The 143,866-nt window shown below is 51.8% G+C and overlaps 2 protein-coding genes across 3 annotated transcripts; both read right to left on the minus strand.

Annotated features, from left to right (window-relative positions):
* Nucleotides 1-11,062: 11,062 nt before the first annotated feature.
* LOC119933580 (cyclic AMP-dependent transcription factor ATF-7) lies at nucleotides 11,063-81,164 on the minus strand. Of its 2 annotated transcripts, none has more exons than XM_038753123.1 (12): nucleotides 81,092-81,164; nucleotides 54,671-54,739; nucleotides 29,350-29,446; nucleotides 27,118-27,236; nucleotides 22,848-22,979; nucleotides 21,788-21,945; nucleotides 20,001-20,100; nucleotides 19,554-19,691; nucleotides 17,842-17,994; nucleotides 15,874-16,071; nucleotides 15,064-15,172; nucleotides 11,063-13,332 (listed from the first exon to the last, which is right to left on the minus strand). In XM_038753123.1, the coding sequence occupies exons 2-12, from the start codon at nucleotides 54,716-54,718 to the stop codon at nucleotides 13,118-13,120; spliced, it is 1,467 nt and encodes a 488-aa protein (XP_038609051.1). In that variant the 5' UTR covers nucleotides 54,719-54,739; nucleotides 81,092-81,164; the 3' UTR covers nucleotides 11,063-13,117. The 2 variants fall into 2 exon arrangements, with proteins under 2 accessions (XP_038609051.1, XP_038609052.1); XM_038753124.1 differs by lacking the exon at nucleotides 81,092-81,164 and adding an exon at nucleotides 54,990-55,075.
* A 5,539-nt stretch (nucleotides 81,165-86,703) lies between these two features.
* On the minus strand, nucleotides 86,704-95,822 carry ATP5MC2 (ATP synthase membrane subunit c locus 2). The gene is made up of 5 exons (XM_038752946.1): nucleotides 95,773-95,822; nucleotides 93,145-93,203; nucleotides 92,435-92,509; nucleotides 89,197-89,396; nucleotides 86,704-86,930 (listed from the first exon to the last, which is right to left on the minus strand). Exons 2-5 carry the CDS (start codon nucleotides 93,181-93,183, stop codon nucleotides 86,816-86,818), a joined length of 429 nt encoding a protein of 142 aa, XP_038608874.1. The 5' UTR covers nucleotides 93,184-93,203; nucleotides 95,773-95,822; the 3' UTR covers nucleotides 86,704-86,815.
* Between the last annotated feature and the right edge of the window lie 48,044 nt (nucleotides 95,823-143,866).

Below are 143,866 nucleotides of genomic sequence, written 5' to 3' on the forward strand. Positions count from 1 at the left end.
GGGGAGAGTCAGGACAGAGACAGAGTGGAGAGTCGGACACGGAGAGACCTGGACGGAGACAGAGGGGAGAGTCGGACACAGAGAGACTTGAACAGAGACCTGGATGGAGACAGAGGGGAGAGTCGGACACAGAGAGACTTGAACAGAGACAGAGACAGGGATAGAGGGGAGAGTCGGACACGGAGAGACAGGACAGACACAGAGACAGAGGGGAGAGTCGGACATGGAGAGACCCAGATGGAGTCAGAGGGGAGAGTCAGGACAGAGACAGAGACAGAGAGTGGAGTCGGACATGGCGAGACCTGGACAGAGACAGAGATAGAGGGGGGAGTCGGACATGGAGAGACAGGACAGACAGAGAGGGGAGAGTTGGACACAGAGAGACTCGAACGGAGACAGAGACAGAGGGGAGAGTCGGACACAGAGAGACCCAGGCAGAGACAGAGGGGAGAGTCGGGCTTGGAGAGACAGACACGGAGAGACTCGAACAGAGACAGAGGGGAGAGTCGGACATGGAGAGACTCGAACAGACGGAGATAGAGGGGAGAGTCGGACTCGGAGAGACGGGACAGAGATAGAGGGAAGAGTCAGACACGGAGAGACAGGACAGAGACAGAGATAGAGGGGAGAATCGGACACGGAGAGGCAGAAGAGACACAGAGATAGAGGGGAGAGTCGGACATGGAGAGACAGGACAGAGGCAGAGGGGAGAGTCAGACATGGAGAGACTTGAACAGAGACAGAGGGAGAGTCGGACACGGAGAGACAGAGACAGACAGACACAGAGGGGAAAGTCAGACATGGAGAGACTCGGACAGAGACAGAGGGAGAGTCGGACACGGAGAGACAGAGACAGACAGACACAGAGAGGAGAGTCAGACATGGAGAGACTCGGACAGAGACAGAGGGAGAATCGGACACGGAGAGACAGAGACAGACAGACACAGAGGGGAGAGTCAGACATGGAGAGACTCGGACAGAAACAGAGGGAGAATCGGACACGGAGAGACAGAGACCGACAGACACAGAGGGGAGAGTCGGACACGGAGAGATCCAGGCAGAGACAGCGGGCACTGTCTCACCTGCAGAGGCCCAGACAGAGAGACAGAGAGAGAGGGGAGTGTCGGCCCCGGAGAGACAGAGAGAGAGCCCCTGTGCCCGAGTCTCTACGTCCCCGCGGCCCGGCCCGGCCCACCCCGGCACTGCCCCATGGCCCCCTGCCCCATGGCCACGTCCACTGCATATAATAGTAATAATAATAATGATGATGATGATGGCATTTGTTAAGTGCTTACTATGTGCCAAGCACTGTTCTAAGTGCTGGGGGAGACACAAGGTCATCAGGTTGTCCCACGTGGGGTGCACAGTCTTCATCCCCATTTGACCGATAAGGGAACTGAGGCCCAGAGATGTTAAGTGACTTGCCCAAGGTCAGACAGCTAACAAGTGGCAGAGCTGGGATTCGAACCCACGACCTCTGACTCCCAAGACCGCGCTCTTTCCACAGGGCCACGCCTCATGTTCATTCTCATGCTGAGAAGCAGCGTGGCTCAGTGGAAAGAGCCCGGGCTTGGGAGTCAGAGGTCGTGGGTTCAAATCCGGTCTCCGCCACTTGTCAGCTGGGTGACTTTGGGCAAGTCACTTCACTTCTCTGGGCCTCAGTGACCTCATCTGTCAAATGGGGATGAAGACTGTGAGCCCCACGGGGGACACCCTGATCACTTTGTAACCTCCCCAGCGCTTAGAACAGTGCTTTGCACATAGTAAGTGCTTAATAAATGCCATCATCATAAAAATAATAATAATAATGATGGCATTTGTTAAACGCTAATTTGCTAAGCAATTTAAGCAATAATAATGACGGCTGATCATCATCATCATCAGCGCTTAGAACCGTGCTTTGCACATAGTGCTTAATAAATGCCATCATACATAAAATAATAATAATAATAATGGCTTTGTTAAGCGCTAATTTGTTAAGCAATTTGTTAAGCAATAATAATGATGGCTGATCATCATCATCAGCGCTTAGAATAGGGCTTTGCACATAGTAAGTGCTTAATAAATGCCATCATCATAAAAAAACCCATAATGATGGCACTTGTTAAGCGCTGATTTGTTAAGCAATTTGTTAAGCAATAATGATGGCTGATCATCATCATCAGCGCGAGAACAGGGCTTTGCACATAGCGCTTAATAAATGCCATCATCATAAATAAAATAATAATAATGATGGCATTTGTTAAGCGCTAATTTGTGAAGCAATTTGTTAAGCAATAATAATGACGGCTGATCATCATCATCAGCGCTTAGAACAGGGCTTTGCACATAGCAAGCGCTTAATAAATGCCATCATCATAAATAAAATAATAATAATGATGGCATTTGTTAAGTGCTAATTTGTGAAGCAATTTGTTAAGCAATAATAATGACGGCTGATCATCATCATCAGCACTTAGAACAGGGCTTTGAACATAGTAAGCGCTTAACGCCATCATCATAAATAAAATAATGATAATAATAATAATGATGGCACTTATTAAGCATTGACTATGTGCAAAGCCCTGTTCTAAGCGCTGATGATGATGATCAGCCGTCATTATTATTGCTTAACAAATTGCTTAGCAAATTAGCGCTTAACAAATGCCAGCATTATTTTTATTTTTATTTTATTATTTATTATTTTATTATTTATTTATTATTGTTAAAATAATAATAATGATAATGACATTTGGTACAAATTGCTTAACAAATTAGCGCTCAACAAATGCCGTCATCATCATTATAATTAAATAAATAATAAAATAATAATAATAATAAAGATGGCATTTGTTAAGCGCTAATTTATTATTTATTTATCATTTTAAAAATAATAGTAATTACGATGGCATTTGTTAAGCCCTAATTTATTATTTCTTTGTATTTTAATAATAATAATGGCATTTGTTAAGCGCTAATTTGTTGAGCAATTCGTTAATAATAATAATGATGGCATTTATTAAGCACTTACTATGTGCAAAGCACTGTTCTAAGCGCTGGGGAGGTTACAAGGTGATCAGGTGGTCCCACAGAGGGCTCATAGTCTTAATCTCCATTTTCCAGATGAGGGAACTGAGGCCCAGAGAAGTGAAGTGACTTGCCCAGAGTCACCCAGCTGACAGTTGGCGGGGCCGGGATTTGAACCCATGACCTCCGACTCCAAAGCCCGGGCTCTTTCCACTGAACCACGCTGCTTCTCAAGCAATATTAATGAGGGCTGATCATCATCATCAGCGCTTACAACAGTGCTTTGCACATAGAAAGCGCTGAAGAAATGCCATTAAAAAAAATCAATACGAATGAATGAATAACGGAATGAATGAACGAACGAACAGTGCTTTGCACAGCGCTTACAACAGTGCTTTGCACATAGAAAGCGCTGAAGAAATGCCATTAAAAAATCAAAACGAATGAATGAATGAATGAATAACGGAATGAATGAATGAACGAACGAACAGTGCTTTGCACATAGAAAGCGCTTAAGAAATGCCATTAAAAAAATCAATACGAATGAATGAATGAATGAAGGAATGAACGAACGAATGAATGAATGAACGAACAGTGCTCTGCACAGCGCTTGCAACAGTGCTTTGCACGTAGAAAGCGCTTAAGAAATGCCATTAAAAAATCAATACAAATGAATGAAGGAACAGTGCTTTGCACAGCGCTTACGACAGTGCTTTGCACATAGAAAGCGCTTAAGAAATGCCATTAAAAAAAATCAATACTAATGAATGAATGAAGGAAGGAATGAACGAACGAATGAATGAATGAACGAACGAACAGTGCTTTGCACAGCGCTTACAACAGTGCTTTGCACATAGAAAGCGCTTAAGAAATGCCATTAAAAAATCAATACGAATGAATGAATGAAGGAAGGAATGAACGAACGAATGAATGAATGAACGAACGAACAGTGCTTTGCACAGCGCTTACAACAGTGCTTTGCACATAGAAAGCGCTGAAGAAATGCCATTAAAAAAATCAATACAAATGAATGAATGAATGAAGGAATGAACGAACGAATGAACGAACAGTGCTTTGCACAGCGCTTACAACAGTGCTTTGCACATAGAAAGCGCTGAAGAAATGCCATTAAAAAATCAATACAAGTGAATGAATGAATGAAGGAATGAACGAACGAACAGTGCTTTGCACAGCGCTTACAACAGTGCTTTGCACATAGAAAGCGCTTAAGAAATGCCATTAAAAAAATCAATACAAATGAATGAATGAAGGAAGGAAGGAATGAATGAACGAACGAACAGTGCTTTGCACAGCGCTTACAACAGTGCTTTGCACATAGAAAGCGCTGAAGAAATGCCATTAAAAAATCAATACAAGTGAATGAATGAATGAAGGAATGAACGAACGAACAGTGCTTTGCACAGCGCTTACAACAGTGCTTTGCACATAGAAAGCGCTTAAGAAATGCCATTAAAAAAATCAATACAAATGAATGAATGAAGGAAGGAAGGAATGAATGAACGAACGAACAGTGCTTTGCACAGCGCTTACAACAGTGCTTTGCACATAGAAAGCGCTGAAGAAATGCCATTAAAAAATCAATACAAGTGAATGAATGAATGAAGGAATGAACGAACGAACAGTGCTTTGCACAGCGCTTACAACAGTGCTTTGCACATAGAAAGCGCTTAAGAAATGCCATTAAAAAATCAATACAAATGAATGAATGAAGGAAGGAAGGAATGAATGAACGAACGAACGAACAGTGCTTTGCACAGCGCTTACAACAGTGCTTTGCACATAGAAAGCGCTTAAGAAATGCCATTAAAAAAATCAATACGAACGAATGAATGAATGACCCCAACCCCTCCTCCTTCCTCCTCCTCCGCCCTGCGCCCTCCACCCCCCCCGGGGCGGGGCTGGGCGATGCGGAGTCTGCGCAGACCGCACGGGCCACGCCCCCGTCGTAAGCCCCGCCCACCACACACCCCCGTCCAATGACCGAGCCCGCTGCCCCATGGCCACGCCCCCTGCTCCGGCGGCGCGCCATCGCCCCCTTGTGGTGATAGGGCGTGCCTGCAGCCATCCGGCGGCGCGCCATAATAATAATAATAATGGCATTTGTTAAGCGCTTACTACGTGCAAAGCGCTGTTCTAAGCACTGGGGGGATACAAGGTGATCAGGTTGTCCCGCGTAGGGCTCACAGTCATCATCCCCATTTTACAGGTGCGGTAACTGAGGCTCTGAGTTAAGTGAAGTTAAGTGACTTGCCCAAAGTCACACAGCAGACCTGTGGCGGAGGCGGAATTCGAACCCGCGACGTCTGACTCCAAAGCCTGGGCTCTTTCCACTGAGCCACGCTGCTTCTCTGCGCCATCGCCCCCCTGTGGTGACAGGGCGTGCCTGCAGCCGTCCGGCGGAGCGCCATCGCCCCCCTGTGGTGACAGGGCGTGCCTGCAGCCGTCCGGCGGCGCGCCATCGCCCCCGTGTGGTGACAGAGCGTGCCTGCAGCCGCCCGGCGGCGCGCCATAATAATAATAATAATAATAATGGCATTTGTTAAGCGCTTACTACGTGCAAAGCATTGTTTTAAGCACTGGGGGGATACAAGGTGATCAGGTTGTCCCGCGTAGGGCTCACAGTCATCATCCCCATTTTACTGATGCGGTAACTGAGGCTCTGAGAAGTTAAATGACTTGCCCAAAGTCACACAGCAGACATGTGGCGGAGTCGGGATTCGAACCCGCGACCTCTGACTCCAAAGCCCGTGCTCTTTCCACTGAGCCACGCTGCTTCTCTGCGCCATCGCCCCCCTGTGGTGACAGGGCGTGCCTGCAGCCGTCCGGCGGCACGCCATAATAATAATAATCATAATGGCATTTGTTAAGCGCTTACTACGTGCAAAGCACTGCTCTAAGCACTGGGGGGATACAAGGTGATCAGGTTGTCCCGCGTAGGGCTCACAGTCATCATCCCCATTTTACTGATGCGGTAACTGAGGCTCTGAGAAGTTAAGTGACTTGCCCAAAGTCACACAGCAGACATGTGGTGGAGTCGGAATTCGAACCCGCGATCTCTGACTCCAAAGCCCGTGCTCTTTCCAGTGAGCCACGCTGCTTCTTTGCGCCATCGCCCCCCTGTGGTGACAGGGCGTGCCTGCAGCCGTCCTGCGGCACGCCATCGCCCCCCGGTGGTGACAGGGCGTGCCTGCAGCCGTCCGGCGGCGCGCCATCTCCCCCCAGTGGTGACAGGGCGTGCCTGCAGCCGTCCGGCGGCGCGCCATCGCCCCCCAGTGGTGACAGGGCGTGCCTTCAGCCGTCCGGCGGCGCGCCATAATAATAATAATAATAATAATAATAATAATGACATTTGTTAAGGGCTTACTATGTGCAAAGCACTTCTCTAAGCACTGGGGGCATACAAGGTGATCAGGTTGTCCCGCGTAGGGCTCACAGTCATCATCCCCATTTTACAGATGCGGTAACTGAGGCTCTGAGAAGTTAAGTGACTTGCCCAAAGTCACACAGCAGACATGTGGCGGCGCGACCTGTGACTCCAAAGCCCGGGCTCTTTCCACTGAGCCACGCTGCTTCTCTGCGCCATCGCCCCCCTGTGGTGACAGGGAGTGCCTGCAGCCGTCCGGCGGAGCGCCATCGCCCCCCGGTGGTGACAGGGCGTGCCTGCAGCCGTCCGGCGGCGCGCCATCGCCCCCCCGTGGTGACAGGGCGTGCCTGCAGCCGTCTGGCGGCGCGCCATAATAATAATAATAATGGCATTTGTTAAGCCCTTACTATGCGCAAAGCACTGCTCTAAGCACTGGGGGATACAAGGTGATCAGGTTGTCCCGCGTAGGGCTCACAGTCATCATCCCCATTTTACAGATGCGGTAACTGAGGCTCTGAGAAGTTAAGTGACTTGCCCAAAGTCACACAGCAGACATGTGGCGGAGTCGGGATTCGAACCCGCGACCTCTGACTCCAAAGCCCGGGCTCTTTCCACTGAGCCACGCTGCTTCTCTGCGCCATCGCCCCCCTGTGGTGACAGGGCGTGCCTGCAGCTGTCCGGCGGCGCGCCATCGCCCCCCAGTGGTGACAGGGCGTGCCTGCAGCCGTCCGGCGGCACGCCACCGCCCCCCTGTGGTGACAGGGCGTGTCTGCAGCCGTCCGGCGGCGCGCCATCGCTCCCCTGTGGTGACAGGGCGTGCCTGCAGCCGCCCGGCGGCGCGCCATCGCCCCCCTGTGGCGACAGGGCGTGCCTGCAGCCGTCCGGCGGCGCGCCATAATAATAATAATAATAATAATGGCATTTGTTAAGCGCTTACTACGTGCAAAGCACTGTTCTAAGCACTGGGGGGATACAAGGTGATCAGGTTGTCCCGCGTAGGGCTCACAGTCATCATCCCCATTTTACAGATGCGGTAACTGAGGCTCTGAGAAGTTAAGTGACTTGCCCAAAGTCACACAGCAAACATGTGGCGGAGTCGGGATTCGAACCCGCGACCTGTGACTCCAAAGCCCGGGCTCTTTCCACTGAGCCACGCTGCTTCTCTGCGCCATCGCCCCCCTGTGGTGACAGGGCGTGCCTGCAGCTGTCCGGCGGCGCGCCATCGCCCCCCTGTGGTGACAGGGCGTGCCTGCAGCCGTCCGGCGGCGCGCCATCGCCCCCCGGTGGTGACAGGGCGTGCCTGCAGCCGTCCGGCGGCGCCGGGGACGGAGGGACCGGACGGCCGATGATGATGATGGTATTTGTTAAGCGCTTACTACGTGCCAAGCACTGTTCTAAGCGCTGAGCACAATCCCCGCCCCTTATAATAATAATTTTGGTCTTTGTTAAGCGCTTACTACGTGCCAAGCACTGTTCGAAGCGCTGAGCACAATCCCCGCCCCTTATAATAATAATTTTGGTATTTGTTAAGCGCTTACTACGTGCCAAGCACTGTTGTAGGCGCTGAGCACAATCCCCACCCCTTATAATAATGATTTTGGTATTCGTTAAGCGCTTACTACGTGCCAAGCACTGTTCTTAGCGCTGAGCACAATCCCCGCCCCTTATAATAGTAATTTTGGTCTTTGTTAAGCGCTTACTACGTGCCAAGCACTGTTCTAGGCGCTGAGCACAATCCCCACCCCTCATAATAATAATAATTTTGGTATTTGTTAAGCGCTTACTACGTGCCAAGCACTGTTCTAGGCGCTGAGCACAATCCCCGCCCCTTATAATAATAATAACAATTTTGGTATTTGTTAAGCGCCTACTACGTGCCAAGCACTGTTCTAGGCGCTGAGCACAATCCCCACCCCTTATAATAATAATAATAATTTTGGTATTTAAGCACTTACTACGTGCCAAGCACTGTTCTAAGCGCTGAGCACAATCCCCACCCCTTATAATAATAATAATAATTTTGGTATTTGTTAAGCGCTTACTACGTGCCAAGCACTGTTCTAAGCGCTGAGCACAATCCCCACCCCTCATAATAATAATAATCATAATTTGGGTCTTTGTTAAGTGCTTACTACATGCCAAGCACTGTTCTAAGCGCTGAGCACAATCCCCACCCCTCATAATAATAATAATCATAATTTGGGTCTTTGTTAAGTGCTTACTACATGCCAAGCACTGTTCTAAGCGCTGAGCACAATCCCCACCCCTTATAAATTATAATAATAATAATAATGGCATTCATTAAGCACTTACTACGTGCCAAGCACTGTTCTAAGTGCTAAGGGAAATACAAGGTGATCAGGTTGTCCCACATGGGGCTCCCAGTCTTCATCCCCATTTTCCAGGGGAGGTCACTGAGGCCCAGAGAAGTGAAGTGACTTGCCCAAAGTCACCCAGCTGATGAGTGGCGGAGGCGGGATTCGAATCCATGGCCTTTGACGCCCAAGCCCGGGCTCTTTCCACTGAGCCATGCCGCTTCTCTTTAGCTCTGCCACAGAAGCAGTGGAAAGAGCCCGAGCTTCTTTGTAGTCACCTTGTAACTTCCCCAGCGCTTAGAACAGTGCTTTGCACGTAGTAAGCGCTTAATTAATGCCATCATTATTATTATTATTATAAACTGTTTACCTTAGGTCTCCCCAGCGCTTAGAACAGTGCTTGACACATAATAATAATAAGGGTAGGGACTGTCTCTATATGTTGCCAACTTGTACTTCCCAAGCGCTTAGTACAGTGCTCTGCACACAGTAAGCGCTCAATAAATACAATTGATGATGATGATGATGATATTTGTTAAGCGCTTACTATGTGCAAAGCACTCTTCTAAGCACTGGGGAGGGTACAAGGTGATCAGGTTGTCCCACGTGGGGCTCACAGTCTTCATCCCCATTTTACAGATGAGGGAACTGAGGCTCACAGAAGTGACTTGCCCAAGGTCACACAGCAGACACGTGGAGGACCCCGGATTCGAACCCATGACATCTGACTCCCAAGCCCGTGCTCTTTCCACTGAGCCACACTGCCTCTTGTTAGGCAGCGCTTAACAAATACCATCGTTATTGAGAAGCAGTGGGGGCTTAGTGGAAAGAGCGTGGCCTTGGGAGTCAGAGGTCCTGGGTTCAAATCCCGGCTCTGCCACTTGTCAGCTGTGTGACTTTGGGCAAGTCACTTCACTTCTCTGGGCCTCAGTTCCCTCATCTGGAAAATGGGGATTAAAACTGTGAGCCCCACGTGGGACAACCTGATCACCTTGTATTCCCCCCCCCAGCGCTTAGAACAGTGCTTTGCACATAGTAAGCACTTAATAAATGCCATTATTATTGGGAGTCAGAGGGCGTGGGTTCTAATTCTGCCCCTGGCCGGCTGTGTGTCCCTGGGCAAGTCTCTTCACTTCTCTGGGCCTCAGTTCCCTCATCTGTAAAATGGGAATTAATACTGTGAGCCCCACGTGGGACAACCTGATCGCCTTGTATCCCCCCCATCGCTTAGAACAGTGCTTTGCACATAGTAAGCGCTTAATAAATGCCATTATTATTGGGAGTCAGAGGGCGCGGGTTCTAATTCTGCCCCTGGTCGGCTGTGTGTCCTTGGGCAAGTCTCTTCTCTGGGCCTCAGTTCCCTCATCTCTAAAATGGGGATTAAAAGCGTGAGCCCCACGTGTTTGTTAAGCGCTTACTATGTGCAAAGCACTCTTCTAAGCGCTTAATAATGATGGCATTTGTTAAGCGCTTACTATGTGCAAAGCACTCTTCTAAGCGCTTAATAATGATGGCATTTGTTAAGCGCTTACTATGTGCAAAGCACTCTTTTAAGCGCTTAATAATGATGGCATTTGTTAAGCGCTTACTATGTGCAAAGCACTCTTCTAAGCGCTTAATAATGATGGCATTTGTTAAGTGCTTACTCTGTGCAAAGCCCTCTTCTAAGCGCTTAATAATGATGGCATTTGTTAAGCTCTATGTGCAAAGCACTCTTCTAAGCGCTGGGGAGGGCATAAGGGGATCAGGTTGTCCCACGTGGGGCTCTCAGTCTTCACCCCCATTTTACAGATGAGGTCACTGAGGCTCAGAGAAGTGACTTGCCCGAGGTCACACGGCAGGCACGTGGAGGACCCGGGATTTGAACCCACGACATCATCATCATCAGTTGCATTTATTGAGCGCTTACTGTGTGCAGAGCACTGTACTAAGCGCTTGGGAAGTACAAGTTGGCAACATATAGAGACCGCCCCTACCCAACAGTGGGCTCACAGTCTGACCCCCAAGCCCGTGCTCTTTCCACTGAGCCACACTGCCTCCTCCCCAGGAGCAACAACAATGGCCTTTGTTAAGCGCTTACTATGTGCCAAGCAGTGCTCTAAGCACTGGACGTGGGGCATCTAGAGAGGGTAGAGGTTGGCCTGGGTCAGGGGGCTGCCCAATTTGGATCTTCAGGGTCATTCAAGCGCTTAGTACAGTGCTCTGCACATAGCGAGCGCTCAATAAATACGATTGATGATGATGATGATTCTGCGGCCCCCCGAGATTGGCAGCGCCTGCCCGGGGGGGGTGGGAAACCGGCTCGGAGTTGTCGTTTTGGGGGGGCGGGCAGGGACGGCGCAGCGGTGTTCCTCTTGTTAATAGTTTAATGTTATATTTGCAGCATAAATAAGGCACAATATATGTTGGGGTGGAGGGGAAGGAGTCGCTGAGTGGTGGGGGCCATGGGGGCTTCGGACCGCCTGCCCTTCCCGCGGCCCAGGAGAGCCCGTGAGATCCTGCTCACTGGGGGGGCCCGTCGGCCCCGTCCTACCAATGAATAAAAAAATAGCCCCCCGTGCCCCCCGTCCTGGGGGGCAGAAGTCCCGGGGCACCACATTGGCTGGTCGGTAGCGTACGCAGATGTGGGGTGGGGGGGGGGGTCCTAGCGACCCCACTTTCTGCTCCTGGTTGGGGTGGTCCAACCCTGGGCTGAGGGGGCACAGGGGCACCGGCGGCTCGAAAGAGTCCGAGAGCACCTTCTCAGCCGGCCGCCGGGCCCGAGCGCGCTGACCGTGGGGCGGGAGGGTCGCCGTGACCTCTGACCTCCGCCCAAACGTCCGTCCGCAGGCCTGCTCCCCTACCCCACCTGGGGGAGGGGGGCCCCCCCGGCGGAACAGAAAGGGTCAAGATTAAAAAAATACTAAACCACTCACAGAAGCCAGCCCTGCGTTGATACATGGGGTGGGGGGCGGGTGACCCCCGTGAAAAGGGGGCTCGGAGGAAGCGCACAGAGCGTGTCGACAGAGGCGGAGCGGGGCGAGGTCGGACCGGGCCCGGCGGGGAGGGCGAGGGCGCAGCCCCCCGCCTTGGAGTCGGGCTAGCACCTTTGGGGGGTCTGGGCCGGGGGCGGAGTGGTCCGGGGTGGCAGTGAGTGCTGGCGGGAGGGGACGGGGCGTCGGCAGGGCCACGATTTGGGGGGGGACACAAAGGCCGAGGCTGCGGCCCCCGGGGGCGGAGAGCGTGGGCTAGTGGTTAGAGCCCCAGAGCTGGGGTGCAGTGGTGCTGGGAACTTGGGGGGGTCGCGGGGAAGGGTGTGCCCGGCTTCGCAGGCCTCCCCTCGGGGGGGGGGGGGCGGCCCCCGAATGGCCCAGGCAGCAGGAGGGTCCCCCGGCGGGGAGGTGTCCTTTGGGGCTGGGGGGCGACTGTAGGTTTGGAGTGACCCCGACACCCCCGCCCCGCTCGCCCCAGCTGCCGTCTCAGCGTGGCGGGGGGAAAAGGCAGTCCTGGTTGGGCATCCCGAGGGGCGCAGGGGACGGATGGGGACCCAGAGGTGTCAACCCCCTTCCTTGTAAAGGGGCTGGGGGGAAGGGATGGGACCCGGAGGCTCCTTAGGAGTCGTAACCCTGCAGGCCCAAGACGGGGTGGTGGGGTGGGCGGGGGGGCCGAGGGCGGGAGGATTAGCCCCAGGGGTCCTGAGACAAGTTATGGCTTTGAGAAGTCGGGGAGAAGGCCTTCCCCGCCCTCCTTGACAAGGGCCGCGGGGACTTCCGAGCCCGGGCTGCCCTCGGCGCGTGGCCCCGTGGGCTAGGCGAGGGAGGGGGGGTGTACGTGTCTGTGTGTGTCGGGTGGGTCTGGAAGAGGGGGGCGGCCGAGGGGGGTCAGCGAGGCTCGGGGCGGCCCCTCTGTGGGCAGGCAACTGCGGCCGGGAAGACGAGAAGCCCCGGTGCGGGGAGGGAGAGGATGCGCCCTGCTGCCCCCGACTTGGGCAGCGAGGGAGCAAGGCCCCAAGAGGACGCGGCCGGGAGTCGGTGCGAGGGAGCGGGGGGGAACGTCCGGGAGCCCCATCACGGGCCCCACCTCGCCCGCCCCCGGCAAATGCCCGCTTGGGGCGAGGCAGGGGCCCCTCGGTGCCGTCTGCGCCGGGGGCAGCGACCCCCGACTCCCGGAAGGCCGTGAGCCAGTCCATCCGGGATAAGGCCACGAGAGGAGGTTGCCGGGGGCGGACGGCAGTCCGTGGGGGCCGCGGCAGCCCGGGCCAGGGCGGGAGGGGGAAGCCGGCACCCCCCCCGGCACCGAGAGGGTTAGTGTTGACGGTGAGGGCGCGGGGCCCGGCGCGGCCCCCGGCGCCGCCAGGGAGACGTTCCTCGGCCGTCCTTCTCGTCCGGGGAGCCGCGGGCGCCGGGCCGGGCCAAGGAGGGGAGAGCGGGGATCATCTGCCCGCAGACTGGGACTGTGGCGTCATGATGACGTGGGAGGGCACGGGCGTGCCCAGTTCTGTCCTTTGGCTGGCCATCTGCGTGAGGACCGACGTGGCCACCGCTTCGGCGGCGGAGCGGACGGCCAGCCCGTTGGCGGCCGTCACGGAGCTGTGCTGGATCACGGGGGCGGGGGACCCGGTGGGCTCCGAGCTCTCCTTGGGGCTCTCTGTGGGATGGGGAGGGCAGACGGGGGGGGGGGAGGAAGCGGGATGGGGGGCAGAGGGGGGCACAGTTAGGGTGGACCAGACCATTTCCCTGCCAGGGTAAGGGGAAGCCGGGCCGCCGACGTCCCGGGGGGTCGGGGGTCACGGGCCGGCCGGCTGTGGAGCCACACGGACTTCCAGAATGAGTCCCTGGCATCTTGGGTGAGTGATATTTTCCTTGTCCATATTTACTATTCTATTTATTTTGTTAATAATAATAATGTTGGCATTTGTTAAGCGCTCACTATGTGCAAAGCACCGTTCTAAGCGCTGGGGTAGACACAAGGTAATCAGGTTCTCCCACGAGGGGCTCACAGTCTTCATCCCCATTTTACTGATAATAATAACAATGTTAGCATTTGTTAAGCACTTACTATGTGCAAAGCACTGTTCTAAGCGCTGGGGTAGACACAAGGTAATCAGGTTGTCCCACGAGGGGCTCACAGTCTTCAACCCCATTTTACGGATAATAATAATAATGTTGGCATTTGTTAAGCGCTATGTGCAAAGCACTGTTCTAAGCGCTGGGGTAGACGCAAGGTAATCAGGTTGTCCCACGAGGGGCTCACAGTCTTCATCCCCATTTTACGGATAATAATAATAATGTTGGCATTTGTTAAGCGCTTACTATGTGCAAAGCACTGTTCTAAGCGCTGGGGTAGATACAAGGTAATCAGGTTGTCCCACGAGGGGCTCACAGTCTTCATCCCCATTTTACGGATAATAATAACAATGTTGGCATTTGTTAAGCGCTTACTATGTGCAGAGCACTGTTCTAAGCGCCGGGGTAGATACAAGGTAATCAGGTTGTCCCATGAGGGGCTCACTGTCCTCACCCCCATTTTACGGATAATAATAATAATAATGTTGGCATTTGTTAAGCGCTCACTATGTGCAAAGCACTGTTCTAAGCGCCGGGGTAGATACAAGGTAATCAGGTTGTCCCACGAGGGGCTCACAGTCTTCACCCCCATTTTACGGATAATAATAATAATGTTGGCATTTGTTAAGCGCTCACTATGTGCAAAGCACTGTTCTAAGCGCTGGGGTAGATACAAGGTAATCAGGTTGTCCCACGAGGGGCTCACAGTCTTCCCCCCCATTTTACGGATAATAATAATAATAATAATGTTGGCATTTGTTAAGCACTTACTATGTGCAGAGCACTGTTCTAAGCGCCAGGGTAGCTACAAGGTAATCAGGTTGTCCCACGAGGGGCTCACAGTCTTCATCCCCATTTTACGGATAATAATAATAATGTTGGCATTTGTTAAGCGCTTACTATGTGCAGAGCACTGTTCTAAGCGCTGGGGTAGATACAAGGTAATCAGGTTGTCCCACGAGGGGCTCACCGCCTTCATCCCCATTTTACGGATGAGGGACCTGAGGCCCGGAGAAGTGAAGCGACTTGCCCAAAGTCACACACGATGCGCACCTAGATTATTTCTACTTATTCTGATGACTTGACACCCGTCCCCATGTCTGGTTTTGTCGCCTGTCTCCCCCTTCTAGCCTGGGAGCCCGTTGTTGGGTAGGGACCGGCTCTAGATGTTGCCGGCCTGTACGTCCCAAGCGCTCAGTCCAGTGCTCGGCACACAGTAAGCGCTCAATAAATACGACAATGAATGAATGATAGATCGGGGGGGGCGGCGGTTGTGGGGGCGGGGGGTGAGGCAGGGGAGGGGGATGCTCACCAAGGTAGCTTTGGGTTTTTTTCTGTAGTGCGGTGACGGGGCAGTCCTTGTGGGCCAGAAGCAGCTGTTTCAGCTGGGCCACCTCGTTACGCAGCAGCGTGACTTCGTTCTGGGCGGGAGGAAGCGGAGGGGTCGGTGAAGGGGACGGTGAGGGGGTCAACGTGGAGGGGGCCCGATGACCCCAAGGTGGGGGGCTTCCTCTCTCCACAGGGGATCCCCCCCTCCGCACCCCCGACAGAGAATAATAATAGTAATGACGATGGTACTTGTTAAGCGCTCACTACGTGCCAGGCACTATACTAAGCGCTGGGGTGGATCTAAGCGAATTGTCCCTGTCCCACATGGGGCTCACAGTCTCAATCCTCGTGTTGCAGATGAGGCCCAGAGAAGTGAGGTGACTTGCTCAAGGTCACCGAGCAGACGAGTGGAGGAGCTGGGATTAAAAATAATAATAATGTTGGTATTTGTTACTATGTGCAAAGCACTGTTCTAAGCGCTGGGGAGGTTACAAGGAGAAGAACCCACGACCTTCTGACTCCCAGGGTGGTGCTCCGTCCGTTATTTGTTTCGTTCTCTGTCTCCCCCTTCTAGATGTGAGCCCGTTGTTGGGTAGGGACCGTCTCTATCTGTTGCCGAGTTGGACCGTCCGAGCGCTTAGTCCAGTGCTCTGCACACGCTCAATAAATACGACTGAATGAAGAAATGAATGAGGGCAGAGAAAGGTGACTGGGCCGGGAACCAGAGGGGTGGTCTGCGGTGAAGTTGCGCGGTGACCGTCCTCCCGCCCGCCCCGGGGGCCGCCGGGCTCACGCTCAGCTGGATGTTCTGGGAGGTGAGCTCCTCGGCCTTCTTCTCCAGGGACGACACCCACAGCTTGCGCTTCTGGCGGCAGCGGGAGGCGGCGGCCCGGTTGCGCTCCAGGAAGCGCTGGCGCCTCTCGTCCGGGTCCTCGTCCACCGTGCGCCGCCGCCGGCCGCCCGTGCTGGGGGTGGGCTGCGCCGGGGAGACCTGGAGGCCGGGCGGAGACGGGGCGGGGCGGGGAGCCGTCAGCTCCGGGGATCCCCGGCCCCCCTCCCCGCCCACACTCGTACCCACCCCCGAGAGACCGAGCAGCCCTGTCGAGTCTGCGCCCCCCACGCCGGGACCCCAGAGAGACGGTAGGGGCACGGAAGGCCCACCCCATCTCCTCGAGGGCCCAGGGGGAGGCCGAGGCCTGGTCCTTACAGGGAAAAGGGGACTTTCATCCTATCCCGCCTGGATTACTGCACCAGCCTCCTCTCCGATCTCCCATCCTCCTGTCTCTCCCCACTTCAGTCTAGACTTCACGCTGCTGCCCGGATCATCTCTGGGCAGAAACTCTCTGGGCATGTCACTCCCCTCCTCAAAAATCTCCAGTGGCTGCCAGTCAACCTACGCATCAGGCATAAACTCCTCACTCTCGGCTTCAAGGCTGTCCATCCCCTCGCTCCCTCCTACCTCACCTCCCTTCTCTCCTTCTCCGGCCCAGCCCGCACCCTCTGCTCCTCTGCCGCCGCTAATTTCCTCACCGTACCTCGTTCTCGCCCGTCCCACCGTCGACCCCCGGCCCACGTCCTCCCCCTGGCCTGGAACACCCTCCCTCCACACATCCACCAAGTTAGCTCTCTTCCTCCCCCTTGTCCCCGTCTCCATCCCCCCATCTTACCTCCTTCCCTTCCCCACAGCACCTGCATATATGTATATATGTTTGTACATATTTATTACTCTATTTATTTTACTTGTACATATCTATTCTATTTATTTTATTTTGTTAATATGTTTGGTTTTGTTCTCTGTCTCCCCCTTCTAGACTGTGAGCCCACTGTCGGGTAGGGACCGTCTCTATATGTTGCCAACTTGTACTTCCCAAGCGCTCAGTCCAGTGCTCTGCACATAGTAAGCGCTCAATAAATACGACTGATTGACTGATTGATTGATTCCTCCCTTCAAAGCCTTACTGAGAGCTCACCTCCTCCAGTAGGCCTTCCCACACTGAGCCCCCTTTTTCTCTCCTCCTCCCCATCCCCCCGCCCTACCTCTTCCCCTCCTCGCAGCAATCAATCAATCGTACTTATTGAGCGCTTACTGTGAGCAGAGCACTGGACTAAGCGCTTGGGAAGTCCAAGTTGGCAACACATAGAGACAGTCCCTACCCAACAGTGGGCTCACAGTCTAAAAAATATACAGCACCTGTATGTCATCAATCGTATTTATTGAGAGCTTACTATGTGCAGAGCACTGTTCTAAGCTGTATATGTTTGTACAGATCCATTACCCTGTTTATTTTCCTTGTCCGTATTTACTATTCTATTTATTTTGTTAATGATGTGCACCCAGCTTTATCTCTATTTATCCTGACGACTTGGCGCCTCTCCACGTGTTTTGTTTCGTTGTCCGTCTCCCCCTTCTAGACTGTGAGCCCGCTGTTGGGTAGGGACCGTCTCTATACGTTGCCGACAATCGCTTAGTACAGTGCCCTACACATAGTAAGTGCTCAATAAATACAAATGAATGAATGAATGAGGTGGGCACGGAAGATGCACCCCATCCTCCCAAGGGCCCAGGGAGATGCTGAGCAGGGGAAGCGGGCAGAGGGTCCAGGCCGGGGGGACGGGGATGCGGTTGCTTGTTCCCAATGGTTCCCCCAGCCCGCACCCGCCGTGCCCAGTGCTCTGCACATAGTAAGCGCTCAATAAATACGATTGATTGATTGATTGATTGATCGGCCGACTGTCCGTCCGTCCGTCCCGCGGGGCTCACCTGCGGCTGGGCCGGGGAAGGGGCGTCCGGGTGCTGGATGAGGATCTGGCTGTGCTCCGGGCGGGCGGACACCATGGTGCTGGCGGTGCCCACCACCATCCCGCCGCTGCCGTTCAGGGAGGAGATCTGGTGGGTCAGGGTGGCCTTCAGCCTCTGCGTGGGGAAGACGGGGGGGGTCGGGGGTGGGTGGGTGAACGGCGAGACCCCCATTCCCCGGCCCTGTCCCCCCGCTCCGCCGGACACCAGGCCAGACCGGCAGCTCCTTGACGCAGTGGCTCGACGTGTAGATTAACGATAATAGTGATGGCACTTATTAAGCGCTTACTACGTGCCAAGCCGGGGAGGTGACAAGGTGATCGGAAGAAGCTGGAAAGAGCCCGGGCTTTGGAGTCAGAGGTCACAGGTTCAAATCCCACCTCTGCCACTTAGCTGTGGGACTTTGGGCAAGTCACTTCGCTCCTCTGGGCCCCAGTGACCTCATCTGGAAAACGGGGATGAAGACTGGGAGCCCCCCGGGGGACAACCTGACCACCTTGTAAACTCCCCAGCGCTTAGAACAGCGCTTTGCACACTGTAAGCACTTACTAAATGCCATCGTTATTATTATTGTTATCAGGTTGTCCCACGGGGGGCTCGCAGTCTTAATCCCCATTTTCCAGATGAGGTCACTGAGGCCCAGAGCAGTGAAGTGACTTGCCCAAAGTCACCCAGCTGACAGTTGGCGGAGCTGGGATTTGAACTCAGGACCCCTGCCTCCAAAGCCCGGGCTCTTTCCACTGAGCCACGCTGCTTCTCTGCTTCACGTTGCGGCTCCCTCCCCAAAGCGTCTCGCTCAGTGCTCGGGCAAATACGGGCCGGGGACGCTGTTCTACCATCCTCTCCCGGGTGCTCAATGAATACGATCGACTGACTGACTGCTCCGCACCCTGGTTGACGATGAACGCAATTATCATCATCGTCAATCGCATTTATTGAGCGCTTACTATGTGCAGAGCACTGTACTAAGCGCTTGGGAAGTACAAATTGGCAACATATAGAGACAGTCCCTACCCAACAGTGGGCTCACAGTCGAACCCCTCCATCCCCCCTTCTTACCTCCTTCCCTTCTACACAGCACCTGTATATATGTATATATGTTTGTACAGATTTATTAGTCTATTTATTTTACTTGTACATATCTATTCTATTTATTTTATTTTGTTAGTATATTTGGTTTTGTTCTCTGTCTTCCCCTTTTAGACTGTGAGCCCACTGTTGGGTAGGGACTGTCTCTATACGTTGCCAATTTGTACTTCCCAAGCGCTCAGTACAGTGCTCTGCACATAGTAAGCGCTCAATAAATACGATTGATGATGATGATGATGATAGAAGGGGGAGACAGCGAACAATTATGGGGATGGGGAGGGGGCTGAGGGCCCCAGGCCGCCTCGGCCTTGCTCATCCCCGGGGCTGGTAGGTTGGCAGGAGGAGAGGTGAGCAGCTGGCCAATGCCACGCAAATCAGGACCTCCGACCCCGCGCCGCCCCACGGAAACGCTCCGGTGCCCACCACCGCCCGCGGTTCCCTGCCTCGGCAGCCCAGGGGCTAGCGTGCCCATCCCCGTGGAGCTGGGCCAGGAGGCCGGCAGGCTGCCCATCTGGATGCCCGCCCGCCCAGCCGGCCTCCCCCGCCGCCCTCGCCGCGGCCCGGCTTCCCCGCCCGAGTTGACTCACCATCTTGGCCTCGGAGGGCCCGGGGAGCCCGGAGGGGGACACGGAACCGCCGCCGCCGCCGCCGCCGCCACCGCTGCCGCCTCCCGGGGGGCCCGGGATTCCGGGCACGTTGGGCACCAGGGACATGGGCCGGGCCAGCTGGGTCAGGAGAGGAGAGGGACCTGTGGGCGGAGGTTGGGGAGGGCCCTGCCCGGGGTCGCGGGAGGCGACGGCGCCCGCCGTAAGGCGGGCGATGCGGGGGACGGTTGCGGGGAAGAGAGGCAGTGCCCGTGACCGGACGGGGGGCCGTTTGGCCCAGAGGTGGTTGGCGGGGGTGCTGTTTCCCGCCCGCTGGGTCAGGCTGCCGTGGGCCGCTCTCCCTCCCGTGGACCCCGGCGGGTGTGGGCAGCTCGGGAAGGCGTGCGCTGAGGGACCGGGGGAGAGGGGAAGCGCCGTGCCCACGCTCACCGATATAACCGACGGCATCTGGACGGGGGGCCCGGGCAGGACGGGCACGGCCTGTCCGTTGGCGAGGTGCATGACGAGGGGGATGGAGCTGGTCGGAGACCTGGAGAGGGCGACGACCGACCTGTGGGCGCCGCCCCCCCTCCCCGAGGGTTCGGGCCCCTGCTCCGCTGGGGCACTTCCCCTGCCCCGAGGCCGTGCCCGTACCCCGGTCTCCTCTGTCCTACCCTCTCGCTCTTCACCAAGAAGGGCATCGCCCAACTCTGGCCAGCGCCCACTCTCAGGGGTACCAGGCTAGCCAATGCCGCCTCCACCCAGGACACTCCCAAGGCCCCAGGCTGGTCACTGCCGCCGCAAACCAGAACGGTGCCCACCTCCGCATCCAATGGAAACTCATCATTGGCTTTAAAGCCATCCATCCCCTTGCCCCCTCCTACCTCACTTCACTACTCTCCTGCTCCATCCCAGCCCGCCCACTTGGCCTTCTCACTGTCCCTCCATCTCGTCTATCTCACTGCCGACCTCTCGCCCACAACCTGCCTCTGGCCTAGGAATGCCCTCCCTCCTCCTATCAGACAGATGACTGTGAGCCCACTGTTGGGTAGGGACCATCTCTATATGTTGCCAACGTGTACTTCCCAAGCGCTTAGTCCAGTGCTCTGCACACAGTAAGCGCTCAATAAATACGATTGATGATGACGATGATGATTGCTCTCCCCCATTTCGAAGCCTTATTGGAGGCCCAACTCCTCCAAGAGGCCTTCCCTCTTCTCCCACTCCCTTCTGCGCTGCCCTGACTTGCTCCCTTCCTTCATCCTCCCTCCCAGTCCCACAGTGCCTATGGCTATAACTGCAATTTATTTCTTTTAATGTCTGTCTTCCCCCTCCAGACCGTGAGCTCGTTGAGGGCAGGGAGCGTGTCCGTTTGTTGCCGTACTTTCCCAAGCGCTCAGTACGGTGCTTCGCACACAGTCGGCGCTCAATAAATACGAACGAATGAATGAATGCAAGGTTGCCTCCACCCAAAAGAGTGCCTGCTCTCAGGGCTCTGGAGAGGATACAGGGTGATCAGGTTGTCCTACGTGGGGCTCACAGCCTTCATCCCCATTGTACAGATGAGGGAACTGAGGCCCAGAGAAGTGAAGTGACTTGCCCAAGATCACACAGCGGACATGTGGTGGAGTCGGGATTCGAACCCATGACCTCTGACTCCAAAGCCCAGGCTCTTTCCACTGAGCCACGCTGCCAAGCTGGGGACCCTGGATTCTGGGGTCTCAGCTGATACTGAGAGCTCACCTCCTCCAGGAGGCCTTCCCAGACTGAGCCCCCTTTTTCCTCTCCTCCTCCCCACCCCCATGGCCCTACCTCCTTCCCCTCTCCACAGCACCTGTATATATTTTATCACTCTATTTATTTAACCTGTACATATTTACTATTTATTTTGTTAATGATGTGCATCTGGTTTTATTTCTATTTATTCTGATGACCTGACACCCGTCCGCAGGTTCTGTTTTGTTGCCCGTCTCCCCCTTCTAGACTGTGAGCCCGCTGTTGGGTAGGAACTTGTACTTCCCAAGCGCTTAGTCCAGTGCTCTGCACACAGTTAGCGCTCAATAAATACCATTGAATGAACGAATGGATAACTGACCGCCCGAGCTCCCCTCTAAGATGGAGTGCGAGGGACCGAATCACCGTCTGGCCAGGCCCGGGGGGGCTTGGAACTGGAACCGACCCCGGAACCGACTCCGTCGCCCTCTCCGGCCCGCCCCGCCGCCCCGGCCTCGACTTACCCCAGTTGCCGGTTGGCAGGAGGTGCCTGCGTGATGACCGAGGTGGGCGAGGGAAGGGTCGGGTGCAGGGGGTCGTAACCCAGGTGCAGCGGCAGGGAGCCGGGGCGCACGATGGTGGGCGTTGGGGTGGAGATCACCACGGGCTTCGGGGCCACCTCCTGAGGGCGAGGTGGGCAGAGGTGTGGCCACGTCCACCGGGACAGACCGGAAACGGGCTGGAAGGGGGTAGGGATGCGCTCCGGAGAAACGGGGCGGGGGGTAGGTTTGGGGCGCTCCGGAGAAGCCGGGTACCAGGGCGGACGGACGGACGGCGGGTTGGGGGGCTACGGGGAACCCGGGCGCCGAGGGAAACGGGCTTGGCCTCGGGGGTCCGGGGTCTTCTAGACTGTGAGGGTAGCGACCGTCTCTATATGTTGCCGACTTGGACTTCCCAAGCGCTCAGTCCAGTGCTCTGCACACAGTCAGCGCTCAATAAATACGACTGACGGCCCGCACCCTCCGCTCCTCCGCCGCTAATCTCCTCACCGTACCTCGTTCTCGCCTGTCCCGCCATCGACCCCCGGCCCACATCCTCCCCCGGGCCTGGAATGCCCTGCTCCCTCTGCCAACCAGCCAAGCTCGCTTTCTTCCTCCCTTCAAGGCCCTGCTGAGAGCTCACCTCCTCCAGGAGGCCTTCCCACACTCAGCCCCTTCCTTCCTCTCCCCCTCGTCCCCCTCTCCATCCCCCCCGTCTTACCTCCTTCCCTTCCCCACGGCACCTGTATATATGTATATATGTTTGTCCAGATTTATTACTCTATTTATTTATTTTACTTGTACATATCTATTCTTTTTATTTTATTTTGTTAGTATGTTTGGTTTTGTTCTCCGTCTCCCCCTTTTAGACTGGGAGCCCACCGTTGGGTAGGGACTGTCTCTAGATGTTGCCAATTTGGACTTCCCAAGCGCTTAGCACAGTGCTCTGCACATAGTAAGCGCTCAATAAATACGATTGATGATGATGATGATGATGAATGAACGGCCAGGAAAGCCCCGGTCACTCCCCGGGTCGGGGTCTCACCTCCTTGGTCTCCGGGGAGCGGGGGCTGGACGCTGGGCTGTCAGGCGGGGACGAGTCCACCTCCACGGGCTCCTCTTCCTTGATTTTGACATCCGGCGTGGAGGGCAGGGACATGTCCAGGGGGCCGGGGGCCTGCCGGAGGAAGAGGAGGGGGAGCATTCATTCAGTCGCATTTACTGAGCGCTGACTGTGTGCTGAGCGCTGTGTACTAAGTGCTTGGGGACTGTCTCTAGATGTTGCCAACTTGCACTTCCCAAGCGCTTAGTACAGTGCTCTGCACACAGTAAGCACTCAATAAATATGATATACATATACCGCATTTAAATAAATACGATTTAATTTAATTAATTAAATTAAATAAATAAATACGATTGACGATGATGATGACGAAAGGACGATACAACCATCAACAGCGACATTCCCCGCCCACAGAGAGCTTACAGTCTGGGCCGGGGGAGACAGGCATCAGTGCAGATAAAGAAAATGATGGATAGTTACATAAGTGGTGAGGGGCTGTGAGGGGAGAATAATAATAATAATAATAATAATAATCATGGCATTTATTAAGCGCTTACTATGTGCAAAGCACCACTCTAAGTGCTGGGGAGGTACCAAGGTGATCAGGTTGTCCCCCGTGGGGCTCACAGTCTTCATCCCCTTTTTCCAGATGAGGGAACTGAGGCCCAGAGAAGTGAAGTGACTTGCCCAGGGTCACCCAGCTGACAGTTGGCGGAGCCGGGATTTGAACCCGTGACTTTTGACTCCAAAGCCCGGGCTCTTTCCACTGAGCCACGCTTGAGCAAGTCGGGGCGAGGCAGAAGGGAGTGGGAGATGAGGACATGGAGGCCTTCCCAGACTGAGCCCCTTCCTTCCTATCCCCCTTGTCCCCCTCTCCATCCCCCCCATCCTACCTCCTTCCCTTCCCCACAGCACCTGTATATATGGATATATGTTTGTACATATTTATTGCTCTATTTATTTATTTATTCTACTTGTCCATATCTATTCTATTTATTTTATTTTGTTAGCATGTTTGGTTTTGTTCTCTGTCTCCCCTTTTTAGACTGTGAGCCCACTGTTGGGTAGGGACTGTCTCTTTATGTTGCCAATTTGTACTCCCCAAGCGCTTAGTCCAGTGCTCTGCACATAGGAAGCGCTCAATAAATACGATTGATGATGATGATGACAAGTGGGGATTAGTTTAGGAAGGCCTCTGGGAGGAGACGGGCCTTCGAGAAGGCTTTGAAGGGAGGAGGAGGAGAGTCTCTGTCTGTGGGATTTGAGGATGGACGGAATTCCGGGCCAGGGGTCCGTGCCTCCGCGTCGCCCACCGGACCTGGGCTGGGCTACGAGAAGCAGCGTGGCTCAGTGGAAAGAGCCCGGGCTTGGGAACCCGAGGTCATGGGTTCGAATCCCGGCTCTGCCCCTTGTCAGCTGTGTGACTTTGGGCAAGTCACCTCACTTCTCTGATCCTCAGTTCCCTCATCTGTAAAAAAGGGATTAAGACTGTGAGCCCCACGTGGGACAACCTGATCACTTTGTATCCCCCCCCACCCCCAGCGCTTGGCACATAGTAAGCGCTTAACAAATGCCATTATTATTATTATTATAACCAGGATCTGAGGCCTGCTTGTGGACTGAGAGGGCTCTGGTGACCGGGCGCCTCGGCTCGGCCCCTGCCACGCTGTGTGATCCCGGGCAAGTCAGGCAACCTCTCTGGGCCTCGTTGAGCCTTCGGATGAATAAATAGTAATAATAATAATGCCGGTATTTGTTACGCGCTTACTGTGTGCCGGGCACTGGGGTGGAGACAAGCAAATCAGGCTGGACACAGTCCCTGTCATCATCATCAATCGTATTTACTGAGTACTTACTGTGTGCAGGGCACTGTACTAAGCGCTTAGTCCCTGTCCCACGCGGGGCTCACCGTCTCCACCCCCATTTTAGAGATGGGGAAACTGGGGCCCAGAGAAGTGAAGTGACTTGTCCAAGGTCACACGGCAGACAAGCGGCAGGGTGGAGATTAGGACCCACAACTTTTGATTCAATCCACTCCGCCGTAATAATAATAATGATGATGGCATTTGTTAAGCGCTTACTATGTGCAAAGCACTGTTCTAAGCGCTGGGGGGGGGGGATACAAGGTGATCAAGTTGTCCCACGTGGGGCTCACAGTCTTAGTCCCCATTTTCCAGATAAGGTCACTGAGGCTCAGAGAAGTTAAGTGACTTGCCCAAGGTCACACAGCAGACTTGTGGCGGAGCCGGAATTCGAACCCACGACGTCTGACTCCAGAGCCCGGGCTCTTTCCACTTCTCTGATGCTGAATGGGGAGGTGGGTAGGGTCCCCACCGGCCCCCCGCCTCATCCCGGCTTCAGGGCGAGGCAGGATCGGCAGCAGCGCCCGGTGTGCTGAGGGAGGGAGTCCGCGAACGCTTGGGTTCTGAGTTCAAGTCCTGCCCATTCTCACAGGCAGGAAGGAGGCAGCGTGGTCGGGCCAAGAGAATGGGACTGGTTGGCAGGACGCCCAGTTTCCGACCCCCGCCGCTGGCCCGCTGCGGGACCCTGGGGAAGCCCCTTGACTTCTCTGGGCCTCGGTTTCCTCTTCCGTAAAATGGGGAGAGGGATCTCTGCTCTTCCCTCCCTCTGAAGGCTCAGAGCCCCGTGTAGGTCAGGGACTGCATCCGCGGCATGGCTCAGTGGAAAGAGCCCGGGCTTTGGAGGCAGAGGTCATGGGTTCAAATCCCGGCTCCGCCACCGGTCAGCTGTGTGACTTGGGGCAAGGCACTTCACTTCTCTGGGCCTCAGTTACCTCATCTGTAAAATGGGGATGAAGTGGGACAACCTGAGCAAAAATGGGGATGAAGACTGGGAGCCCCCCGTGGGACAACCTGATCACTTCGAAACCTCCCCAGCGCTTAGAACAGCGCTTTGCACATAGTAAGCGCTTAACAAATGCCATTATTATTATTATTATTATCCGCTCTGATCGCCCTTGAATAATAAAAACGATTGTGGTGTTTGTTAAAGTGCTTACTGTGTGCCAAGCACCGTTCTAAGCGCTGGGGCGGATACAGGGTCATTATCATTATTATTAAGCTCGTTGTGAGCAGGGAATGAGTCTGCTAATTCTGCTGTTTTGGACTCTCCCACGCGCTCAGTACAGTGCTCTGCGCACAGTAAGTGCTCATCAACGGATCCCAATGGTCGATCGATTGAGCGCTGAATCGCTAGGGAGAAGCAGCCACGGCCTAGTGGCTGGAGCAGAGGCCCTGGAGTCGGAAGGTCACGGGTTCTAATCCCGCCGCCGCCACCTGCCCGCCGGGTGATCTTGGGCAGGTCACTTCACGGCGTGGCTCAGTGGAAAGAGCCCGGGCTTTGGAGTCAGAGGTCATGGGTTCAAATCCCAGCTCCGCCACTTGGCAGCTCTGTGACTTTGGGAGAGTCCCTTCGCTTCTCTGGGCCTCAGTTACCTCATCTGTAAAATGGGGATTAAGACCGTGGGACAACCTGATGGCCTTGTAACCTCTCCAGCGCTTAGAACAGTGCTTGGCACATAGAAAGCGCTTAACAAATACCATCATTATTATTATTATTGTAACCTCCCCAGCGCTTAGAACAGTGCTTAACAAATACCAACATTATTATTATTATTCATCCTCATCAATCGTATTTATTGAGCGCTTACTGTGTGCAGAGCACTGTACTAAGCGCTTGGGAAGTACAAATTGGCAACACAAAGAGACAGTCCCTGCCCAACAGTGGGCTACGGGAGAAGCAGCGTGGCTCAGTGGAAAGAGCACGGGCTTTGGAGTCAGAGGTCAGGGGTTCGAATCCCGGCTCCGCCAAATGTCTGCTGTGTGACCTTGGGCAAGTCACTTAACTTCTCTGAGCCTCACTTACCTCATCTGTAAAATGGGGATTGACTGTGAGCCCCATGTGGGACAACGTAATCACCTTGTATCCTCCCCAGCGCTTAGAACAGTGCTTTGCACATAGTAAGCGTTTAACAAATGCCATTATTATTATTATTATTATTAAAAGGGGGGCTGGTTATTCCCTGGGCCTCAGTTCCTTCATCTGTAAAATGGGGATTGAGACTGTGAGCCCCCCTCGTGGGACAGGGACCGCGTCTAACCCGATCTGCTTGTAGTACAGGGGCTGGCACATAGTTAAGCACTTGAGAAATGCCATAATTATTATTATTGTTGCCGGTCGGGAACCGGGGAGTGCCTTGGTGTCCCCCCCTGCCCCGGCCCGGGCCACGCACCTTCCTGTCGTCATCGTCGCTGGCCTTCTTGAACTCGTGCTCGAAGGAGCTGGCGAGCTCGTGGAAGAGCCCCACCTCCTCGCAGTTCTTCAGGAAGCGGGTCGGGGTCGGGGTCTGATCTGCAACAGAACGGGTCGGATAAGGTCATCATCATCATCGGTCGTATTGATTGAGCGCTTACTGTGTGCAGGGCACTGGACTAAGCGCTTGGGAAGTCCAAGTTGGCAACATCTAGAGACGGTCCCTACCCAACAGTGGGCTCACAGTCTGAAAGGGGGGAGACGGAGAACAAAACCAGACATACTAACAAAATAAAATAAATAGAATAGATATGTACAAGTAAAATAAATAAATAAATAGAGTAATAAATATGTACAGGTCGGGGGCGGGTGGGGGGAGGGGGCCGTCCCTCCCTGTCGGTCCAGAGTTCGGGCGCCGACCGGGAGAAAAATGGGACTTTCGGGGCCTCGATAATAATACTAATGATAATAATGGCATTTGTTAAGCGCTTACTATGTGCAAAGCACTGTTCTAAGCGCTGGGGGAGATACAATGTGATCAAGTTGTCCCACGTGGGGCTCACAGTCTTAATCCCCATTTTGACAGATGAGGTAACTGAGGCTCAGAGAAGTGAAGTGACTTGCCCAAGGTCACACAGCAGACTTGTGGTGGAGCCGGGATTTGAACCCATGACCCCTGACTCCAAAGCCCACGCTCTTTCCACTGAGCCACGCTGCTTCTCCTCGATGCCCAGAACTCTGCGTGGGTTCGGCCTCGGTGGGCACGAGGGAAACCGGCGGCGGTCCGAGCGAGCCCCGCTATTTCGCGGGGGGCGGGGAGTCTGAAGGTGAGCGCGCTGGACCCCGGGGGTCCCGGTTGCCCGGGGTGACGGGAAGCCGTCCCCCGTGGGCTGGATGGAGACCCCAGCGGGTGGGGCTTCCAACGCCCCCTCCCCGGGTCCCGGCCCATCCCGGTTATTTTCCAGCTTCTCCCCGGGGGGGAACAGGTCGGGGCTTGCTTTCCGGCTCCTTTATCGTGAGTGGGGCGGGGGCGAGGCCGGTGACTCATCCCCACAGCACCTGTATATATGTATATATGTTTGTACATATTTATTACTCTATTTATTTGACTTGTACATATCGATTCTATTTATTTTATTTTGTTAGTATGTTTGGTTCTGTCCTCTGTCTCCCCCTTTTCGACTGTGAGCCCGCTGTTGGGTAGGGACTGTCTCTAGATGTTGCCAACTTGGACCTCCCAAGTGCTTAGTACAGTGCTCTGCACACAGTAAGCGCTCAATAAATACGATTGATGATGATGATGACTGAATGAACGTATGCTATTACTGCTACCCTGAACCACCGAACGCTTTCCGGCTCCTCCTCCTGGAACTCAGTGTCCTCATCTGTAAAATGGGGACGGGATCCCTGGTCCTCCCCCTCCCTCTTCGACTGTGAGCTCCTTGTGGGACAGGATCCGTGACCTTGCTGAACATGTTGCGTCCACTCCAGTGCTTGGCGCATCTGGAGAAGCAGCGTGGCTCAGTGGAAAGAGCATGGGCTTTGGAGTCAGAGGTCATGGGTTCAAATCCCGGCTCCGCCAACTGTCAGCTGTGTGACTCTGGGCAAGTCACTTCACTTCTCTGTGTCTCAGTTATCTCATCCGTAAAATGGGGATGAAGACTGTGAGCCCCCGTGGGACAACCTGATCACTTTGTAACCTCCCCAGTGCTTAGAACAGTGCTTTGCACATAGTAAGCACTTAATAAATGCCATTATTATTATTATTATCTGGAACACTTATTACTATGATTATTTGTCTTATATTATTCGTACTGTGCCTTCGCGCTCGCCCCAAACCCCACCACCAGAAAGCCTTCCAAGATCAACCCCGCCGGGTTCCTGACCTCCACGGCGCTGACTACTGTTTCTGTGCCCCTGGGGTCGGCGGTGTTGGCTGTCACTGGGGCTTTAAAGGATGTGTGTGTGTGTTCTGTCAAACTGGCATCTTCTGGAGGGCAAAGACCCTGACTCCTCCGTGGGAGGGATTCACGGTTTTGGCGGGCCGTGAGTGGTGTGATGAAGGCTGGGGAGCATTCGAATGGGTAGCCTCCTCGACTGGGCTACCGTTTGGTTGCCAACGGCTACGGGGCCTTTTCCAGGGTCTCACGAACACCTGGGTGAAGACCCCACCCACCCCGGGGCTCGTCCCAATCCGGGGCCCGGTGGCTACCTGCGATGATGACCGAGTCGGTACGGGCCGGGCCAAACTTCAGGGTCATCTCGTGCTTGTGCTTGTGAACGGCCAGGTGGTCTTCGTTGGTGAACCTCTGCAACGGAAACGGACGCGGGTGAGGGGTGCTGTGGGCCCGCCACGGGTGTCCCACGCGACACCTAAGCGGGGGAAGCGGACAGATTGCGGGGGGCGGCGGGGGGGAGAAGCGGGGCGCGTGAGGAGGCTGCGGCAGATGGCGGGGCCGTTAGGGAACGGCGCTTTTATTAGGGTCGGTGCTAAAAAGAGGAAAGAGGCGGGGAGGGGGAGGAAGCCGGAGAGGACCGCCGAGGCAGGAGGGGTCGGAGGGCGGCTGTTCGGTGGAGCGGGGGGCCGGGCGGGGAGATGAATTCTGCAGGATTAGCGCCCGCGTGATGCCCGCTCCGCTCCGAGTGGGCTTTTAATGAGCCGGGACGGCGCTGCGGTGCCGGGCGGTCCAATGGACGGTGCTCTGGCCCCGGCAGGCCTTCCTCCCCTCCTCACTCAAGACGACTCGGCCGAGGGTCTCCCCTCGCCCACCCGCCGCCGCTCACCTGCATCACCAGTCTCCCCCCCGCCGGTGCGGACCCCCTTTTCCACACCTGCTCTCTCCCCGGAAGCCGCTCCCGCCCGCTGCCTCTCCACCTGGCCGGGAGGAAATGAAAACCAAAGCCCCCGGACTCCTTTTCCAGCCCCGAGTCCGAGGGCTGATTCATTCTTTATTGTATCCTTCTGCTCCGCACGCAGTGGGCGCTCAATAAATACCATCCAATGAATGACAAGCTGTGTGTGTGTGTGGTGGTGGGGGGCTATTGGGGCGGGGTCTCACCACACCGGGACCCATCGCCGCTACCGGGGGCAACGCGGAGGAGGGGTGGGGGTGACGAGCCCAGGTTTTGGGGGATCCGGGCGGCTCGCGACGAAGAGGAAGAGGGGGATGGGAGGGGAGCTCGGGCGGGAGTGGGCTGGGCGTCCCGGCCTCGGGTCGGCCGGCAGGAAGCGGAGCCCGAACGGAAGGAGGGCAGAGCCGGGGGGGCCGAGCTGGCCGGCCATAAGCGGAACATTTGTCTGGACAGCTTTCGGGGGTGGGTTTGCGTAAGAAAGGGGTCCGGCGGGGCCGTTTGCAGGCAAATGTTCCCATCTCCCGCTCGCCGAGAACCTGGCTTGGGCCCGCACACTGCGGGGTGGGAGGATGTGTGTGTCTGTGCGTGTCGATTTGAAGCCTCTGTTCCCGGCGGTTCGGTTTGGGATCCTTTAATATTTTCAAGGGCTTCTCCTCCTCCTCCCGCGAGGCTGCGGTACGCTCCCGGCTTGCGTCTCTCGTCCTCTAATTCCATCCCTCTCCTCTGAAGCACGCACGCCCACAAGCACACTTTCTCTCCCGCTCTCTCTCTCTGTGCCCCCGTAACCTTCCCCTCGTCATATATTTCCCCACCCCAAATGGCAAGGCCCGGCCCCGCCGGGTTAAATCACGCCGAGACCCGTGGGCTAAGGGTGGAGGGGGACGCGGGACCCTCTGGCCATCGCCCCCGAGGACGCCGGGCCGCCCGCTCTGGCCGACGTCGTGGGTTCGAGGCCCCGCGGAGGAGAAGCCCCTCTTTCTCGGTGACACCGCACGCACAAAAACCGCCACAGCCGCCCCGCGACAAGGACAACAGTCTGCGAGGGCTATTTGGGGTGCTGGGTCGCAAAGCGGGGGCCCCCAGAAATGGGGAAACTAACCGGTCTCCCCCCGCCCCCCTTGAGGGTCTCGCGGCCCCCACTGTTGGGTAGGGACCGTCTCTATAAGTTGCCAACTTGTACTTCCCAAGCGCTTAGTGCAGTGCTCTGCACACAGTAAGCGCTCAATAAATACGATCGACTGATTGATTCCCCGACCAGCCAAGGGCCGTCGTCTTACCCCTGCCCCCGCAGCACCACACTTCCCGCCCCCGGAGGGCCGGAGACTCCCGAGCTGCGGGCTGGGAAGTCCGGAAAGAGCGGGGTGGGCTCCCCTCCTCTCCCCCCACCCCCAATCCCGGACTCTTTCCGAGGCCTCGGTCCTGCCGGGCGGGCGCCGCGGCACAAAACCACTTTTCTTTGCACCCAAGTTCCCCGGCGACGGCTGAAATCGCACGGGAAGTGGTTTTGGGGGGCCCATTAAAGCCCCCCGGGGGTGGGGTTGTGTGCGGGGGGACACGCCTGCTGCTCCGGGGGACGGATTTCGGGGGGTTGGCGGACGACGACGGCGTCTGTGCTCGATATGAGCAGGGACCGTGGCCACCCACCCTGCTGCATTGCAGTCTCCCAGGCGCTTAGTACGTACGGGGCTCTGCGCGTAGGAAGCGCTCAATAGATACCTGCTCAGAGAGGCAGCGTGGCTCAGTGGAAAGAGCCCGGGCTTTGGAGCCAGAGGTCACGGGTTCGAATCCCGGCTCCGCCACACGTCTGCTGTGTGACCTTGGGCAAGTCGCTTCACTTCTCTGAGCCTCAGTTCCCTCATCTGGAAAATGGGGATGACGACTGTGAGCCCCCCGTGGGACAACCTGATCACCTTGTATCCCCCCCCGGCGCTTAGAACAGCGCTTGGCACATAGTGAGCGCTTAACAAAGGCCATCATTATTCATCGTCATCATCATCAATCGTATTTATTGAGCGCTTACTGTGTGCAGAGCACTGGACTAAGCGCTTGGGAAGTACAAATTGGCAACATATAGGGACGGTCCCTACCCAACAGTGGGCTCACAGTCTGACGCGGGGGCTCACAGCCTTAACCCCCATTTTACAGATGAGGTAACTGAGGCTCAGAGAATCAATCAATCGTATTTATTGAGCGCTTACTGTGGGCAGCGCACTGTACTGAGCGCTTGGGAAGGACAAGTTAAGAACAAAGCAAAACATATGAACAAAATAAAATGAATAGAATAGATATGGACAAGTAAAATAGAGTAAGAAATATGTACAAACAGTTAAGTGATGATTATTATACTTCAGTGGAGTGAAAGAAAGAGAGGGCGAGCAAATGCGTACGTGTCGGGGGCTCAGGGCCTGCTGCCGAGACTTCTCGGCATTCATTCATTCAAAAGCATTTCCTGAGCACTTACTGTGTACTAAGCGCTTGGGACGTACAAGTCGGCAACATATAGAGGCGGTCCCTACCCAACAGCGGGCTCACAACCTACAGGCTAGGGGCCACCGTCCAGGCCGGGGCCATTATCCATTTTTAGACGGTGAGCCCGCTGTTGGGTAGGGACTGTCTCTATACGTTGCCAATTTGTACTTCCCAAGCGCTCAGTACAGTGCCCTGCACACAGTAAGCGCTCAATAAATACGACTGATGATGATCCATGCCTTCGCTTGTATTTGTAGAGCGCTTACCGTGCGCAAAGCACTGTAGTAAGCGCATTATTCCTGGCCAGTGGGCTCCGGGAGCCGTGCGAGGCCGAGAAAGGTGCTCTGCGCCATCCCGAGCTCCTGCCCATCTCTTGATTCGGGGGCGCGGAGCCACCAGTGCTCTGCACATAGTAAGCGCTCAATAAATACGATTGATGAGTGATGATGGGGCGGATTGGCATTCACTACCCCGGCAGAACGGGAACGATTCGGCGTCTGGGGCGGCTCAAACGGGAACGATTCGGCGTCTGGGGCGGCCCAAACGGGAATGATTCGGCGTTTGGGTTGGCATCCGGGGCGGCTCAAACGGGAACGATTCGGCGTCTGGGGAGGCCCAAACGGGAACGATTCGGCGTTTGGGTGGGCATCTGGGGCGGCTCAAGGAGACCCAAGCGGGTGCCCATCTTCCCCGGCGGCTCCGGGTTCGGGCAGGGCCGCCCCGGGCCCCCTCTGCCAATCCGAGGGGCGGCAACGGACGCAAACTACACGCCCACAGGCACCAAAAGGAAAATTTGGGGGGTACGAGCCCCGCCCCGGAGACAGACCGTAGGGTCTGGAGCCCCCGGGAATATTCTAAACTTTTTTTTTTAATGGGCTACTACGTGCCAAGGACTGTACTAAGCGCTGGGGTCCGGAGAAGATCACCAGGTCCCACACGGGGGTCACGGTCTTGGTAGGAGGGAACAACAGGTACCGAACCCCCATTTTGCAGCTGGGGGAGCTGAGGCCCAGAGAAGCCAACGGACTCGTGACAAGCAGACAAGTGAAATCAGCAGGATCTGGGTTCTAATCCCCGCTTCGCCGCGTGTCTGCTGTGTGACCCTGGGCAAGTCCCTTGGCTTCTCTGGGCCTCCAAGTTACCTCATCTGTAAAACGGGGATCCAGAGTGGGAGCCCCATGTGGGATGGGGATTGTGTCGTGCCAGTACCTACCCCAGCGCTTAGTACAGTGCTCAGCGCATAATCAATCGGTGGTACTTACTGAGCGCTTACTATGTGCCGTGCACTGTTCTAAGCACTTGGAATAATACAAGACAATAAGCAGACACATTACCTGCCCAACATTAGTACAGTGCAAGTGCTTAGTACAGCGCTCTGCACACAGTAAGCGCTCAATAAATACTATTGATGATGATGATGAGTTTACAGTCTACGGGTGGGAAACAGAACCCTTATTTTTAAGCACTTACTACATGCCAGGCACTGTTCTAAATTCCACGCGGTAGATAATAATGACAGTATTTGTTAAGCGCTTACTATGTACAAAGCACTGTTCTAAGCGCTGGGGGACACACAAGGTAATCAGGTTGTCCCACGGGGGGCTCACAGTCTTAACCCCCATTTTACAGATGAGGGAACTGAGGCCCAGAGAAGTGAGGCGCCTCGCCCAAAGTCACACGGCTGACAAGTGGCGGAGCCGGGATTTGAACCCATGACCACCCGGGCTCTTTCCACTGAGCCACGCGGCGTCTCTGTACGAACTGATCAGGCTGGACACAGTCCAGGTCCCACGGGGGGCTCCCGCTCTGGATCCCCATTTTACAGATAATAATAATAATAACGACGGTATTTGTTAAGCGCTTACTATGTGCACAGCACTGTTCTAAGCGCTGGTGATCAGGCTGTCCCACGAGGGGCTCACGGTTTTAACCCCCGTTTTCCAGATGAGGGAACTGAGGCCCAGCGAAGTAGAGTGACCGGCCCCCAGTCACGCGGCTGGCAACTGGCGGAGCCGGGATTTGAACCCATGACCTCTGACTCCGAAGCCCGGGCTCTCTCCACTAGGCCTGAATGGAGGAAGGCGGAGGCAGCGGTGGCCCTGAGCCCCAAACTCCTGCTGCGGACAGAATGAGTCACATTTCCTGCTCTGAACGCTCCACGGCTCTTCAGTGAATCATTTTGGGAGCCCAAGAGGACGCCCGTCTGGCCAATAAATAGCACCCGCGGCGGGTGGGTCACTGACAGAAAAGAGGAGGAGGAGGAGGAAGGGGAGGAGGAGGAGGAACTAAGCCGGCTGGACTCCCCCCTTTTAGACTGTGAGCCCACTGTTGGGTAGGGACTGTCTTTATATGTTGCCAATTTGTACTTCCCAAGCGCTTAGTCCAGTGCTCTGCACATAGTAAGCGCTCAATAAATACGATTGATGATGATGATTGATGATGATGACGACTCCCCCCTTTTAGACTGTGAGCCCACTGCTGGGTAGGGACTGTCTCTATATGTTGCCAATTTGTACTTCCCAAGCGCTTAGTCCAGTGCTCTGCACATAGTAAGCGTTCAATAAATACGACTGATGAGGAGGAGGAGGAAGATCAGGAGGGTTTTACAGTTGGGAGAAAAGACCAGAGGAGGAGGAGGAGGAGGGTTCTACAGGTCACCCAGCAGACAAGTGAAGGAGGCGGGATTAGAACCCAGGCCCTCCGGACTCTCTGCTTCATCATCAATCGTATTTATTGAGCGCTTACTATGTGCAGAGCACTGGACTAAGCGCTTGGGAAGTACAAACTGGCAACATCTAGAGACAGTCCCTACCCAGCAGTGGGCTCACAGTCTAAAAGGGCTCACGGTCTAAAAGACTGCTTCTCTTTATCTGTACAACGACGTTAAATCATCATCATCATCATCATCAATCGTATTTATTAAGCGCTTACTATGTGCAGAGCACTGTACTAAGCGCTTGAGAAGTAGAAATTGGCAACATCTAGAGACAGTCCCTACCCAACAGTGGGCTCACAGTCTAAAAGGGGGAGACAGAGAACAAAACCAAACATACTAACAAAATAAAATAAATAATTGAGCGCTTACTGTGTGCAGAGCACTGTACTAAACGCCTGGGAGAGGACAACAGAACATTAGAACAGACACATTCCCGGCCCACAATGAGCTTACGGTCTAGAGGGGGAGACAGACATTAGCAGAGATAAATGACAGATATAATAATAATAATAATAATAATAATAATAGTAAGTGCTTAATAAACGCCATTATTATGTGCAAAGCACTGTTCTAAGCGCAGGGGAGGTTACAAGGTGATCAGGTTGTCCCACGGGGGGCTCACAGTCTGCACCCCCATTTTACAGATGAGGGAACTGAGGCCCAGAGAAGTGAAGTGACTTGCCCAAAGTCACACAGCTGACAGACGGTGGAGCCGGGATTTGAACCCATGACCTCTGACTCCAAAGCCCGGGCTCTACCCACTGAGCCACGCTGCTTCTCTAGATATGGATTTAAGTGTTTGGAGGTTGGGGGGGGGCGGGGGCGGTGAATAAAGGGAGCGAGTCAGGGCGACGCAGAAGGAAATCCCCGTCTCCCCCTACTTCCCGGAGATGTTTGGTGGGTACGGTGCTCTGCACGCAGTAGGCGCTCAATAAATACGACTGATGACGTAATGAGGTGCCGGATTCGGAAGCGCTTTGGAGAAGTAAGAGATAATGCCAGAGGGGGAGCGGGAAAAAGGGGGGGGGGGGGGACTGGCGGCTCTCCGTGCCCGCTTCCGCGGGCTCCCCCATTCCCACCTTTCCATGATTTGGGGGGGGAAGAGAGCCCCCCACCAGTCGGTCTCCCAGAGGGAAATCCCAGTGCTCCCTTGCCAGAGGGGTTTGAGGTGGGGAGAATAAACGAAAAATGGGGTGGGATGTGGGGTGGTCAGGAAGTTTGCTTCCTATTCCCAAGCCAGCCCGCCCCCCATCCCAATAAATTCCCTTGGAATTGGGGGCAAGGACCATGCTTATCAACTCGCCCATCCAAATAAATTCCCTGGAATTGTGGGCAAGGACCATGCTTATCAACTGTGCTGAACTGCCCTGTCCCAAGCGCTCAGTACAGTGCCCTGCACACTAAATACTACTTTAATAATAATAATGGCATTTATTAAGCGCTTACTATGTGCAAAGCACTGTTCTGTACTACTGACTGACTGTGTTGGCCTCCCCCCATAGCTCTTCTCATCTTCAAAGCCCCCCTGAAATCACCCCCAGCCCCACAACAAATCAACTCCACCCGGGGCACTTCCAATCAATCAATCAATCAATCGTATTTATTGAGCGCTTACTGTGTGCAGAGCACCGGACCAAGCGCTTGGGAAGTACAAGCACATCAACATGGATTTGGACATTCCGTTATTTACTGGACTCCCTCTCTGGTCCACTTCCCGTGGGCTACTTTCTTCCTCCCGCTCCCACCGTTTGTACTTTTTGGCCGGATTAGACTGGATTTAGTCCAGTGCTCTGCACACAGGAAGCGCTCAATAAATACGATTGATGATTGTAAACGCCCGGAGGGCAGGGAAGGCAAGGCCTCTCCCGAGCGCTCAGTACGCCCACGGCTCTCAGTCAAGACCAGTGTGGGGTGGATTGATTGGTTCCCAGTCATACGGTGACTTGCGTGGCTCAGTGGAAAGGGCCCAGACTTTGGAGTCAGAGGTCACGGGTTCAAATCCCGGCTCCGCCAGTTGCCAGCTGTGTGACTTTGGGCAAGTCACTTCACTGTTGGGTAGGGACCGTCTCTGTACGTTGCCAACTTGGACTTCCCAAGCGCTCAGTCCAGTGCTCTGCACGAAGTAAGTGCTCAATAAATACGATTGAATGAATGAATGAACGAATGAATGAATGGGCAGGGGACATATCTGCTAATCCTGCTGTACTGTCCTCTCCCAAACGCTTAGTCCGGTGCTCTGCACACAATGAGTGCTCAACAAATACGGCTCACCTCCTCCAGGAGGCCTTCCCAGACTGGGCCCCCTCCTCCCCCTCTCCATCCCCCCCCCGCCTTACCTCCTTCCCTTCCCCACAGCACCTGTATATATGGATATATGTTTGTACATATTTATTACTCTATTTATTTATCTTACTATTTATTTTATTTTGTTAATATGCTTGGTTTTGTTCTCTGTCTCCCCCGTCTAGCCTGCGAGCCCGCTGTTGGGTGGGGACCGTCTCTAGATGTTGCCAGCTTGGACTTCCCAAGCGCTTAGTCCAGTGCTCTGCACACAGTAAGCGCTCAATAAAGACGATTGATTGATCGATTGATTGATTGACTGAGAGCCCGGAGGGGGAAGATGAGGACGCGAGGCGCCAAGAAGCCCCCTCAGGCTGGCATGGCGGACGTGAAGCGTGCCCGGCATGAACCCGCGGTAGCCCAGGGCCTGGGGCAGATACAGCCGGCGCGGAGAAGGCGGCAGGGCGGGAGATGCCCTGGAAGGCCAGTGGAAAGTCCAGGCTGCCCACGGACGGGGCCATCTGTCGCCCTGACCCAACGCCAACCTCGTTAGACCCCGCCGGCTGATTTCTCTCCCGCCCCCCTCTTCCGATGGGATCCGGCCTGGCCGAGCTCACGGGGGAGGCCGCCTTCGGCTCAACCGGGAGCACGGAGGGTGCGGGTTTTGTGAGACGATGCTCTCACACGCATGGGGAGGGAGGGAGAGCGAGGCAGAGACGGGGAGACGCGAGAAGGGAGACACGGAAAGAGGGAGGGAGATGCAGAGAGGGAGACAGAGAGAGGGAGAACGTAAAGGGGAGACGGAAGGAGAAAGAGAGAGACACACGGAGAGAGATGGAAAGGGGGGGGCGCAGGGAGCGAGAAAGAGAGGGGGAGATATGCAGAGGGAGACAGAGAGAGGGATGCAGAGGAAGGGAGAGGTATAGAGGGAGGTGGGGGGGGACGATGACACATCCATCCATCAATCAATCGTATTTATTGAGCGCTTACTGTGGGCAGAGCACCGTACTATGCGCTTGGGAAGTACAAGTTGGCAACAGATAGAGACGGTCCCTACCCAACATCAATGGAGGCAGAGAGAGGGAGACAGAGAGAGAGGCATAGAGGGAGACAGAAAGAAACGCACAGAGGAAGTCAGAGAGGGAGGGAGACAGCAGAAGCTGGCGGCATCCGGAGAGGGACACAGAGAGGGAATCGGAGACCGGGGGGAAATGGGCGACAGGGAGACACAGAGGTAGAGCGAGAGGGAGGTAGAGGCCGGGAGACAGAGAGAGACGGCAGAAGCCGGTGACACCCAGAGAGGGACACGGAGAGGGAATCGGAGACCGGGGGAAAATGTGCGACAGGGAGACACAGAGGCAGAGCGAGAGGGAGGTAGAGGCCGGGAGACAGAGAGACGGCAGAAGCCGGCGACACCCAGAGAGGGACACACAGAGGGAATCGGAGACCGGGGGAAAATGGGCGACAGGGAGACACAGAGGTAGAGCGAGAGGGAGGTGGAGACAGGGAGAGACAGCAGAAGCCGGCGACACCCAGAGAGGGACACGGAGAGGGAATCGGAGACCGGGGGAAAATGGGAGACATAGAGGAGGAGCGAGAGGGAGGTAGAGGTCGGGAGACAGAGAGAGACGGCAGAAGCCGGTGACACCCAGAGAGGGACAGGGAGAGGGAATCGGAGACCAGGGGAAAATGGGCGAGAGGGAGACACAGAGGAGAAGCGAGAGGGAGCAGAGGCCGGGAGACAGAGGAGACGGCAGAAGCTGGCGACACCCAGAGAGGGACACGGAGAGGGAATCGGAGACCGGGGGAAAATGGGCGACAGGGAGACACAGAGGAGGAGCAAGAGGGAGGTAGAGGCCGGGAGACAGGGAGAGACGGCAGAAGCCGGCGACATCCAGAGAGGGGCACAGAGAGGGAATCGGAGACCGGGGGAAAATGGGCGACAGGGAGACACAGAGGCAGAGCGAGAGGGAGTAGAGGCCGGGAGACAGGGAGAGACGGCAAAAGCCGGAGACACCCAGAGAGGGACACAGAGAGGGAATCGGAGACCGGGGGAAAATGGGCAACAGGGAGACACAGAGGTAGAGCGAGAGGGAGGTAGAGGCAGGGAGACAGGGAGAGACGGCAGAAGCCGGCGACACCCAGAGAGGGACACAGAGAGGGAATCGGAGACCGGGGGGAAAATGGGCGACAGGGAGACACAGAGGTAGAGCGAGAGGGAGGTGGAGACAGGGAGAGACAGCAGAAGCCGGCGACACCCAAAGAGGGACACGGAGAGGGAATCGGAGACCGGGGGAAAATGGGTGACAGGGAGACACAGAGGAGGAGCGAGAGGGAGGTAGAGGCCGGGAGACAGAGAGAGATGGCAGAAGCCGGCGACACCCAGAGAGGGACACAGAGAGGGAATCGGAGACCGGGGGAAAATGGGCGAGAGGGAGACACAGAGGAGAAGCGAGATGGAGCAGAGGCCGGGAGACAGAGGAGACGGCAGAAGCCGGCGACACCCAGAGAGGGACATGGAGAGGGAATTGGAGACCGGGGGAAAATGGGCGACAGGGAGACACAGAGGAGGAGCGAGAGGGAGGTAGAGGCCGGGAGACAGAGAGAGACGGCAGAAGCCGGCAACACCCAGAGAGGGACATGGAGAGGGAATCGGACACCGGGGGAAAATGGGAGACAGGGAGACATAGAGGAGGAGTGAGAGGGAGGTAGAGGCCGGGAGACAGAGAGACGGAGAGGGACATGGAGAGGGAATCGGAGACTGGGGGAAAATGGGCAACAGGGAGACACAGAGGCAGAGCGAGAGGGAGGTGGAGACAGGGAGAGACGGCAGAAGTCGGCGACACCCAGAGAGGGACACGGAGAGGGAATCGGAGACCGGGGGAAAATGGGCGACAGGGAGACACAGAGGAGGAGCGAGAGGGAGGTAGAGGCCGGCCGAGGCATCTGTTTGTGGATGGGCTCGTTTCCGGGGAGCCAGATGGGCCTAAATTGAGGGGACGTGTTGCCGCCGAGGCTGGCGGGGGGTGGAGAGGGCAAGCTAGTCCCTTCACCCTTCCTGCCCCCACGGACTACCTCCCAGGGATCACCTGCTGTCTCCGTCCCCCCCGTGCCGGACCACGGCCCCCCGCCGGACCACGGTCCCCTCTTCTGGCGTTGCGGCCTTGCGGCCCCTTCCCGGGCTGGCAGGAAGGGCAGGGCTGTTGAGAAGAGCCCTCTCAGGGATGGGGGTAATAATAATAATCATAATTGTGGCTTTTGTTAAGCGCTTACTAAGTGCCAGGCACCGTACTAAGCGCTGGACACAGGCAGATCGAGTTGCACACAGTCCCCGTCCCACGTGGGGCCCACGGTCTCCGTCCCCATTTTACAGATGAGGGAACTGAGGCCCAGAGAAGTGACAATCAATCTCTCCTCTCAGAGAGGTTCCCTGGGAAGCATTCCTTACTCCGCGAACGAAGCCGCATCTGTCGTCAGGCATGTGGGAGAGCCCGTCGCATTAATAATAATGATAATGATGGCATTTATTAAGCGCTTACTATGTGAAAAGCACTTCATTTGTTCATTCAGGTGTATTTATTGAGCAACTACTACGTGCAAAGCACTGTACTCTGTGCTTGGGAGAGGGCAATACAACAGTAAACAGACACAAGACTTGTCCAGAGTCACACAGCGGGCAAGCGGCGGAGCCGGGATTATCATTATTGTTATTATTCATTCATTCAATCGTATTTATTGAGCGCTTACTGTGTGCAGGGCACTGTACTATGCGCTTGGGAAGTACAAGTTGGCAACATTATTGTTATATAATAGTATTTGTTAGGCGCGTACTATGTGCCCAGCACTGTTCTGAGCTCTGGGGTAGGAACGAGCTAATTAGGTTGGACACAGTCCCTGTTCCATACGGGGTTCAACCCCCTCTTTCACAGATAAGGAAACTGAGGCCCAGAGAAGTGAAGGGAGGTGCCCAAGGTCACACGGCGGACAAGTGGCAGAGCCGGGATTAGAACCCAGGTCCTCTCACTCCCAGGGCCATGCTCTATTCACTACACCATGCCAGTTCCCTTACATGACAGATAATAATGGTATTTGTTACTACTACTACTACTACTACTAATGGTATTGGTTAAGCGCTTACTATGTGCCAAGCACTGGGGTTGATACAAGGTTGTCCCACGTGGGGCTCACAGTCTTAATCCCCATTTTTTACAGATGAGGTAACCGAGGCCCAGAGAAGCTAAGTGACTTGCCCAAGATCACACAGCAGACGGAGCCCGGGCTTTGGAGTCAGAGGTCATGGGTTCTAATCCCGGCTCCACCACATGTCTGCTGTGGGACCTTGGGTGAGTCACTTAACTTCTCTGAGCCTCGGTTACTTAATAATAATAATAATAATAATAATAATGGCATTTATTAAGCACTTACTATGTGCAAAGCACTGTTCTAAGCGCTGGGGGAGATACAAGGCAATCAGGTTGTCCCACGGGGGGCTCACAGTCAATCCCCTTTTACAGATGAGGGAACTGAGGCACAGAGAAGTGAAGTGACTTGCCCAAAGTCACACAGCTGACAAGTGGTGGAGCCGGGATTTGAACCCATGACCTCTGACTCCAAAGCCCAGACTTTTTCCACTGAGCCACGCTACTTCATCTGTAAAATGGGGATTAAGACTGTGAGCCCCACAAGGGACAACCTGATTACTGTGTATCCCCCCCAGTGCTTAGAACAGTGCTTGGCACATAGTAAGTGCTTAATAAATGCCATTATTATTATTATTATTCTCTGAGCCTCAGTTACTTCATCTGTAAAATGGGGATGAAGACTGTGAGCCCACCGAGGGACAACCTGATTACTGTGTATTCTCCCCCCCGCCGCCCCCAGCGCTTAGAACAGTGCTTGGCACATAGTAAGTGCTTAATAAATGCCATTATTATTATTATTCTCTGAGCCTCAGTTACTTCACCTGTAAAATGGGGATGAAGACTGTGAGCCCCCCGAGGGACAACCTGATTACTGTCTATTCCGCCCCCCCCCCCCCCCCCCCCCAGTGCTTAGAATAGTGCTTGGCACATAGTAAGTGCTTAATAAATGCCATTATTATTATTATTCTCTGAGCCTCAGTTACTTCAACTGTAAAATGGGGATGAAGACTGAGAGCCCCATATGGAACAACCTGATTACCTTGTATTCTCCCCAGGGCTTAGAACAGTGTCCTGCACATAGTAAGCGCCTAATAAATGCCATCATCATCATTATTATTGTTATTATTATTAAGTGGCGGAGCCGGGATTAGAACCCACGTCCTCTGACTCCTAAACCCGGGCTCTGGCCACTGAGCCATGCTGCTTCTCACTGAGTGCTTACTATGTGTCCCGCATGCTGGCTCAGTGGAAAGAGCCCGGGCTTTGGAGTCAGAGGTCAGGGGTTCAAATCCCGGCTCCACCAGTTGACAGCTGTGTGACTCTGGGCAAGTCACTTCACTTCTCTGGGCCTCAGTTACCTCATCTGTACAATGCGGATTAAGACTGTGAGCCCCCCGTGGGACAACCTGATCACCTTGTGACCTCCCCAGCGCTTAGAACAGTGCTTTGCACAGAGTAAGCGCTTAATAAATGCCATCATTATTATTATTATTATTATGCTGCTTCTCAGGTGCCAGGGCTGGCTGGGGCGGCGCTCCCAGAGAGGTTAAGCAACCGGTCCCAGGGCCCACAGCGGCACGGGGTAGCCATGGAGAGGGGGAAGGAGGGGGACTCTCAAGGCCCTACTGAGAGCCAAGGCCCTACTGAGAGCTCACCTCCTCCAGGAGGCCTTCCCAGACTGAGCCCCTTCCTTCCTCTCCCCCTCGTCCCCCTCTCCACCCCCCCCATCTTACCTCCTTCCCTTCCCCACAGCACCTGTCTATATGGATATATGTTTGTACATATTTATTACTCTATTTATTTTACTTGTACCTATCTATTCTATTTATTTGATTTTGTTAGTATGTTTGGTTTTGTTCTCCGTCTCCCCCTTTTAGACTGGGAGCCCACTGTTGCGTAGGGACTGCCTCTATATGTTGCCAACTTGGACTTCCCAAGCGCTTAGTCCAGTGCTCTGCGCACAGTAAGCGCTCAATAAATACGACTGATGATGATGATGATTCCTTCATTCACTCCATCGCATTTACTGAGTGCTTACTTGGTGCACAGCGCTGTACTGAGCGCTGGGGAGAGTACAAGAGAAGGCTAAACGGCGAAACATACGCGTTCCCTGCCCGCGACGAGGCCGGGAGGCGGATGAATACAGGGAGCAAGTCGGAGTGGGAAAAGAGGAAGTGGGGGGAAGGAAAGGGGGAGTCCAAGTGATTGTCTGTGGCACAGGAGGAGGGTGTTCCAAGCCAGAGGCAGGATGTGGGTGAGGGGTGGGCGGTCGGATGGACGGGAGAGGCAGAGGAGGGAAGGCAGCCCCTTTTAGACTGTGAGCCCACTGTTGCGTAGGGACTGTCTCTAGATGTTGCCAACTTGGACTTCCCAAGCGCTTAGTCCGGTGCTCTGCATCATCATCATCATCAATCGTATTTATTGAGCGCTTACTATGTGCAGAGCACTGGACTAAAGGCTTGGGAAGTCCAAATTTGCAACATCTAGAGACGGTCCCTACCCAACAGCGGGCTCACAGTCTAAAAGGGGGAGACGGAGAACAAAACCAAACATACTAACAAAATAAAATAAATAGAATAGATATGTACAAGTAAAATAGAGTAATAAATATGTACAAACATATATACAGGTGCTGTGGGGAAGGGAAGGAGGTAAGATGGGGGGGATGGAGAGGGGGACGAGGGGGAGAGGAGGGAAGGGGCTCAGTCTGGGAAGGCCTCCTGGAGGAGGTGAGCCCTCAGCAGGGCCTTGAAGGGAGGAAGAGAGCGAGCTTGGCGGATGGGCAGAGGGAGGGCATTCCAGGCCCATTCCATTACTGCACACAGTAAGTGCTCAATAGATACAATTAATTGATTGATAGCCAGGGTCTGAAGGCTGCCAACGTGCCCAGGGGACACCCCGGGGTCAGGGCAGGCTTCGGGGGGCTCGTCCTGGCCCATCCTGCCCGGGGGCAAGGGGAAAGGGAAGGGGGACAGGGGGAGGGGACTGTCCAGCCTGTCTGTCCACCAGCCAGGGGGGCAGGGGAAGAGGGGCTGGGGCTGCGGATGGTCACCCCGGCCCCCGCCCGGATAACGACGCGGTGCCAATCTGCCCAGGCAAAGGGGGGCCGAGGAGATCTGCGAGTGGGGGCTGCGAAGCCCCCCGACCGGGGATCAGTCCCCTCCGTCTGCTGGGGCACCAGCAGAGTGGACGCCGAGAAGAGGCGTGCCACGCGGAGGAGGGGGCGGCCTGCCTCGCCAGCGGTGGGCCGGACCCCTCGCCTCCCCTGCCAGGGCATCGGGTGGGCGGCAAGGGAAGGGAAGCCCCGCCTGGACCCCACCCCGCGGCCGTTGGTCCGTTTGGAAACGTTTGGAAACCGCGGGTTGCGGCACATCCTGGGGGCCGGTCTTTCTCCCAACCGCAGTGCTCTCTCCGAGCACTGGACGTGGTCTCCGCGAGCACCGGGGAGGGCGGATCGGGGATGCAAAGACCCCCCCACCCCCGGGGGTGGCCCTGCCCCAATCGCCGCCTATAATAATAATAATAGCATCTGTTAAGCGCTTACTATGTGCAAAGCACTGTTCTACGCACTGGGGGGATACAAGGTGATCAGGTTGTCCCACGGGGGGCTCACAGTCTTCATCCCCATTTTACAGGTGAGGTCACTGAGGCCCAGAGAAGTGAAGTGACTTGCCCAAGGTCACACAGCTGACAATTGCTATGTGCTCTGCACATAGTAAGCGCTCAATAAATACGATTGCTGATGATGACAATTGGCAGAGCCGGGATTTGAACCCATGACTTCTGACTCCAAAGCCCGGGCTCTTTCCACTGAATAATAACGGTCTTTGTTTCGCGCTTACTATGAGCCAAGCGCTGTTGTAAGTGCTGGGGTAGATGAGCCTCCCCACCCCCAATCCCTTCTGCATCGCCCTGACTTGCTCTCTTGGGTCTTAATAATAACGACGGTATTTATTAAGCGCTTACTATGTGCCCAGCGCTGTTCTAAGCGCTGGGGAGAAACAAGGGAATCAGGCTGCCCCACGTGGGGCTCAGTCTTCATCCCCATTTTACAGATGAGGGAACAGAGGCACAGAGAAGTTAAGGGACTTGCCCAAAGTCCCACAGCTGACTAGGGGCAGAGCTGGGATTAGAACCCACGACCTCTGACTCCCATGGTATTTGTTAAGCGCTTACTATAATAATAATAATAATGATGATGATGGCATTTATTAAGCGCTTACCATGTGCAAAGCACCGTTCTAAGCGCTGGGGAGGTTACAAGGTGATCAGGTTGTCCCACGGGGGGCTCACAGTCAATCCCCATTTTACAGATGAGGGAACTGAGGCACAGAGAAGTGAAGTGACTTGCCCAAAGTCACACACCTGACAGTTGGTGGGGCCGAGATTTGAATCCATGACCACTGACTCGAAAGCCCGTGCCAAGCAGTGTTCTAAGCGCCGGGGGAGATACAGGGTAATCGGGTTGTCCCACGTGGGGCTCACGGTCTTCACCCCCATTTTCCAGAGGCGTTAACGGAGGCACAGAGAAGTGACGTGACTTGCCCAAGGTCACACAGCTGACAAGTGTGGCGGAGCCGGGATTGGAACCCGCGACCTCTGACTCTCAAGCCCGTGCTCTTGCCACTGAGCCACACCGCTTATCAGCTCAATAAATCCGACCGACCGGTTGGGCCCAGTCCTGTCCCGCCTAGGGCCCACCTCCGTAGCCCCATTTTCCAGATGAGGGGACCAAGGCCCAGAGAAGTGAAGTGACTCGCCCAAGGCCACCCAGCAGCCAAGCGGAGGAGCCTTCTTACTGCCAGGCCCGGGCTCTAGCCACTGGGCCGCTTTGGCCCCGACGGTCAAGGGGGTCCTCAGACCATCATCATCATCATCATCAATCGTATTTATGGAGCGCTTACTACGTGCAGAGCACTGTACTAAGCGCTTGGGAAGTACAAATTGGCGACATATAGAGACAGTCCCTACCCAACAGTGGGCTCACAGTCTAAAAGGGGGAGACAGAGAACAAAACCAAACATACTAACAAAATAAAATAAATAGAAGAGATATGTACAAGTAAAATAAATAGAGTAATAAATATGTACAAACATATATCCATATATACAGGTGCTGTGGGGAAGGGAAGGAGGTAAGATGGGGGGATGGAGAGGGGGATGAGGGGGAGAGGAAGGAAGGGGCTCAGTGTGGGAAGGCCTCCTGGAGGAGGTGAGCTCTCAGCAGGGCCTTGAAGGGAGGAAGAAGACCAGTCCAGTTCCACCCCACAGCACAGTGCTCAGCATAAGGTGGGCGCTAACCAAATGCCGCCGCTATGATCATCCCCCTCCCTGATGCCCGGGGGGCGGAGGCGGGGTCGCCGGGGATGGGGGAAGCGCCTCTTCACAGTGGGGGCCCCCTAAACTGTAGTTTCACCGTGGGCAGGGAACATGTCCGTTATATGGTCATACTGAACTCTCCTAAATGCTTAGAACAGCGCTCTGCACACAGTAAGCGCTCCATAAGTACGACTGACTTAATCACCGGCCTGGGAGTCCAAAGGATCTGGGTTCTAATCAATCAATCGTATTTATTGAGCGCTTACTATGTGCAGAGCACTGGACTAAGCGCTTGGGAAGTCCAAGTTGGCAACATCTAGAGACAGTCCCTACCCAACAGTGGGCTCACAGTCTATAAGGGGGAGACAGAGAACAAAACTGAACATACTAACAAAATAAAATAAATAGAATAGATATGTACAAGTAAAATAAATAAATTAATAGAGCAAAATAAATAAATAGATAATAACAATAATGTTGGTATTAAGCGCTTACTATGTGCAAAGCACTGTTCTAAGCGCTGGGGGGGATACAAGGAGATGAGGTTGTCCCATGTGGGGTTCACAGTCTTAATCCCCATTTTACAGATGGGGGAACTGAGGCACAGAGAAGTGAAGTGACTTGCCCAAGGACACACAGCAGACACGTATAATAATAATACTTGTTATGCGCTTACTGTGCTCCAAGCACTTGCATCTGTTCCAAGATACAATTTACTCAGGCTGGACACAGTCCCTGTCCCACATGGGGTTCCCGCTCCTGATCCCCATTTTACAGATGAGGTAAGTAAGGCCCAGGGAAGTTTCGCGACTTGTCCAAGGACACGTGGCAGACACGTATCTTGTATCATTTATCTTGTATCTCCCCCAGCGCTCAGAACAGTGCTTGGCACACAGTAAGCGCTTAACAAATGCCATTATCTAACCTGGCTCCGCCACTTGTCCGCCGGGTGACCTGGGGCAAGCCACTTCATCATCATCATCATCAATCGTATTTATTGAGCGCTTACTATGGGCAGAGCACTGCACTAAGCGCTTGGGAAGTACAAATTGGCAACACATAGAGACAGTCCCTACCCAACAGCGGGCTCACAGTCTAAAAGGGGGAGACAGAGAACAAAACCAAACCTACCAACAAAATAAAATAAATAGGATAGATCTGTACAAGTAAAATAAATAAATAAATTTATTTATAAATAATATTTAATAATAATAATATTTAAGGGGCACTTCCCCGCCCCTCAGCCGGGAAACGGGGATGAAGACCGTGAACCCCACGGGGGACGGTGACCGTGTTCGGCTTGACGGGCTTGTTATCCACCCCGGCGCTTAGTACGGTGCCTGGCCCATAGTAAGCGCTTAACTCCCATTAAGAAAAAATAATAATAATAAAGCGATCGACAGCGCTGCCTCTCCACCTCGGAGGGACGCGTCGGCGGATCGGCTCTCCGAACCGTCTTCTCGGAAGCCTCGTTAGCGCCGGGCTCGTAACGAACGATTTATTGGCCTCCCCTTCCCCTCTCCCCCCACCTTTAAATGGCTGGGAGGGTTGGGGGGGAGTCTCAGAGCCCCCGACAGTGGGGAGTAACAACGCCGCTCTCGCTCGTCGCGGCGCGGAGCCTGTTAAATATTTACAACGTAGACAGCCCGTGGCTGGCCCTTAAACAGCCAGTTGTGAGTTTGAATTTTTGCACGCATAAATCCAGGGCGGGTTTCTCCCGGCAAATCGCCGGAAGACTTTCCTAACAGCTCCGGGAGGCTCGGCGGGTCCAGGGGAGCCGTTCCGGGCCATCTGGTGATTACTTATTATTATTTATACGGGCGCGGTGGATGTACACACAGATGCGTTATGGACCCGCGCACGGAGACGGGGGCTAACGAGGCCCGGAGACGGAGCGTTACTGCTGAGCCAGTCGATCCGCATTAAAGATCCGCATTAAAGACTCAACGCCGCCTCTTTACCGGGCCGAGGGAGCGTCGTCGCGGGGCTGGGTTGCGGGTCTGCGCGGGTGTTGTTGCCAATCTGCAGCCTCAGCGAAGTGCTCGACGACAACAACAAAAAGATTCCCGCCCGGACGGCGGGGGGGCTCTGTCCCACCCGAAGCGTGTCTGTCTAACCCAGCGTTTGGTGCATCATCATCATCAATCGTATTTATTGAGCGCTTACTGTGTGCAGAGCACTGTACTAATCGCTTGGGAAGTACAATTTGGCAACCTATACAGTCCCTACCCAATAGTGGGCTCACAGTCTAAAAGGGGGTGCAGTGCTTGGCACGTAGACAGCTCTTAATACTACAATTATTATTATTGCGGATTCTCCGGGAAGTCTTCCGAGTCATTGGGGGGGTCCAGAGGGAGGTCTCGGTGGGCGGGATCGGCCCGGCATCGGGTCTCGGGCTCCGGTGGGAAGCAGGCGAGGGGAGGCCAAGCCCCCTGTGCCGGAGGGAGCCCCCTCGGAGGGCGGCATCGTCGGGGCCGAGGACGGCTGTGGGGTCAGAGGTGGCGGCGGGGCGGGGCTGGGGTCCACCCCATCGCTCAATAAATATAAAGGAATGAATGAATCAGAGGTGGGGGCCGGTCCCCGGGACGGAGAGAAAGGATCTGGGGTCGGGGGTGGTGGGGAGGGAGGATGGGGCCAGCAAGCTCTCAACCAAACCCCCACCTTGCGGGGGGCATGCCCTGCCCTTCTCGGGGTGGCGGGGAGAAGGGAACAAACCGGAGCCTCCTTTTTTTACCGGGCTCTCCGGAGTGCTTAGTAATACTAATAATGACGGTATCTGTTAAGCGCTTACTATGTGCCAAGCGCTGGGGTAGATACGGGGTAATCAGGCTGTCCCACGTGGGGCTCACGGCTTTAATCCCCATTTGATGGACGAGGTAACTGAGGCACAGAGAAGTAGCCTGCCCAAGGTCACACGGCAGACCAGCGGCGGTGGTTGGATTGGAACCCACGTCCTCTGACTCCCAAGCCACTAAGCCACGCTGCTTCTCTCGCTGTGCACACAATAAGCAAAAGCACACAAAAGCTCCCCCTTTTAGACTGTGACCCCACTGTTGGGTAGGGACTATCTCTATATGTTGCCAACTTGCACTTCCCAAGCGCTTAGTACAGTGCTCTGCACACATACGATTGATGATGATGAATAAGCACCCAGTAAATAATACGGTATTTGTTAAGTGCTTACTACGTGCCGGGCACTGTGCTAAACGCTGGGGTGGAAGCGAGCCAATTGGGTTGGACTCAGTCCCTGTCCCACGTGGGGGCTCCCAGTGTCAATCCCCATTTTACAGGCGAGGTGAGCGAGGCCCAGAGAGGTGACCTGCCCAAGGTCACACGGCAGAGGGCCGGGATTAGAAACCTTCTGAATCCCGGGCCCGGGCTCCGGCCGCTACCCCACGCTGCTTCCCGCCCACTGACAGATGGGCTGATGGATTGCGATGCCTCCGCCTGTCCCGGCGGAGGGGCAAACCTGGTATTCCCGGCCGGCCTGAATCCTGCAGACGATAAAACACGCACCTCGAGGGCCCGCGGCCATTTAACCGATCCCATCCGCCGGGCGGCTGTCTCGTATATTTCGCGGCGATGGAGATGGACGGGATGGCGTCTGCGGCGGCGGGGCCGGAGCGCTAAACGGGTCCGGAGGCTGCGGAAGTGCCAGGCGCAAACCCGGCTCCGGCGCCGCCGCCGCGCTCGACCACCACCGGCTCCGGCGGACACGGAACCGGGGCCGGAGAGGGGGGATCATCCCAGGGACGTCGGTCGGGCCAGAGCTGTGGAGGCAGGGGGGTGGCTGCCGGCCCTCCGGACTTGGCTTTGGACGGAGATGGGGAGGGGAGTCCTCGGCCCGGCCGGCAAGCCCAACGACAGGGCTGCGGGTGGCTCCCGGGGTCGGCGGGGGGGCACACAGATGATCTGAAGGGTGGGGGGACATTTGCAAAGGGCTGCCGCTCTACCACCTCCCCAAAACCGGGGGTCACGGCGGGGGACGGCCTGGTCCCATCCTCCCTCATCTTTCCCTTCCACGCGAGCTTCTGCCCGTGGCCCGGGCGGCCCCTTAGTAACCGGTCACTCCCCCAGCTCTCCCGGGTCCCCTCATGCCCCCCTCGGGCACGGGTGGGGTCCCGGCGGGGCGGGGGGCCCGCGCCGCCCCGTCACCTGTCTCTGAGGACGAGAGAGCAGGCGGCACGACCTTCACCAGCGCCCGAGGAAAAGATCGCGGGCAGCACTTTTAGAAGTCAGCTGTGCCGCATTAGACTTGCTGTCGGGAAGTCCACCGTGAACGGAATCCAAAAATAACAGCCATTAAAGACCTAGCAACCAAAACATGTTTACGTCTCCACCGAAGGCCCGGCGGCTTGCACCAGATCGGGGGCCGGCACGGTCTTCGGGGCTATTTCGGGCGGACTCTTCCCCTCGCCTCCCCCGGACGCCACGGCCCACCGGGGCGGGAGGCGGGGGTCTCCTGAGCCCCCTCCCGGATTTTCCCCGGTTGCTTTTCCCCCCTCCCACCTTGCTTTTCCTCGGCAGTCTCCACTCCCCTAGCTCCGGGGGCAGGTGGGGAGGGGTCTCTCTGGCCCGGGACCCTCTGGAATTAGGGGGAGGGCGGGACGGAGCCCTTAAGGGGGATGGCAACACTCCGTTGAAAGGGTGGTGGGGAGAGAAGAGGCAGAACTGCAGGCAAATGGAAAGCAGCGGCACACGTGGCCTGCTTAACCATTCTACTGTGTAAGAGCTGCCTGCGGCCTGAATTTAGTGGGGTGAAGAGCGGTTAAACCACCACTCGGCCCTGCCTCCCCAGAGGCCTGCTGGCTCCGTTAGGGGGGCACGTGAGTGGGTAAGGGGCCATCCGTGGAAGGGGAATCAGAAGGATCCGCAGCAACCGTCCCCTTCCTCAGCCGGACAGCCACCATTTAGTCTGTGAGCCCACTGCTGGGTAGGGACTGTCTCTATATGTTGCCAATTTGTACTTCCCAAGCGCTTAGTACAGGGCTCTGCACATAGTAAGCGCTCAATAAATACGACTGATGATGATTTAGTCCCCAGAGGCCCAGCCCGGGGCAACCCCAGGAGAGACTTGGGGGTCTCGGGGTGGGGGGAGGGATTGCGGCACGTGCCTGGGGAAGAGGAGGAGGCGGTCCCCCGTCTCCCCCCTCGCCGGGTCCCGCAGTTTCCAAATGCAGCGGAGGCGGAGGGCGAAAGCTAGCTGCTACAGCGTTGCTAGGAGCGGACGCCCCTCTTCCCGGGGACTGGCCGACCCCCATGTCCCGCCCCCAGGCTGGAAACGGAGCGAAGACCCCCCACAGACGACGACGGGGGGGATGCCAGGGCGCGCCCTCGATCCGGGCCACCCCCGGTGGGCCTGCTCGGGCTCGAGACCGCCACCGGCCCTGGGGTGGGCAGGTCTCCCTGGGACCGGAGATCCTCGGTGAGGATAATAATAATAATAATAATAATGTTGGTATTTGTTAAGCGCTTACTATGTGCAAAGCGCTGGAGGGAATACAAGGAGATGAGGTTGCCCCACGTGGGGCTCACAGTCTTAATCCCCGTTTCACAGATGAGGGAACTGAGGCACAGAGAAGTGAAGTGACTTGCCCAAGGTCACACAGCAGACACGAGGGGGAGGCAGGATTCGAACCCATGACCTGTGACTCCCAAGCCCGTGCTCTTTCCACTGAGCCACGCTGCTTCTCATAATAATAATGATGGTACTTGTTAAGCGCTTACGATGTGCAAAGCACTGTTCTAAGCGCCGGGGAGGTTACAAGGCGATCAGGTTGTGCCACGGGGGGCTCACAGTTTTAATCCCCATTTTCCAGATGAGGGAACTGAGGCCCAGAGCGGTGAAGTGACTTGCCCGAAGTCACCCAGCTGACAACTGGCGGAGCCGGGATTTGAACCCACGACGTCTGACTCCAAAGCCCGGGTTCTTTCCACTGAGCCATGCTGCTTCTCCGATGGTGACAGATGAGGGAACTGAGGCGAAGGGCGGGAGAGGAGTTGTCTCTATATATGTATATATGTTTGTACACATTTATTCCTCTCTATTTTACTTGTACATATCTATTCTTTTTATTTTATTTTGTTAGTATGTTTGGTTGTGTCCTCCGTCTCCCCCTTTTAGACTGTGAGCCCACTGTTGGGTCGGGACTGTCTCTAGATGTTGCCAATTTGTACTTCCCAAGCGCTTAGTACAGTGCTCTGCACACAGTAAGCGCTCAATAAATATGATTGATGATGATGATGGTGGGGGGGGGGGGCCCTGAAACCGTCATAAAGGCCCTCGCCGCGCGATGGGGAGAAGACGAGGGTTTCGGAAACAGCCGCCGGCCCCGGCTCCCGCGGCAGCCGGGCGGGATTCTTTTCGGTGAAAAATGCGACAAGGGCTGAGCGACTGGAGGAGAAGTGGGGGGTTCTCTGGGCCTCCTTTAAGGCCCGGAAGAGACCCCGCTAGTCGGGGTTCACGAGCGGTGGGCACTTTCTCAGCTGCCCCGCACATTTTGTGCACCTGGTTCAGAGGGCGTGGGAGGGGGGAGCACTGTGAGCCCACTGCTGGGTAGGGACGGTCTCTATATGTTACCAACTTGTACTTCCCAAGCGCTTAGTACAGTGCTCTGCACACAGTAAGCGCTCAATAAATACGATTGACGAGGAGGAGGAGCAGGAGGAAGAGGGGGAGGAAGGAGAGGACAAGCAAGACCACCCCCCGAGCAGCGTGGCTTAGTGGGAACTTAGTCGGAGTTCGTGGGTTCAAATCGCGGCTCTGCCAAGTCTCAGCTGTGTGACTGTGGGCAAGTCACTTCTCTGGGCCTCAGTGACCTCATCTGGAAAATGGGGCTGAAGACTGTGAGCCCCCCTGGGGGAACAATCTGATCACCTGGTAACCTCCCCAGCGCTTAGAACGGTGCTTTGCACATAGTAAGCGCTTAATAAATGCCATCATCGTTATTATTATTATTATTGAAGGGCTGGCGGGGGAGTCTTTCTCGGAAGCCTGGGATATTTCTGCCGTGCCGAAGTGTGGGAGCCCAGATGGGAGTGCGTGGGGGTGGGTGCGGGAGTAAGGAAGCAGTGCGGCTTAGTGGGTAGAGCTCAGGATGGGGACTCAGGAGGACCTGGGTTCTAATCCCGGCTCCGCCACGTCTGCTGGGTGAGCTTGGGCCAGTCGCGTCGCTTCTCTGGGCCTCACTTCCCTCATCTGGAAAATGGGGATGACGACGGTGGGCCCCTCAGGAGGACCTGGGTTCTAATCCCGGCTCCGCCATGTTTGCTGGGTGAGCTAGGGCCAGTCGCGTCGCTTCTCTGGGCCTCACTTCCCTCATCTGGAAAATGGGGATGACGACGGTGGGCCCCATGTGGGACAGGGGCCGTGTCCAACGCCATTCCCTTGTATCTACCCCAGTGGCGCGTACGGTGGCGGGCACACGGTAAGCGCTCGACGAACGCCGCGACTATCATCATCACGGGTGCGCACACGCACGTGTGGATGTGCAAGCGCAGGGGCACGTCGCCGGCGGGGAAGGGGAGGGCGTGCGTCCGCGTGGGTGCGGGCATCGGGGACGAGCCAGACGGGGCCCGGGAGTGCGGAAGGCCCGCGCTTCCTCGTAACTTGGATTTACCCGGGGGTTTAACCCTCCGGTCTGATTACCTCCGGCCAGCGCGTAAAGCAGCGGCTTTAAACTCTCTGCCTCCGCGATAAAACAGCCACTTTGATTCACAACGAGACAGTCACGATAAAATATAGCGTACACGTACCTGTCCACAGCCCGGGGCGCTGCACACAAATGGCCTGTCGTCTCCCATATTTCACACAGCTGAGCGGAGCTGGGGAGGAAAAACGGGGAGGGGGGAGGTGATGTTAAATACGTTGGGGGTGCGCACGGTGTCTGTGTGTGTGGAGGGGGGCACGCTCACACACACACACACACACACACACGACTCTCCCCTCCTCCCCCGAGTATTTCAGCGCTATCCAGCCCAGAAGCAGGTGTCCTTGGAAACGCAATCTATCAAGGGGGCCAAGGCGGTTACTCGGAGGCTCCAGGGACCCACCGCCGGGGCCCGGCTGATCTACCGTGTCTCGTGTGTCCGCCGCTGCTGCCGAGACGGTCCATTAGGAAAATTTAGATTTAAACGGCCGGCCCGCTCCGTGCCTTCCGGCGGATCGGCCCCCGCGGCTCCCCGCCGCAGAGATGGGAGGGGGGGATCTGTCGTTTTAACAACCGGGGGACCGCGGGATGGGGTCCGGGTCGGCCGCTCGATCCCGATTCCCGCCCGTGGCGGCGGACCACCCTAACGGCCGGCCTGCGAGGAGAGGGATTGGCACCGATGGGGGGAATGAAAGAAACCAACAAGGAAACCCAAAATAAAAGCAGCCCGACCTGGCCGGGTGCCCCCCGCCCACCCCCTTCGGCCCACCGAGAAATAGCTGCGGCCCCCCGCCCCTCCCCCTTGCCGATTCTATTTATGGCCACGTTTTTAAAAGCGGCAATAAACCAAATGTCATCTCTTCGGGGGGTTGCCGGCGGCTCAGCCAGGCGTCCCCCGGCCCCCCGTGCCCCCAAATCCCCGGTGCCTTTTTGGGGGTCAGCAGTCAGCACTTGGCCTGGAGGCAGAAGCCTGGTGGACCGTCTCCATATGCTGCCAACTTGTACTTCCCAAGCGCTCCATACAGTGCTCTGCACACAGTAAGCGCTCAATAAATACCACTGAATGAGTGAATGGAGCTGTCAGGGGGCGGGTTTGGGGGTGGAGAGGGGGCCGGGCCCGGAGGGGTCAGGAGAACAAGGGCTCGCCCAGCACATCCTGAGTAGACTGGCAGCCCAATGTGCCAGGCTGAGCTTGGGCCGCCCCACAGGTGGCATGAGAAGCAGCGTGGCTCAGTGGGAAGAGCCCGGGCTTTGGAGTCAAGAGGTCCAAATCCCGGCTCCGCCAACTGTCAGCTGGGTGACTCTGGGCAAGTCACTTCACTTCTCTGGGCCTCAGTTCCCTCATCTGTAAAAATGGGGATTAAAACTGTCAGCCCCCCCGCCTCGGGCCAACCTGATCACTTTGTAATCTCCCCAGCGCTTAGGAAAGTGCTTTGCACAAATACCATTATTATTATTAAGTGGGCGGTCCCCCGTGCTGCCTGGGGTCGGGGGGCTGGGGTGTCCACTGCAGACCTAGTCCGGGCTGCCCGTCTTGGGGGTCCCGCGACAGGGGCGGAGGAAGAGGGCACACATACACACACACACAAGCACAAGGACCCACACCCGGATTTATACAGCATTTAGCCGGGATACGGCGCTCCGGTAAATTGCGTTCCCGGAATGACCGCGTCCGGCTCCCACCCGCGGCGAGCTCGGGGAGAGCAGGAGCCCGGCTCCTGCGTTTGGCCGGGGGATTTGGGCCGGGGGCCCGGGCCTCGGCCAAACCCCGGCCGGCCCGGCCGGCGGAAGGGCTTGGAGATCTTGGGACGGTGCCTAGGGTCGAAACGGGCCAACGTCCCTGTAACTGGGCTCTGGGCCAAGAGGGAGGGGGCAGAGGTGCCAACGGTACGATGGGGTGGGGGGCGTTCCAGGCAACAGACCCCCCCTTCCATCTGCGTCCTCACCCTGGGCTTCAAGGCTGTCTATCCCCTCGCCCCCTCCTACCTCACCTCCCTTCTCTCCTTCTACTGCCCAGCCCGCAACCTCCGCTCCTCTACCGCTAATCTCCTCACTGTACCTCGTTCTCGCCTGTCCCGCCGTCGACCCCCGGCCCACGTCATCCCCCGGGCCTGGAATGCCCTCCCTCTGCCCCTCCGCCAAGCTAGCTCTCTTCCTCCCTTCAAGGCCCTGCTGAGAGCTCACCTCCTCCAGGAGGCCTTCCCAGACTGAGCCCCTTCCTTCCTCTCCCCCTCGTCCCCCTCTCCATCCCCCCATCTTACCTCCTTCCCTTCCCCACAGCACCTGTATATATGGATATATGGTTGTACATATTTATTACTCTGTATTTATTTATTTATTTATTTATTTTACTTGTACATTTCTATCCTATTTATTTTATTTTGTTGGTATGTTTGGTTCTGTTCTCTGTCTCCCCCTTTTAGACTGTGAGCCCACTGTTGGGTAGGGACTGTCTCTATATGTTGCCAATTTGTACTTCCCAAGCGCTTAGTCCAGTGCTCTGCACATAGTAAGCGCTCAATAAATACGATTGATTGATTGATTGATTGATTGATCTGCGTCCAGACCCTCCCCTGTCGGGGGGGCTGCCGGCCTTCCCTCAGCCCAGGAGGCTCGGGGACACAGTTGCGACGGTCTCCATCCTGCCTCCTCTTCCCGCCGGGCCTTCCGCTTGGCCACCTTTCCTCTCCCAGGATCACCGTGCTGCTCCCTCCTTGCCTCAGGAGCCCCCCGCCGTACCGCTCCCCTCACCCCCCACAGCCGGGCCCTCAAGCCACCGGACGGACGATCCCTTCGCTGATCTCGGAACGGGGTGCGTGAGCGGTGGCGGCCGGCCGTGAAGACCCCCCCGTTGAACGGCATCTCGCACGGACCCCGGCCGGGCTCCGGGCGGGAGGCCAGGGTGGTCAATGGCTGCCCTTCGCCGGCCGGTCACCCCCTGTCCCCAATCTCCCCCCCGTCGGCCCTCGCCCCCGTACGGTTCGGGGCCCACGAGGGAGACGGTGGGGCCGGGATCTGAGGAGATGTGGAAAATGGTGATGGCCAGTAAGGAGACGGCGGGAGTACAACTGGGAGGAGGGAGAAAGGACGGATAAGGGGAAGCCCTCCGGCCGCCCCCCAAAGATCCCGCTGCAACGAGACTCGGGAGTCCCCAGCTTCCCCCGATCCCAACCTCCATGGCTCATAAGGAAGCAGGAGGCAGGAGCGGGAATCCTGCAGCCTCATTAGAGGCCAGAGGATGGGGGGCGGAGGGGACCCTGAACTGAAGGGGCTTGAGTCTTCAGGACACCCTTGGGTGACAGACCCCCCCCTTCCCCTCGCCCAGACCCCCCAGAACCCTGGGGGGGGGGGCAGGGGCAGCGGGAATCACCCAGGCCCTTGAGACTTCTCCGTCCCTCAGTTCCTCATCTGGAAAACGGGGATTACGGCTGTGAGCCGCACGTGGGACGGGGACTGTGTCTGCTCCGATTACCCCGTGCTTAGTACAGTGCCTGGCACGGAGTACGCACTTAAATTTCATTTTAAAAAAAAAAGGGCGGGGGAGAGCTGGCACTGTAGCGGAAGGCCCAGCCAGGGAATGATTATTCACGAGCGGAAGAAACGGAATAAAAAAAAAAAAAATGAGCGTTCAGCCGAAAACAAGACACACGCACACGTATGAAGCGCACGCAGAGGGGAGACCGTGAGAGTCTCTGCACACTGTAAGCGCTCAATATATATGATTGATTGATATCTGCGCTCTCTCAAGACCCTTCAGAAAGGTCCCAGGGCAGCTGTGATAGACAGAGAGGCCCGGGGGGGAAGCGGTGGGGGTCCCCCCGCTTCGGTTGCCAGAGCGTGGGGCCCCTGGACAGGCTGAATGGCCCCCCCAGCCCCAGGTCACACCCCAACTAGCGTGGCTCAGTGGAAAAAGGCCGGGCTTGGGGGTCGGGGGCATGGGTTCTAATCCCACCACCGCCACTTCCCTGCTGTGTGACTCTGGGCAAGTCACTCCACTTCTCTATGCCGCAGCTACCTCATCTGTAAAATGGGGATTCAAAGTGTGAGCCCCACGTGGGACAATCTGATTACCCTGTACCAGTGCTTTGCACATAGTAAGCCCTTAACAAATACCATCATTATTATTATTATTATTATTACTCCAGTGCTTAGAACAGTGCTTGGCACAGAGTGTTTAATCAATCAATCAATCGTATTTATTGAGCGCTTACTGTGTGCACAGCACTGTACTAAGCGCTTGGGAAGTCCAAGTTGGCAACATATAGAGACGGTCCCTACCCAACAGTGGGCTCACAGTCTAGAAGGGGGAGGCAGAGAACAAAACCAAACATACTAACAAAATGAAATAGAATAGATATGTACAAGTAAAATAGAGTAATAAATCCGTACAAACATATATCCATATATGCAGGTGCTGTGGGGAAGGGAAGGAGGTAAGGCAGGGGGGATGGAGAGGGGGAGAGGAAGGAGGAAGGAAGTTTTTAACAAATACTATTATTATTATTATTATTATTATTATTATTATTATTTTATTTCGCTTCAAGGGCCGAGGCTGGACGTGGAATTGGAGCCGGGCCCTGGGCTGGGGTGAAGGCAGGACCTGTCTGCTGCCCTCGGGGAGGACCGTTGTTGGGTAGGGACCGTCTCTATATGTTGCCAACTTATACTTCCCCAGCGCTTAGAGAAGCAGCGTGGCTCAGTGGAAAGAGCCCGGGTTTTGGAGCCAGAGGTCATGGGTTCAAATCCCGACTCTGCCGCTTGTCAGCTGGGTGTCTCTAGCTCTCTTCCTCCCTTCAAGGCCCTGCTGAGAGCTCACCTCCTCCAGGAGGCCTTCCCAGACTGAGCCCCTTCCTTCCTCTCCCCCTCGTCCCCCCTCCATCCCCCCCATCTTACCTCCTTCCCTTCCCCACAGCACCTGTATATATGGATATATGTTTGTACAGATTTATTACTCTATTTATTTATTTATTTTACTTGTACATATCTATTCTATTTATTTTATTTTGTTAGTATGTTTGGTTTTGTTCTCTGTCTCCCCCTTTCAGACTGTGAGCCCACTGTTGGGTAGGGACTGTCTCTAGATGTTGCCAATTTGTACTTCCCAAGCGCTTAGTACAGTGCTCTGCACATAGTAAGCGCTCAATAAATACGATTGATTGATTGATTGATTGATTGATTGGGATCCCACTCCGGTCGGAGCAGGCCGCAGGAAAGGTGGAGGGGCATCTGGGACACCGGGCATTGGGAGCCCGGGTTTTGGGAGACGCAGTCTCAAGTGTGGCTTAGTGGAGAGAGCCCGGGCTTGGGAGTCAGAGGAAATAATAATAATAATGATAATAATAATAATGATAATAACAATAATAATAATAATAACAATAATAATAATAATAACGGCATTTATTAAGTGCTTACTATGTGCCAAGCACTGCTCTAAGCACTGGGGAGGTTACAAGGTGATCAGGTTGTCCCTCAGGGGGCTCCCAGTCTTCACCCCCATTTTCCAGATGAGGGAACTGAGACCCAGAGAATAATAATAATAATAATAATGATGATGATGTTATTTATTAAGTGCTTACTATGCGCAAAGCACTGTTCTAAGCGCTGGGGAGGTTACAAGGTGATCAGGTTGTCCCACGGGGGGGGCTCACAGTCTTCATCCCCATTTTACAGATGAAGGAACTGAGACCCAGAGAATAATAATAATAATAATAATAATGATGATGGTATTTATTAAGTGCTTACTATGCGCAAAGCACTGTTCTAAGCGCTGGGGAGGTTACAAGGGGATCAGGTTGTCCCACAGGGGGGCTCACAGTCTTAATCCCCATTTTACAGGTGAGGGAACTGAGGCCCAGAGAAGTGAAGTGACTTGCCCGGGTTCTGGGAGACGTCAAGTGTGGCTTAGTGGAGAGAGCCCGGGGTTGGGAGTCAGAGGAAATAATAATAATAATAATGGCATTTATTCAGTGCTTACTATGTGCCAAGCACTGTTCTAAGCACTGGGGAGGTTACAAGGTGATCAGGTTGTCCCACGGGGGGGCTCACAGTCTTCACCCCCATTTTCCAGATGAGGTCACTGAGGCCCAGAGAGGTGAAGGGACTTGCCCAACGTCACACAGCTGACAAGCGCTGGGGAGGTTACAAGGTGATCAGGTTTGGGGGGGCTCACAGTCTTCATCCCCATTTTACAGACGAGGTCACTGAGGCCCAGAGAAGTTGGGCAAGTCACTTAACTTCTCTGGGCCTCAGTTCCCTCATCTGTAAAATGGAGATGAAGACTGTGAGCTCCCCCCGTGGGACAACCTGATCACCTTGTAACCTCCCCAGCCCTTAGAACAGTGCTTTGCACATAGTAAGCGCTTAATAAATGCTATTATTATTATCCAGCGCTTAGTACAGTGCTTTGCACATAGTAAGCGCTTAATAAATGCCATCGCTATACATATCTATTCTATTTATTTTATTTTGTTAGTATGTTTGGTTTTGTTCTGTCTCCCCCTTTTAGACTGTGAGCCCACTGTTGGGTAGGGACCGTATACGTTGCCAACTTGTACTTCCCAAGCGCTTAGTACAGTGCTCTGCACACAGTAAGCGCTCAATAAATACGATTGATTGATTGATTGATTGATCCCCTAGCCTGAGGCCCAGTCTCCCCGCCCTGAGCCTTCCTGCTTTCCCAAACCCTCCCTAGAAAAGCTAGGAAGTCGCGGCCTGGGCTCCGTGGAGGGAAGAAGGGTTGAGTGGGAAGGGGAGAGAATAGGCAACTTTGAGGCCCCCAATCAATCAATCAATCAATCATATTTATTGAGCGCTTACTGTGTGCAGAGCACTGGACTAAGCGCTTGGGAAGTACAAGCTGGCAACATATAGAGACAGTCCCTACCCAACAGTGGGCTCACAGTCTAAAAGTCAAATTCACAGTCATCATCATCATCATCATCAATCGTATTTATTGAGCGCTTACTATGTGCAGAGCACTGTACTAAGCGCTTGGGAAGTACAAAGTCAAATTCCAGTCAAATTCCAGGAGGCTGGTGGGGGGGAACCAGCGTGCCAAACCGCAAATATTGGCCAATTCCAGGGATTTGATAAATTCACGGGCAGTCTACAGTGCGTTACTGGAGAGAAAGTTAAGGATCGAGAGTGGGGAAAAGTAGGGATATTAGATAGTCCAGCCCTAAATATTAGGGCGGGTGTCAAAGAGGGTAGCCATTAATCAATCAATCAATCGCATTTATTGAGCGCTTACTGAGTGCAGAGTACTGTACTAAGCGCTTGGGAAGTACAAGTTGGCAACATATAGAGACAGCCCCTACCCAACAGTGGGCTTACAGTCTAAAAGACATATGGTTCCTCCAAACATCCTTTTGCCACTATCGGAGACAAGAGTACAGAGCAGCGGCGTGGCTGCGCCAGAAGCCAAGGAGCAGCATGGCTCAGTGGAAAGAGCCCGGGCTTTGGAGTCAGAGGTCATGGGTTCAAATCCCGGCTCCGCCAACTGCCAGCTGGGTGACTTTGGGCACGTCACTTCACTTCTCTGGGCTGCAGTTCCCTCATCTGTAAAATGGGGATTAAAACTGGGAGCCCCCCGTGGGACAACCTGATCACCTTGTAGCCTCCCCAGTGCTTAGAACAGTGCTTTGCACATAGTAAGCGCTTAACAAAATACCATCATTATTATTATTATTATTATTATTATCCTTCCCCATCCACCCCAGGGGGAGAGGCCGGATGCCAAGGGAGCCGGGGCCCGGGTGGAAGGAGTTGAATTGTCCGGTCGTCTTCCCCACCTCAGGCCCCGTTCCTGCCTCGCGTGGGGACAATGGCAGCCGCCCATGACTTCATTTCCCCTCCGGACGGTGCCCCTTCCTGCGTCCCCGGCCGGCGGGCACCGAGTCCGTCCGCTCCAGCCCCCTGCCTCCGGCCGTGCCGCTTTTCTTTTGGGGACAGGTGACAAATCCTCCCCTCCCCTTTCGGTAGGGACTGTCTCTATATGTTGCCAACTTGGACTTCCCAAGCGCTTAGTCCAGTGCTCTGCACACAGTAAGCGCTCAATAAATACGATTGATTGATTGCTTACTATTATTATTATTCCCAGGAATGGTGGGCTAGAGGCCAGATCGGGAGCCGAGGTCGGAAGTGAGAAGCGGAGGGCAGATTTCAGATCTCACTGTAGTTGTGGGAGGTTTAGGGTCAGTCGGTCAAGGCATTCATTCAGTCGTATTGAGCGCTTACGGTGTGCTCAGTGGAAAGAGCCCAGGCTTTGGAGTCAGTGGTCATGGGTTCAAATCCCGGCTCCACCAATTGTCAGCCGTGTGACCCCGGGCAAGTCACTTAACTTCTCTATGCCTCAGTTCCCTCATCTGGAAAATGGGGATTGACTGCGAGTCTGCCGTGGGACAATCTGATCACTCTGTAGCCTCCCCGGCGCTTTGAACAGTGCTTTGCACATAGCGCTTAATAAATGCCATCATCATCATTAGCGGCGACTGGCACACAGTAAGTGCTTAATCAATCAATCAATCGTATTTATTGAGCGCTATGTGCAGAGCACTGTACTAAGTGCTTGGGAAGTACAAATTGGCAACACATAGAGACAGTCACTACCCAACAGTGGGCTCACAGTCTAAAAGGGGGAGACAGAGAACAAAACCAAACATACCAACAAAATAAAATAAATAGGATAGAAATGTACAAGCAAAATAAATAAATAAATAAATAGAGTAATAAATATGTGCAACCATATATCCATATATACAGGTGCTGTGGGGAAGGGAAGGAGGTAAGATGGGGGGATGGAGAGGGAGAGAGGGGGAGAGGAAGGAAGGGGCTCAGTCTGGGAAGGCCTCCTGGAGGAGGTGAGCTCTCAGCAGGGCCTTGAATGCCACTTCAATCAATCAATCGTATTTATTGAGCGCTTACTGTGTGCATAGTAAGCGCTCAATAAATACGATTGACGATGTCTGTCCTCATGGAGCCTTCCCGTTTAGGGTGAGGGGGGGCGTGTGTGTGTGGGGGGGGTGTGGGTGTGGGTGTGTGTGTGTGCGCGCTTGATGGAAAAAACGAAACCCGAGAGAGGGGCCCGTTCCTTCCCGGCGTCCCTTTAAAAATACTCGCGTCGACCGGGGCCGTTTAGGCCCGCGTTCAACCGTCCAGCCTGAAATGAACACCCACGGAGCTGGTCTTTCGGGCTGCCAGGAAAACCTCTCTGTTGTCCCTAGAGATGGCATCCTAAGATGGTGGGGGTGGGATGCTCGGGGCTGCTCCAACGTGGGGGACCCAAAAATGGGGGTCCATTTTTGGCATCTGGGTGGTCGCTCCCTCGCTTCTCCTCCTCCTCCGACCCCGCCCGCCCGCTTTGCTCCTCTCTAATGCCAATCTTCTCAGGGTATCTCCACCTCGCCTATCTCGCCCACGTCTCGCCCGGAACGCCCTCCTTCCTCAAATCGTCGTCATCAATCGTATTTATTGAGCGCTTACTGTGTGCAGAGCACTGGACTAAGCGCTTGGGAAGTGCAAATTGGCAACATATAGAGACGGTCCCTACCCAACGGTGGGCTCACGGTCTAAAAGGGGGAGACGGGGGACAAAACCAAACATACTGACAAAATAAAATAACAAGAATAGATATGTACAAGTAAAATAAATAAAGAGAGTAATAAATATGTACAAACATATATACATATCATCATCATCAATCGTATTTATTGAGCGCTTACTGTGTGCAGAGCACTGGACTAAGCGCTTGGGAAGTACAAATTGGCAACATATAGAGACGGTCCCTACCCAACGGCGGGCTCACCGTCTAAAAGGGGGAGACGGAGAACAAAACCAAACATACTGACAAAATAAAATAACAAGAATAGATATGTACAAGTAAAATAGAGTAATAAATATGGACAAACATATATACATATCATCATCATCAATCGTATTTATTGAGTGCTTACTGTGTGCAGAGCACTGGACTAAGCGCTTGGGAAGTACAAATTGGCAACATATAGAGACGGTCCCTACCCAACGGTGGGCTCACAGTCTAAAAGGGGGAGACGGAGGACAAAACCAAACATACTGACAAAATAAAATAAAAAGAATAGATACGTACAAGTAAAATAAATAAATAAATAAATAGAGTAATAAATATGTACAAACATATATACATATATAGAGACAACTCCTCTCCCGCCCTTCGCCTCAGTTCCCTCACCTGTAAAATGGGGATTAAGATTGTGAGTCCCACGTGGGACAACCTGATCGCCTTGTATCCCCCCCAGCGCTTAGAACAGTGCTTTGAACATAGTAAGCGCTTAACAAACACCATCATCATTATTATTATTATTATTGGAAGGCCCATCTCCTCCCGGAGGCCTTCCCTGACTCAGCCCTCCTTTCCTCTTCTCCCACCTTCTTCTGCGTTGCCCTGACTTGCTCCCTTTAATCATCCCCCCTCCCCGCCCCACAGCACTTTTTTTTTTAAATAGCATTTATTAAGCGCTTACTATGTGCAAAGCACTGTTCTAAGCGCTGGGGAGGTTACAAGGTGATCAGGTTGCCCCGCTGGAAGCTCACAGTCTTCATCCCCATTTTACAGATGAGGGAACTGAGGCCCAGAGAAGTGAAGTGACTTTCCCAAAGTCACCCAGCTGACAATTGGCAGAGCCGGGATTTGAACCCATGACCTCTGACTCCAAAGCCCGGGCTCTTTCCACTGAGCCACGCTGCTTCTTTATCCATATAATAATAATGATGATGATGATGGCATTTGTTAAGCACTTACTAAGTGCCAAACACTGTTCTAAGTGCTAGGGTAGATGTGAGGTGATCAGGTTGTCCCACTTGGAGCTCACAGCCTTAATCCCCATTTTACAGAGGAGGTAACTGAGGCACAGAGAAGTTAAGTGGCTTGCCCGGGGTCACACAGCAGACAAGCGGCCGAGAGGAGATTAGAACCCACGTCCGCCGACTCCTAAGCCCGGGCTCTTTCCACTAAGCCCCGCTGCTTCTCATATCGACCCATTCATTCATTCAATCGTATTTATTGAGCGCTTGCTGTGCGCAGAGCACTGTAGTAACCCCCTGGAAAGTCCAATTCAGCAAGAGACAAACCCTGCCCAACAACAGGCTCACAGTCTATCCACAGTCCATATCTATCATTTATTTATTTCTATTAACGCCTGTCTCCCCCTCTAGACTGTAAGCTCGTTGTAGACAGGGAATGTTCCTGTTCATTCATTCAATCGTATTTACTGAGCGCTTACTGTGTGCAGAGCACTGTACTAAGCGCTATTGTAATCTCCCAAGCACTTAGTATAGTGCTCTGCATACAACATGGAGAAGCAGCGTGGCTCAGCGGAAAGAGCCCGGGCTTTGGAGTCAGAGGTCATGGGTTCAAATCCCGGCCGCACCATCTGTCAGCTGTGTGACTTTGGGCAAGTCACTCAACTTCTCTGGACCTCAGTTACCTCATCTGTAAAATGGGGATGAAGACTGTGAGCCCCCCGTGGGACAACCTGAGCACCTTGTAATCTCCCCAGTGCTTAGAACAGTGCTTTGCACATAGTAAGTGCTTAATAAATGCCATCATTATTATTATTATTATTATTAATAATAATAGTCTGTGAGCCCACTGTTGGTTAGGGACCATCTCTATATAATAATGATAATAATTTTGGTACTTGTTAAGCACTTACTTTGTGCAAAGCACTGTTCTAAGCACTGGGGAGGATACAAGATGATCAGGTTGTCCCTTGTGGGGCTCACAGTCTTAATCCCCATTTTACAGAGGAGGTAACTGAGGCACAGAGAAGTTAAGTGGCTTGCCCGAGGTCACACAGCAGACAAGCGGCCGAGAGGGGATTAGAACCCACATCCGCCGACTCCCAAGCCCGGACTCTTTCCACTAAGCCCCGCTGCTTCTCATAATGACCCACTCATTCATTCAATCGTATTTATTGAGCGCTTGCTGTGCGCAGAGCACTGTAGTAACCCCTTGGAAAGTCCAATTCCGCAACAGAGACAAACCCTGCCCAATAACAGGCTCACAGTCTATCCACAGTCCATATCTATCATTTATTTCTTTCTATTAACGCCTGTCTCCCCCTCTAGACTGTAAGCTCGTTGTAGACAGGGAATGTTCCTGTTTATTCATTCATTCAATCGTATTTATTGAGCGCTTACTGTGTGCAGAACACTATACTAAGCGCTACTGCAATCTCCCAAGCGCTTAGTATAGTGCTCTGCATACAACATGGAGAAGCAGCGTGGCTCAGTGGTAAGAGCCCGGGCTTTGGAGTCAGAGGTCATGGGTTCAAATCCCAACTCCGCCACTTGTCAGCTGTGTGACTTTGGGCAAGTCACTTCACTTCTCTAGGCCTCAGTTCCCTCGTCTGTAAAATGGGGATGAAGACTGTGAGCCCCCCGTGGGACAACCTGAGCACCTTGCAATCTCCCCAGCGCTTAGAACAGTGCTTTGCACATAGTAAGCACTTAAGAAATGCTATTATTATTATTAATAATAGTCTGTGAGCCCACTGTTGGGTAGGGACCGTCTCTATATAATAATAATAATAATAATTTTGGTACTTGTTAAGCGCTTACTCTGTGCAAAGCACTGCTCTAAGCACTGGGGAGGATATAAGGTGATCAGGTTGTCCCTTGTGGGGCTCACAGCCTTAATCCCCATTTTACAGATGAGGTAACTGAGGCCCAGAGAAGTGGAGTGACTTGCCCAAAGTCACACAGCTGACAAGCGGCAGAGCCGGGACTTGAACCCATGACCTTTGACTCCCAAGCCCGGGCTCTTTCCACGGAGCCATGCTGTTTCTCGATATGTTGCCAACCTGTACTTCCCAAGCGCTTAGTCCAGTGCTCTGCACACAGTAAGCGCTCAATAAATATTTATTTATTTATTTATTTTACTTGTGCATATCTATCCTATTTATTTTATTTTGTTAGTATGTTTGGTTTTGTTCTCTGTCTCCCCCTTTTAGACTGTGAGCCCACTGTTGGGTAGGGACTGTCTCTAGATGTTGCCAATTTGTACTTCCCAAGCGCTTAGTCCAGTGCTCTGCACATAGTAAGCGCTCAAGAAATACGATTGATGATGATGATGATGATGAGTAGGAAGTGCTCAATGATTAGAAATGACTGACTCTCTGGGCTTTCACCTCCGTCTCCAGGAATGCTCCCGGTGGGCTGGGGGACGCTGTCGTGACTCACGCCCGGAAGGCACTCGGGAAATAAAGACGGTATTTGTTAAGTGCTTACTTGGTGCTAGGCACTGTACTAAGCGCTGGGGTGGAAACAAGCAGATCGGGGCGGACACGGTCCCTGTACCGCATGAGGCTCACCGTCTCCATCCCCATTTTAGAGATGAGGTAACTGAGGCCCAGAGAAGTGAAGTGCCTTGCCTGTAGCCGCTAGGCCATGCTGCTTCTCTTCTTAATGAATTAATTAATAATGGCGTTTGTTAAGCGCTTACTATGTGCAGAGCACTGTTCTAAGCGCTGGGGGGGAATACAAGGTGATCAGGTTGTCATCAATTGTATTTATTGTTGATTATGACATTTGTTAAGCGCTTACTATGTCAAAGCACTGTTCTAAGCGCTGGGGAGGATACGAGGTGATCAGGTTGTCCCACGTGGGGCTCACAGTCTTCATCCCCATTTTACAGATGAGGTCACTGAGGCACAGAGAAGTGAAGTGACTCGCCCAAGGTCACACAGCTGACAATTGGCAGAGGCGGGATTTGAACCCGTGACCTCTGACTCCCAAGCCCGGGCTCTTTCCATTGAGCCACGCTGCTTCTCTATTATTTATTGAGCGCTTACTGTGTGCAGAGCACTGTACTAAGCGCTTGGGAAGTACAAATTGGCAACATATAGAGACAGTCCCTACCCAACAGTGGGCTCACAGTCTAACGCGGGGGGGCTCACAGTCTTAACCCCCATTTTACAGTTGAGGTAACTGAGGCTCAGAGAATCAATCAATCAATCGTATTTATTGAGCGCTTACTGTGCGCGGCGCACTGTACTAAGCACTTGGGAAGTACAAATTGGCAACATATAGAGACAGTCCCTACCAAACAGTGGGCTCACAGTCTAACGCGGGGGGGCTCACAGTCGTAACCCCCATTTTACAGATGAGGTAACTGAGGCTCAGAGAATCAATCAATCGTATTTATTGAGCACTTACTGTGCGCGGCGCACTGTACTAAGCGCTTGGGAAGTACAAGTTAAGAGCAAAGCAAAACATATGAACAAAATAAAATGAATAGAATAGATATGGACAAGTAAAATAGAGTAAGAAATATGTACAAACAGTTAAGTGACTTGCCCAAGGTCACACAGCAGACATGTGGGGGAGTCGGGATTCGAACCCATGGCCTCTGACTCCAAAGCCCACGCTCTTTCCACTGAGCCACGCTGCTTCTCTACTTATCCCTCTACTGCTGCCTGGGTAAGTCCCTCTTGGACGGGAATTTCCTGGAAGCCGCGACTCGGGGAATGGCGACAGTGCTCGGACTCATGGGAGCAGGGGTCCGCCGTGTGCCCGGGGGGCACGGCCCGCCCTCTCTGCCCACCGCGACCCCCCAGACCGGTCCCCTCCGGGGTTCCCCGCCTCCCCCGGCCCCTTCCGCCGCTGCCCATCGGAGAGGATTCACGGAAGCCAGAAAGGCTACGCCGGGCCACCGGGACACTTGTCCTTCCCAAGCGCTTAGTACAGTGTTCTGCACACAGTAAGTGCTCAATAAATACGACTGAATGAATGAATGCCCCGCCCTCCTCCCCCCCGGGGGCAGTGCCAACCCGGGAAAACCATCGGGTTCTTGGCTCGGGCTGAGGGCGAATAAGTCAATGGGATTTATTAGTAATAATAATAATAATAATGATGGCATTTATTAAGCGCTTGCTATGTGCAAAGCACTGTTCTAAGCGCTGGGGGGGATACAAGGTAATCAGGCTGTCCCACAGGGGGCTCACAGTCTTAATCTTATTAAAGTCTTAATAAAAATAAAAATAATAATAAGTCTTAATAAATATGATTGATTGATTATAATCAATAATATAATAATATAATAATAATCTATAATAATAATAATGTTGGTATTTGTTAAGCGCTTACTATGTGCAAAGCACTGTTCTAAGCGCTGGGGGGGAACACAAGGAGATGAGGTTGTCCCACGTGGGGCTCACAGTCTTAATCCCCATTTTACAGATGAGGGAACTGAGGCCCAGAGAAGCGACTTGCCCAAAGTCACACGGCTGACAACTGGCGGAGCCGGGATTCGAACCCCTGAATGGTATTTGCTAAGCGCTTACTATGCACCAAGCACTGAACTAAGCGCTGGGGCAGACGTAAGGTAATTGGGTCGGACACAGTCCCGTCCCACGAGGCTCACAATCTTAATCCCCATTTCGCCGCTGAGGTCGCTGAGTCCCGGAAAATAATCATAATCATAATGATGGCATTTGCTAAGCGCTTACTATGTGCCAGTCACTGTAATAAGCGCTGGGCTGGAGACAGGCAAATCGGGTTGGACACAGTCCCTGTCTCATCAATCAATCGTATTTATTGAGCGCCTACTGTGTGCAGAGCACTGGACTAAGCGCTTGGGAAGTACAAGGTGGCAACATGAGAAGCAGCGTGGCTCAGTGGAAAGAGCGTGGGCTTGGGAGGGAGAGGTCATGGGTTCGAATCCCACCTCCCCCACATGTCTGCTGTGTGACCTTGGGCAAGTCACTGCACTTCTCTGTGCCTCAGTTCCCTCATCTGTAAAATGGGGATTAAGACTGTGAGCCCCACGTGGGACAACCTCATCTCCTTGTGTTCCCCCCCAGCGCTTAGAACAGTGCTTTGCACATAGTAAGCGCTTAACAAATACCAACATTATTATTATTATTATTATAGAGGCGGTCCCTACCCAACAGTGGGGCTCAGTCTCAATCCCCTTTTTACAGATTCATTCATTCATTCAATCAATCAATCAATCGTATTTATTGAGCGCTTACTGTGTGCACAGCACTGTACTAAGCGCTTGGGAAGTACAAGTTGGCAACATCTAGAGACGGTCCCCACCCAACAACGGTCTAAAAAGGGGAGATGAGGTGACTGAGTGAAGTGATTTGCCCAAGGGCATGAGGCAGCCGTGGCGGAGCCGGGATTATTTACGGAGCGCCTATTGCACACCGAGCACTGTACTGAATGTTGGCGTGAACAGACCGGGTCCCTGCCCTCAAGGAGCTTACAGCCTAGTGGGGGGGACGGATGCAGAAATCATGCCCAGTTGTCCTCCTTTGGAGACGTTACCACCGAGGGTGACGGGCACGTGAGGGGAAGTAGCTTGGCTCAGTGGAAAGAGCCCGGGCTTTGGAGTCAGAGGTCAGGGGTTCAAATCCCAGCTCTGCCAATTGTCAGCTGTGTGACTTTGGGCAAGTCACTTCACTTCTCTGGGCCTCAGTTACCTCATCTGTAAAATGGGGATGAAGATTGTGAGCCCCCCGTGGGACAACCTGATCACCTTGTAACCTCCCCAGCGCTTAGAACAGTGCTTTGCACGTAGTAAGCGCTTAATAAATTCCATTATTATTATTATTATTATTATTACGTATGAGGGCTGACCCCTGCCGCGTTTGACACCCACTGGGCCCAGCGCCTGGGAAACGATCTAGACTGTGAGCCCACTGTTGGGTAGGGACCGTCTCTATATGTTGCCAACTTGGACTTCCCAAGCGCTCAGTACAGTGCCCCGCACACAGTAAGCACTCAATAAATACAATTGAATGAATGAATTGACCGACTGACCCTAAACCTCCCACAACTACAGTGAGATCTGAAATCTGCCCTCCGCTTCTCACTTCCGACCTCGGCTCCCGATCTGGACTCTAGCCCACCATTCCTGGGAATAATAATAATAATAATAATAATAATCAATCAATCATATTTATTGAGCGCTTACTGTGTGCAGAGCACTGTACTAAGCGCTTGGGAAGTCCAAGTTGGCAACATATAGAGACAGTCCCTACCCAACAGTGGGCTCACAGTCTAAAAGGGGGAGACAGAGAACAAAACCAAACATACTAACAAAATAAAATAGAATAGATCTGTACAAGCAAAATAAATAGAGTAAAATAAATAAATAAATAGAGCAAAATAAATAAATACATAGAGTAAAATAAATAAATAATTAGATAATAATAATAATAATAATAATAATAATAATACTTGTTATACGCTTACTATGCTCCAAGAACTTGCATCTGTTCCAAGATACAATTTACTCACGCTGGACACAGTCCCTGTCCCACATGGGGCTCCCACTCCTGATCCCCATTTTACAGATGAGGTAAGTATGGCTCAGGGAAGCTTCGCGACTTGTCCAAGGACACAAGGCAGACGTATATTGGACCTGGGTTCAAATCCTGGCTCCAATTGCCAGCTGTGTGACCTTGGGCAAGTCACTTAACTTCTCTGTGCCTCAGTTACCTCATCTGTAAAATGGGGATTGACTGTGAGCCCCCCGTGGGGCAACCTGATCACCTTGTATCCCCCCAGCGCTTAGAACAGTGCTTTGCACTTAGCAAAGGCCCTGCTGAGAGCTCACCTCCTCCAGGAGGCCTTCCCAGACTGAGCCCCTTCCTTCCTCTCCCCCTCTCCATCCCCCATCTTACCTCCTTCCCTTCCCCACAGCACCTGTATATATGGATATATGTTTGTACATATTTATTACTCTATTTATTTATTCTACTTGTACATATCTATTCTATTTATTTTATTTTGTTAGCATGTTTGGTTTTCTTCTCCGTCTCCCCCTTTTAGACTGTGAGCCCACTGCTGGGTAGGGACTGTCTCTAGATGTCACCAATTTGTACTTCCCAAGCACTTAGTACAGTGCTCTGCACATAGTAAGCGCTCAATAAATACGATTGATGATGATGATAAATGCCATTATTATTATTATATATCTTGTATCTCCCTCAGCGCTCAGAACAGTGCTTGGCACACAGCGAGCGCTTAACAAATACCATTATTATTATGTAGCGGAGCGAGGATTAGAACCCAGGTCCATCTGATTCCCGGGCCCGTGCTCTATCTACTAAGCCACGCTGCGTCTCTTCAAGAGACCCACTCTCCTCCTGAGAGGCCGGACCTCAAACTGCCTTGGACGGCGGCCCAGGAGCCCAAGCCCGGACGTGGGGCCCGGGAGAGGGATGTGAAAACGGATGCAAAGGACGGGGTTGGCGGCTCCTAAAATTCGGGAGCAGCGGGGGACAAAAGGGACTTAAAAATTCCCACGCTGAAAACCACCCTGGGGTGCTCAACTTTGATCCAGAAGTTGGAAGATGAGCGGCGTTGCCGGTACCTCTAATGGGTTAATGATTTCGGGCCCCCCGTCCCACCCGTCGCCTCCTCCCGGGACCGCCCCGCTGCCAGGATGCCCGCCGGCTTCGCCCGATCGCCGTAGAGGACGGGGGGCCCGGAGATGTAATTAGTCGGAAAGAGCGGGCCGGCCCGTTAATCGCTCGCTCTTAATTCGTTCAAGCGGTGCAAGGGGAGGAAGAAAACGTCTACCCTGAGGGGCGGCTTTTCCTGATGGGCGCCGGATCGGAATCAATCAATCAATCACATTTATTGAGCACTTACTGTGTGCAGAGCACTGTACTAGGCGCTTGGGAAGCGGAAGTGCCCGGCGAGGTGAGCGGGGCGGGCACGGGTCTCTGCGCGTCCCCCGCCCCATCTTCTAAACCAGAGGAGGCCAAGAGGAGACTTTCAAATACCTGTATATATGCTTGTACATATTATCATCATCATCAATCGTATTTATTGAGCGCTTACTGTGTGCAGAGCACTGTACTAAGCGCTTGGGAAGTCCAAGTTGGCAACATATAGAGACAGTCCCTACTCAATAGTGGGCTCACAGTCTAAAAGACTATTACTCTATTTATTTATTTTACTTGTACATATCTAATCTATTTATTTTATTTTGTTAGGATGTTTGGTTTTGTTCTCTGTCTCCCCCTTTTAGACTGTGAGCCCGCTGTTGGGGAGGGACCGTCTCTAGATGTTGCCAACTTGGACTTCCCAAGCACTTAGTACAGTGCTCTGCACACGGTAAGCGCTCACTAAATACGACTGATTGATTGATCGGGTCCAGCGTGGCTCAGTGGAAAGAGCCCGGGCTTTGGAGTCGGAGGTCATGGGTTCGAGTCCCGGCTCCGCCACATGTCTGCTGTGTGACCTTGGGGAAGTCACTTAACCTCTCGGGGCCTCAGTTACCTCATCTTTTTTTACTCTATTTATTTATTTATTTTATTTGTACATATCTATTCTATTTATTTTATTTTGTTAGTATGTTTGGTTTTGTTCTCTGTCTCCCCCTTTTAGACTGTGAGCCCACTGTTGGGTAGGGACTGTCTCTAGATGTTGCTCTGCACATAGTAAGCGCTCAATAAATACAATTGATGATGATGATGATGATCTGTAAAATGGGGATGATAACTGTGAGCCCCCCGTGGGACAACCTGATCACCTTGTATCCCCCACCCCAGCACTTAGAACAGTGCTTTGCACATAGTAAGCGCTTAACAAATGCCATTATCATTATTATTATTATTGATTGATTGATTGAGGATGACGACGCCGTCCGGCAGCACCCGCTCGAGCCAAGCGGCTACGGACAGAGGGGGGGCCGCGGAGGGCCAAACCGGTCAAACCGCTGGGCGCGGGGCCGCTGGCCGGACTCAGGGGCTCCTCTCTCCAAGGCCCGTTACATTCGCCACGGCCTCCGCACGCTCAGGGGGTGGGTTCCATCTGGATCCCGGGCTGGCTCCCATCCCGGACTAAATAGGGCCCGCGGTGGGATTCAGGGACGGGAATAGGGGACTCATCGCGGAGAAGGCATCACCCGCTGCTTCGGAGGCGAAAAGACCCAGATTTTCCCTCACCATACCTCATTCTCCTCACCGTACCTCGTTCTCACCTGTCCCGCCATCGACCCCCGGCCCACGTCATCCCCCAGGCCTGGAATGCCCCCAATCCCTCTGCCCATCTGCCAAGCTCGCTCTCTTCCTCCCTTCAAGGCCCTACTGAGAGCTCACCTCCTCCAGGAGGCCTTCCCAGACTGAGCCCCTTCCTTCCTCTCCCCCTCGTCCCCCCTCCATCCCCCCCATCTTACCTCCTTCCCTTCCCCACAGCACCTGTATATATGTTTGTACATATTTATTACTCTATTTATTCATTTTACTTGTACATATGTATTCTATTTATTTTATTTTGTTAGTATGTTTGGTTTTGTTCTCTGTCTCCCCCTTTTAGACTGTGAGCCCACTGTTGGGTAGGGACTGTCTCTCCATGTTGCCAACTTGGACTTCCCAAGCGCTTAGTACAGTGCTCTGCACATGGTAAGCGCTCAATAAATACGATTGATGATGATGATTTTCCAGCTGGAAATCCTCATCGCTTAATTTGTTTTCTGAACCTCTAGCGAGATAATAATAATAGTAATGATGATGGTATTTGTTAAGCGCTTACTCTGTGCCATGCGCTGGGGTGGATGCAAGCAAATCGGGTTGGGCACAGTCCCTGTCTCATGAGGGGCTCACAGGCTCAATCCCCATTTTACAGATGAGGGAACTGAGGCACAGAGAAGGAAAGAGATTTGCCCAAGGACACACAGCAGACAAGTGGCAGAGCCGGGATTGGAACCCATGACCTTCTAACTCCCGGGCCCAGGATCCATCTACTACTACTAATAATAATAATAATAACGGCATTTATTGAGTGCTTACTATGTGCAAAGCACTGTTCTAAGCGCTGGGGAGGTCACAATAATAATAATAATAATGACACTTATTAAGCACTTACTACGTGCAAAGCACTGTTCTAAGCGCTGGGGAGGATACAAAGTGATCAGGTTATCCCACGGGGGGCTCACAGTCTTCATCCCCATTTTACATATGAGGGAACTGAGGCACAGAGAAGTAACTTGCCCAAAGTCACCCAGCTGACAAGTGGCGGAGCCGGGATTTGAACCCATGACCTCTGACTCCAAAGCCCAGGCTCTTTCCACTGAGCCACGCTGCTTCTCTAAGTGATCAGGTTGTGATCAGGTTTGTCCCATGGGGGGGGCTCCCAGTCTTAATCCCCATTTTACAGATGGGGTCACTGAGGCCCAGAGGAATGACGTGCCTTGCCCAAAGTCACCCAGCTGACAAGTGGCGGAGCCGGGATTTGAACCCATGACCTCTGACTCCAAAGCCCGGGCTCTTTCCACTGAGCCACGCTGCTTCTCTGTACTAAATGCCGTACTGCTTCTCTGACGGTGACGGCCTGACTCCAAAGCCCGGGCTCTTTCCACTGAGCCACGCTGCTTCTCTAAGTGATCAGGTTGTGATCAGGTTTGTCCCATGGGGGGGGGGGGGGCTCCCAGTCTTAATCCCCATTTTACAGATGGGGTCACTGAGGCCCAGAGGAATGACGTGTCTTGCCCACCCAACTGACAAGTGGGGAGCCGGGATTTGAACCCACGACCTCTGACACCAAAGCCCGGGCTCTTTCCACTGAGCCACGCTGCTTCTCTGTACTAAAAGCCGTACTGCTTCTCCTCCTCACCCAGGCCCAAGGCCTACCCGAGACCGTGGCCTTGTCCTCTAAGAAGCCAGCCGGGCAAAGCCACAGCCATCCGGGACCGTCCCGTCTCCGCCTAAGCGTGCTTTCTTCCGGTCACGGGGGCTGTCCGAAATGCGACCGGCTCCCGGGGAGGCCTTCCGAGCTGGACGCTCTGGAACCGGGACAGCGTCCACTGGGGAATCCGGGTAGGAGGGGCCTCTGCGGGCAAACAGGCCGAGAACATAACAAACAGGGCTCCTGGGATTCCTCTGGAGTGGGAGGCGGAGGAAAGAGGATCACCCCCCTCCTTCCAACGCCCCGATTCCAGGTCGCCCCCCGACTCCTAGGATGCCCAACAGGCCGAGCGGCCCGCTTCCGGGCCCTCCGCCCTCCCTGCCGTCGGATCCGGCGGGATCCATCTCCGGTTTTCCAACTCCGCCTGGCACGGCGGGGCCAAAAGGCCCCCTCCCTCCCCGGCCTGTCATCACTGCTCTTGGCTATCAGGCCTGGCATTCCTCCCGCCCCTTCTCCCGCTCTCCCTCCCCCGGCCCCTCACGCCCCTTCGCCCCCATGCCGCCCGGATTCATTCAATCGTATTTATTGAGCGCTTACTGTGTGCAGGGCACTGTACTAAGCACTTGGGAAGTACAAGTTGGCAACATATACAGACAGTCCCTTCCCAACAGCGGGCTCACAGTCTAGAAGGGGAGACAGAGAACAAAACAAAACATCCAACCTCGACTCTACGGAGACACTTTCCCTCTTTCCAATCTCTTTCCCAACCCAAGCCCGTTCCCTTAGGTCTTCTCCGATTACCGACTTCTCCTGCCCTTCCCCAGCCGCGTGCCCCTTGCCCCCTTTCCCCGCCCTCCAAAATGCCAGCCATCGGCCCCCTCCCCCCAACCCCTTAATAATCAACAATAACCGTGGTATTCGTTGAGCCCTTCCTCTGTGTCAAGCACTGCTCTAAGCACTGGGGAAGGTACGGGAAAATCAGGTGGGGAGCAGTTCCTGTCCCACACGGGACTCACAATCTAAGTAGGAAGGAGAACAGGCACTGGGTTCCCCATTTTGCAGATGAGGTAACCGAGGCACAGAGAAGTGACTTGCCCAAGGTGACAGAGCAGACAAGTGGTGGAGCCGAGCTCGGACCCCGGACCCCGCTGCTTCTGCCCTCCCTGCTCTCCCCCTGCCAGCTTCAAACCTCCCTCTCTCCAAAGCTGTGCCCTTTATCCTCCTATTCCCAACCCCACTCCAGCCCTCCCCAGCCCCCATCCCGTCTCCCTCCTGCCCTTCCCAATGTCTTCTGTCCTCCACAGGCCCAACCCCTGCCCTCTCACCTGCCCCCCGTCCCTGCCACCATCCCGCTCCTGCCCTCTCAGTGCCATCACCCCCTCCCCTCCTACCCTCACCGTGCCAACCTCCACTCCCACTTGCCCTCCCAATGCCAATCCCCACTTGCTCTTGCCCTTCCACTTCCAGCCCCCACCCCCTCCTGCCCTCCCAGTGAGAATCCCCAATCCCCCTTGCCCTCCCAATACCAACCCCCAGCCCTCCTCATGCCCTCTCAGTGCCAACCCCCAACCCTTCCTGCCCTGCCAGTGCCAACCTCCATCCCTCCTTGCCCTCCCACTGCCAACCCCAAACCCCTCCTGTCCTCCCAGTGCCAACTCCAACTCCCTCCTGCTCTCCCAGGGCCACCCCGACTGCCCTCCTGTCCTCCCAGTGCTAAGCCTCACCCCCTCCTGCCCTCTAATGCCAATCCTCAACCCCTCCTGCCCAATGCCAATCCTCACCCCCTCCTGCCCCCCAATGCCAAGCCTCACCCCCTCCTGCCCCCCAATGCCAATCCTCACCCCCTCCTGCCCCCCAAGCCAATCCTCACCCCCTCCTGCCCCCCAATGCCAATCCTCACCCCCTCCTGCCCCCCAATGCCAACCCTCACCCCCTCCTGCCCTCCAGTGCCAACCCCCACCCTCCTCCTGCCTTCCCAGTGACAACTCCCAGCCCCCTCCTGCTCTCCCAGGACCCACCCAAGCCCCCCCACCCCAGCTTACCTCCTGCCCACCTAATGCCAACCCTCCCAGCTCCCCTCCTGGCCGCCTCAGCGCCACCCTCTCGCGCCAACTGTACTTCCCAAGCGCTTAGTACAGCGCTCTGCACAGAGTAAGCACTCAATAAAGACGATTTTTGAATGAACTCTCTTCCACCCTCCCCTTCTAGACTGTGAGCCCACTGTTGGGTAGGGACCGTCTGTGTTGCCAACTTGGACTTCCCAAGCGCTTAGTCCAGTGCTCTGCACACAGTAAGCGCTCAATAAATACGATTGATTGATTGATTGATCCCCCTCCAGCCCAATCCTAGGCCCTGTCGTCCTTCAGACACACACACATAGAGGCAGAGACACACACATGCAGAGACAGAGACACCCACCCACACAGAGAGACATCCCTTGGCCCCGTCTCTTCGGCCAGTCCACGTGCCCCTCCTGTCGCCCCCACCCCAGCTCGGGCGTGGCTCAGTGGAAGGAGCCCGGGCTTAGGAGCCGGAGGTCGTGGGTTCTAATCCCGCCTCCGTCACTTGTCAGCTGGGTGACTCTGGGCAAGTCACTTCACTTCTCTGGGCCTCAGTGACCTCATCTGGAAAATGGGGATTAAGACTGTGAGCCCCACATGGGACGACCTGATAACCCTGTATCTATCCCAGCGCTTAGAACAGTGCGTGGCGCATAGTAAGCGCTTAACAAATACCATTATTATTACTATTATTACTCTCAGAGAAGCAGCGTGGCTCAATGTAAAGAGCCCGGGTTTAGGAGTCAGAAGTTGTGGGTTCTAATCCCGGCTCCGCCACTTGTCAGCTGTGTGACTTTGGGCAAGTCACTTCACTTCTCCGGACCTCAGTTTCCTTATCTGTAGAATGGGGATGAAGACTGTGAGCCCCCCGTGGGACAACCTGATCACCTGTAACCTCCCCAGCGCTTGGAACAGTGCTTTGCACATAGTAAGCGCTTAATAAATGCCATTATTATTATTATGGTAAGCGCTCAATAAATGCCATTATTATTATTATGGTAAGCGCTCAATACAGAAGCAGCATGGCTCAGTGGAAAGAGCACGGACTCTGGAGTCAGGTGTCGTGGGTTCAAATCCCGGCTCCGCCAATTGTCAGCTGGGTGACTTTGGGCAGGTCACTTCACTAATTTGAGAAGCAGCGTGGCTCAGTGGAAAGAGCCCGGGCTTTGGAGTCGGAGGTGTCGTGGGTTCAAATCCCAGCTCCGCCACATGTCAGCTGTGTGACCTTGGGCAAGTCACTTCACTTCTCTGGGCCTCAGTTCCCTCATCTGTAAAATGGGGATTAAGACTGTGAGCCCCCCCATGGGACAACCTGATCACCTTGTATCTCCCCCAGCGCTTAGAACAGTGCTTTGCACATAGTAAGCGCTTAACAAATGCCATCATTATGATTACTCCGCCACATGTCTGCTGTGTGACCTTGGGCAAGTCACTTAGCTTCTCTGAGCCTCAGTTCCCTCATCTGTAAAAGGGGGTTGAAGACTGTGAGCCTCCTGTGGGACCACTTGATCACCTTGTAACCTCCCCAGCGCTTAGAACAGTGCTCTGCACATAGTAAGCGCTTAACAAACGCCATCATCATCATCATTATTATTATTATTCTCTGGCCCTCAGTACCCTCATCTGGAAAATGGGGATGAAGACTGGGGGCTCCCCGTGGGACCACCTGATCGCCCTGTAATAATAAAAATAATGATAATAATAATGGCATTTATTAAGCGCTTACTACGTGCCAAGCACTGTTCCAAGCGCTGGGGAGGTGACAAGGTGATCAGGTGGTCCCACTCACTCATTCATTCATTCAATCGTATTTATTGAGCACTTACTGTGTGCAGAGCACTGGACTAAGCGCTTGGGAAGTACATATCTATTCTATTTATTTTATTTTGTGAGTATGGTTTTGTTCTCTGCCTCCCCCTTTTAGACTGTGAGCCCACTGTGGGGTAGGGACCGTCTCTAGATGTTGCCAACTTGGACTTCCCAAGCGCTTAGTCCAGTGCTCTGCGCACAGTAAGCGCTCAATAAATACGATTGATTGATTGATTTACAAGTGGGGCTCACAGTCTTCAACCCCCTTGTGACCTCCACAGCGCTTAGAACAGTGCTTGGCACATAGTAGGCGCTTAGCAAATACCACTATTACTATCCTTATTATTATTATTATTACTTATAGCGTGGCTCAGTGGAAGGAGCCCGGGCTTTGGAGTCAGAGGTCATGGGTTCGAATCCCGACTCCGCCAACATGTCTGCTGTGTGACCTTGGGCAAGTCACTTCACTTCTCTGAGCCTCAGTTCCCTCATCTGTAAAATGGGGATTAAGATGGTGAGCCCCTCGTGGGACAGCCTGATCACTTTGTATCCCCCAGGCGCTTAGAACAGTGCTTTGCACAGAGGAAGCGCTTAACAAATGCCAACATTATTATTATTATTATTATTATTATTATTATTATTACTTACCCCTCAGCCTCCCCCTCCTCCCGGGGTGGGGCAGCTCGGGCCCGAGGGGCGGGCTGGAGCCGCCGCCTGCCATTGGCCCGCGCAGCCGTCAATCACGCCGAGCCGCCCTCCGATTGGCTGGCGCCTCCCGTCCCCTCCCCGCCCCCGGCCCCCGCCTACTGCGCGCGCGCGCGCGCGCCCCCGATGAGGGGAGCTCGAGGACGGCGGGGGGAGGGGAAGATCCCCTCCCTCTCCCCCACACACACACCCGGCCCGCTTAGTACAGCGCTCTGCACCCAGTAAGCGCTCAATAAGTACGATTTATTGATTGACCGTCGGCAGGAAAGTCCGCGGACGAGCTGCGGCCTGGCGGAAGGGGAAAGTGAGGGTGGGGCCCGGCCGGGACTCACCTGCCCGTCGCGCGCCCGCGCCCTCGCCCTCTCTCCCCTCAGCGGCGTCGACGCTCGGCCTCCCGTCCGACCAGGCGCGCGCCTCTCGCGAGAACTCCCGAGGGGAAGGAGGGCGGCGGGGGGGGGGGGGGAGGAAGGAGGAGGGATCGAACGAGGGGCGTGGTCTGGTGGGTGGGGAAGGGCGTGGCTTGGGTCTGTGGGGCGGGGCCTCTTGGAGGGGCGGGGCCTGGAGGTCGGTGGGCGGGGCTTGCGTCTGAGAGCTGGGCTGGGCGTGTGCGGGGTGGAGCCTCTCGGAGGGGGCGTGCCCTGGATTGCGGTGGGCGGGGCTTGGGTCTGAGGGGCGGGCTTGCGCATGAGGGTGGAGCCCCTTAGAGGGGCGGGGCTTTGCGCATGCGGGATGGAGCTTCTAGGAGGGGCGTGGCCTGGGGCGGTAGGCGGGACTTGTCCTGAAGGGCGGGGCTTTGCACACGCAAGGTGGAGCCGCTTGGGGGCGAGGCCTGGAGGTCGGTGGGAGGGGCTTGCGTCGGAGAGCAGGAATTTGCGCATGCGGGGTGGAACCTCTCGGAGGGGGCGTGGCCTGGGGAGGTAGGCGGGACTTGTGTCTGAGGGGCGGGGCTTTGCCCGTGCGAGGTGGAGCTTCTTGGAGGGGGCGTGGCCTTGAGGTCGGTGGGCGGGGCTTGCGTCGGAGAACAGGAATTTGCGCATTAGGGGTGGAGCCTCTCGGAGGGGGCGTGGCCTGGGGCGGTAGGCGGGACTCGTGTCTGGGGGGTGGGGCTTTGCGTATGCGAGGCGGAGCTTCTTGAAGGGGGCGTGGCCTGGAGGTCGGTGGGCGGGGCTTGTGTCTGAGAGCAGGGATTTGCGCATGTGGGTGGAGCCTCTTGGAGGGGCGTGGCCTGGGGCGACGGACGGGGCTTGTGTCTGAGGGGCGGGGCTTTGCGCGTGCTGGGTGGAGCCTCCAATAGGGGGCGTGGCCTGGAGGTCGGTGGGCGGGGCTTGCCTCCCAGGACAGGGATTTGCGCATGCCGGTTGAAGCCTCTTGGCAGGGCCTAGGGAGGTAGGCGGGGCTTGTGTATGAGGGGCGGGGCTTTGCGCAGGCGGGGTGGAGCCTCTTGGAGGGGCGTGCCCTAGGGCGGTGGGCAGGGCTTGTGCCTGAGGGGCGGGGCTTTGCGCATGCGGGGTGGAGCCTCTTGGAGGGTGCGTGCCCTGGAGGTCGGTGGGCGGGGCTTGCGTCTGAGAGCAGGGCTTTGCGCAATGGGGGGGGGGGAATTCTCTTGGAGGGGCGTGGCCTAGGACGGTGGGCGGGGCTTGTGTCGGAGGGGAGGGGCTTTGCGCATGCGAAGTGGAGCCTCTTGGAGGGGTGGTCGCCTGGAGGTCGGTGGGCGGGGCTTGCGCCTGAGGGGCGGGGCTTTGCGCATGCGGGGTGGAGTCACTTGGAGGGGGCGTGGCCTGGAGGGCTGTGGGCGGGGCTTGTGAGTGATAGGGGCGTGGTCTGTTGGAGGGGCGGGGCCTGCTCATTCAAGTTTTTTATGGCATTTATTAAGTGCTTACTACGTGCAAAGCACTGTTCTAAGCGTTGGGGAGGTTCCAAGGTGATCAGGTTGTCCCACGGGGGTCTCACAGTCTTCATCCCCATTTTCCTAGGGAAGCAGCGTGGCTCAGTGGAAAGAGCCCGGGCTTTGGAGTCGGAGGTCATGGGTTCGAATCCCGATTCTGCCACATGTCTGCTGTGGGACCTTGGACAAGTCACTTCTCTGAACCTCAGTTACCTCATCTGTAAAAATGCGGATTAAGACTGTGAGCCCCACGTGGGACAACTTGATCACCTTGTGTCCCCCCCAGCGCTTAGAACAGTGTTCTGCACATAGTGAGTGCTTAACAAATGCCATCATTATTATTATTATTACAGATGAGGTAACTGAGGCACAGATAATAATAATAATAATGGCTTTTTTAAGAGCTTAAAGTGCTCGGGGGATACAAGGTGATTAGGCTGTCCCACAGGGGGCTCACAGTCGTCATCCCCATTTTACAGATGAGGTCACTGAGGCCCACAGAAGTGAAGTGACTTACCCAAAGTCACACAGCTGACAATTGGCGGAGTCAGGATTTGAACCCATGACCTCTGACTCCCAAGCCCGTGCTCTTTCCACTGAGCCAGGCTGCTTCTCTGATAATAATAATAATAATGAAGACTTTATTAAGCAGTTACTACATGCAAAGCACTGTTCTAAGCGCTGGGGAGGTTACAAGATGATCAGGTTGTCCCACGGGGGGCTCACAGTCTTCACCCCCATTTTACAGATGAGGGAACAGGCACAGAGAATAATAATAACAATAATAATAATAATAATATTGATGGCATTTAAGTGCTTCCACTGAGCCACGCTGCTTCTCTATTGAGCACTTACTGTAGTAATAATAATAATAATAATGATGGCATTTATTAAGTCCTTACTATGTGCATAGCACTGTTCTATGTGCTGGGGAGGTTACAAGGTGATCAGGTTGTCCCACGGGGGGCTCACAGTCTTCATCCCCATTTTACAGATGAGGTAACTGAGGCACAGAGAAGTTAAATGACTTGCCCAAAGTCACACAGCTGACAACTGGCGGAGCCGGGATTTGAACCCACGACCTCTGACTCCGAAGCCCGGGCTCTTTCCACTGAGCCAGGCTGCTTCTCTGTAAGTAATGATACTTGTTAAGCACTTACTATGTGCCAAGCACTGTCCTAAGGGCTAGGGGAGATCCGACCTGATGGCTCAGTGGAAAGAGCCCGGGCTTTGGAATCAGAGGTCATGGGTTCAAATCCTAGCTCCACCACTTTTTTTTTTTAATGGCATTTATTAAGCGCTTACTATGTGCAAAGCACTGTTCTAAGCGCTGGGGAGGTTACGGGGTGGTCAGGTTGTCCCACGGGAGGCTCACAGTCTTAATCCCCATTTTACAGATGAGGGAACTGAGGCCCAGAGAAGTCAAGTGACTCGCCCAAAGTCACCCAGCTGACAACTGGCGGAGCCGGAATTTGAACCCATGACCTCTGACTCCAAAGCCCGGGCTCTTTCCACTGAGCCACGCTGCTTCCTAATAATAATAACGGCATTTGTTAAGCGCTTACTCTGTGCAAAGCACTGTTCAAGGTTACAAGGTGATCAGGTTGGCCCACAGCGGGGGCTCCCGGTCTTAATCCCCATTTTACAGATGAGGGAACTGAGGCAACGGAGAAGTGAAGTGACTTGGCCTCACCTTGTGCTCACCTGGTAAATTCCCCAGCGCTTAGAACAGTGCACGTAGTAAGCGCTTAATAAATGCCATTATTATTATTATTATTAGGAGTCGGAGAGGGTCAGAGCTGGCCAGAGGCCTGTCGGGGGGGGACAGGCCTCGTAAGGGAGACCCCCAAGGAAGGCACGGGGGAGCTCAGAACGGCATGTCCTTTTGGAAAGGGGGTCCCCGCCAAAGCAAACAGGCCCCTCTCCTTGATTTTGCGGGGGCCGGGACGATGGCGAACAAAGATTCCTTTCTTCCCGTCCCCGCTGCCCTGCCTCCAGCCAAATTTTCTGTTTATACAATCCTTTCTCCCTGCCTCGCAGCTGGAACAAATCGGGGCCCCCACCTGGCCCCCTTCCCCGGCCCCCCCACCCCCCGCACACGTCGGGCGGGCGATTTCCCCGGGGGTTGGGTTCGAATCCCCACTCCACCGCATCTGCTGTGTGACCCGGGGCAAGTCACTTCGCTTCTCTGGGCCTCAGCGGCCTCATCTGTAAAATGGGGATTAAGACTGTGAGCCCCACGTGGGACAGTCATATTTGTGGGGCGCTTGCTGTGCGCAGGGCACTGGACTGGGCGCTTGGGAGGTCCAAGTTGGCAACATATAGAGACGGTCCCTACCCAACAGTGGGCTCACAGTCTAAAAGATGACGGAGGTCCGGAGCCCACTGTTGGGCAGGGACCGTCTCTATATGTTGCCAATTTGTACTTCCCGAGCGCTTAGTACAGTGCTCTGCACACAGTAAGCGCTCAATAAATACGATTGATGATAACGGCGTGAGATAGGCAAAAAGAAAAATCCCACAAAAGTGATGTCTCTTTCAAGACAGGTGATGTCTCTTCTAGACTGTGAGCCTGTTGTTGGGTAGGGACCGCCTCTATACGTTGCCGACTTGTACTTCCCAAGCGCTTAGTACAGTGCTCTGCACACAGTAAGTGCTCAATAAATACGATTGATGATGACGGCGTGGGATGGGCAAAAAGAAAAATCCCACAAAAGTGATGTCTCTTTCAAGACAGGTGATGTCTCTTCTAGACTGTGAGCCTGTTGTTGGGTAGGGACCGCCTCTCTATGTTGCCGACTTGTACTTCCCAAGCGCTTAGTACAGTGCTCTGCACAAAGTAAGTGCTCAATAAATACGATTGAATGAATGAATGAACGAATGAATGACAACCTGATCACCTTGTATCCCCCGCCAGCGCTTAGAACAGTGCTCTGCACATAGTAAGCGCTTAACAAATGCCAATATTATTATTATTATTATTATTATTATTATTATTCCCCCTCGCCCCCACCAACCCCTGGCATGATCTGGGCCGGTGCCAGGCGGCTGGGGGCAGATCTTACCTCCTTCCCTTCCCCACAGCACCTGTCTATATGTATATATGTTTGTACAGATTTATTACTCTATTTATTTATTTTGCTTGTACCTATCTATTCTATTTATTTTATTTTGTTAGTATGCTTGGTTTTGTTCTCTGTCTCCCCCTTTTAGACTGTGAGCCCGCTGTTGGGTAGGGACCGTCTCTAGATGTTGCCAACTTGGACTTCCCAAGCGCTTAGTCCAGTGCTCTGCACACAGTAAGCGCTCAATAAATACGACTGATTGAGAAGCAGCGTGGCTCAGTGGAAAGAGCCCGGGCTTTGGAGTCAGAGGTCGTGGGTTCGAATCCCGGCTCCGCCACATGTCCGCCGTGTGACCTTGGGCAAGTCACTTCACTTCTCTGAGCCTCAGTTACCTCACCTGTAAAATGGGGGTTAAGACTGGGAGCCCCACGTGGGACAACCTGATCACTTTGTATCCCCCCGAGCGCCTAGAACAGTGCTTTGCACATAGTAAGCGCTTAATAAGTGCCAACATTATTATTATTATTGATTGACTGATTGATTGTAACCTCCCCAGCGCTTAGAACGGTGCTTTGCACATAGGAAGCGCTTAACAAATGCCAACATTATTATTATTATTGATTGACTGATTGATTGTAACCTCCCCAGCGCTTAGAATGGCACTTTGCACATAGTAAGCGCTTAATACATGCCAACTTTATTATTATTATTGATTGACTGATTGATTGTAACCTCCCCAGCGCTTAGAACAGTGCTTTGCACATAGTAAGTGCTTAATACATGCCAACATTATTATTACTATTGATTGATTGTAACCTCCCCAGTGCTTAGAACACTGCTTTGCACATAGTAAGCGCTTAATACATGCCATCATTATTATAATTATTGATAGCTCCAGTTTGCTGGGTCCCTAGAAGGTTGTTTTGGCGCGGGCCACCCCCCTCCACCCCGCTGGCCCCCCCGGGGACCCCGCGGCCAGGACGAGGCCGAGGCGTCGTTATCAGTGCGGTATTTATTGGACTTCCCGCGGCTGAATCTCGAACCGGTGGCTCTCGCGGGGCCGCTCGGGGCGGAGGACGGACGGACGGACGGACGGACGGACTTCTTCACATGGCGAAGAGGATAAGGAAGGCTACCATGAGGCAGAAGAGGCCCATGGCCTCGGACAGGGCGAAGCCCAAGATGGCGTAGGAGAACAGCTGCTGCTTCAGGGAAGGGTTCCTGGGCGGGAACGGGAGAGACAGAGGGAAAAGTTTGGGGGTCCAGTTCACTGCCCACCCAGCCCCCAGCAGCCCCAGCATTCACTCATTCAATCGCATTTCAATCAATCGTTCAATCGTATTTATTGAGCGCTTACTGTGCACAAAGCACTGGACTAAGCGCTTGGGAAGTCCAAGTTTGCAACATCTAGATTGATGATGATGATGAGAGCTCACCTCCTCCAGGAGGCCTTCCCAGACTGAGCCCCCTCCTTCCTCTCCCCCTCGTCCCCCTCTCCATCCCCCCCATCTTACCTCCTTCCCTTCCCCACAGCACCTGTATATACGGATATATGTTTGTACAGATTTATTACTCTATTTATTTATTTATTTATTTTATTTGTACATATCTATTCTATTTATTTTATTTTGTTAGTATGTTTGGTTTTGTTCTCTGTCTCCCCCTTTTAGACTGTGAGCCCACTGTTGGGTAGGGACTGTCTCTATATGTTGCCGATTTGTACTTCCCAAGCGCTTAGTACAGTGCTCTGCACATAGTAAGCGCTCAATAAATACGATTGATGATGATGATGATGATGATGATCTAAAGACAGTCAATCAATCAATCAATCAATCGTATTTATTGAGCGCTTACTGTGCGCAGAGCACTGGACTAAGCGCTTGGGAAGTCTAAGTTGGCAACATATCGAGACAGTCAGTCAATCAATCAATCAATCGTATTTATTGAGCGCTTACTGTGCACAGAGCACTGGACTAAGCGCTTGGGAAGTCCAAGTTGGCAACATCTAGAGACAGTCAATCAATCAATCAATCAATTGTATTTATTGAGCGCTTACTGTGCGCAGAGCACTGGACTAAGCGCTTGGGAAGTCCAAGTTGGCAACATCTAGAGACAGTCAATCAATCAATCGTATTTATTGAGCGCTTACTGTGCGCAGAGCACTGGACTAAGTGCTTGGGAAGTCCAAGTTGGCAACATCTCGAGACAGTCAATCAATCAATCGTATTTATTGAGCGCTTACTGTGCGCAGAGCACTGGACTAAGCACTTGGGAAGTCCAAGTTGGCAACATCTAGAGACAATCAATCAATCAATCGTATTTATTGAGCGCTTACTGTGCGCAGAGCACTGGACTAAGCGCTTGGGAAGTCCAAGTTGGCAACATCTCGAGACAGTCAATCAATCAATCAATCAATCGTATTTATTGAGCGCTTACTGTGTGCAGAGCACTGGACTAAGCGCTTGGGAAGTCCAAGTTGGCAACATCTAGAGACAGTCAATCAATCAATCAATCAATCGTATTTATTGAGCGCTTACTGTGCGCAGAGCACTGGACTAAGCGCTTGGGAAGTCCAAGCTGGCAACATCTAGAGGCGGTCCCTACCCCACAGCGGGCTCACAGGCTAAAAGGGGGAGACAGATGACAAAACCAAACATACTAACAAAATAAAATAAATAGAATAGATATGTACAAGTAAAATAAATGGAGTAATAAATCTGTACATACATATATCGTAATAAACAGGGACCACAGGACCCCTCCCACCCCCTCGCGCCTCACCTAAGCGCTTGGGAAAGTCCAAGTTTGGCAACATCTTAAGAAGACGGTCCCTACCCCACAGCGGGCTCACGGCAAAAGGGGGCGACGGAGACGTAAACCACACATACTAACAAAATTCAAATAATAATAGATATGGACAAGTAAAATAAATACATAATAAATATGTTACAAACATATATACATCTATACAGGGACTACAGGGACCGCTCCCACTCCCACCCCCTCGTGCCTCACCTAAGCGTTTGGGAAGTCCAAGCTGGCAACATCTAGAGACGGTCCCTACCCCACAGTGGGCTCACAGGCTAAAAGAGGGAGATGGAGAACAAAACCAAACATACTAACAAAATCAAATAAATAGAATAGATATGGACAAGTAAAATAAATAAATAGAGTAATAAATACGTACAAACATATATACATCTATACAGGGACTACAGGGACCGCTCCCACTCCCACCCCCTCGTGCCTCACCTAAGCGTTTGGGAAGTCCAAGTTGGCAACATCTAGAGACGGTCCCTACCCCACAGCGGGCTCACAGGCTAAAAGGGGGAGACAGAGAACAGAACCAAACATACTAACAAAATAAAATAAATAGAATAGATATGGACAAGTAAAATAAATAAATAAATAGAGTAATAAATCTGTACAAACATATATACATCTATACAGGGGCCACAGGGACCGCTCCCACTCCCTCACGCCTCACCTTGCATAGCCGATGATGAGGCTCCCAAAGACGGTCCCGATGCCGGCCCCGGAGCCGGCTACCCCGACGGTGGCGGCCCCGGCCCCGATGAATTTGGCCGCCGTGTCGATGTCGCGGGCGACGGCGCTGGTCTGGAGGCCTCGGTCGGGGACGACCAGGAGGAGCGGGCTCCGGGGGCCCGAGGCTGAGGGGATGCGGCTCTGTGGGGGGAGAAAGGGACAACCTGATCACTCTGGAACCTCCCCAGCGCTTAGAACAGTGCTTCGCACATAGTAAGCGCTTAATAAATGCCATTATTATAATTATTATCATTAAGGGGGGTTGGAGGAGGGCCTGGGCGGGGGGTTCACGACCCCCGGCGGGCTCTGAGAGCCTGAATTCCTTTCCTGTGGCCGGAGTGGAGGGGATGCGGCTCTGTGGGGGGAGAAGGGGACAACCTGATCACTTTGGAACCTCCCCAGGGCTTAGAACAGTGCTTCGCACATAGTAAGCGCTTAATAAATGCCATTATTATAATTATTATTATTAAGGGGGGGCTTGAGGAGGGCCAGGGCGCGGGGTTCACGACCCCGGCGGGCCTCTGAGAGCCTGAATTCCTTTTCCTTGGGTCCGGAGTGGAGGGGATGCGGGCTCTGTGGGGGGAGAAGGGGACAACCTGATCACTTTGGAACCTCCCCAGGGCTTAGAACAGTGCTTCGCACATAGTAAGCGCTTAATAAAAATGCCATTATTATAATTACTATCATTAAGGGGGGCGCTTGGAGGAGGCGGCCAGGATGCGGGGTTCACGACCCCCCGGCGGTGCCTCTGAGAGCCTGAATTCCTTTCCTGTGGCCGGAAGTGGAGGGGATGCGGCTCTGTGTGGGGAGAAAGGGACAACCCTCATCACTTTGGAACCTCCCCAGAGCGCTTAGAACAGTTGCTATCGCACATAGTAAAGTGTCTTAATAAATGCCCATTATTATAATTATTATTATTAAGGGGGGGCTTGGAGGAGGGCCAGGGCGCGGGGTTCACGACCCCCGGCGGGCCTCTGAGAGCCTGAATTCCTTTCCTGGTTGGCCGGGAGTGGAGGGGATGCGGCTCTGTGGGGGGTAGGGAGAAAGGGACAACCTCATCACTTTGGAACCATCCCCAGCGCTTAGAACCAGTGCTTCGCAACATAGTAAGCGCTTAATAAAATGCCATTATTATAATTATATATTATTAAGGGGGGGCTCGGAGGAGGGCCAGGGGCGCGGGGTTCACCGACCCCCCGGGCTGGCTTCTGAGAGGCCTGAATTCCTTTCCTGTGGCCCGAGTGGGAAGGGATGCGGCTCTGTTGGGGGAGGAAAGGGACACCTCATCACTTTGGAACCTCCCCAGCGCTTAGAACAGTGCTTCGCACATAGTAAGCGCTTAATAAATGCCATTATTATAATTATTATTATTAAGGGGGGCTCGGAGGAGGGCCAGGGCGCGGGGTTCACGACCCCCGGCGGGCTCTGAGAGCCTGAATTCCTTTCCTGTGGCCGGAGTGGAGGGGATGCGGCTCTGTGGGGGGAGAAAAGGACAACCTGATCACTTTGGAACCTCCCCAGCGCTTAGAACAGTGCTTCGCACATAGTAAGCGCTTAATAAATGCCATTATTATGATTATTATTATTAAGGGGGGCTTGGAGGAGGGCCAGGGCGCGGGGTTCACGACCCCCGGCGGGCTCTGAGAGCCTGAATTCCTTTCCTGTGGCCAGAGTGGAGGCCCGGTGGGCGTCTTGGGTTGGCCACCGCCCCCAATCAATCAATGGTATTTATTGAGCGCTTACTGTGTGCAGAGCACTGTACTAAGCGCTTGGGAAGTCCAAGTTGGCAACATCTAGAGACGGTCCCTACCCAACGGCGGGCTCACGGTCGAAAAGGGCTGTGATGTCACCGGGATGGAGGGGTCCCCATTTCAGGGCCGCCACCCCCCTTGGTCTCCTCAGCCACGTCTTCACTTAGGAGAAGCCGCGTGGCTCAGTGGAAAGAGCCCGGGCTTTGGAGTCAGAGGTCATGGGTTCAAATCCTGGCTCTGGGATTTGACTTGGGGCAAATCACTTAACTTTCGCTGTGCCTCGGTGACCTCATCTGTCAAATGGGGGTGAAGACTGTGAGCCCCCCGTGGGACAACCTGATCACCTTGTAACCTCCCCAGCGCTTAGAACAGTGCTCTGCACACAGTAAGCGCTTAATAAATGCTATCATTATTATTATTATTATTATGGGTTCAAATCCCGGCTCCGCCAACTGTCAGCTGTGTGACTTTGGGCAAACCACTTCACTTCTCTGTGCCTCAGTGACCTCATCTGTCAAATGGGGATGAAGAATGTGAGCCCCCCGTGGGACAACCTGATCACCTTGTAACCTCCCCAGCGCTTAGAACAGTGCTTCGCACATAGTAAGCGCTTAATAAATGCCATCATCATCATTATTATTATTACTATTGTGACCTCCCCAGCGCTTAGAACAGTGCTGTGCACATAGTAAGCGCTTAATAAATGCCATCATCATTATTATTATCATTGTGACCTTCCCCGCGCTTAGAACAGTGCTGTGCACATAGTAAGCGCTTAATAAATGCCATCATTATTATTATTATTATTATTATTGTGACCTCCCCAGTGCTTAAAACAGTGCTGTGCACATAGTAAGCACTTAATAAATGCCATCATCATTATTATTATCATTGTGACCTTCCCAGCGCTTAGAACAGTGCTTTGCACATAGTAAGCGCTTAGTAAATGCCATCATCATCATCATTATTATTGTGACCTCCCCAGCGCTTAGAAGTGCTTTGCGCATAGTAAGCGCTTAATAAATGCCATCACCATCATTATTATTATTGTGACCTCCCCAACACTTAGAACAGTGCTCTGCACATAGTAAGCGCTTAAGAAATGCCATCATCATTATTATCATTATTATTGTGACCTCCCCAGCGCTTAGAACAGTGCTTTGCACATAGTAAGCACTTAACAAATGCCATCATCATTATTATTATTATTATTGTGACCTCCCCAGAGCTTAGAACAGTGCTTTGCACATAGTAAGCGCTTAATAAATGCCATCATCATTATTATTATTATTATTGTGACTTCCCCAGCGCTTTGCACATAGTAAATGCTTAATAAATGCCATCATAATTATTATTATTATTCACTTGGCAGTCCCCAAAGGGGAAGGGCCCCCCACCCCACCCCCAGGCCCCGGGAGGACCAGGTACCTCATCTGTCCGGGCTTCGGGTCTGCTCAGCATCCCGGCTGCAGGCCGGCTCAGCATCCTGGAGCTGCTCTTCACCTGGAAGGACGATGGATGGAAGGGTCCCCATTTTCCCGGGGGGCTGCTCCGGAGAGCAGCCGAACCCCCTCCCCAGGGCCCAGCCCCAAATAATAATAATAATAATAATAATAATAATAATAATGGCATTTCTTAAGCGCTTACTATGTGCCGAGCACTGTTCTAAGCGCTGGGGAGGTTACAAGGTGATCAGGTTGTCCCACGGGGGGGCTCACATTAATCCCCATTTTCCAGATGAGGGAACTGAGGCCCGGAGAAGTGACTTGCCCAAAGTCACCCAGCTGACAAGCGGCGGAGCCGGGATTTGAACCCATGACCTCTGACTCCAAAGCTTACTATGGGCAAAGCACTGTTCTAAGCGCTGGGGGAGGTTACAAGGTGATCAGGTTGTCCCACGGGGGGACTCACATTAATCCCCGTTTTCCAGATGAGGGAACTGAGGCCCGGAGAAGTGACTTGGCCAAAGTCACCCAGCTGACCAGTGGTGGAGCCGGGATTTGAACCCATGACCTCTGACTCCAAAGCCCGGGCTCTTTCCACTGAGCCACGCTGCTTCTTTTAGTTGGTTCCAAACCCAACCACCTGCCCCCTGAGGCCTTCCCAGATTCCCCCCGGGGTGGGGAAGGAAAACTTACCAGGGCGGGAGTGGAGACGAACTTGGCGCAGGCGTACATTGTCGTGGGGACGAGGAGAGCTGGGATGGGGGAGACAGAAACAGATTAGTTGTCCCCCCGCTCCACCCAGGATGAAGGAGTGGGCAGCAGGGGTGACTTGTACTTCCCAAGCGCTTAGTACAGTGCCCTGCACACAGTGAGCGCTTAAGAAATACAACTGAATAATAATAATTTTGGTATTTGTTAAGCGCTTATTATGTGCAAAGCACTGTTCTTAGCGCTGGGGAGGATACAAGGTGATCAGGTGGTCCCACGTGGGGCTCACGATCTTCATCCCCATTTTCCAGATGAGGGAACTGAGGCCCAGGGAAGTGAAGTGACTTGCCCCAAGTCACCCAGCTGACAAGCGGTGGAGCCGGGATTTGAACCCACGACCTCGGACTTCCAAGCCCGGGCTCTTTCCACTGAGCCCCACGCTGCTTCTCCACGAATGAATGAGATGGCGGGAGGGTGCCCATCACCTTTGTCATCTTAGAGAAGCAGCGGGGCTCAGTGGAAAGAGCCCGGGCTTGGGAGTCAGAGGTCATGGGTTCAAATCCCGGCTCCGCCGCTTGTCAGCTGGGTGACTTTGGGAAAGTCACTTCACTTCTCCAGGCCTCAGTGACCTCATCTGTAAAATGGGGATAAAGACTGTGACCCCCCCCCACCCCGTGGGACAACCTGATCACCTTGTAACCTCCCCAGCGCTTAGAACAGTGCTTTGCACATAGTAAGCGCTTAATAAATGCCATAATAATTACTATTATTATGATTATTATCTTCAACACCTTCCCCTCTCAGCCTGTGTCATTCCGGGCGGGATGATCCTAATGGCCTGTCTTTCCCCACCCAACTTCTCCATCTCTCCACCACCCTCTCCTCCACGGCCTGCCTCTGGCCTGGGGCAAGCTCCCTCCCCAAATCCGACACCAAAATGACTCTCCCCCACTTCAAAGCCTTACTGAAGGCCTGTCTCCTCCAAGAGGCCTTCCCTGACTAAGCCCTCCTTTCCTCTTCTCCCATTCCCATCTGAGTCTCCCTTTGTTCCCTTTATTCATTCCTACTGAGAGCTCACCTCCTCCAGCAGGCCTTCCCAGACTGAGCCCCCTTTTCCTCTCCTCCTCCTCCCGACCCCCCAGCCCTACCTCCTTCCCCTCCCCACAGCACTTGTATATATTTGTACAGATTTATTACTCTATTTTACTTGTACATATTTACTATTCATTTTGTTAATGAATATAACAATATAATATATTGTTATAATAATAATTATTATATTATAATAATATAATATAATCAATATAATAATGAATATATAAGGCCTGTAGCCTTAATTCTATCTGTTCTGACGATTTTGACACCTGTCTACAAGTTTTGTCTTGTTGCCTAAAATAATAATAATAACGATGGTATTTGTTAAGCACTTACTATGTGCAAAGCCCTGTTCTAAGCGCTGGGGAGGTTACAAGGAGATCAGGTTGTCCCACGGGGTGGGGGGCTCACAGTCTTAATCCCCATTTTACAGATGAGGGAACTGAGGCCCAGAGAAGTTAAGTGACTTGCCCAAAGTCACCCAGCTGACAGTTGGCAGAGCCAGGATTTGAACCCATGACCCCTGACTCCAAAGCCCGGGCTCTTTCCACTGAGCCACGCTGCTTCTCTCCCAAGCGCTTAGTACAGTGCTCTGCACACAGTAAGCGCTCAATAAATACTACTGAATGAATGAATGAATGAATGAAAAGAGGCAGGGTGGCTCAGCGGATAGAGCCCGGGCTTTGGAGTCAGTGGTCATGGGTTCAAATCCCGGGTCCACCAATTGTCAGCTGTGTGACTTTGGGCAAGTCATTTCACTTCTCTGGGCCTTATAGACTGGGAGCCCACTGTTGGGTAGGGACCGTCTCTAGATGCTGTCAATTTGTACATCCCAAGTGCTTAGTACAGTGCTCTGCACACAGTAAGCGCTCAATAAATACGACTGATTGATTGGGACCACCTGATCACCTTGTATCTACCCCAGCGCTTAGAACGGTGCTTCGCACATCTCAATCAATCAATCGTACTTATTGAGCGCTTACTGTGTGCAGAGCACTGGACTAAGCGCTTGGGAAGTCCAAGTTGGCAACGTATAGAGACGGTCCCTACCCAACAGCGGGCTCACAGTCGAGAAGGGGGAGACAGAGAACAAAACAAATACCAAAATTATTATTATTAGATGCTGCCAGCTTGTCCTTCCCAAGCACTTGGGGCAGTGCTCTGCCCACAGGAAGCGCTCAGTCTATAGGCTTGAATGAATGAATGAACCCCTGACCAAGGGCGGGCTCTTTCCCCTGGGCCACGCTACCTCAAAAGGGTTGGGAAGAGGGGGTAAACTGAGGCATGGGGCGGCTCTGAGGGAGGGGTCTGCCCTCTCCTCAGGCCCACAGCCCAGGAGCCAAGATGGCCAAGATGGCGGCGGGCCCCACGCGGGTGGAAGTGACAGGCCGCGGCCTGGTCAGCTCGGGTCACGCCCCGCCCGGCCAGGGCGGGAAAGGGGGCGCTCGCGAGCCGACGGAGGCCAACGCGCATGTGCGCGGCCGCCAAACCCCGGCGCGCGCCAGCCCGGGGCCTTACCTGATCCCAAGCCAGAGACAGAGACAGAGAGACAGAGGGAAGAGACGGAGAGACGGTCCCCCCGCGCATGCGCCGCTCCGGTCACCGAGTCGCCTTGGCGCGCTAGAGCAGCCCGCACGGGGGCTGGGCGAGGGAGGAGGCCTCCGGCGCGTGGCGCCACCTGCCTGCAGAGGGCTTGAATAATCATAATTCTAGCACGTCAATCAATCAATCAATCAATCAATCGTATTTATTGAGCGCTTATTGTGTGCAGAGCACTGTACTAAGCGCTTGGAAAGTACAATTCAGCAACAGAGACAATTCCTGCCCACAACAGGCTCACAGTCTAGAAGGGGGGAGACAGGCATCAAAACAAGTAAACAGGCACCAATAGCATCAATATAAATAGAATTATAGATCGATAAATATCATTAATATAAATAATAATAGTACGCACTTTAGCAGCGTTGCTCAGTGGGGAGAGCCCGGGCTTTGGAGTCTGAGATCAGGGGTTCGAAATCCCGGCTCTGCCAATTGCCAGCTGTGTGACTTTGGACAAGTCACTTCACTTCTCTGGGCCTCAGTTCCCTCATCTGTAAAATAATAATAATGACATTTGTTAAGCGCTTACTATGTGCAGAGCACTGTTCTAAGCGCTGGGGGGGGATACAAGGTGATCAAGTTGTCCCACGTGGGGCTCACAGTCTTAGTCCCCATATTACAGATGAGATAACTGAGGCTCGGAGAAGTTAAGTGACTTGCCCAAGGTCACACAGCAGACATGTGGTGGAGCCGGGATTCGAACCCATGACCTCTGACTCCAAAGCCCTTGCTCTTTCCACTGAGCCAAGCTGCATCTCTAAGGGGATAAAAGGGGATGAAGACTGGGAGCCCCCCCCCCCCCACCGTGGGACAACCTGATCACCTTGTAACCTCCCCAGCGCCTAGAACAGTGTTTTGCACATAGTAAGCACTTAATAAATGCCATTATTATTATTAAGCCACTTAACTAGAGAAACAGCGTGACTCAGTGGAAAGAGCACAAGCTTTGGAGTCAGAGGTCAGGGGTTCAAATCCCAGCTCCGCCAATTGACAGCTGTGTGACTTTGGGCAAGTCACTTCACTTCTCTGGGCCTCAGTTGCCTCATCTGTAAAATGGGGAGGTAGATTGGGAGCCCCCCCGTGGGACAGCCTGATCACCTTGTAACCTCCCCAGCGCTTAGAACGGTGCTTTGCACACGGTAAGCGCTTAATAAATGCTATCATTATTATTAACTTCTCTGTTCCTTAGTTACCTCAACTGTAAAATGGGAATGAAGACTGTGAGCCCCACGTGGGACAACCTGATCACCTTGTATCCACCCCAGCGCTTAGAACAGTGCTTGGCACATAGCGCTTAACAAATACCAACATGATTATTATTATTAAAATGGGGATTATGACTGTGAGCCCCACGTGGGACAACTTGATCACCTTGTAACCTCCCCAGCGCTTAGAACAGTGCTTGGCATATAGTAAGTGCTTAATAAATGCCATCATCATCATTAACAAATGCCATCACTATGATTATGATGATTACAACAGAGCTCGATGCGCTTAGTACGGTGCCCAGCACATAATAAGTGCTTAACAAATATCATCACTATGATTATGATGATTATAACAGAGCTCAATGCGCTTAGTACAGTGCCTGGCACATAGTAAGCATTTAACAAATGCCATGATTATAACAGAGCTCGACGCGCCTAGTACAGTGCCTGGCACATAGTAAGTGCTTAACAAATGCCATCACTATGATTATGATGATTACAACAGAGCTCAATGCACTTAGTACAGTGCCTGGCACATAGTAAGTGCTTAACAAATGCCATGATTATGATTATGATGATTACAACAGAGCTCGATGCGCTTAGTACAGTGCCGGGCACATAGTAAGCTCTTAAAAAAATGCCATCACTATGATTATGATGATTACAATAGAGCTCGATGTGCTTAGTACAGTGCCTGGCATATAGGAAGCACTTAAATGCCAGCTTAGTACAGTGTCTGGAACATAGTAAGCGCTTAACAAATGCCATCACTATGATTATGATGATTACAACAGAGCTCTATGCGCTTAGTACAGTGCCTGGCACATAGTAGGCACTTAACAAATGCCATCACTATGATTATGATGATTACAACAGAGCTCGAAGCGCTTAGTACAGTGCCCGGCACATAGTAGGCGCTTAACAAATGCCATCACTATGATTATGATGATCACAACAGAGCTCGACGTGCTTAGTACAGTGCCCGGCACACAGTGAGCGCTTAACAAATGCCAGCTTAGTTCAGTGCCTGGCACCTAGTAAGCGCTTAACAAGTGCCATGATTATAACAGAGCTGGACGCGCTTAGTACAGTGCCCAGCACGTAGTAGGTGCTTAACAAATGCCATCACTATGATTATGAGGATTATAACAGAGCTCACTGTGCTTAGTACAGTGCCTGGCACATAGTGAGCACTTGACAAATGCCAGCTTAGTACAGTGCCTGGCACCTAGTAAGAGCTTAACAAATGCCATGATTATAATAGAGCTCGACGCGCTTAGTACAGTGCCCGGCACATAGTAGGTGCTTAACAAATGCCATCACTATGATTATGATGATCACAACAGAGCTCGACGTGCTTAGTACAGTGCCCGGCACACAGTGAGCGCTTAACAAATGCCAGCTTAGTACAGTGCCTGGCACCTAGTAAGCGCTTAACAAGTGCCATGATTATAACAGAGCTGGACGCGCTTAGTACAGTGCCCAGCACATAGTAGGCACTTAACAAATGCCATCACTATGATTATGATGATTACAACAGAGCTCGATGTGCTTAGTACAGTGCCTGGCACATAGTGAGCACTTGACAAATGCCAGCTTAGTACAGTGCCTGGCACCTAGTAAGAGCTTAACAAATGCCATGATTATAATAGAGCTCGACGCGCTTAGTACAGTGCCCGGCACATAGTAGGTGCTTAACAAATGCCATCACTATGATTATGATGATTACAACAGAGCTCGACGTGCTTAGTACAGTGCCCGGCACATAGTGAGCGCTTAACAAACGCCAGCTTAGTACAGTGCCCGGCACCTAGTAAGCGCCTAACAAGTGCCATGATTATAACAGAGCTGGATGCGCTTAGTACAGTGCCCGGCACATAGTAGGCACTTAACAAATGCCATCACTATGATTATGATGATTACAACAGAGCTTGACGTGCTTAGTACAGTGCCCGGCACATAGTGAGCGCTTGACAAATGCCAGTTTAGTGCAATGCCCGGCACTTGGTAAGAGCTTAACAAATGCCATGATTATAATAGCTCTACACGCTTAGTACAGTGCCCGGCACATAGTAGGCGCTTAACAATACCATCACTATGATTATGATGATTACAGCAGAGCTCGACGTGCTTAGTGCAGTGCCCAGCACATAGTGAGCGCTTGACAAATGCCAGCTTAGTACAGTGCCCGGCACCTAGTAAGAGTTTAATGCCATGATTATAACAGAGCTGGATGCGCTTAGTACAGTGCCCGGCACATAGTAGGCACTTAACAAATGCCATCACTATGATTATGATGATTACAACAGAGCTCGCTGTGCTTGGTACAGTGCCCGGCGCCACGCTTATGATGATGATCGTAACAGAGCTGGACGCGCTTAGTACAGTGCCCGGCACATAGTAGGCGGCTAACAAATACCACGCTTCTGATGATGATTCCACCAGAGCTCGATAGATCCGACCGAGTGGACGAGCGAGGGGGGCTGCAGTAGGGACCCCCCAAAGCAGCTGCATCTCCCCCTTTTAGACTGTGAGCCCACTGGTAGTTGGGACTGGCTCTGTATGTTGCCAACTTGGACTTCCCAAGCGCTTAGTACAGTGCTTTGCACACAGTAAGCGCTCAATAAATACGATTGATTGATTGATTGATTGATTGTGAGCCCACTGGTGGGTCGGGACCGTCTCTAGATGTTGCCAACTTGGACTTCCCAAGCGCTTAGTCCAGTGCTCTGCAATCAATCGATCAATTGTATTTATTGAGCGCTTACTGTGTGCAGAGCACTGGACTAAGCGCTTGGGAAGTCCAAGTTGGCAACATGTAGAGACGGTCCCTACCCAACAGTGGGCTCACAGTCTAAAAGGGGGGAGACAGAGAACAAAACCAAACCTATTAACAAAATAAAATAAATAGAATAGATATGTACAAATAAAATAAATAAATAGAGTGATCAGTCAATCATCATCATCATCATCATCAATCGTATTTATTGAGCGCTTACTATGTGCAGAGCACTGTACTAAGCGCTTGGGAAGTACAAATTGGCAACATATAGGGACAGTCCCTACCCAACAGTGGGCTCACAGTCTAAAAGGGGGAGACAGAGAACAAAACCAAACAGACTAACAAAATAAAATAAATAGGATAGATATGTACAAGTAAAATAAATAAATAAACAGAGTGATCAATCAATCAATCATATTTATTGAGCGCTTACTGTGTGCAGAGCACTGCACTAAGCGCTTGGGAAGTCCAAGTTGGCAACATATACAGACAGTCCCTACCCAACAGTGGGCTCACAGTCTAGAAGGGGGAGAGAGAGAACAAAACCAAACATACTAACAAAATAAAATAAATAGAACATCAATCAATCAATCAATCAATCGTATTTACTGAGCGCTTACTGTGTGCCGAGCACTGCACTAAGCGCTTGGGAAGTCCAAGTTGGCAACATCTAGAGACAGTCCCTACCCAACAGTGGGCTCACAGTCTAGAAGGGGGAGAGAGAGAACAAAACCAAACATACTAACAACATAAAATAAATAGAATAGATATGTACAAGTAAAATAAATAAATAGAGTGATCAATCAATCAATCGTATTTATTGAGCGCTTACTGTGTGCAGAGCACTGCACTAAGCGCTTGGGAAGTCCAAGTTGGCAACATCTAGAGACAGTCCCTACCCAACAGTGGGCTCACAGTCTAGAAGGGGGAGACGGAGAACAAAACCAAACATACTAACAACATAAAATAAATAGAATAGATATGTACAAGTAAAATAAATAAATAAATAGAGTGATCAATCAATCAATCAATCGTATTTATTGAGCGCTTACTGTGTGCAGAGCACTGCACTAAGCGCTTGGGAAGTCCAAGTTGGCAACATCTAGAGACAGTCCCTACCCAACAGTGGGCTCACAGTCTAAAACGGGGAGACAGAGAACAAAACCAAACATACTAACAACATAAAATAAATAGAATAGATATGTACAAGTAAAATAAATAAATAGAGTGATCAATCAATCAATCGTATTTATTGAGCGCTTACTGTGTGCAGAGCACTGCACTAAGCGCTTGGGAAGTCCAAGTTGGCAACATATAGAGACAGTCCCTATCCAACAGCGGGCTCACAGTCTAAAAGGGGGAGACAGAGAACAAAACCAAACATACTAACAACATAAAATAAATAGAATAGATATGTACAAGTAAAATAAATAAATAAATAGAGTGATCAATCAATCAATCAATCGTATTTATTGAGCGCTTACTGTGTGCTAAGAATAGAATAGATAGAATAGAATAGATAGAATAGAATAGAATAGAATAGAATAGAATAATGTACAAGTAAAATAAATAAATAAAAAGAGTAATAAATATGTACAAACATATATCCATATATACAGGTGCTGTGGGGAAGGGAAGGAGGTAAGATGGGGGGATGGAGAGGGGGGCGAGGGGGTGATAAGCACAGTAAGAGCTCAATAAATACGATTGATTGATTGATTGATTGATCGATCTCCCCTTAGCCATAAATAAAGGCCAATTGTGGGCCCTCGGAGGGGCTGTTTTTTCCCCTCCTCCTCCTCCTCCTCCTCCTCGGGCCCCCCCAGATTTCACCGGCTCCGGGAGGCAGAGAGGGGATAAATCAAGGCAGCAGCTTTACAGTCCCGGAGGAGGAGGCGGGGAGCGTGCTAGGCACACCCGGGCGGCCCATAAAACGCCGCTCGGAAAAGCCCAGAAAAGTCATTTTTCCCCGGGCCCCGAGGCCTCCCTTCTCCGGCTGGGAGGTGGCTCTGGGAGCGGGAAAAGAGGCCTCGGCTTCATTATCCTCATCCTGGAATTTCAATGCGGCCAATCCATCTTGGAGGCCCGGGAATTTATGGCGAGGGGGCCCGTTATTTCCCACCAATTCCCCTCCCACATCTGCATTTTTACGGCCCTCGGCTCCAGCCGGGGAAAGGAGAAGCCAGGGGAGGGGGCCTGCTCTTCCTTTTTTTCCTTTTTCTCCTTCAGGCTCCTTTTGGGCAATCAATCCATCCGTCAATCGTATTTATTGAGCGCTTACTGTGTGCAAGAGCACTGGACTACTTCAAGGCCCTACTGTGAGCCCACTCTTTTTTAGACTGTGAGCCCACTGTTGGGTAGGGACTGTCACTATATGTTGCCAATTTGGACTTCCCAAGCGCTTAGTACAGTGCTCTGCACATAGTAAGTGCTCAATAAATACGATTGATGATGATGATGAGAGCTCACCTCCTCCAGAAGGCCTTCCCAGACTGAGCCCCTTCCTTCCTCTCCCTCTCGTCCCCCTCTCCGTCCCCCGCACCTTACCTCCTTCCCTTCCCCACAGCACCCGTATATATGGATATATGTTTGTACAGATTTATTACTCTATTTATTTATTTATTTATTTTATTTGTACATATCTATTCTATTTATTTTATTTTGTTAGTATGTTTGGTTTTGTTCTCTGTCTCCCCCTTTTAGACTGTGAGCCCACTGTTGGGTAGGGACTGTCTCTATATGTTGCCAATTTGTACTTCCCAAGCGCTTAGTACAGTGCTCTGCACATAGTAAGCGCTCAATAAATACGATTGATGATGATGATTACTCTATTTATTTTACTTGTACATATCTATTCTATTTATTTTATTTTGTTAGTATGTTTGGTTTTGTTCTCTGTCTCCCCCTTTTAGGCTGTGAGCCCACTGTTGGGTAGGGACTGTCTCTAGATGTTGCCAATTTGGACTTCCCAAGCGCTTAGTACAGTGCTCTGCACATAGTAAGCGCTCAATAAATACGATTGATGATGATGATGAGAGCTCACCTCCTCCAGGAGGCCTTCCCAGACTGAGCCCCTTCCTTCCTCTCCCCCTCGTCCCCCTCTCCATCCCCCCCATCTTACCTCCTTCCCTTCCCCACAACACCCGTATATATGGATATATGTTTGTACATATTTATTACTCTATTTATTTATTTATTTTATTTGTACATATCTATTCTATTTATTTTATTTTGTTAGTATGTTTGGTTTTGTTCTCTGTCTCCCCCTTTTAGACTGTGAGCCCACGGTTGGGTAGGGACTGTCTCTATATGTTGCCAATTTGTACTTCCCAAGCACTTAGCACATAGTAAGCGCTCAATAAATACGATTGATGATGATGATTACTCTATTTATTTTACTTGTACATATCTATTCTATTTATTTTATTTTGTTAGTATGTTTGGTTTTGTTCTCTGTCTCCCCCTTTTAGACTGTGAGCCCACTGTTGGGTAGGGACTGTCTCTATACGTTGCCAATTTGTACTTCCCAAGCGCTTAGTACAGTGCTCTGCACATAGTAAGCGCTCAATAAATACGATTGATGTTGATGATGATGGACTAAGCGCTTGGGAAGTCCAAGTTGGCAACATTCATTCATTCACTCGTAGGGGAAGCAGCGTGGCTCAGTGGAAAGGGCCCGGGCTTTGGAGTCGGAGGTCGTGGGATCAAATCCCGGCTCCGCCAATTGTCAGCTGTGTGACTTTGGGCAAGTCACTTCACTTCTCTGGGCCTCAGTGACCTCATCTGTATAATGGGGATGAAGACTGTGAGCCCCCCGTGGGACACCTGGTCACCTTGTAACCTCCCCAGCGCTTAGAACAGTGCTTTGCACATAGTAAGCACTTAATAAATACCATTATTATTATTATTATTTATTGAGCGCTTATTTTATTTTGTTAGTATGTTTGGTTTTGTTGCCTGTCTCCCCCTTCTAGCCTGTGAGCCCACTGTTGGGTAGGGCCCGTCTCTATATGTTGCCAACTTGGACTTCCCAAGCGCTTAGTCCAGTGCTCTGCACACAGTAAGCACTCAATAAATATGATTGATTGATTGATATTCTATTTATTTTATTTTGTTAGTATGTTTGGTTTTGTTCTCTGTCACACAGCTGACAACTGGGGTTCCATCACGAGTAATTGAAAGTAGATATCAGAAGTAGTTTGCTTTTCACAATCACTCAAGTGGTGCTTTGGGCTTTTTCCCTTTTCTTTCTTAAAATCATTTTCAGTGGAAAGAGCCCGGGTTTTGGAGTCAGAGGTCATGGGTTCAAATCCCAGCTCCGCCGATTGTCAGCTGTGTGACTTTGGGCAAGTCACTTCACTTCTCTGGGCCTCAGTTCCCTCATCTGTAAAATGGGGATGAAACCTGTGAGCCCCACGTGGGACAACCTGATCACCTCATAACCTCCCCAGTGCTTAGAACAGTGCTTTGCACATAGTAAGCGCTTAACAAATACCAAAATTATTATCATTAGTACCCCAGTGCCTCGAACAGTGCTCAACAAATACCATTAATAAATAAATGCAATTGAATAAGCGCATAACAAATACCCAAATTAGTATGATTATTACCCCAGCGCCTCGAACAGTGCTCAACAAATACCATTAATAAATAAATACAATTGAGTAAGCGCTTAATAAATACCAAAATTATCATTAGTACCTGAGCGCCTCAAACAGTGCTCAACAAATACCATTAATAAATAAATACAATTGAGTAAGCGCTTAACAAATACCAAAATTATTATCATTAGTACCCCAGCGCCTCCAACAGTGCTCAACATCTACCATTAATAGATAAATACAATTGAGTAAGCGCTTAACAAATACCAAAATTATTATTATTATTACTCCAACGCCTTGAACAGTGCTCAACAAATACCATTAATAAATAAATACAATTGAGTAAGCGCTTAACAAATACCAAAATTATTATCATTAGTACCCCAGCGCCTCGAACAATGCTCGACAAATACCATTAATAAATAAATACAATTGAGTAAGCGCTTAACAAATACCAAAATTATTATTATTATTACCCCAGCGCCTCCAACAGTGCTCAACATATACCATTAATGAATACAATTGAGTAAGCGCTTAACAAATACCAAAATTATTATCATTAGTACCCCAGCGCCTCGAACAGTGCTCAACAAATACCATTAATAAATAAATAAAATTGAGTAAACGCTTAATAAATACCAAAATTATCATTAGTACCCCAGCGCCTCAAACAGTGCTCAACAAATACTATTAATAAATAAATACAATTGAGTAAGCGCTTCACAAATACCAAAATTATTATCATTAGTACCCCAGCGCCTCCAACAGTGCTCAATATATACCATTAATAAATAAATACAATTGAGTAAGCGCTTAACAAATACCAAAATTATTATCATTAGTACCCCAGCGCCTCCAACAGTGCTCAACATATACCATTAATAAATAAATACAATTAAGTGCTTAACAATTACCAAAATTATTATTATTATTACCCCAGTGCCTCGAACAGTGCTCAACAAATACCATTAATAAATAAATACAACTAAGTGCTTAACAAATACCAATATTATTATTATTATTATTATTACCCCAGCACCTCCAACAGTGCTCAACAAATACCATTAATGACTAAATACAATTGATTGATTGGAACCTGGAGAGGAGAAGGTGGGGAATGGGGACAGGGACGGAATTCCCATTTCCTACGTTTAAGGGGTGTCTAGGGGATAGACGCTGACCGGCTGTCCTCCATGTCCTCTGAGACCAAACCACCGGGCTTGTGTTGCAGCAAGAGGGACCTGGGCTAGACATAGGGGAGAATTTTCTGGACGCCTGGGGGAATTAACACCGGAATACGTGGCTAAGGAAGGGCATGGGGCCTTCACCCCTGAATCGTGGAGGATTTAGAGCCATTCACCAGTCTGGAGGCAGGGGACTGGACCAGATCAATCAATCAATCAATCAATCGTATTTATTGAGCGCTTACTATGTGCAGAGCACTGTACTAAGCGCTTGGGAAGTACAAATTGGCATCACATAGAGACAGTCCCTACCCAACAGTGGGCTCACAGCCTAAAAGGGGGAGACAGAGAACAGAACCAAACATACCAACAAAATAAAATAAGTAGGATAGAAATGTACAAGTAAAATAAATAAATAAATAATTAAATAAATAGAGTAATAAATATGATGACCTCCTGGTTCCCGAGGTTCTCTACCCGAGAGAGAATATGAGTATTTAGGGGATCAGGAGGAAGGGAGATAAGAGGAAGTGAACCGGGAGCAACAGGAAAAAAGCCAGAAGGTGAGGAGTTAACCGGAAGTGGTGGCGATGATGATGATGATGATGATATTCGTTAAGTGCTTACTATGAGTCGAGCGCTGGTCTAAGCGCTGGGGTAGAAAGAAGCTAATCCGGTTGGACTCTGTCCCTGTCCCACATGAGGCTCCATCTTAATCCCTAGTTTACAGATCAATCAATCAATCGCCTTTATTGAGCACTTACTGTGTGCAGAGCACTGGACTAAGCGCTTGGGAAGTACAAGTTGGCAATCAATCAATCAATCGTATTTATTGAGCGCTTACTGTGTGCAGAGCACTGTACTAAGCGCTTGGGAAGTACAAGTTGGCAATCAATCAATCAATCGTATTTATTGAGCGCTTACTGCGTGCAGAGCACTGTACTAAGCGCTTGGGAAGTACAAGTTGGCAATCAATCGTATTTATTGAGCGCTTACTGTGTGCAGAGCACTGTACTAAGCGCTTGGGAAGTCCAAGTTGGCAACATATAGAGATGGTCCCTACCCAACAGTGGGCTCACGGTCTAGAAGGGGGAGACAGAGAACAAAACCAAACATATTAACAAAATAAAATAAATAGAATAGATAGGTACAAGTAGAATAAATAAATAAATAGAGTAATAAATACGAACAAACATATATGCATATATACAGGTGCTGTGGGGAAGGGAAGGAGGGAGGAGGGGGAGAGGAAGGAGGGGGCTCAGTCTGGGAAGGCCTCCTGGAGGAGGTGAGCTCTCAGTAGGGCCGGTAACTGAGGTACAGGGAAGTGAAGTGACTTGACCAAGGTCACCCAGCAGGCAAATGGTGGAGCCAGGATTCCTTCTGATTCCCAGGCCCCCGCTTGGCCAGGCTGCTTCCGTGGCCTAGCGGATAGGAAGTGAGCCAGGAATTGATCCAGGGAGCAACAGAAAGCGAGCAAGGTCAGGGAAGACATCGGGAAGTGAGCCGGGAAACAGCAGGAAGTGATCCAAGAACAAGAGGAAACGAGCAGGGTCACGGAAGACTTCAGAAAGTGAGCGGTGAGTAAGTTGGAAGAACCCAGAGAGTATAGAAGAAAGTGGCTACTTGTTCGGATTTCTCCGACAATCAATCAATCAATCAATCGTATTTATTGAGCGCTTACTGTGTGCAGAGCACTGGACTAAGCGCTTGGGAAGTCCAAGTTGGCAACATATAGAGACAGTCCCCACCCAACAGTGGGCTCACAGTCTAGAAGGGGGAGACGGAGAACAAAACCAAACATACTAACAAAATAAAATAAATAGAATAGATATGTACAAGTAAAATAAATAAATAAATAGAGTAATAAATACGTACAAACATATATACATATATACAGGTAATAATAATAATGGCAGCATGACTTCTAGACTGTGAGCCCACTGTTGGCTAGGGACTGTCTCTATATGTTGCCAACTTGGACTTCCCAAGCGCTTAGTACAGTGCTCTGCACACAGTAAGCGCTCAATAAATACCATTGATTGATTGATTGATTGATGACTTTCAGCTGGCCTGCCTTCTCTCCAGTGTTGCAGAGAAGCAGCTTGGCCTAGGGGCTAGAGCCCAGGCCTAGGAGTCAGAGGACCTGGGTTCTAATCTTGGCTCCACCGCTTGCCTGCCGTGTGAACCTGGACAAGTCACTTCGCTTCTCTGGGCTTCAGTGTCCTCATCTGTAAAATGGGGATTGAGATTGGGAGCCCTGTTGGGCACAGGGACTGTGTCCAACCCGATTATCTTTTATCTACCCCAGCGCTTAGTGTAGTGTTTAGGACATAGTATGCACTTAAGCAGCGTGGCTCAGTGGAAAGAGCACGGGCTTTGGTGTCAGAGGTCACGGGTTCAAATCCCGGCTCTGCCAATTGTCAGCTGTGTGACTTTGGGCAAGTCACTTCACTTCTCTGTGCCTCAGTTACCTCATCTGTAAAATGGGGATGACGACTGCGAGCCCCCCGTGGGACAACCTGATCACCTTGTAACTTCCCCAGCGCTTAGAACAGTGCTTTGCCCATAGTAAGCGCTTAATAAATGCCATCATCATTATTATTATTATTAGACACTTGGAAAGAGCCCCCCATGGGACAACCCGATCACCTTGTAACCTCCCCAGCGCTTAGAACAGTGCTTTGCCCATAGTAAGTGCTTAATAAATGCCATCATTATTATTAGACACTTGGAAATGTACAACCAAAATACAAGACACCAGTGCTGCACTCGACGAGCGTAAGGTAGACTGGAAAGGATCATCCATCCCATTTTAAAGAAGGAAAAATCGAGTCGTGGCGATGCAGAAGAAATGGGGAATGGTGTTCCCGAAACCCTGACTCCTAGTCTTGTTTTTTTCCACCGGCGTGGGACATGCGGTTGGCTCTTGATCCATCTTGATTGAGAAGCAGCATAGCTCAGTGGAAAGAGCCCGGGCTTTGGAGTCAGAGGTCGTGGGTTCAAATCCCGGCTCTGCCAACTGTCAGCTGTGTGACTTTGGGCAAGTCACTTAACTTCTCTGTGCCTCAATTCCCTCATCTGTAAAATGGGGATTAAGACCGTGAGCCCCAAGTGGGACAACCCGATCACCCTGTACCCTCCCTGGTGCTTAGAACAGTGCTTTGCACATAGTAAGCGCTTAACAAATACCATTATTATTCATTCATTCATTCATTCAATCGTATTTATTGAGCGCTTACTGTGTGCAGAGCACTGGACTAAGCGCTTGGGAAGTCCAAGTTGGCAACATATAGAGACGGTCCTTAGCTGACAGCGGGCTCACAGTCTAGAAGGGGGAGACAGAGAACAAAACAAAACATATTAACAAAATAAAATAAATAGAATCATCATCATCATCATCAATCGTATTTATTGAGCGCTTACTGTGTGCAGAGCACTGGACTAAGCGCTTGGGAAGTCCAAGTTGGCAACATCTAGAGACGGTCCCTACCCAACAGTGGGCTCACAGTCTAGAAGGGGGAGACAGAGAACAAAACAAAACATATTAACAAAATAAAATAGATAGAATCATCATCATCATCATCAATCGTATTTATTGAGCGCTTGCTATGTGCAGAGCACTGTACTAAGCGCTTGGGAAGTACAAATTGGCAACATATAGAGACAGTCCCTACCCAACAGTGGGCTCGCAGTCTAAAAGGGGGAGACAGAGAACAAAACCAAACATACTAACAAAATAAAATAAATATATACAAATAAAATAAATAAATAGAGTAATAAATACGTACAAACATATATACAGGGCATACATATATACAATATAATAATATTATTATTATTATTATTATCCATCAAAAGGTCACTGTGGCCCAGTGGCAACGAGTGCTGATTGGCCAGACGCTCAGGGCATGGAGTGGGGGCATCGCCTGATTGGTGAATGATCCCCCCCCCCGAGGCTCCATCTCTCTCCTGATTGGCTGAACTAAACCCAAGCACCCATGGGAGACGCTTCGGGATAGGTGGGCCAACCGGTTGGCCTAATCTGATTGGCCTGAGCTTCCAGGGAATGGATCTGGATTGGTTAACGTCTCTAGAGGGTCCTGGAAGCAGGATTAAGCCTGAACTCGCTTAGACCAGGGGGCTGGAGGGGAGCGATTTATCGTCCCCAGGTTGGTCTGGAGCCAGAGAGAGAGAGAAAAGAGAGAGAGATTTCAGGGGCTGAGGAAAGAGGACAAGCAGCTTGAATCACTCTTCTTCTCCCCATGGTCTGAAAATATGGTTTCCTTTTTTTATTTTTTTTCCCCTTCCCTCTCTCCCCGGCTCAGATTTAATTACCGCTGTCTGCAGAACTGTTGGCTGTTGTATAAACTCCCAGAGTGCAGCCCCATGGATCAAACCAAAAGAGGCGTGGAAGACGTGATGGAGTAAAGAGTCCACGGGGGCCTGTTACGCAGTAGCTACACCAGTGGGAGCCTCCGGCCTGGCGGGCTGGCAGGCGGGGGGCTCACCGATCCGCAGTGGAGAGGGGGCCGCTGTCCTGGGGAGCGGTCTCCGACCCCCTCCCCGCTTGTTGGGGGGCCCTCTGGCCTAGCAGGAGGCCAGAAGGGGAGTACTTCAGGGGGACGCATGTTGGACCGCAGGCATTTCTCATAAATCAGAGAGCGAGGCTGGGTTTTATTCCTTCAGTTCATTTACTGGGCGCTTACTGTGTGCAGAGCACTGTCCTGAGCGCTTGGGAGAGGACAGGGTCAGAATAGGCAGACCCATTCCCTGGCCACAGCGAGCTTACGGCCGAGAGGGAGGATGCTGGGTGGTTCTTAACCTTTCTGAGCCTCCATCTCCGATTCTGGAGCGGCAGAGCTGGGATTAGAACCCAAGACCTTCTGATTTCCAGATCTGTGTTCTATAATAATAATAATGGCATTTACTAAGCGCTTACTATGTGCAAAGCACTCTTTTAAGCACTGGGGAGGTTACAAAGTGATCAGGTTGTCCCACAGGGGGCTCACAGTCTTAACCCCCCCCATTTTACAGATGAGGGAACTGAGGCACAGAGAAGTTAAGTGACTCGCCCAAAGTCACACAGCCGACAATTGGCGGAGCCGGGATTTGAACCCGTGACCTCTGACTCCGAAGCCCGGGCTCTTTCCACTGAGCCACGCGTTCTATCCACTACACCATGCTGCCTCTCTGTTTTGGGGACTGCCAGTCTGATGGGGGACAAGACACACACACACACACACACACACACACACACACACACTGTGAAGTAACATAGCCTAGTGGAAAAAGCACAGCTATGTGTCAAACACTGCTCTAAACACAGGAGTAATTACAAGTTTATTAGGTCAGACACAGATCCTGTCCCGCATGGGGCTCACAGTCTTAAATGGGAGGGAGAACGGGCATTAAATCCCCATTTTACAGTTGAGGAAACTGAGGCACCGAAGTTAGATGTCTTGCCCAAGGTCACACAGCTAGCAACTGGCAGAGCTAGTTATTTTTTTCCCTTCCCACTCTCCCCTGCTCAGATTTAATTACCGCAGGCAGAGCCTGGTTTAAAACCCAAATCCTCCAACTCCCAGGCCCAGGCTCTTTCCATTAGGCCACACCACTTTTCATTCCCCTACTCTGTACCAAGCGCCGGTGTGGCCAGAAAAGAGGCCGGGGCCTGGGAATCTCCGGACCTGAGTTCTAATCCCTACTCTACCGCTTGTCTGCTGCGTGAGCTTGAGCAAGTCACCTAACTTCTTCGCCCCTCAGTTTCCTCATCTGTCAAACGGGGACTAGTTCCCCCTCCTAAATGGACTGTGGGACCGGGACTGTGTCCGATTTTATTATCCCGTATCTACCCCCGCACTCAGCCTAGTGCTTAGCCTAATAAATACCATAATAATCGTATCATTTTGTGGGTGTCGGATTTGTAGCAGTCCCCCACCAACCCTGCCGGAGTGAGGAGGGGTCCGGTGGAGAAAGAGGGGTAGCCATGACATAGGTGAGTAGAAACCACCTGGCAATGGCCACCCACCCTCCCCTTCCCCAGACTATCCCTCTTTTCTCCTCTCCCTCAATACGGCTCAGACCATCCATCTCCGCATTGAAACATTCCATTGTGCCTGCGAATGCCCCCCTCCTTAACTCCTCCCCAAACCCCCTAATCCAGTGACATCTCTTCAAATCCAATTACCGGATTAATTGACGTGCGAACCAACAGGACCCGAAAACAAGGGGCCGGTCAGATTTATTTTTAATAGGCCAGCCGGGGACCCCCCCAACAGCCCAGCCCACGGGCTAGATTTACCGTTTCCCCAATACAACGACAGTTCAAATCTTTGATTAATTCTGTTTCTCTCCAGGCCTCATGATTTAGTTGGTGTTCCCCCCTTTCTCTCTCTCTCTCTCTCTCTAGCTCTCTCTCTAGCCCTCTCTTTATCAGTGGAAACAGAAACAGGCTCTTCATCAGCTTCAATTACAAATATTAAACCCCCGACGGTGCTTTGACACAGTGACGCCCCATCCCCCGCACACCCTCCCGTCTAAATCATCGACAAATTAACATCACAATACGCGGCTGGCGTGCATTAAAATTTAAACGGTTGCATATTGTTTGCGGACGGCTTCTCCTTCCTGCTGCAGCCTCCTCTCCTCCCCTTCCAGGCCCTTTCCCCCTCCATCCAAAGCCCGTTATTCAGAGAGGCCTTGGCTTGGGCACAGGGAGCCAGTGTGGTTTGTTTGTTGGTTTTTGGGGGGTGCAGGAAGGGAGGGGGCAATGGTGGGGGGCTTGCTGAGAGATGGAGCGGATTCTGGGATGGTGGGGGAAGATGGTTTGGGAAGGGGCTCCTGGGAGGAGGATGCTGGGAGGGAGAAGGAAGTGGGAGGGGGAGAGGATAATGGGAATGGGGAGATATAGGCCAAGGAAGAGGGTGTTGGGAGGGAGGGGGTTCCTGAGGGGAGGATGCTAAGGTGGGAGAACACACTGGTAGGGTGGAAAGGGTGCTGGGAGGGAGGATAAACTGGTCAAGGGAGAAGATGCTGGGTGGGAGAATAAACTGGGAAGGAGGGAGGATGCTGGGAGGGAGGGGAACTGATGGGCGGTTGGAGGGTTTGTAGGAAAGCTGGGGATCCGGGAGGAGAGGTCCAAGTGCTGGAAAAGAAGGCCAACCAGGAGTTTCCACTGGTCGGGGCCGTGACATCCTGATCTACAAGGGGCAGTGGGCGCCGGGAGAGAGGCAGGATGACTGCGGGAGAAAAACAGGGGATGGGGGAACTAAGGGCACGGAGGGACAGAGGCGGGAGTTAGGGGCGTCAGAAAGGGCCTTTGGATGGAGACGGGGCAGGGAATGGGGACAGCCAGAAGAGAGGAGCGGGGCCACTGTGGAAGAAACAGACAAGGGATGGAGTTATTGGGTTATTCATTCATTCAACTGGATATACTGAGCGCTTACCTTATGCGGCGCACTCTACTAAACGCTCGGGAGAGGACAATATGACAATAAGCAGACAAATTCCCCGCTCACAAACGAACTTTAAGGGCAGAAGGGATTTCTATATATTTCAAACACATGCAGGTGAGGTGCAAATCAGGGGAGACCTTCCCCCTTGGGGGTCGGGACCGGGGGACCTGAAGCTGGAGCGTGGCTCAGTGGAAAGAGCACGGGCTTTGGAGTCAGAGGTCATGGGTTCGAATCCCGGCTCCACCACAAGTCTGCTGTGTGACCTTGGGCAAGTCACTTCTTATCTGAGCCTCAGTTACCTCATCTGTAAAATTGGGATTAAGACTGTGAGCCCCACATGGGACAACTTGATCACATTGTATCCCTCCCAGCGCTTAGAACAGTGCTTTGCACATAGTAAGCGCTTAACAAATGTCATCATTATTATTACAAGAGAGTCTAGGGGAGGTCATCATTGCCAGATGACCTTGGGCTCCAAGACCCCAGGGGGTGGAGGTGGGAGTCGGCGCCCTGGGCCAGCACTGCAATGGGAGGGATGGAGGTCAGACAGCAGTAGGAACTTCCCAACTGAGAGAGGCATGAGAGACGGGGGTGGGGTCGACTATGGTAGAATCCTTTCATGCTCTAATGAGCCCCTGGACTAGATGCCCGGAAAAAGGGGGAGAGTTAGAAAGATTCCCTTGGGTCCACTTAGGGAGGTGATGGAGAACGGATGTGGGAAGAGAAGCAGCGTGGCTCAGTGGAAAGAGCACGGACTTTGGAGTCAGAGGTGACGGGTTCAAATCCCAGCTCTGCCATTTGTCAGCTGTGTGACTTCGGGCAAGTCATTTAACTTCTCCGTGCCTCAGTTACCTCCTCTGTAAAATGGGGATTAAGACGGTGAGCCCCCCGCGGGGCAATCTGATCAGTCTGTAACCTCCCAGCGCTTAGAACTGTGCTTTGCACATAGTAAGCGCTTAATAAATGCCATCATTATTTATTTATTATGTGGGGGCTGGAGGTTATGAGAGGAGGAGTAGGGTGGCAGCTAGGAGGCTTGGGGGGCTCGCTCAGCTCCCCCCAGGCCCCTCAGCTTTCTGGGCTGGCTGTTCCACCTCTCTGTGACTCAATCTCCCTCTCTAGAGAACGAAAATGGGTTTTACCTCCTCAAAATGAGAAATCTCAAAGCATATTATGGAGCGGTCCTGCCGCTCTTTTATTCATTTATTTATTCATTCATTCATTCAATTACATTTATTGCGCACTTACTGTGTGCAAAACACGGTACTAAGCTCTTGCAGAGAAGCGGCGTGGCCTAATGGATAGAGCCCTGGGTTCGAATCCCGACTCGGCCACTTGCCAGCTGTATGACCTTGGGCGAGTCCCTTCACTTCTCTGGGCCTCAGTTCCCTCATCTGTAAAATGGGGATTAAGACCGTGACCCCCACGTGAGATGGAGACTGCGTCCAACCCAACTACCTCATATCTACTCCAGCGCTTAGTACAGTGCCTGGAGCATTCATTCATTCAATCGTATTTATTGAGCGCTTACTGTGTGCAGAGCACCGTACTAAGCGCTTGGGAAGTACAAGTTGCCAACATATAAATGGCGGCTATTCATGGCATAGTAAGCGCCTAACAAATGTCCCAATTATTACCTTTCTCCCCTCCTTGCAGGGGCTTCCTCTCCCTTCTTCGGGGGGAGAAACTGAGTCACGGGGCTTCCTCTCCCTTCTTCGGGGGGAGAAACTGAGTCACGGGGTCGGGATCCCAAATGCCCCCCACCCTCGATTAGGGAGCAACAGTGCTTTGCACATAGTAAGCGCTTTCATAAATGCCACCAACATCACCGGGCCCTGAATCCTGCCTAGTAACAAGCCGGTCCTGACCAATCGGAAGCGGGAAGAAACGGGGCCCGGAGCGTCCTCGATGCCTATTGGCTGGTCCCTTAATACGGCGACTATGGAAACGGCCGTTATCCCTTAGTCCACCCCTCCAGCATCCTCAATTTGGGGGGCAAGGAGGGAGGACGGCTGGGGTTGTCGGGGTGACCTTCTCCTCCTCCCCCACCCCTCTTCTCCCTTTTTTCCTCTCCCCCCCGCCCCCCAATCGACCGTCGGTTCACTCTTAGCCTTTCTGTGCCCCTGCGCTGCGGCTGAACCATAAAAACCGCCTGGGCTGTTGACTCAAAAAATGAATAGCTGCCCATTTGCGTGCTGTTTTGCATCTCATTTGCAAACGTGCCACTCCGTGTCAAAATGCACCAAAATCTCCCCAATCCCGGCCTCTGCTTGGAAGCGCCCTCCCCCAGCCCCCCTCTTTCTCCCCCTCCTCTGCCTAGGCCCGCCCCCACCCCCTCACCTGTCTCATCTCCCAGCTGGGCCCCCCCACCCCCCAATACCCCCCAAATCAATCTTGGGGGGGGGGACAGGGACGTCGCCGGAGCTGGGGTGGGGGTGACAGTGTGTACCCCCTCCCCAGCCTTCCCCCCACCCCGCCACACAAACTCTCCCTACTCCCGGCACAATCAATTTCCAGCGAGGTAGCTGAGTTTGACAGGGAATTCATTCCGACCGGAGCCCGTGATTTATTTTTCAAATATACCGACAAGTGAGAGCATGATGGAGGCCATTAAAATGTTGGAAGATTGTTTTTATGATTGAAGTCTGTATTACACCAACCATAAAGAAAGAGAGCATGCGGTCATTAGCATTTTCATGATGGTATATTTCTGCTTGTCTCCTCTCCATAAGTCATCTTTATGGCCCGTCCCTCAGCTCGGGGTTTGATACAATGAGTAGAGAGTTAAGCAAAACTAGGCAAGGCTGGGGATTGCGCCGCCGCCTGCCCTTCACGCCCGCCACGCAACCTCCTGGAGACATTTTGGGGGGCGGGGGGGGGAGGGAGGAGGGAGGGAGGAGAGGGGGAAGGGGGCGAGGTTGGGCATATGGACCACGTCTCTCCCGTTTGGATCACCCTTCTCGCTCCCGCCTGCTGCTCTCCTCGTCCTTGGCAGCTTCTTTCCCGCCTCCCTCCCTCCCTCTGTCCCTCTCTTTATTTCTCTCTCTTCCTCCTCTTTCTTTCACTCCCTTCTCTTTTTATCTTTCTTCTCTCTCTTTCTCTTATTTTTCTCTTCCTTCTCTCTTTATCTCTCCTCTCCTTTTTCTCTCTTCCTTTTCTTTCTCTCTTCCTTCTCTCTCTCTTCTTTTGCTTCCTTCTTTTAATCTCTTTTACCTCTCTCCTTTCTCTCCCTTCTCTCTCTTCCTATTTTTTCTCTCCCTTCCCTCTCTCTTCCTTCTCTCTCTTCCTATTTTTTCTCTCCCTTCCCTCTCTCTTCCTTCTCTTCCTATTCTTTCTCTCCCTTCCCTCTCTCTTCCTTCTCTCTCTTCCTATTCTTTCTCTTCCTTCTCTCTCTTCCTATTCTTTATCTTCTTTCTCTTCCTCTTCTTTCTTTCTCTTGATCATCTTTCTCTCCCGTCTCACTCGCGCTTCTTTCTCTCTTCCTTCTATCTCTCTTCTTCTTTCTCTCTATTCCTTCTCTTTCTCTCCATTCCTTCTCTCTCCCTATCCTTTCTATTCCTTCTCTTCCTCTTCTTTCTCTCTTCCTTCTCGATCATTTTCTTTCTCTCCCTTCTCTCTCCTGTTCTTCTTTCTTCCTCTCTTCCTCTTCTTTCTCTCTATTCCTTCTCTTTCTCTCCATTCCCTCTCTCCCCCTCTTCTTTCTTTCTATTCCTTCTCTTTCTCTTCCTCTTCTTTCTCTTCCTTCTCTTCCTTCTCTCTTTCTCTCCCCCTCTTCTTTCTCTCTCTTCCTTCTCTCTTCTCTCTCCCTCCCTCTTCTTTCTCTCTCTTCCTTCTCTCCTTCCTTCTTTCTCTTCCTTCTCTCTCTCTTCCTCTTCTCTATCCTCTCTGTCTCCTTCTCCCTCTCCCCATTTCGCTGTCTCTGGTCCTGCTTGTCTCTCTAATCTCCCTTTCTCTGACTCTGTCTCCATCTCAAAGGGGGTCCTGATAGGTGGTTTAGGCCGGGAGGAAAGCAGGGACATGGGGGAAGATGCCGAGCTCTTCCTCTGGACTGTAAGCTCCTTATGGGCAGGGAATGGGTCTGTTTATTGTTCTACTCTCCCAAGCTCTTAGTACAGCGCTCTGCACACAGTAAGCGCTCAGTAGATATGATTGAATGAATGAATGAGTTACTCTTTCTTTTGTTCTAAGAGCTGGGCTAGGTACTAGTTAATCAATTTGGACAAAATCCATATCCCACAGGGGACGCACAGTCTTCATCCCCATTTGACAGATGAGGTAACTGAGGCCCAGAGAAGTGAAGTGACCTGTCCAAGGTCACACACCAGATACGGAACCCAGGTCCTTTTGACTCTCAGATCCGTGCTCTAGTCATTAGGCCATGCTGTGTCCCTCTTGGGTACCAGGGAGGTGGCAGCAGAAACTGGGGATGGGGGTTGGAGAGGTGTCCCCCCCACTTTCCGATATCCTCTCCTCTCAAGGAAATCTATATGATTCTCCAGATGCCTGAACCCCCCCCCTTCCCACCTTCTGAGGCGGATGAAATGTAAAATACCTCGACCTTCTGGGGGTAATGGAGCCCAAGGACCCCTGGCTCTCCTGGGAGTCCGGAGCGCTTAGTATAGTGTGCTGCACTCATTAGGAGCTGAATAAATACCGTCCCTCGTGTTACTAGCTTCAAAACCGAGATGGGAGCACCGGGAGGGTGTTGCGGGGGAGGGGACTGGAGCTTTGGGTTCGAGGGAGAGGGGAAGGGAAGGACCTGGGTTCGAATCCCAGCTCTGCCACTTGTCTGCTGCGTGATCTTGGGCAAGTCACTTGGCTTCTCTTGGCCTCCGCTGCCTCAAATGTAAAACGGGGAAACTGTGTGGGACAGGGACTGTGTCCAACCCGATTTCCTTGTATCTGCCCCAGCTCCTGGCACGTAGTAAGCGCTTAGCAAATGCCATCATTATTAGGATGATTCTTAACAGAGTGCCTGGCACCCAGTAAGCGCTTATTTCGAAAAAAGAGAACGGGCATTTTGTTGGTACGTTTGGTTTTGTTCTCTGTCTCCCCCTTTTAGACTGTGAGCCCACTGTTGGGTAGGGACTGTCTCTATGTGTTGCCAATTTGTACTTCCCAAGCGCTTAGTACAATGCTCTGCACACAGTAAGCGCTCAATAAATACGATTGATGATGATGACGATGATGATGGGGACGGGGGGCAAGAAGTGACCCAGTGGGGCTTCCCCTGGTGCGATAGAGGGGTGGGCAGGTGCGCTATTTAGTGCTAGGAGATCTCACACCGGCCAGGGGTCGAAGGCCCCGTCTCCTCCATCCTGGCCCTCCCAGCTCCGGCGATCCGGAGGGGCTGCCCGGCGGCGGCGGCAGATTTATAGCCGAGGAGCCGAGGAGGCCGTAAAACGAAACGATCCCGCTCTGCACTAATTTCTGTGTAATTAGATCTCCGTTGGCACGGAAAGCGGGCGAGGGGCGAGGGGAGGGGAGGGAAAATCCTGGCAGCTTTGTGCTGCCAGGGCGAGGAAGACCAGGCCCAGACCGGCTTCCCACCCCTGACCGGTGGATTTCAACCAACAGACCCTCCCTCTCTCCCTCCCCAGGGGCCTATCGTCCTCGCCCGAGCGCCTAGTCCAGTGCTCCGCGCACTGTAAGCGCTCAATAAATTTGTCCTGACGACTTGACACCTGTCCACATGCTTCGTTTTGTTGTCTGTCTCCCCCTTCTAGACTCTAAGCGTTCAGTAAATTTGTTCTGACGACTTGACACCTGTCCACATGCTTCGTTTTGTTGTCTGTCTCCCCCTTCTAGACTCTAAGCGCTCAGTAAATTTGTTCTGACGACTTGACACCCGTCCACATGCTTCGTTTTGTTGTCTGTCTCCCCCTTCTACACTCTAAGCGCTCAATAAATTTGTTCTGACGGCTTGACACCCGTCCACATGTTTTGTTTTGGTGTCTGTCTCCCCCTTCTAGACTGTGAGCCCGCTGTTGGGGAGGGACCGTCTCTCTATGTTGCCGACTTGTACTCCCCAAGCGCTTAGGAAAGTGCTCAGCACACAGTAAGCGCTCAATAAATACGATTAAATGAATGAATGAATTTTATTTTGATGGCATTTATTAAGCGCTTACTATGTGCAAAGCACTGTTCTAAGTACTGGGGAGGGTACAAGGTGATCAGGTTGTCCCACGGGAGGGGCTCACAGTCTTAGTCCTCATTTTACAGATGAGGGAACTGAGGCACAGAGAAGTGAAGTGACTTGCCCAAGGTCACACAGCTGATAATTGGCGGAGCGGGGATTTGAACCTATGACCTCTGACTCCAAAGCCCGGGCTCTTTTCCACTGAGCCACGCTGCTTCTCATGAATGAATGAATACGATCGAATGAATGAAATCAATCAATCGTATTTATTGAGCGCTTACTGTGTGCAGAGCACTGTACTAAGCGCTTGGGAAGTACAAGTTGGCAACATAGGGAGACGGTCCCCACCTCCCTCCCTGAGGGACCCGAGTTGCAAGGGCTCTTCCTTAGGGGTCCTGGATTGAAAAGGATTGGACTTTCCAAGCGCTTAGTACAGTGCTCTGCACACAGTAAGCGCTCAGTAAATACGATTGAATGAAAAGAAGCAGCGTGGCTTAGTGCAAAGAGCCCGGGCTTGGGAGTCAGAGGTCGTGGGTTCTAATCCAGACTCCACCATTTATCAGCTGGGCGACCTTGGGCAAGTCACTTAACTTCTCTGGGCCTCGGTTACCTCATCTGTAAAATGGGGATTAAGCCTGTGAGCCCCATGCGGGACAACCTGATGACCTTGTATCTACCCCAGGGCTTAGAACAGTGCTTGGCACATAGTAAACGCTTAACAAATACCATCATTATTAAAAGACCCTGGCATCCAGGAGTCTAGGGAGCAGAGAGATACAGCAGAGAGATACACCCCCAACCTCCTCGAAGCAGAGAGATGCTGAACTCAGAGGTCATGGGTTCGAATCCCGGCTCTGCCACTTGTCAGCTGTGTGACTTTGGGCAAGTCACTTCACTTCTCCGTGCCTTAGTTCCCTCATCTGTAAAATGGTGATTAAGACTGTGAGCCCCCCGTGGGACAACCTGATCACCCTGTATCCTCCCAGTGTATCCTCCCATCATATATCTGCTGTGTGACCATGGGCAAGTCGCTTCACTTCTGTGGGGCTCAGTTACCTCATCTGTAAAATGGGGATTAAGACGGTAAATCCCAGGTGGGACAGGGACTGTGTCCAACCTGATTAGTTTGTATCTACCCCAGTGCTTTGCACATAGTAAGCGCTTAACAAATGCCATCATTATTATTAACTGCATATCCTTAGAGTCTCCACCCCCCTCACCCCTCCCCAGTAACAAGCTGACTTTGACAGTTTCTGTTCACCAGCCCCTTCCCCAGTAATTTTCCTGCTCTGGCAGTCTCCAATCAACAGCCCCTTCCCCAGTAATCAACAAACTTTGACAGTTTCCAACTACTGGCCCCCTCCCCAGTCACTAGCCAGCTCTGACCAGGGTGTTCTGGTGTCCACTCTGCCAGCCTTGACCTCCTCGCCTTCCCCTGGATAATCAATCCACCCTAATACTAATAAGGATAATCATTAAAAGGAGCAATTGTTAAACACTTACTCTGTGCCAAGCACTGAATCTACTGCTGGGGTAGAGACGAGATATCTCATCATCATCATCATCAATCATATTTATTGAGTGCTTACTATGTGCAGAGCACTGTACTAAGCGCTTGGGAAGTACAAATTAGCAACATATAGAGACAGTCCCTACCCAACAGTGGGTTCACAGTCTAAAAGAGTCTAATATCTGCATCTGACACAGTCTTCATCCCCCGCAGCTCTCACAGGGAGGGAGAACAACCCCATTTTACAAGAGCAGAAACTGTACTGAGAAGTCAGTTACTTCTCACGCTTACTATGTGCAAAGTTAAGCGCTTTGCACATAGTAAGCGCTTAATAAATGCCATTAAAAAAAAAAGTTAGGTGACTTGTCCAAAGTCACGTAGCAGGCAAGTGGCAGACCTGAGATTAAAACCCAGGCCCCTTGATTTACAGGCTTCCGGGCTCATTCTACTTGGCCACGTTGTTTCTCACCCTCCCCCTTGCAGGGGAGAGTTAACTATAATAATAACTGTGGCTTTGGTTAAGCGCTTACTATGTGCCAGGCACTGGGGTAGATACAAGCTAATCAGGTTGGACACAGTCCCTGTCCCAGCTGGGATTTATCGTCTTAATCCCCATTTTACAGATGAGGTAACTGAGGCCCACAGAAGTGAAGCGACTTGCCCATGGTCACACAGCAGATATATGATGGAGTCAGGATTAGAACTCAGGTCCTTCTGATGCCCAGACCTGCACTTTATCCACTAGGACATGCTGTTTCTCAGCTGCTTCTCTGACCCCCTTCAGAGGGCAGGGGCCTGGGGGAGGCATGGGAAGCAAGTGGGGGGATCCAGTCTGCAGACCCTGGGATCACTCAGTCAATCACTAGCCTTTATTGAGTGCCTCTTCTGTCCAGACCACTGTATTAAGCGCCTCGGAGAGCGCAATAGAATTAGTAGACACCATATCTACCAGTGGCGTAGATGGACATTAAAATATATCACAGCTAGGAGGAAGCAATAGCATATAATAATAATAATAATGGCATTTATTAAGCGCTTACTATGTGCAGAGCACTGTTCTAAGCGCTGGGGAATTTACAAGGTGATCAGGTTGTCCCACGTGGGGCTCACAGTCTTCATCCCCATTTTACAGATGAGGGAACTGAGGCCCAGAGAAGTGAAGTGACTTGCCCAAAGTCACACAGTTGACAAGTGGTGGAGCCGGGATTTGAACCCATGACCTCTGACTTCAAAGCCCGTGCTTTTTCCACTGAGCCACGCTGCTCCTCTATCTTCTCTAGCATATATAAAGATAAGTGTGAAAAAGATGTGAGGATAGTGCATTCTTAAGTGTTTAGGTGATGCTGAAGGGTGGAAACAGCATGGCTTAGTGGATAGAACACAGGGCCAGGAGTCAGAAGGTCGTGGGTTCTAATCCTGGCTCTGCCACATGTCTGCTGTGTGACCTTGGGCAAGTCACCTCTCTGGGCCACAGTTACCTAATCCTTAAAATGGAGATTAGGAGCGTGAGTCCCATGTAGGACAGGGACTGTGTCCAACCTGTCATCATCATCATCATCATCAATCGTATTTATTGAGCGCTTACTATGTGCAGAGCACTGTACTAAGCGCTTGGGAAGTACAAATTGGCAACATATAGAGACAGTCCCTACCCAACAGTGGGCTCACAGTCTAAAAGGGGGAGACAGAGAACAAAACCAAGCATACTAACAAAATAAAATAAATAGAATAGATATGTACAAATAAAATACATAAATAGAGTAAAAAAATATGTACAAACATATATACATATATACAGGTGCTGTGGGGAAGGGAAGTCCAGCTCTGAGAAGAGCGCTTGGCACATAGCAAGCCTTCACGAGTATTATTATTATTGTTAAGTGGAAGTTAGGGGATAAAGGGGGATGAAGGATTAGCCTGGGTTCTCTCCGCAGGGTCCGGAGCAAGGGGTCCCATTTCTGCCCCCGCCTGAGTGGAGTGCAGCTAGAGGGCTCAGGAATAGAGCAGAAGCCCGAGAAACCTTCTATCAAGCAGTAGCATTTACTGAGCACTTAATGTGTGCAAAAGCCCATACCAAAATACAGTCAATAAGGTATAATACAATAGGATAAAGGAAATAGACTAAATACAATAAAAGTAGAAGATGAGGCCCCACCTTCAAATAATTTACAATCCAAGACAAGAGAAAGGCCCACATTACTTCGAAATAGTGGAGCAGGAGAAAGAACACTGTAACAACAGTTGATAGTAGAATAAATAAAAGAGTGTAAATTAATACAAGCAGTACCATATCCATGTGTAAGGAAAGACATATAAACAAAAGGGTTAAAGGCAGTTGTTGGTCTGATGGGAACTGAGAAGCTGGAAATCATTTGGGGAGCATCTCCCGCAATTAGAAGATTTTCAGAAAGGCTTTGAAGGTGGGGAGATTTGTGGATTTGAAGTGGGAGGGCATTTCTCTGCACATAGTAAGCGCTCAATAAATACGATTGATGATGATGATGATGATGATGATTTCAGGCTCGAGCAGGGGTTGGAGGAAGGAGAGTCAAGAGCAAAGCACAGAAAGTTAGTTCGGGAGGAGCAGGGTGCAAGTGGAGACAGTTGATAAGTAAGAACGAGAGAGTCTTAAAGAACAATGGTCAGGGGTGTCACAGTGGAACTCTCCACCTGCCCATCTTCATCATCATCAATCGTATTTATTGAGCGCTTACTGTGTGCAGAGAGCAGAGAGAGACAGAGACAGAGAGAGAGAGACAGAGAGAGAGAGAGAGAGAGAGAGAGAGGCACTGCCCTGGGTGCCATATGCCAAGGAAAATAAAAAAACACTGGTAATATAATAACCCTGATTAATAATCACCAGGGCCACCTCGTTTCCCTCCCTGTTCATTGGAGAAGCAGCACGGCAGAGTGGATATAGCCCGGGCCTGGAGTCAGAAAGTCATGGGTTCTAATCCCTGCTCTGCCACTTGTCTGTTGTGTGTGACCTTGGGCAAGTCACTTCACTTCTCCGTGCCTCAGTTACCTCATCTGTAAAATGGGGATTAAAAATGTGAGCCCCACGTGGGACAACCTGATGACCTGTATTTACCCCGGTGCTTAGAATAGTGCTTGGCACATAGTAAGCACTTATAATGATGGTATTTGTTAAGTGCTTACTATGTGCCAAGCACTGTTCTAAGCACTTGGGGGATACAAGGTAATCAGGTGGTCCCACGGGTGGGGCTCACAGTCTTAATCCCCATTTTACAGACGAGGGAACTGAGGCCCAGAGAAGTTAAGTGGCTTGCCCAAGGTCACACAGCTGACAAGTGGCGGAGCCGAAATTCGAACCCATGACCTCTGACTCCCAAGCCCGTGCTCTTTCCACTGAGCCACACTGCTTCTCTATAAACAAACAAAACAAACAATGCCCACATTGAGTTTACAGTCTAGAGGGGGAGACAGATTATTAATATTTTTCCCCCCAGTCGGGTTCCTGCTCTGGTGTTCAGTCAGGGACTTTCTGGGGAAGACGGGTTGGGCAGTCTAGGATGGCCTAAACTGGAAGCCCTTAGCGGGCAGGGATTGTCTCTTTTTGTACCAGGCGCTTAGTACAGTGCTCTGCCCACAGTAAGCGCTCAATAAATACGATTGAATGAATGAATGAATCCAGTACCGAGGCCTAGAAGAAAAAGGGTCTGAGCGTCAGATGAGCCGGGGTCTACTGTGGGCTTTGCCACTGACCTGCTGTGTGACTGTGGGCAAGTCACTCAACCTCTCTGGGCTTCAGTTCCTCAGCCATAAATGGGGATACTTTTCCTGCTTTCCCTCCTCCCAGAATGTGAGCCACATGTAGGACAGGGATATATGTATATATATATATATGTATATATGTATGTATCCTGTATATATGTATATATGTTTGTACATATTTATTACTCTATTTATTTATTTTACTTGTACATATCTATTCTATTTATTTTATTTTGTTAGTATGTTTGGTTTTGTTCTCCGTCTCCCCCTTTTAGACTGTGAGCCCACTGTTGGGTAGGGACTGTCTCTATGTGTTGCCAATTTGTACTTCCCAAGCGCTTAGTACAGTGCTCTGCGCATAGTAAGCGCTCAATAAATACGATTGATGATGATGATATGTATATATATGTACATGTATATATGTATGTATCCTGTATATATGTATATATGTTTGTACATATTTATTACCCTATTTATTTATTTATTTATTTTACTTGTACCTATCTATTCTATTTATTTTATTTTGTTAGCACGTTTGGTTTTGTTCTCTGTCTCCCCCTTTTAGACTGTGAGCCCACTGTTGGGTAGGGACTGTCTCTATGTGTTGCCAATTTGTACTTCCCAAGCGCTTAGTACAGTGCTCTGCACATAGTAAGCGCTCAATAAATACGATTGATGATGATGATATGTATATATATGTACATGTATATATGTATGTATCCTGTATATATGTATATATGTTTGTACATATTTATTACTCTATTTATTTATTTATCTATTTCGCTTGTACCTATCTATTCTATTTATTTTATTTTGTTAGCACGTTTGGTTTTGTTCTCTGTCTCCCCCTTTTAGACTGTGAGCCCACTGTTGGGTAGGGACTGTCTCTATGTGTTGCCAATTTGTACTTCCCAAGCGCTTAGTACAGTGCTCTGCACACAGTAAACGCTCAATAAATACGATTGATGATGATGATGATGATGACAGGGACTGTATCCGACAATTCTTCTTGTCCTGCATCTGTCCTAGGGTTTGACGGTCACATCCAGATACATACACACACACACACACACACACACACACAGAGACATATGCACACACATACATACACACACGCTCACAGACAACGCACACGCACATTCACTGTTCCAGACAGCCACAGACTCTCGGAGATCACCTCACACTCTCATACTTACAACACGCGGGCATCATCGTCCTGTGATTGTGCAATGACTGTGCAATGATTGTAACTGTGTAACTCCGCACACAGTAAGCGCTCAATAAATACGATTGATTGATTGATTGATCGTCCTAATCAGAGAAGCAGTGTGGCCTAGTGGAAAGAGCCTGGACTCGGGAGTCAGAAAACCTGGGTCCTAATCCCGACTCCATCACGTACCTGTTGTGTGACCTTTGGCAAGTCACTTTCCTTTTCGGTGCCTCGGTTCCCTCATCTGCAAAATGGGGACTCACTATATGTTTTTCCTCCAGTTTAGGCTGTAAGCCCACTGTTTAGACTGTTTTTAGACTGTGAGCCCACTGTTGGGTAGGGACTGTCTCTATATGTTGCCAACTTGTACTTCCCAAGCGCTTAGTACAGTGCTCTGCACACAGTAAGCGCTCAATAAATATGATTGATTGATTGATTGTAAGCCTCATGTGGGAACTGGTTATCTTGTATCTACCCCGGAGCTTAGTACAGTCCCTGGTACACAGTAAGTGCTTAGCAAGTATCACAATTATTATCTTGTCTCCACCCCAGGGCTTAGTACAGTCCCTGGTACATAGTAAGTGCTTAGCAAGTATCACAATTATTATTGTCATCAGTTTTCATTGAGTAGCCATTGTTTGCAGCACACTATGCTAAAAGCTTGGAAGACAACAGATATTCATTCATTCAATTGTATTTATTCATTCAATCGTATTTATTGAGCGCTTACTGTGTGCAGAGCACCGTACTAAGCGCTTGCCCTGTACTAAGTGCTTATTGATTGCTTACTGGGTGCAAAGCACTGTGCTAAGTGCTTGGGAGAGTACAATATAACAACAGACACGTTCCTGCCCACAATGAGCTCAGAGTCTAGATATAAAATATACAGTTCCTGTCCCGAAGGAGTCTACAGTTTAATGAGGAAGACCAAATTGTTTAGACTACCTGAGCTGTCAGGGAGATATATTTTACAAAAACACCAACACAGACACAAGCAGGTGCTCACACACAACACACACTATACACACACACCCATCCACCCAACTCATACCCATCCGGGACTGGGTGACAGGGAGGCAACAGGAGAAAACTGCATTGGTTGTGGCAAATCAATCAATTGTATTTACCGAGCGCTTACTATGTGCGGAGCACCGTACTAAGCGCTTGGGAGAGTACAATGCAACAGAGTTGGTGGATATGTTCCCTGCTCACAGCGAATTTACAATCAGGGGGGAGAGCAAACAGCAAACGAGTTTCTATATGTTGCCAACTTGTACTTCCCAAGCGCTTAGTACAGTGCTCTGCACACAGTAAGCGCTCAATAAATACGACTGAATGAATGAATGAGTCAGACCCTGAGCCCTGTGGGGGACGGGGACTCTCTCCTATCTGATTATCCTGCGTCTCTCCAGCGCCCAGCACAGTGTTTAGTACCTGGTTAATAAGCACGGAACAAATTCCCTAATGAATACACAATCAAAGGGAATTTTTGTGCGTCCACGGACCTGTCAGGACTGTCCATATCCCGTTGGCCTTTCCAATCAATCAGTCAATCAATGGTATTGAGTGCTTACTTTGCGCAGAGCACTGTTCTAAGGACTGTCCATATCCCACTGGCCTTTCCAATCAATCAGTCAATCAATGATATTGAGTGCATACTTTGCGCAGAGCACTGTTCTAAGCGCTCGGAAGAGCACAGCGCGACGGAGTTGGCAGAAATGTTCCCTGCGCATAATAAACTTACAGTCTAGAGTGATGATAATGGCATTTTTATTAAATGCCATTTAATGAGAGACAGACATTAATATGTGCTGGGGGGGGGGGTCGAGGGTTGGGACGAATATCAAATGTCCAAAGGTCACATATCATCAATCGTATTTATTGAGCGCTTACTATGTGCAGAGCACTGTACTAAGCGCTTGGGAAGTACAAATTGGCAACACATAGAGACGGTCCCTACCCAACAGTGGGCTCACAGTCTAAAAGGGGAGACAGAGAACAAAACCAAACATACCAACAAAATAAAATAAATAGGATAGATATGTACAAGTAAAATAAATAAGTAAATAAATAGAGTAATAAATATGTACAACCATATATACATATATATATACATATATATATACATATACATATATATACATATATACATATCCAAGTGCGTAGTCAATGCAGACGGGAGAGTGAGCCAGGGAAAGGAGGACTTAATCAGGGAAGGCTTCATGGAGGAGATGTGACCTTAGTAATGTTTTGAAGGTGGAGAGAGTAGTGGTCTGGAGCTCTAGACTGCAAGCTCCTTGTGGGCAGGGATTGTCTTCATTGCTGCACTGTACTTTCTCAAGCACTTACGACAGTGCTCGGCCCACCGTAAGTGCTCAATAAGTACGATTGATTGAGCACTTACTACAGTGCTGGGCACACAGTAAGCGCTCAATAAATACGATGGATTGATTGCTTGATGGATTGATTAGAGAAGCAGCGTGGCTCAGTGGAAAGAGCCCGGGCTTTGGAGTCAGAGGTCATGGGTTCAAATCCCGGCTCCGCCAATTGTCAGCTGTGTGACTTTGGGCAAGTCACTTTACTTCTCTGTGCCTCAGTTACCTCATCTGTAAAATGGGGATGAAGAATGTGAGACCCCGTGGGACAATCTGATCACCTTGTAACCTCCCCAGCGCTTAGAACAGTGCTTTGCACATAGTAAGCGCTTAATAAAAAATGCCATTATTACCCCCCTCGTCCCCCTCTCCATCCCCCCATCTTACCTCCCTCCCTTCCCCACAGCACATGTATATATGTTTGTACATATTTTTTTACTCTATTTATTTATTTATTTATTTAATTTATTTCTACATATCTGTTCTATTTTATTTTGTTAGTATGTTTGGTTTTGTTCTCTGTCTCCCCCTTTTAGACTGTGAGCCCACTGTTGGGTAGGGACTGTCTCTATATGTTGCCAATTTGTACTTCCCAAGCGCTTAGTACAGTGCTCTGCACATAGTAAGCGCTCAATAAATACGATTGATGATGATTGATGATTGCTGATGTTGGAGGAGATGTGGAAAAGAGGTGGGCAGTGTGATAGATGCGATCGGGGCACTGCGAAGAAACTTAGAGAAGCGGAGTGGGCAGGCTGCCCTGTAGAAGATTAGTGAGGTGAGATAGGAGGGACCGTCTCTATATGTTGCCAACTTGTACTTCCCAAGCGCTTAGTACAGTGCTCTGCACATAGTAAGCGCTTAATAAATGCCATTATTATTATTATTATTATTAAATACGATTGAATGAATGAATGAGGGGGCAAAGTGATTGAGTGCTTTAAATCAATCAATCGTATTTATTGAGCCTTTCTGTGGGCCGAGCACTTTAAAGCCGATGGTAAGGAGTTTCTGTCTGATGGGGAGACACGGACTGAACGTTATTCATCATCAGTCGTATTTATTGAGCGCTTACTATGTGCAGAGCACTGGACTAAGCGCTTGGGAAGTACAAATTGGCAACATATAGAGACAGTCCCTACCCAACAGTGGGCTCACAGTCCAACGTTATTGTTGGTTGATGATCCGTGCAGCAAAGTGTCGATTGGCGTGGGGAGAGACGGGAGGCCAGGAGGTTGGTGAGGAGGCAGGTAATAACGATCATCATCATCATCATCAATCGTATTTATTGAGCGCTTACTGTGTGCAGAGCACTGTACTAAGCGCTTGGGAAGTCCAAGTTGGCAACATATAGAGACAGTCCCAACCCAACAGCGGGCTCCCAGTCTAAAAGGGGGAGGCAGAGAACAAAACCAAACATACTAACAAAATCAAATAAATAGAATAGATATGTACAAGTAAAATAAACAGAGTAACAAATATGTACAAACATATACATATATACATATATGATAATTACGGTATTCGTTAAGCGCTTACTATGTGCCAAGCACTGTTCTAAACACTGGGGTAGCTACAAGGTAATCAGGCTGGACACAGTCCCTCGTGGGGCTCACAGTCTCGATCCCCATTTTATAGATGAAGGGACTGAGGCCCAGAGAATAATAATAATAATATAAATAATGATGGCATTTGTTCAGCGCTTACTATGTGCAAAGCACTGTTCTAAGCCCTGGGGAGGTTACAAGGTGATCAGGTTGTCCCACGGGGGGCTCACAGTTTTAAGCCCCATTTGACAGATGAGGTAACTGAGACCCAGAGAAGTGAAGTGACACTTGGCGGAGCCGGAATTTGAACCCGTGACCTCTGACTCCAAAGCCTTTTCACTGAGCCACGCTGCTTCTCGTGAAGCAGAGAAGTGAAGCGACTTCCCCAAGGTCACACAGCAGAAAAGTGGCAGAGTCAGGATTAGAACCCACGACCTCGGGTTCCCAAGCCCACACTCCGGCCTCTAGGCCATGAATTAGGCAGATGCAGGTGTCAATCTGGGTTAGGAGAAGCGCTTAGATCAGTGTGGTAGCGGTTTCATTCATTTAATTGTATTTATTGAGTACTTACCATGTGCAGAGCACTGTACTAAGCGCTTGGGAAGTCCAAGTTGGCAACATATAGAGACAGTCGCTACCCAACAACGGGCTCACAGTCTAGATGGAGAGGGCGGATGGTCATGAAGGAAGAACCTACAGGATTCAGTATCAGTTGCATTTCAGCACTTAGAACAATGCTCGGCACATAGTAAGCGCTTAAATACTATAATAATAATCTTCATCCATTCATTCAATCGTATTTATTGCGCAGTTGCATTTCAGCGCTTAGAACAATGCTCAGCACGTAGTAAGCGCTTAAATACTATAATAATAATCTTCATCCATTCATTCAATCGTATTTATTATCATCATCATCATCATCAATCGTATTTATTGAGCGCTTACTGTGTGCAGAGCACTGTACTAAGCGCTTGGGAAGTACAAATTGGCAACATCTAGAGACAGTCCCTACCCAACAGTGGGCTTACAGTCTAAAAGGGGGAGACAGAGAACAAAACCAAACATACTAACAAAATAAAATAAATAGGATAGATATGTACAAGTAAAATAAATAAATAGAGTAATATTGAGCGCTTACTGTGTGCAAAAAACTACTAAGCACTTGGGAGAGTACAATATAACAATAAGCAGACACATTTCTGCCCACAATGAGCTCATCTTCTAGGAAAACTAGTTTTAACCTCCAGACTCAGGATCCCACGGATACACAATGTTGTGAAGGTAGAACCGACAGGATTAGGAACCGTTCAGTACCAGTAGCATTTCAGCGCTTAGAACAGTGCTTGGCACATAGTACGTGCTTAAATACCATAATAATAATCATCTTCTTCATCCATTCATTCAATCATATTTATTGAGCACTTATTGTGTGTAAAACACCGTACTAAGCGCTCGGGAGAGCACACTCTAACAATATAATAATAATAATATTGGTATTTGTCAAGGGCTTACTATGTGCAAGGCACTGTTCTAAGCGCTGGGGGGAACTCAAGGAGATGAGGTTGTCCCACGGGGGGCTCACAGTCTTAATCCCCATTTTACAGATGAGGGAATTGAGGCACAGAGAAGTGAAGTGACATGCCCAAGGTCACACAGCAGACATGTGGGGGAGGCAGGAATCGAACCCATGACCTCTGACTCCCAAACCCACGCTCTTTCCACTGAGCCACGCTGCTTCTCTAATATGCAGACACATTCCTGCCCATCTCTATATGTTGCCAACTTGTACTTCCCAAGCGCTTAGTACAGCGCTCTGCACACAGTAAGCGCTCAATAAATACGATTAATTGATTGATTGATTGATTGATTGATCGAAGGAAAACGAGTCCTAACCTCCAGACACAGGATCCCACGGATACACAATGTTGTGGAGGTAGAACTGACAGGATTAGGAAACGCTCTGTAGCAGGAGTGTCTTCTAGGGTGAAGTTCTATTTATTCATTCAATCAATCGTATTTATTGAGCGCTTACTGTATGCAGAGCACTGTACTAAGCGCTTGGGAAGTACAAGTTGGCAACATATAGAGACGGTCCCTACCCAACAACGGGCAGACACAGGATCCCGGGAGCGAGTTGCGGGGTGGAGGGCATTCTGGAGGTTTTATGCCATATTTTCATTTCTGTTTTACTCATCATCAATCGTATTTATTGAGCGCTTACTATGTGCAGAGCACTGTACTAAGCGCTTGGGAAGCGCAAGAAGTACTCCTTGTGGTCAAGGATTGTGTCTACCAACTGCTATATAGTGCTTTCTCAAATGCTCCGTACAGGGCCCTGCACCCGCTGGGCGCTCAATAAATACCACTGATTGGCTGAATCCCAGCTCTGTAATATATTTATTGACTCTATATTAATGCCTGTCTCACCTTCTAATAATAATGGCATTTATTAAGCGTTTACTATGTGCAAAGCACTGTTCTAAGCGCTGGGGAGGTTACAAGGTGATTAGGTTGTCCCACATGGGGCTCACAGTCTTAATCCCCGTTTTACAGATGAGGTCACTGAGGCCCAGAGAAGTTAAGTGACTTGCCCAAGGTCACCCAGCTGACAAGTGGCAGAGCCGGGATTTGAACCGATGACCTCTGACTCCAAAGCCCGGGCTCTTTCCACCGAGCTCATTGTGGGCAGGAATGTGTCTTGTTTATTGTTGTATTGTACTCTCCCAAGCGCTTAGTACAGTGCTCTGCACGCAGTAAGCGCTCACAAATACGATTAAGTGAATGAATACACACATACGCGCACTCCCCAGGTGTCCAGTGCTTGTTCACAATGATACATACACACACACACACACTCACACACACTGACTTTTCAACCCCTTTCCCCCCACCCTCCACACAGATTGACACCTTTACCTTCCAGGCACACGCCCAGAGGGAGCCACACACTCACACACACTGACATTTTCAACCCCTTTCCCCCCACCCTCCACACAGATTGACACCTTTACCTTCCCGGCACACGCCCAGATGGAGCCACACACTCACACACACTGACATTTTCAACCCCTTTCCCCCCACCCTCCACACAGATTGACACCTTTACCTTCCAGGCACACGCCCAGCTGGAGCCACACACTCACACACATTGACATTTTCAACCCCTTTCCCCCCACCCTCCACACAGATCGACACCTTTACCTTCCCGGCACACGCCCAGACGGAGACCTTCCAATACACCCGCCCCTTAACACAACCTCAGAAAGCCACACATCCCCTGTCGCAATCCACGCCCACCACTGGCACACAAAAGCAGTTCCCCGGACTGTTGTTGTCCCCCCACGGCCTTGGGGGAGAGCTCGCGCGCTCACACACGGTCATAAAGGCCCGAAGTGTGTGTTTGTGTGTGTGTGTGTGTTTGGGGGAGTCATGCACACACAAACACAACACAATCATCACAGCGGCCGGGCCAGGCCGCGGAGCAGGTTCCGCGGACGGCCAGCAGGGGTCGCCGCTGCACCAGGAATTGGTCCATCATCATCATCATCATCATCTCCAATCGTATTTATTGAGCGCTTACTATGTGCAGAGCTCTGTACTAAGCGCTTGGGAAGTACAAATTGGCAACATAGAGAGACGGTCCCTACCCAACAGTGGGCTCACAGTCTAAAAGGGGGAGACGGAGGACAAAACCAAACATACTAACAAAATCAAATAAATAGAATAGATATGTACAAGTAAAATAAATAAAGAAATCAACAGAGTAATAAATATGTACAAACATATATACATATATACAGGTGCTGTGGGGAAGGGAGGGAGGTAAGATGGGGGGGATGGAGAGGGGGAGGTCCAGGCTGGGCTGGCTCCCTGCCAAGCATCCCCCCCCAAAGCCCCCCCAACATCCCCACCGACCTTTCCCCCATCCCCCCCTCTACCCCAGGGCTCTAATTTTGGGGGGCAAAAGGGGTACCCTTCCCCCTCTTCCCCCCTCTCCGAAGTCAGGTTTGAGCTGGGATGGGGGGGACTCCGGGGTTGGGGGCAGGGGGTGGGATGGAAGTTGGGGTGAGCAGGGATGGGGTGGGGACCCCTCATTGCCCAGCCCTGGGAGTTCTCCCTCTCGTGACCCCCCCCGGCTTACTGCCAGAGCTCCAGAGTAGCCCCCCCACCACCAACCAGCCCTCCGTCCTTCCATCCGCAGGTCCTGAGGTGGAAACTGAGGCAGGAGAATGGTCAGGACCCTGGGGTCCGAGTGCCCTGTTTTTCCCGATCGACTGGTCCCATTCTCTCCCGGGGGGCAGGGGGCTCCAGGTTTGGGGGTCCTGTGTCCCCCATGTTCTCCGCCCAGGGCCTGTGAGCCCACTGTTGGGTAGGGACTGTCTCTATATGTTGCCAACTTGTCCTTCCCAAGCGCTTAGTACAGTGCTCTGCACACAGTAAGCACTCAATAAATACGATTGATGATGATTGATTGGAGCCCCCGCCCGGGATTGGCAACTGCCTCCTTCAGGGCCGGTTGGGCTTCGCTCATCATCCTGCTAGGAGAGCGGCCCATCATCATCAATCGTATTTATTGAGTGCTTACTATGTGCAGAGCACTGTACTAAGCGCTTGGAAAGTACAAATTGGCAACATCTAGAGACAGTCCCTACCCAACAGTGGGCTCACAGTCTAAAAGGGGGAGACGGAGAACAAAACCAAACATACTAACAAAATAAAATAAATAGGATAGATATGTACAAATAAATTAAATAAATAAATAGAGTAAAAAAAATATGTACAAACATATATCCATATATACAGGTGCTGTGGGGAAGGGAGGGAGGTAAGATGGGGGGATGGAGAGGGGGACGAGGGGGAGAGGAAGGAAGGGGCTCAGTCTGGGAAGGCCTCCTGGAGGAGGTGAGCTCTCAGCAGGGCCCAGAGACAGAGGGAGTCACAGAGACACGCAGGGAGACACCAGCAGCGCCAGAGAGATGCAGAGACACCCAGAGAGACGCCCAGAGCTAGAGAGAGATTCAGCGGCGAACACAGAGACGCCCAGATCTAGAAAGATTCAGAGAGACGGAGCTAGACAGATTCGAAGACAGGGATACCCAGAGCTGGAGAGGTTCAGAGAGTCAGAGGCACAGAGACAGAGAGAGACGCCCAGAGCTAGAGAGTTTGAGAGAGACAGAGCCACAGAGACAGATACACAGAGCTAGAGAGATTCAGAGACAGAGGCCCAGAGACAGAGACACCCAGAGCTAGAGAGACTCAGAGAGACAGAGCCACAGAGACAGAGGCACAGAGCTAGAGAGATTCAGAGACAGAGACACCCAGAGCTAGAGAGACTCAGAGAGACAGAGCCACAGAGACAGATGCACAGAGCTAGAGAGATTCAGAGACAGAGGTCCAGAGACAGAGACACCCAGAGCTAGAGAGACTCAGAGAGACAGAGAGAGATGCCCAGAGCTAGAGAGGTTTAGCGAGACAGAGCCACAGAGACAGATGCACAGAGCTAGAGAGATTCAGAGGCAGAGGCCCAGAGACACCCAGAGCTAGGGAGACTCAGAGAGACAGAGCCACAGAGACAGATGCAGAGAGCTAGAGAGATTCAGAGACACCCAGAGCTAGAGAGACTCAGAGAGACAGAGCCGCAGAGACAGATGCACAGAGCTAGAGAGATTCAGAGACACAGGCCCAGAGACAGAGACACCCAGAGCTAGAGAGACTCAGAGAGACAGAGACTCAGAGACAGGCACACAGAGCTGGAGAGATTCACAAAGAGACACAGAGACAGAGAGAGACATCCGGAGCTAGAGGTTCAGAGAGACAGAGGCACAGAGATAGAGACACCCAGAGCTAGAGAGACTCAGAGAGACAGAGCCACAGAGACAGATGCAGAGAGCTAGAGAGATTCACAGACACCCAGAGCTAGAGAGACTCAGAGAAACAGAGCCATAGAGACAGATGCACAGAGCTAGAGAGATTCAGAGACAGAGGCCCAGAGACAGAGACACCCAGAACTAGAGAGACTCAGAGAAACAGAGCCACAGAGACAGAGGCACAGAGCTAGAGAGATTCAGAGACAAAGGCACAGAGACAGAGACACCCAGAGCTAGAGAGACTCAGAGAGACAGAGCCACAGAGACAGATGCACAGAGCTAGAGAGATTCAGTGACAGAGGCCCAGAGACAGAGACACCCAGAGCTAGAGAGACTCAGAGAGACAGAGACTCAGAGACAGACACACAGAGCTGGAGAGATTCACAAAGAGACACAGAGACAGGGAGAGAGAGACATCCGGAGCTAGAGGTTCAGAGAGACAGAGGCCCAGAGACAGAGACACCCAGAGCTAGAGAGACTCAGAGATACAGAGCCACAGAGACAGAGGCACACAGCTAGAGAGATTCAGAGACAGAGGCCCAGAGACAGAGACACCCAGAGCTAGAGAGACTCAGAGAGACAGAGACTCAGAGACAGACACACAGAGCTGGAGAGATTCACAAAGAGACACAGAGACAGGGAGAGACATCCGGAGCTAGAGGTTCAGAGAGACAGATGCACAGAGACAGAGACACTCAGATCTAGAGAGATTCAGAGAGACAGAGAGACATCCAGAGCTAGAGAGGTTCAGAGAGACAGAGGCATACAGAGCTACAGGGGCAATAAGAGAGACAACCAAAGCCAGAATGAGATTCAGAGAGACAGAGGCCCAGAGCTAGAGAGAAATTCAGAGGGACAGAGGCGTTGAAATAGAGATTCAGAGAGGCAGAGATATATAGAGGGACAGGCAAAGAGACAGAGACACCCACAGAGACACATTCGCAGGGCCATAAAGACTCAGAGACAGAGACAGCCAGAAAGATGGAGTCGCAGAGAAATATACGCTGAGGAACCCAGCAACTCAGGAGAGACTGCAATACAGAAAAAGACAGAGATAAGAGCAGGGAAGCATAGAGACAGAGAAAAAGATACAGCGGTAGAGATACACAGAGACTAGAGATGGAGAAGGGATGAGAGCGGGCCCTTGGCAAGCTGACAGTGAGGAGAGGTGGAGAGTTGGTAGTTACATTTCCTGCCTGCAAAGAGCTTCTGGTCAGGAGAAGCAGTGTGGCCTAATGGAAGGAGCACTGGCCTGGGAGTTGCGGGTCCTAAACCCGGCTCTGCAACGTGTCTGCTGTGTGACGTTGGGCAAGCAACTTAACTTCTCTGTGCCTCACTTACCTCATCTGTAAATTGGGGATCAAGACTGTGAGCCCCACAGGTATTTGTCCAACCTAACTACCTTGTATCTACCCCAGCTCTTAGAACGGTGTTTGGCGCTGAACAAATGCCACTGTTATTATTATTAGAGAAGAGTTTATGGGGATCAGGGCTGAGGTTCTGGGAGAAGGGCAGAGAGAGCAGAGAGTAGGTAGGGGAGCCCTCTAATCTGTAAGCTCCCTTTGGACCATAAATTCCTTATGGGCAGGGAACATGTCTACCAAATCTGTTGTACTTTTCCAAGCGCTTAGTACTTCTCTGGGCCTCAGTTACCTCATCTGTAAAATGGGGATTAAGACTGTGAGCCCCCTGTGGGACAACCTGATCGCCTTGTAATCTCCCCAGCGCTTAGAACAGTGCTTTGCACATAGTAAGTGCTTAATAAATGCCATTATTATTATTCTCTGTGCCTCAGTTACCTCATCTGTAAAATGGGGACTAAGACTGTGAGCCCCCTGTGGGACAACCTAATCGCCTTGTAATCTCCCCAGCGCTAAGAACAGTGCTTTGTACATAGTAAGCGCTTAATAAATGCCATTATTATTATAATAAGTGCTCAACAAATACCACCGATCCATTGAGCCTCCCAACCCACTCGAATTCTTCCCAGTTCTTCCCAAGTCCTTCCAGTCCATCACTGTCGTCGCTATCCTCCCTTCACGCCCCGTGGTATCCGTGAGAAGCGGTGTGGCCTAGCGGAAAAAGGGCAGGAATGGGAATCAGAGGATCTGGGTTGTATAGTCCTGGCCCTGCCACATGCCCACTGTGTGAACTTGGGCAAGTCACTTAACTTCTCTATCTGTGCCTCTGGACTGTCGGCTCCTTGTGGGTAAGGAACAGATTCATTCATTCATTCAATAAATAAATACGATTGAATGAATTCATTCATTCAATTGTATTTATTGAGCGCTTACTGTGTGCAGAGCACTGTACTAAGCGCTTGGGAAGTACAAGTTGGCAACATATAGAGATGGTCCCTTACCCAACAGCGGGCTCACAGTCTAGAAGATCCACTAACTCCGTTGTACTGGTCTCTCCCAAGTGCTTAATTCACTTAGTACTTAGTACAACGCTCTGCACACAGTAAGCGCACAATCAATACTATTGATTGAATGCCTCAGTTTTCCCATGTAAAAATGGGGTGAAACCTGTTCTCCCTCCCCCTTGGACTGTCAACACCATGTGGTTGAGGGACTGTGTCTGACCTGATTCTGTTGTATCAACCCTAGCATTTAGTACAGTACTTGGCATATAGTAACTGATTAGTACAGGGCCTGACACATAGTAAGTGCTTAACAAATACCCCAATTATTATTATTACTATTATTAATTCTGCCACCTGCCTGATGTGTGACTTTGGGCAAGTCACTTCACTTCTCTATGCCTTAGTTCCCTCATCTAATAATAATAATAATGGCATTTATTAAGCTCTTACTATCTGCCAAGCACTGTTCTAAGCCCTGGGGTGGTTACAAGGTGATCAGGCTGTCCCACGGGGGGCTCACAGTCTTAATCTCCATTTTCCAGATGAGGGAACTGAGGCCCAGAGAAGTGAAGTGATTTGCCCATCTGCCCATCTGATTTGCTCATCTATAAAATGGGGATTAAGACTGTGAGCCCTTTTGTTTGTATCCACTCCAGTGCCTGGTACATAGTAAGTGCTGAACAAATAGTACGCTTATTATTATTATGTGGTACGGGGACTGTTTCTGATCCGATTATCTTATCTACCCCAGTGCTTAGTACAGTGCCTGTCACCTAGTAAGTACTCAACAAATACCACAATTATTATTAAGGGGCTCCTGGATCCCTTGTGGCTTTTCACCTCCACCCGCTTACTCCCATGACACCTGTCAATCAATCAATCAGCCAATGGCATTTGTTTTAAGAGCACCTGGCTGATGAGGGCTACATCTGCAGTCAGAGGTCACGGGTTCAAATCCCGGCTCCACCACTTGTCAGCTGTGTGACTTTGGGCAAGTCACTTAACTTCTCTGTGCCTCAGTTAACTCATCTGTAGAATGGGGATTAAGACTGTGAGCCCCCCGTGGGACAACCTGATCACCTTGTAACCTTCTCCAGTGCTTAGAACAGTGCTTTGCACATGGTAAGCGCTTAATAAATGCCATTAAAAAAGTGCTTTGCAGAGTGCAAAAATAGCCAGCCCCAAGTGGCACAATTCCTCCATCATCTCACTGAATCCCACGACTGCCCTAGTTCCTCCCCCCGACACCTTAACAGTCTCCTTCATCTACAGGGTCACGTCTGTAAAATGGGGATGAAGACCATGCGGGATAGGGATTGTGTCCAACCCAAATACCTTATATCTAACCCAGCGCTTACAACAGCGCTTGACAAATAGTAAGCGCTTATTAAGTACAATAATAATAATCTTCGCTCCGCCACTTACCAGCTGTGTGACTTTGGGGCAAGTCACTTCACTTCTCTGTGCCTCAGTTCCCTCGTCTGTGAAGTGGGGATTAAGACTGTGAGCCCCACGTGGGACAACCTGATGACCTTGTATCTACCCCAGCGCTTAGAATAGTGCTTGGCACATCGTAAGCGCTTAACAAATACCAACATCATCATCATCATAATTGCCTGATGGCCTTCCTGCAGGGGTGGGAGGAAGGGGCCTGTTCAGATTTAGGAAAGATGGGTGGAGGACCAGGGTTACTGAAGAGAAGCAGGGGGTCAAAGGGCAGGGTACTGGGGAAGAAGGGAGGACAGGGGGAAGGGGAGGGTTTGTGGGATGTTTTGGGGTACCGGGGGAAGAGGGCAGAGGATGGGGGACCGGGGAGAAGGGAGGGTCTGGGGCACCTGTGAGGGTGGGTGGGCAGAGGTTAGGGGCCTCCTCACTGTACCTCGTTCTCACCTGTCCCGCCGTCGACCCCCGGCCCACGTCCTCCCCCTGGCCTGGAATGCCCTCCCTCCGCACATCCGCCAAGCTAACTCTCTTCCTCCCTTCAAAGCCCTACTGAGAGCTCACCTCCTCCAAGAGGCCTTCCCAGACTGAGCCCCCTTTTCCCTCTCCTCCTCCCCATCCCCCCCGCCCTACCTCCTTTCCCTCCCCACAGCACCTGTATATATGTTTGTACAGATTTACTTGTACACATTTACTATTCTATTTATTGTGTTAATGATGTGCATCGAGCTTTATTTCTATTTGTTCTGACGACTTGACACCTGTCCGCACGTTCTGTTTTGTTGTCTGTCTCCCCCTTCTAGCTTTATTTCTATTTGTTCTGACGACTTGACCCCTGTCCGCAGGTTTTGTTTCGTTGTCTGTCTCCCCCTTCTAGACTGCGAGCCCGTTGTTGGGTAGGAACTTGTACTTCCCAAGCGCCTAGTACAGTGCTCTGCACACAGTAAGTGCTCAATAAATACGATTGAATGAATGAATGAATCAGAGGAGAGAGGTAGGGGCGGCGGTGAGGGAGAAGGAAGAGAGGGGAAGGGTATGGGTTACTCTAGACTGTAAGCTCGTCGGGAGCAGGGGATGTGTCTGTTTATTGGACTCTCCCAAGCGCTCAGTACAGTGCTCTGCAGCCTGAATGAATGCCTCTCCTCCACCACAGAGACACATGTGGGAGCTCTCAGTCCCGCGACCTTTTTCTCTCTCCTTCAGGCTCCCAGCCCCTGAGGGAAGCCCAAGATTGCACCCCCGGATCTGATGGCCCCCTCTTCTTCCCTCTCCCCCAAATCGGCCTGAACTCAGGGCTGATCCACACACTCCTCTCGGCGACGGAACTGGCCATAATTCCCACCTCTTTAACCCACCCGCCCCCCGCCCTTCACGGGCCCGGGGGGCGACCAGGAGAGTGGGTGGGTAGGTGGGGGGAGGCAGCAGGGTGGGAGATCCCCACGGTGATGGATGTCCGTGTCAGCCGGGGTCGTATTTATTAATAGCCTTAATACGGGAAGCAATAAAGGAAGAGAGAGATTCTATTAATTAAATCATTGTTATAATTAACTTTCATTAAAGGAAAATCAATAAAGAGGAGCTGCGACGGGGAGAGAGCTATTAGCCGCGCTTTGCCTGGACCAGGGGCTGGGGCCGGAGGCAAGAGAGAGATGGTGGTGGTTGCTAGGCAACGGGCGGGGGTGGGATGCTCGCAGAAGGATATTACCTGGGAGGGGAGGGGAGGGATGGGGGGATTTGGGGGTGTGGGGGGACAGTGGACCTTGGAGTGAATGGGGGTGGGGAGGGGGGGATGTTTGGGATTGATGGGAGGTGGAGGGAGGAAGGTTCATGGGCAGGGTGTGTGTGCGACAAAGGCAGTGTGCTTTTGTGCACGTGCCAGTGCAGGTGTGTCTGGCTGTGGAAGTGTGACAGATCTATGTCCCGGCCCCCGGGCCTGCCAGCAGGTGCCAGAGACGGGAGGAATGATTCACACACGTTTTGGGACGATGGCAGGAAGGCATAGAGAGGGTGGGAGGCCGGTTGGGCCTGCTCTGTCCCTCTGATGGCCTCGTTCTTTCATCTCCTTTCTTTCTCCCTCGGAGGGGGCCAAAGACGTTGCTGGCGTCAGATTCTTCCCCTTCAATCGATCATAGTTATTGAGCGCTTACTATGTGCAGAGCACTGTACTAAGCGCTTGGGAAGTACAAACTGGCAACATAGAGAGACAGTCCCTACCCAACATTGGGCTCACAGTCTAAAAGGGGGAGACAGAGAAAAAAAAAAACCATACTAACAAAATAAAATAAATAGAAATGTACAAGTAAAATAGAGTAATAAATATGTACAAACATATATACATATATACAGGTGCTGTGGGGAAGGGAAGGAGGTAAGATGGGGGGGATGGAGAGGGGGACGAGGGGGAGAGGAAGGAAGGGGCTCAGTCTGGGAAGGCCTCCTGGAGGAGGTGAGCTCTCAGCAGGGACTTGACCCTAGGCTGCGTCTGCCGCTGTTCCTTGCTCCTCCTGAGCTGCAGCTGCCTCGTTCCCTCCCAGGCAGGAAACCAAATTGGCCTTCTCCCTCCTTCTGGAGGGCCAGAGCCCCGGGGTTGCAACGGGTAGGCAAGACAAGGACAAAGGGAATGGAGGAGAGAGACGGAGAAAGCCAGAGATAGAGAGCTGAAGGGGAAGGGACCAGCCGGCTGCAGTCTACCCTCCAACCCTCTTGCTGCTTCCTGTGACCAGGCCTTCCTCGCAGACCTGGCTCACCCGAATCCAGATTTAAAGAGGGGGCAGCAGTAGTTGAAGGGAGATTTCAAGGGAGGGTGGGAGGACAGATCAAGGGGAGCAGCCGTACCAAGAAGAAGAAGAAGCAGAGAAGCAGCGTGGCTCAGTGGAAAGAGCCCGGGCTTTGCAGTCGGAGGTCGTGGTTTCAAATCCCAGCTCCGCCACTTGTCAGCTGTGTGACTTTGGGTCACTTCACTTCTCTAAGAGAAGCAGCGTGGCTCAGTGGAAAGAGCCCGGGCTTTGGAGTCACAGGTCATGGGTTCGAATCCCGCTCCGCCACATGTCTGCTGTGTGATCTTGGGCAAGTCACTTAACTTCTCTGGGCCTCAGTTCCCTCATCTGTAAAATGGGGATTAAGGCTGTGAGCCCCATGTGGGACAACCTGATCACCCTGTATCCTCCCCAGCGCTTAGAACAGTGCTTTACACATAGTAAGCGCTTAACAAATGCCAATTATTATTATTATTATTATTCTCTGGGCCTCAGTTCCCTCATCTGCAAAATGGGGATGAAGACTGTGAGCATGAAGACTGTGAGCCCCCTGTGGGACAACCTGATCACCTTGTACCTCCCCAGCGCTTAGAAAAATGCTTTGCACATAGTGCTTAATAAATGCTATCATTATTATTATTATTACAAACCCCAACATACAACATACACACACATAAACCCACAAATGCAGATATACACAAACTCGTACCCTCATTCTGTCTTGAAACTCCCTCCCCACTTCATATACGACAGACCACCACTCTCCCCATTTGATAGCCCCCTTGCCCTCAGCCTCACATCACTTATGCACATACTGTAAATTTATTTTAATGTCAATCTCCCCCTTTAGACTATAAGCTTCTGGTGGGCAGGGAATATGTCCACCAACTCTGATTTTATTGTACTGTCCCAAATAAGCCTTCAAGAAAAACTAACCAATAGATATTAATAATAATAATAATTATGGTATTAAACACTTAACTATGTGCCAAGCACTGCTCTAAGCGCTGGGGTAGATATAGGGTAATCAGGTTGTCCCATGTGGGGCTCACACTTTTAATCCCCATTTTTCAGATGAGGTAACTGAGGCACAGAGAAGTGAAGTGACTTGCCCAAAGTCACACAGCTAAGTGGCAGAGGCAGGATAATCGTACAGAAGCACACGCATACTGTAACACAGGTACACGAAGACCTATATATATAGAAACACAGACAAATTGCACACACAAAGAGGCAGATTCCCATGTCCACCTAGCTCACTCATGGGCATTTGCAGCCACACACACACAACTGTAATTCTATTTATCTATTCTGGTGGTATTGACACCTACTTGTTTTGTTCTCTGTCTCCCCCTTCAAGACTGTGAGTCCGTCGTTTGGCAGGGACCGTCTCTGTATGTTGCCGAACTGTACTTTCCAAGCGCTTAGTACAGTGCTCTGCACACAGTAAGTGCTCAATAAATACAATTGAACGAACTTAGACACACACAGCTGAAGGAACCCAAGGACCTCTTCAAGCGGCCTTCCCTAAACTCTCCCCATTCCCTTCTGTGTCACCCTTGCACTTGGATTTGTGCCCTTTATTCACTCCTCCCTCAACCCCACAGCCCATTTGTCCATATCTGTCACTTATTTAATGTTTATTCCCCACCTCTAGACTGTCAACTCCCGGCGAGCAGGGAACGTGTCTACCAATTGTTCTATTGTGCTCCCCTAAGCACTGAGAACGGTGCTCAGCACACGGTAAGCCCTCCATAAATATATTGCTATGTTCTCTCCTTGGGGTTTGGGGGAGAGAGCAAAACGGAGGGCGGGGTTGACCAGTTTCCCCTCTCCG

This window comes from Tachyglossus aculeatus, chromosome 10 (assembly GCF_015852505.1).
Source record: "Tachyglossus aculeatus isolate mTacAcu1 chromosome 10, mTacAcu1.pri, whole genome shotgun sequence".
Taxonomy (NCBI): domain Eukaryota; kingdom Metazoa; phylum Chordata; class Mammalia; order Monotremata; family Tachyglossidae; genus Tachyglossus; species Tachyglossus aculeatus.

Excerpts from the sequence above, each read along its gene's own strand:
- LOC119933580 (XM_038753123.1), bottom strand. The coding sequence starts at position 54,718 with ATGGGAGACGACAGGCCATTTGTGTGCAGCGCCCCGGGCTGTGGACAG. Across the intron at positions 29,447-54,670 it reads GCGCCCCGGGCTGTGGACAG|AGGTTCACCAACGAAGACCA; the intron begins GTACGTGTACGC and ends TTTCCGTTGCAG. Across the intron at positions 13,333-15,063 it reads AAAAACCCAAAGCTACCTTG|AGAGCCCCAAGGAGAGCTCG; the intron begins GTGAGCATCCCC and ends CCCATCCCACAG.
- ATP5MC2 (XM_038752946.1), bottom strand. The coding sequence starts at position 93,183 with ATGTACGCCTGCGCCAAGTTCGTCTCCACTCCCGCCCTG. Across the intron at positions 92,510-93,144 it reads TCGTCTCCACTCCCGCCCTG|GTGAAGAGCAGCTCCAGGAT; the intron begins GTAAGTTTTCCT and ends TCGTCCTTCCAG. Across the intron at positions 89,397-92,434 it reads CCGAAGCCCGGACAGATGAG|AGCCGCATCCCCTCAGCCTC; the intron begins GTACCTGGTCCT and ends CTCCCCCCACAG.